The sequence below is a fragment of the Schistocerca americana genome, chromosome 2 (assembly GCF_021461395.2).
Source record: "Schistocerca americana isolate TAMUIC-IGC-003095 chromosome 2, iqSchAmer2.1, whole genome shotgun sequence".
In the NCBI taxonomy this organism is placed as follows: Eukaryota; Metazoa; Arthropoda; class Insecta; order Orthoptera; family Acrididae; genus Schistocerca; species Schistocerca americana.
In genome coordinates this window covers 393,740,496-393,884,674 of record NC_060120.1, presented here as the reverse complement: position 1 = coordinate 393,884,674, position 144,179 = coordinate 393,740,496, and the positions used below count along the sequence as shown (strand labels likewise).

At 41.6% G+C, this 144,179-nt stretch overlaps 1 protein-coding gene across 1 annotated transcript; it reads left to right on the top strand.

Moving 5' to 3' along the window:
* Positions 1–27,569: 27,569 nt before the first annotated feature.
* On the top strand, positions 27,570–143,017 carry LOC124594781 (RNA demethylase ALKBH5-like). The gene is made up of 8 exons (XM_047133188.1): positions 27,570–27,738; positions 28,475–28,684; positions 58,327–58,569; positions 85,918–86,049; positions 101,905–101,985; positions 103,570–103,668; positions 132,620–132,805; positions 142,219–143,017. The coding sequence occupies exons 1-7, from the start codon at positions 27,635–27,637 to the stop codon at positions 132,792–132,794; spliced, it is 1,044 nt and encodes a 347-aa protein (XP_046989144.1). The 5' UTR covers positions 27,570–27,634; the 3' UTR covers positions 132,795–132,805; positions 142,219–143,017.
* Positions 143,018–144,179: the final 1,162 nt, after the last annotated feature.

Genomic DNA, 144,179 nt, shown 5'->3' with positions numbered 1-144,179 from the left:
TATCTCGAGACCTGCCTTGTGGTGGCGCTCGGTCTGCGATCACACAGTGGCGACACGCGGGTCCGACATGTACTAAATGGACCGCGGCCGATTTAAGCTACCACCTAGCAAGTGTGGTGTCTGGCGGTGACACCACACTATTTTAGTATAGAAAAATAACATCACTAAAATATATATTCAAAAAATAAAAGTTAAAAGTTAGAATCATATCAACCTTGGATATAACCAATTAAATAGATAAATATTCTAAATAAGCCCTGGCCACCAAATAACTCACCTCAACCATAATCAAATGATTTAGATGAATAATAACCCAACTTTAAAGGAACATATCTAACAAACTTAGTTGAAAGAAAAGGTATAAATGACATAGAACCAGCAAATCTAAAAAAGAAAGCATAGTTGAAGAAAATAAATTATGAGAAAAATCAAACTTAGAAATAACATAACCAAATAAGCACCTAAAACAACAACTGTAATCGTCAAAAACTTTATATAATAAGGCAAAGCAATCACATGAGGAATAGGGAAAACAACCAAGATAAAAGATTACCACCAAAGACAGCAACAAATAATAAACCAATCATACCAAATGAAATATAATAACCCTTATTATCAAAAGAAAATCTAGAATAAAAATTATTATCCCCAGATATTGAATAATAAATGAAAAGAATAAGAAGCAGTTAAACCAGGAGAAAAAAATTTAAAAAATTTTCAATGCCCCAAATCTTACAGTTATGTGTGTTAACCTTACCACTTAAATAAAAAGTCGACTCATCAGAAAAGATGATTTGTCTAAGAAATGTTCATCCTCATGTAATTGAATTAACATATGCATACAGAAGGAATTGTGAGCAATTTTATAAGTGTCTTTTATTGCATGTACAATCGTCAAGCTGTACAGCTTCAAATGCAAATGGTTTCTTAGCACACACCAAACAGTTGTATGTGGGCTTTGCAAAAAAATGGTTCAAATTGCTCTAAGCACTATGGGACTTAACATCTGAGGTCATCAGTCCCCCTAGACTTAGAATTACTTAAACCTAACTAACCTACGGACATCACATACATTCATGCCCGAGTCAGGATTCGAACCTGGGGCTGTACAGCAGTGCGGTACTGGACTGAAGCGCCTAGAACCGCTCTTCCACAGAAGCCGGCGGGGATTTGCATTTTACAAGATGCACACTGGGTCGATTTTGTACGGCTGTTCACCAAACGTTGTCTCACTCGCTCAATGACGTCGTCAGATGCGCTTGGACGACCTGACGATTTCCCATGTCTTACCAAGCACCCTCTTTCTAAAACATGTATGTCACTCATAAATTCTGGGCATACTTGGAGGATCTTTAGCGTACTTGGTACAGGGAAATTACGCTAAACTATTGTCGCTGACTTCGATTCTTCAAACCAAAACACAAAGCTAGGATGCTCGGGTCCAGTGAAAGCAGCCATCTTTAACACAAATGCCTCTAGCGTTCCTTACGGTGCGACTCGGCACTAGCGAACTACGCCATACAAAACTTGATGTATTTCCTTACAAATGCAAATAACCTCTGTAGGTACTATCAATTAATTTATATGAATTTTTAAAGTTGTAAAGTCCTTTTTGAAACACCCTGTATATGAAATTTATCTTTCTGACATATGGATTAAAAGTGGTTCACCCCTCAGTATACTGTCACCACTGGAGATTTGGGTTTCTATATTGCTATGTTAACTTTCACTACTTTATTTTTCAAGTTTTTCTACTTGAAACTAGAAAGCCACTTTAAATAATTCACTGATGACTCAAAATGTTGTATAATTTTCCTACTAATTTTCAAACAGATATTTTTGTTTGAAAGACAGTAGTATGAAGTAAGCAACTGTATTTTCAGAAAGTGAGTCATTTGATTTTTATGCTCACAGTCTACTGATTCTGGAAACAAGAGCTCAGATCATTATCTAATTCTGCTGATAGTATGTCTGTTTTATTCGTTCCACTAATTGTTTTTGATATTTCCTTATTAAATTCTTATTCTCATTTACAATTAGATTCACACATGCAATCAGTGTACCTTCTAACTGTTCATTTTCTTGCACTGTTTGGGTGTGATTCACTGAGAACAATTTTTTTCTGTTTCACTAAGTACTTTCAACACTTTTCTGATTTTTAAGAAAGTGTTATTAATACTTTAATTTGATTTTATTGCCACCTGTGATGAATCTATTAAATCATACATTTTTAAACATGTTCAATGTAGAAATTTGGTGTCCTATTTATTATTAACACATAATTTTTATGTTGAAGTCTCTCACCAACTGATGTACTATAATGATGAGAATACCTTGTGATGTTCACTTTCCTCTTGTTTAGCTCCTGTAGCCACATATAGTAGTACTATCTAGGTACTGTAATGACCAGATTGGCCAGCTGTTGTGGTGCATAGTAGTGATGGCCAATCGAGGTCAGGAAGTTGGTTAATTACCACCCTAGGGCGAGAGAGAGCACTGTTGTGGTGAATAGATATCTGCTAGTTGCCCCAAGAGACATCAGAGAAACACCATTGACAAACTATTCATTTATTATTCAGTATACATCAGTATTCGTGTCGTCACCACAGGCAGCCATTACCCACAGGGTGTTGGAAGTACATGTCCAGTGAGATGGGCACTGTCCAGCACAGGCAGGCAGCAGTGAGAGAAGCAGCTGCATCGGCACCAGTGACACCATAATGCTGTTGATCTCATAGAGCTGGCACACTGCTTCACCACATTGCCCAGTGGCCACTAACAGCCTCAGGAGTAGTTAGCCAGGGTATTTATGATCTCAATGAACACAGTGCCAGTAGAAGAAGGCACCAGCAGCGGAATCTGCCCTTGAGAACAGGGCAGGCACCATGTAGTTTACCTATACAAGTGGGCGTGGACAAGTGGCTGCACGTACACAGTTGCAAACTAGAGGCCGCCAAGAGACCCACGGGTTGCAGGGCACCAAGCCCATATCATTGGACTCTGCATTAGCACATCACAATGGCCAGCAGCATGTAAGTCCACAGGAGAAGATGTGCGAACTTGACATACTGCATTGTTTTGTGTGTAAAGTATGGCATTGACAAGTGAACTAGATGGAGATTACATTCTTCACAAGAGCTTGGATAATTTTGGCTCTCATGAGGTGAGTCTGGCAAAGGGTTTATTGATTACCAACTTGGACATCCCAGGCAAGATGATGTGGACTTGTCGAGTAAAGAGAACCTTAACACAAGCAATCTGTCAATACATCTGCGTTATCTCAGAAGTTAAAGAATTTTGAATTTGTACATCAGTAGACGCAAAGACTGCAGACAATCATAGGTCACTCCTGGTAGCCAGAAGCTAGCAGACTGAGATAATGTAACTGAAAAAGAGAAATATTTATATACACATGGTGAGTGCTATTTTGCTGCAGCAGTGGTTTCTTCCACTCAAGTCATAACACGGAATGATCTAATCAGGTCACCTTCACCACTCTGTGTTTCTGCTGTGCCAGTCTTTTGGTGTGCCTAGTTGCCTAGCTTGCCAACAACAGGAAGTAACTGCCTCACTTCCTGGGCAGCAGTTCTTGCTGCATCAGCATGCAATGCTGGGTAATTTGCTTGGTTGGCTTGACCTGCTTCTCTGGCTTCTTGCAGCATGTGGGATGATGTCTCGATTTTACTCACCCACGCCAAGTACATAAGTTTGCAGGGCAACATACCTCCCTTCTTGAGAAAATCTGCCTCAGATTTTGCTCATGGCTTCTCTGGAAATGTCTCGACATACACTTACAGATTGGCAATCAAATACAGTAAACTTAGTTTTCCCGTTATACTAGTCCCACTCTAACCACAAGTTTCAATGCCTGTGTTTCTAATTCTATGCATCATTTTACAAATTCAGACCTATGGACCCAGGTAATTTCCTTCTTAAATCTTACTTAACTATTCCTTACTTGGTACAGGTTACCCACTCTACTGGTGTTTGATGCACTGACAGTCCCTAGGGGGGTTAACAGGTTTTTGATTAAGACAGATGTAGGTTACACAAAATGCAATCAGAACTAATACAACACTCGAAATTGCGACGCTTATTGTCATAACGTTATGTCACTGCTTATCGTGATACAGCTATACATGCTGAAATATCAGTTCTGCAGTAATCCATCCTTTTGTGTAGCTATATGCTGATATAAAGTGTGAAGGAATTCCAGTTTCAGGGTGTGAATTAAGAAGGTTAGGTTATGGGTTGGCAACACATCTAGAGGTTTCTCTTGCTAATACAATGGCAGCAGTATCAGTTTCATCATAATCATTCCACTGTCTTTTGCTGGAAGACGAAACTTCACACCCGCTTTGTCTCAGATCAAATCATTCATTCACTAGTATTCTGTTACACAGTAAGTCTGACCTCATCATTCTCATAGGGCTTCCTCGGTTATAACATTTTACTATTGTCACCTCTAGGGAAAATACAGAATAAACTCAATGCACGACTACTTTCTGGAAATAAGGCTGTGGTGTCAACACTTCCCTCTGACATTCTGCTGCTTGTGATTTACCAAAAAAATAATTATACATCACATGTCCACGCACTAGTCTGAACCAACCTAGCTGGATACATCATAATGCTTCCCCTCTCTCTTCGTCCTGAATCATCCTGAATCAGCTCCGCAAAAATAGCTCAACCTTAACATACACAGGTAACTAGCCAACACAGTGTCTGCTTGTCTGGAAAATAAAATTCTTGATTTAAGATGCCGTTTCTGTATTGCATGCACTACTTCTCTCCTGAAGAGGTGTAGAAGGTCAGAATTATCATACCTGTTCTGGAAGTTCTCAGTGGTAAAACCACCTGGGAGAAAGAAATGTGCATCATTTCCCTTCCCCCTTTCAAAAAATGGGAGATACATGATTTATTAGTCCATTCACAGAGCGTGCTCACAATCTGAGCACTTAACCTATAACACACAAACATGATTAACAATAACAACTCAGTAATATAATCCTAATATACCAAAGCAGAGACAAACTACCTCCACATTACTCATAAATTACTCTACAAACCTCCATTATACAGGGTGAATCACAAGGAGATGCAAAGATTTTAATATGTTATTCTACAAGTAAAATTTAAAAAAAAGTTCATACAAACATAAGTCGCAAATGTTTATTTACAGAATTGTGGCTAGTAAAAGATTTTGTCTAAAATTTAGCAGCTCCCCTAATGTGAAGCCATTGCAAAACTGTATGATGTTAAAGTAAAGCACGATTTCCATTTATTTTGTCGTTATTGTTCTGGTGAATCTAATAAAACGGTCGCAGGCTTGTATCTGCGGTAATTTTCCAGAACATCCAGAGAAGCAAAGATTATTATATAACTAAATTTGTTTATTTTCCATTAAGAATGTAGAGACGTTTAATTCATTGTTGACAACCGTAGTGAGTTGTTTCAGTTGTTTCCTAACCTTGAAACGAGTTAGTTTTCCGTAGTGTTCAGTGAAAGAACATAATAACAACAGTGTATGTAAGTGAAATCACATAGTAACTGTTGTAGCTTGTAGATTATTTATGAAAGAGGGATGCCTTTCAAATTTACAACAGAGGAATATGCCGATATGGTGTTTATTTACGGCAAATGTGATGATAATGCTGTGGCTGCAGTTAACGAATATCGTTTATTGTGAATGTATTGCGAAATTGTATGAACACTGTACAACTTCCTTAACAATCAGCTTTGTTTTTTCTGGTTTAACATTAATTCACGTTGGCTATGGTATTAATAAAAGCAGATTATCTGACACATTCATACAGTTTCAGTTAACATTATTACCACCATTTTTCCAAAATTAATTCTCTACAACATCTGTTGAAAACTTTGTTGAACTGTGTGGAATTAAAAAAAAAAAAAAAAAAAAAAAAACAAACAAATTGGGCCAAGTAGTTAATAAACTAAAAATTCTACGAAATTCCTTCTTTGTTTCTCTGGATGTTCTGGAAAACTAATGCAGATAGCCATCTGGAACATGTTTTATTAGATTCACCAGACAAATAACGACAAAATAAATGGAAGTCGTGCCTAACATTAACCTTGTACAGTATTGTGATGGCTTCATATTGGCGAAGTTGCTCAATTTCAGACAAAGTCTTTTATTAGCCGTAACTCTGTAACCAAACATTTGCCGACCTATGTTTATTTGAAGATTTTTCTTTAGTTTTACTTGTAGAATAACATATTAAAATATTTACATATCTTCATGAATCACCGTGTATTTCTGTTTATCGATGTAATCTACGCATAAGGCACCCTCTATATACCCTGCTTGTCAATCTCCACCTTCATCAGTTTTGGCAAAATGTCCACAGCTCCCCTAAACAGCTTAATGCATGTAGAAAACTTGGTTGGTAATTGCAGCTTTATATTCTTGGGTGATAGTGTCAGGAATTCCTTTGTCTTACCCTTAGGTGTGTGGGGGCTCCTCAGCAAAACCCATGGATAAGTTCTGTACAGGGGTAATTTACCAACACATCCCACTTACTCCTGCTACTTGAGTGTCTTCATATCAGCTTTATTTACCCTCTTCCTGTAACATTTTTACAATCTTCTTCATTGACTCCCTCTCACACCAAAGTTTAGTCTTCATTACCTTAAAAAATCAAAGCATCTTTCTATAATATATTACCTCACATGGTCAGAGTCTATATTACCCCAAATGATGAGAGTCTGATGCTACTACATACTTTAGAAGTATATATTGCCACAATGTAAGGAAGATAATGTCCCAACCATTTTGACAGATATTTACACAATAACTTCACATTTTGCCCATTGTATGATTAATGTGTTTCGCTCTTCCACTTGATTGACGGGGGAAAGGGCTAGTCCTGAGATTCAGAAAGAGAAGCAAATAGCATAGCTATTTAATCAGACCAGAAATAAAATTAGTATCTTAATCTATACTTATGATGTCAGGAATTCCAAACTTTAGTAAAAGTTGTACACACTGGCCTATGGCACTGTACTTGCTGGTTGATCAGGGATTGCGGCCATTGTGACATAATGGAAAAATGGTCTATGGTGGTTAGCAGGTACTGGTTACCCACCAGTGACGGGTTGAATGGTCTTAGAAATCCACCCCTAACGTTTCAAATGGTTTGGGTGCTTTCATTTAACCTTTGCAATGGTTTTCATTGATGACTGAGCTCTGCACATTGTGCACATGGTATACAATTCCTGACATATTATTCAACATCCTGCCTCATTTTCCACCAAAATTCCTCAGTTACATAGTGATCAGTTGTCTTTCACCCATACAGGATCCACAGATATATGGTCATTTGCTTGCCTAAACACTTACTCCTTCAAAGCTGCATGTACCACCACATGTGATGTATTATATTCAGCAGTTCCTGATGCATTGTAAGCTGCAGCTGTGTCCTAAATTCTTGACAGTCAGTGTCAGCAGCCTCTGTTTCTTGCCACTCAGCAACGCTTATGCAAAGTGCTAACACAACCCCAATTTTCCTGCCAAGGCATCCAGATTTGTGTATTCTTGTTTGTGGTAGTAAGAAATCAGTTACTGCACAAATCAACCACGCATCAGTTTTCATATCCTCTTGGCTAATTATGTGATCCAGATAATTTACCTCTGCTGGTGCAAAATGACACATCCCACTACTCAACATGAGATTTCCAGAATGTAGCCTCATAAACACTTCCTCCAGTCATTGTACACATTCTTCCAAGTCTTTGTAAAATACAACTATGTTGTTAAGATTAAACAAACACTGTATCAGTTTCAGTCCTATGAGCACTCCATCCAGTAGCCTATGGTAGGTGGCTGGCACATTCTTAAGGAGACTAGTATAGTGTCAAAAAATCGATTTTTTAAATTTTATATTGAAAAATTCTCTGTAGTTTTCTGAATAAGAAAAAGTTTATTTCAAGGATATAGTACTGAAGAAAGCACCAAAATAAGAGTAATTTAAAAGTTTCTGTACATGTGATGATGCTACTTTGTCATGCACACGCCACTGTTGGAAACTGATCTTCGACCTCCCTTGTTTGATTGTTATGACCTTTTAGTCTGTAATGTCTTGATGATACAATATTAGACAAGTAATTACATGTGAGGACTCAAAACCCAAATGAGAGTTTTAGCGAGTGTATATGGGAACAAACACCAGAAACATTTCTGGTAGGACTAAATACTTTGAAAATAGGTGTGCTGGATGCTCTGCTATGTTCCATTGACGGTGGAGTGTGGTGAACTAAACATCCAAAGAACTTTAATTGCCATTGACCACAAAAGACTCTTTGAAGCAGAGAAATTGGTGCTGTAAGGCATCAAAGAAGCCATAATAAGAAGATGAAGTCTGAAAAAGAAAAGCAAGGGAGAACAACACTGGAAACTGTACTAATGTGGAGCTTGAATGCATCATTTTCATGTAGGGTAGGTTGAGAAACAAGCTTTACCTTTAATTTGAATCTCCTGGATGTTCGCGTTTTTGATGTTGTGGTACACATTGGTTAAAAACTATTAAAGGTAGAGGACTGAAATTTTGTATACTGTCGTAAAACATACTTAACGCAAAGTAAACTAATCTTATGGCTAAAATTTGAAAATTAAAGATATTTTTAAAGAAAAACTACCTGTTAATTACTAAAGTTTTTGGTAATCATTATTAAAAAAATTTAATTATAATTTATCACACCAATATCTTTTTAACAGTCTACTTCGAAAATGACATTTTAATAACTTCTGGAAAAAATCAGGTTTCTACTTTGATTCTATTTCGAGATATGTGTACCAATGCTGTAAATAAATAATTTACATATTTCGTTTCACTTATAACATAAAGTACAATGCAGAAAAGAGTCAGAGATCAAAAGCTGTGGTTTATATGACAAATTGTTCCCAAGAGCTCTGTTGAAAGATAGTAGTCATTGCATTGACGTACAATTCTTGTTCTTTGAGCAACACCATTTGGAAAACTAATAAATTTTTCAAGATTTCCCCTTGTGTTCATGAACCAGTCCCCATGAGACCAAACGGCATCCATCAATATACATAGTGACCTTAAGAAACAGTAAATGTAGTCTTTATCTCGGCTTCTGGAATCACTTCCAATTTGTGACAACCACTCTTTATATCCATTATTGAGAAGCATTTACATGCACCTAGGCTGTCTTAAGGCTCCATTATGTTCAGTACAGGATATGCATCTGTGATTGTTCTTGCATTTAGGTACTGGTAATTGTAACAAAACAAAATGTTTCCTTCCATCTTATGATTTCTTCGGGACGATTACAACAGCTGCTCCTCATGGACTATCAATTTCTTCAATAATGCCATCAGCCAACTGTTGATTAGTAAATTTATCCATTATCAGTTGTAGGTATATAGCTTTTTGTACATAGGAATTGTTACCTATTGATATCCTATGTTCCATCACTAGTGTTGCTGGTAGTGGGCCCTTAGGATTTAACAGATCCATGAATTACACAAACAAAGCTTCCATAGCTGACTTATTTCTTCCCTTCAAAATTCTTTAACTTCTGAGATAATGCAGATGTATTGACAGATTGCTTGTGTCAAGGTTCTCTTTACTCGACAAGTCCACATCATCTTGCCTGGGATGTCCAAGTTGGTAATCAATAAACCCTTTGCCAGACTCACCTCATGAGAGCCAAAATTATCCAAGCTCTTGTGAAGAATGTAATCTCCATCTAGTTCACTTGTCAATGCCATACTTTACACACAAAACAATGCAGTATGTCAAGTTCGCACCTGCGTGCCAATGCCTCTACAGCACTTACATCCAACTTCATACGTGAATACCCATACTTACACAAAATTACTTTCCTGTACCTCTCATTCCTTTATAATGTCAAATGAGCTTTAATGTATGTGTCTGCAGTTTATTTGGTACTACCTTTCATGATTGGTGAAACCTGTGATAAAGTAACAGACACAGCCATCGTTCCCAGCAGAAACAATGCAACACTAAGGTCTACATTATTCTGTGGAAGATCATTTTTTTGAGAAATCCACATAATCTAATCCTAGAATGACACAGTGCCACTCACCAATATGTGTCAATACTTCACACACTCCAGAAAACTCTTGGGTACAGCGCTGAAACTGAGTAATGTTAATCCCAGTGCTGCCACATCTCTATCTCCTACTTCATGTAAACTGTATTATGGAGAGTTTAGTCTCTTCCTACCCAAGAGGTCCAGACTAATTCCAACACACATGTTCTGCTCTGACCACTAAAAAACTATGTTCCCTTCCACTTAGTATGCCTACCAAGAAGCACTCTGCCACTGCATATGCATTTCAGGACTCTGTATTATTGGAAACGCCATGTGGTAGTTGAGGAATTACCATTGACATTTAACGAATGTCTATGACAGTGCTGACCATTTTGCTTCTTATTCTGACAGTCATGTGCTGGAAGCCTCACCACCCCTCAAAATAACACATCTAAAAAGTTTTGCAACACCCCAGTTCCCAGAACTCCTGAAGATAGACGTTGACTGTGGATATTGTATCACAGACACAGTCCCTTTGACTGTTCAGAGATGTCACTAAACCCGCTCAAAGATGTAAACAACCATGCATAAGCAGTACCTATTAGACAGATGCGGTTCGACAGCAGATCAGTTCCAGTCATTCCACCAGGAAGGAGGTACACGGCTAGTGTTGTCTGTAGTTCAACCATGCTTAGACAATCAATACGGCAGTTCGATCGCGTCCACATTGTTACTTTGTGCCAGGAAGGGCTCTCAACAAGGGAAGTATTCAGGCATCTTGGAGTGAACCAAAGCGATGTTGTTCGGACATGGAGGAGATACAGAGACAGGAACTGTCGATGACATGCCTCGCTCAGGTCGCCCAAGCGCCACTACTACAGTGATGACCGCTACCTACGGATTATGGCTCGGATGAACCCTGAGAGCATCGCCACCATGTCGAATAATGCTTTTTGTGCAGCCACAAGACGTCGTGTTAAGACTCAAACTGTGTGCAATAGGCCGCATGATATGCAATTTCACATCCAACGTCCATGGCGAGGTCCCTCTTTGCAACCACAACATTATGTAGCGTGGTACAGATGGGTCCAACAACATGACGTATGGACCGCTAAGTCTTGGCATCACGTTCTCTTCACCGATGAGTGTCACATATGCCTTCAACCAGACAATCGTCTGTTTGGAGGCAACCTGGTCAGGCTGAATGCCTCAGACATACTGTCCATTCAGGAGGACGACGGTTCAATCCTGCGTCCAGCGATCCTGATTTAGGTTTACTGTGATTTTCCTAAATCGCTCCAGGCGAATGCCGGTCTGGTTCCTTTGAAAGGGCACGGCCGACTTCCTTCCCTATCCTTCCCTAATCCGATGAGACCGATGACCTTGCTGTCTGGTCTCCTCCCCCAAAAACAACCCCACCAACACACTGTCCAGCAAGTGCAGCAAGGTGGAGGTTCCCTGCTGTTTTGGGGTGGCATTATGTGGGGCCGATGTACGCCGCTGGTGATCATGGAAAGCGCCATAACGGCTGTACGATACGTGAATGCCATCCTCCGACCGATACTACAACCATATCGGCAGCATATTGGCGAGGCATTTGTCTTCATGGACGACAATTCGTGTCCCCATCGTGGACATCTTGTGAATGACTTCCTTCAGGATAACGACGTCGCTCGACTAGAGTGGCCAGCATGTTCTCCAGTCATGAGCCCCATTGAAGATGCCTGGGATAGATTGAAAAGGGCTGTTTATGTACGACGTGGCCCACCAACCACTCTGAGGGATCTACGCCGAATCGCCGTTGAGGAGTGGGACAATCTGGACCAACAATACCTTGATGAATTTGTGGATAGTATGCCACGAAGAATACAGACGTGCATCAATGCAAGGGGACGTACTACTGGGTATTAGCGGTACTGGTGTGTGCAGTAATCCAGATCACAACCTCTGAAGGTCTCGCTGTATGGTGGTACAACATGTAATATGTGGTTTTCATGAGCAATTAAAAGGGCAGAAATGATGTTTATGTTGATCTCTATTCCAATTTTCTGTACAGGTTCCGGAACTCTTGGGCCAGAGGTGATGCAAAACTTTTTTTGGTGTGTGTATGAATGTGGCCCACGCCAGGGCTGGTTTCTTCCACTCCAACCATAACAGAACAACAGCCTCAGCGTGTGGTAATCAGGCCACCCATGCCATGGTAGCTCTGTCTTTCTGCTGCATTGATACTTTGGCGTCTCTGGTTGCCCAGTTGGACGAAAATGTGGAGTAATTGCCACAGAGCCTGGGCAGCATTTCTCACCGCATCAGAATGCAGCACTGTGCAACTTGCTTGGTTGCCTTGATCCTTTCCCCTGACTTCTTACAGCACCTGAGATGATGTCTTGATTTTAGTCAGCCATGCCAAGTACATTATTTTGCAGCACAACATTTCTTTGAATGTTAAATAATTTTCTTTATGATGTTTTTGAAATGGAAAGTCATTTTTATGTGCTGGACTCTTGTAGATTTTTCGATATCTGTGGGAATCAGTTGCCATACTATAGTGTCAACACACAAAACAAAAGCATTTTATATTGTGGTACTCGCAGCTTTTTGTTATGTGTTGAAGAAGAAAATGATAATGAAAGGACTCTTTAGAGCGATTTTTGATGTAGTGTTGAAATGGCAAACATCTCATTTTGTCAAAAAATTGGTTACTGAGATTTTAATGAAGTTAGAGTGACTCACTGTTAACATGTTTTCCTAATACGTAAAACTGCAGTGATTTCTTTAAAACTCTTCACCAAATGCTGGGATATTTCTCTCTCATGATGAACGCTGATGTCTCCTTCCATCCCGCTCAATCTGTGTTGACATTCTGTCTGATATAGCTATACTGAAACATTGTGACACTCTTTCTATGGTCAAATATTTAGAAGACTGCTGTAATGTGATTCGACATCAGACATGCAATGTTGTGAAAAACCTGTGTTTCATCTTACATCTATTTAATTTACAAGATCTTACAAATATTAAAAACCACACGAGATACACATAAATTAGAATAGATGATAAAGTAGTGAATTAAAATCTGTGCCACAGACATGACTTGAGCCCATGCCTCCTGCTTACTAGACATATGTGCTGACCACTATGAACCCAATGGATTCAGTTATCTCAGCTACATCGACTACTACAGTCCAATGGCCTCTCTCACATTTCAGTTAACTCCTTCAGGGAGGGCAATGGACTAGAGCAGTCTGTGCAGCTGAGGTAGCTAACCTTCTATGATGGTGTAGTGGTTAGAACATCTGCCTAGTAAGCGGAACATGTGGGTTCAAATACCAGCTATGGCACTAATTGTAATTCACTGCTTCAACTTCTATCCTAACTGAAGATAAATTTGAAACTGATATGTCTCCAGGAAAATGTAATTCCGTCACATTTAGATTAATTTATCTTTCAAATGGGTCTGATTTCATGGTTACCTAAATCCATAAAAAAATTAGCAATATTCAAAAAATGGCTATGCAGAAATTGTAGAAAATTACAGACCAACTTTCATAATGATATCCAATTGTAAAATAATGGAAACAATAATCCAAAAAGGACTAATGAAGTATTAGATAATTATAACATTCTTTGAAATTGTCAAATCATTTTCAGGTTTAGAAGAAGTACATAGTTGCTATAGCAAACTTTATGAAAGTTGCTCTTGAAGCACGGGATGAGGGTGACCTTGTAGAGCACATACAAAATAATGTGACCACTACACAGAAACGCATTCTCATTCTGAATGCTTGGCAAATGCTAGCTATTCCTGTTGCACAGTAAAAAGACGAAAGGAGGAGGAGGAAAATATAACTATAAGTATCTAGAATGAAATATTCACTCTACAGCGGAGTGTACACTGATATGAAACTTCCTGGCAGATTAAAACTGTGAGCCGAACCGAGACTCGAACTCGGGACCTTTGCCTTTCGCGGGCAAGTGCTCTACCGACTGAGCTACCCAAGCACGACTCACGCCCTGTCCTCGCAGCTTTACAGAAGGCAAAGGTCCCGAGTTCGAGTCTCGGTCCGGTACACGGCTTTAATCTGCCAGGAAGTTTCATAACTATAAGTACTTTCCAATGCTTCATAACTTTGGAAAATTGCAGAAAAAAGAAGAAGAAAATTTTATATTTAGGTAAAATGATGAACAGATTGCAGGGGACTGATATATAATTTTCATATGACGGACTCTCTTCATTGTATATTGTTAATATTTTAGTAAACATCACTATCTGGTACTTGTAAGTAAAACATTTTAATCCTTTTTTTCTATGCAGTTTTATTCTGGCAGCATGTGACTGAACTTGTTTTTTTTTTTGTCGCTACTTTTCTTATGAGATTAATTCTTTATTGGTGCTCTAGTAAGAAACTATTGATTTTGGAGATCTATATTATCGAATTATATGTCTTACTGACATGACCTCTTAATTGTAATCATGTACATTTACATACTCACTAGCTGCAGCTTTTCAAGTTATGTGAGCTATGCATTTGTTTATAGGCTTCAGCTTTGGAACTGTAAACCCCCCCCCCCCCCCCTTCCTGTATGTGGCTGTTCAGGTTAGAACCCACATCGCTACTGGTGTCTCTCCCATGCCACATCATCTGTGCAGATATAGGCCAACTTATTTTGTATTTTCTTAGATTTGTCTCAGGTCTTTGACACTTTTATCCACAGAATGTTATTACATAAATTAGAGATAGTAGGAAAAAGAGGTGTGGCAAAATACTGGTTGAACCTAACCTAGAAAACAGATTACCACAAACTGAAATTTCATATTCTTCAAGAAGATTACTGGTTAAACGCTTACTCAAAACAAAATATATTGATACTGACGTCTCTCTGAGGACGGCATTAGTCCAAATCTTTTTCCTATAATAGATTAACAATTTCCCATCGTGTGTCTAGACAGTAAATAAAATACTGTTTGCTGATGACAGCAACACACTGATCACAGATAAAACACTAACAAAACTGACAGAAAACCAATAATGCTTTAACAGATGTCCAGAGATGGTCATCGGATAATAGATTAACCTTAAATATAAAAGACAAACTTCTGATTAAATAAAAAAAATACAGTGATGCTAGATTAAAAGTCAATATCACTGTACTGGAATGTATAACTGAGACCAAATTCTAGTGGACGACTCTAAAATACCACTTGCAAGCAGATGGAATTTGTGAAGTTTTTTACAATGAAAATATCTACAACATGTTATGCACTTTGAATCCTCACTCCAGAGTGCAACATTTCATACCTTAAAATGACCTATTTTGGATATATATATTCAGTCCTCAATTGTGGGATCATGTTTTTGGGGAATATATGCTGGAAATGTAAAGGCTATCTACAAGTTGCAGAAAGTATTGTATGTATCATTAAAGATGGTAGCAGTAGGGATTAATTGTGTTCAATTATTTGAAATGCGAGAAATACTGATTGTCCTGTGTAAATATATCTTTCAAAATATAATGTACATTAGGAAAGTCTTCATCTATAAGCCACAAACAGAAGAGCATAGTACAGGAAAGCCTAAAATACAAAATAGTGTGTTATATAATCGATTAAAGCCCAATTCACAATTGCCATCATGTCTCGTCACGTCAAAACATTCCACAATGAATTTCAAATGGCGGCATTCACACAGGCTGTCAACGACACATCACATCAAGATTTCTGGGAAAGAAAGTCGGTGGAGGGGAACTGTGTTATCGTCGGCTAATGCTAGAAATTAACTTATTTCCCCAGTGCTCACACACGTTACAGTAGTGTAGTTTGTGTTTTTGTAACTTCTTAATCTCAGTTCTATTATTTTGCGTTGATTCCGTTGAAACTGCAGATTTTCCTTTATGACTTAGATATTTTTTCCGTTGAGTGATCTTCCATGAGCAAGGCCAGATATCCGATTGTGAAAAATGATTTTGGTTTTACAATAACAGAACTGAACTGATGTCTTATAGTTTTGTTAGTGGTGAGTATGACAAGGCATCCAGTGAAATGTTACTAAATGCTTCTCTGACAATAACCTTGAACTGGTAGTTCAGAACCCCACTCATGATGGAAATAGATCTAATAGCAACAAACAGACCTGACTTCTCTGAGTAAGTCCACATTGAAACTGGTATCAATGACCATAATGCGGCTATACCAACAATGAATACCAAACCACAAAGGACACCTAAAACAAGGAGAAAGATTTATATGTTCAGCGAACTAAACAGACGAACAGTAGTGTGATACCTCAGTGAGGAATATGAAACCTTTAGCTCAGGACAGGAGCATGTAGAGGAACTCTAGCTCAAGTTTACAAGAATAATTGACCATGAACTGGACAGATATGTACCCACTAGAACAGTTCATAATGGGAGGGAGCCTCCATGATATATTGTCACTGTAATGAAACTGCTAAACAAACAGAGACTGTTGCATAATAGGCATAAAACAAAGCATGGGGTTGTAGAGAGAGAGAGAGAGAGAGAGAGAGAGAGAGAGAGAGAGAGAGAGAGAGAGAGAGAGATGCTGAGTGAAATGCGTTTGGAAGTCAAGATAGCAGTGCAATAAACCTTCATGACTACAGTGGCAGAATATTGTCAAATGACCTTTTGCCAAACCCTAAGAAGAAATACTGGACATATGTAAAGGCTGTTAGTGGCAACAAATTTAGTGTACAGTCATTTATGGATAAGATTGGAACTGAAGTTAAGAGAAGCAAAGCAAGAGCAGAGATGCTTAACTCTGTTTTCAAGTGTTCCTTTACAAAGAAAAATCCACGAATACTGCTCCAACTTAATCCTCAAACTCCTGAAAAATCGAGTGAAATAAATAATTGTGTCGGTGGTTTTGAGAAACAACTGAAATCGTTAAAATGGGGCCCGATGGAATTCCTATCAGGTTCTATACCCAGCTGATTTAGTCTATGTGTTAACTATAATCTATCGTAGATTCCTCGAACAAGAAACTGTGCCCACTGTTTCGAAGAAAGCACAGGCCACATCTGTCTACAAGAAGGATAGCAGAAGTGATCCACAAACCTGCTATCCACTATCCTTAACATCCATTTGATGTAGAATCTTATAACATATTCTGAACTCAAATGTAATGAGGTATCTGGAATGGAATGACCTTTTCTGTTCTGACTAGCATGAATTTCGAAAACATTGATCACATAAAACCTAATGCACTATTTTCTCATATGACATGTTGGAAGCCGTGGACCAATATAGTCAGATAGATGCAGTATTTACCAATTTCCAAAAAGCATTTGACACAGTACCTATATGGGATTTCAGACGAAATGTGTTACTGACTTCAGGATTTCTTGTCAGGGAGGACACTGCATGTTATCTTGCATGAAGAGTCATTGACAGATGTAGAAGTGACTTTGGGTGTACCCCAGAGAAGTGTGTTGAACCCTTTCTATTTATATTGTATATTAATGATCTTGCAGACAATATTAATTGTAAAATAAGACTTTTTGCTGATGATGCAGTAATCTATAATGAAGTACCATCTGGAAAAAAGTGCATAAATATACAGTCCAATCTTGATAAGGCTGTAAAGTGGTGCAATGATTGACAACTTGCTTTAAATATTGAACAGGTAAAATTGTGTGCTTCAAAAAAAGAAAAATCCTAGTAGCCTATAAATATAATATTAGTGAGTCACTTTTGGAATTTCTAAACTCATACAAATATCTGGATGGAACTCTTAGTAAGGGCATGATGTGGAATGATCACATAGAGTCGGACATGGGTAAAGTAGGTAGCAGACTTTAGTTTACTGGTAGAAAACAAGCGAAATGTAACCCGTCTACAAAGGAGACTGCATACATATCACTCATATGACCCATCTTAGAATATTGCTCAAGGATGTGAGACCTTTACTAGATGGGACTAGCTGTAGATGTTGAACATATACAGAGAGGGAGAGTACAAATGTCACTGAGAACTAATCTGGCAGACTTGTGAAGACAGACAGAAACTTTCCCAATGAAGTCTACTAACAAAGTTTTCAGGACCAGCTTTAAATGATGACTCTAGGAATATGCTGTAACCCCCTACATATTGCTGTCACAACGACCATAAAGATAAGATTAGATTAGCTACAGCACTAGGCATTTATACAATAGTTTCTCCCACCTTCCACACGTGAATAAAATATCAATTTGAAAGACCCAGAACATATCCTTGGAAAAAATGACGAAATTCGATCGTCAAATAATTTACAGTACAAGGAAATATACAGAAACTCTAATGATGCCAATTGACTTGAGCAAAATGAAAATGACTTCAGCCCAAAACGGAAATTTCTCTTATTGAGCGACAGGCATGGGAGGCAGTGCACAAAGCTTTTAAGTAATATGCTGGGGAAAATTACACTATAACCTCTTTTCTAAAATTATTCGAAAGTTACATAAAATGTTAGTGAAAAGATCAAACATTAGAGTAAAACTGACGGTGTTGTAGTGGTTGCTGGAAGAGATGGTAGGAACAATGAAGAAAATCTATACGATTTTCGAAAAGCTGTTAATGAAGTAATACACAACACAGTTCAGACAAATTTACTACTGTGTACAGTCTCATGCAAAAACAAACATATTTACTTATTAAATAAGCAAATAATGAGAGCTGCAGCTGAGCATGACCATATTACAGCAACTGACATTAAACCATCCTCAGCAAAAATGATTAAACCATGCTTGGTGTGCATCTATTGTTTAAAGGAAAAGTAGCTTTGTGTAACAGGCTGAAAGCAGAGCTGATCAGTGTGACAAAGAAAAATTCAACATTAAGAACAATAAATAAGTATGTGGAAATCAAAACAGATACCCAAAATATATCTTAGAAAAATAAGCTGAGTTTTCAGATCTCTGTAACAGAAATAAAGAAACCAAATGAAAATCCTAAGCCTGCTGCAGAAAAAGAGAGGTTAAGGAAAGAAATTGTCACGTCAGAAATCTAGAAGAATTCAACAACAACAACTGACAAGCGACAAGGGAGCCAGTTGAAGAAGAAAACTCAACTGCAGATGAAAATGAAAGAACAATAGCAACGACATAATGTTTCCTGCTCACATGAACAATTTTTTTTTACCAAAGGAAAGAAAAAAACCCACAGGCTTAACATCACCCACAGACGAACAAGAAGCAAGAGCAGAAGCCTCATTGAATGAACATCAACTTAGGAACAGAAGCACATCAGTGCCATCCCATTTCTGAGATATTTATAGTCCAAGAGCACTGGAAAACAACAGTAAGATAAATACAAGAGAAACAGAAGCCTGACTACATGTGATAACACATCAGAAAATGCAGTCCATAAAAAATTAACTTTTGAACTTATAGATATCCATAAATAACACTGATGCAGAATTAAAACCCACTGTTCTACGAGTAGCAAGGTACTTGCTCAAAGAAATTGAAGTTAAATATATAAATCCAGAAAATTATAAATTCATATCATACCTTTCCAGGAAACAGTTCAGTCGCACATTAATAAAGGTAAGACTAAACTGCCCAGTAACAGCAATTCCCATGGACAAACATTCTGCAGAAAGGCACTGCAAATTCAGTGTGTAAAAACTGAGCTACAAAACGTAACTTATAATATCTTTATATAGGGCACCAAGTGATTATTTCAATATATTTATATGAAACACATATAGTATACTGCCATAATTCTGAAAATTAAATTAAGTTTGTATGGGGACTTAAATTAAGTATTAACTCTTTATCTGACAAAAGATTCAAAACAGAATCTGACACTTTACTTAGAACCTTTTTGTTTTCATAATACTGTTACTACAATAACAAGGATACTCAACTTGGCATTGGTTTTATAATTATAGATGTTTAATTCAATAGGTATACATGCCTGATAAATGAAATTAGTCCATCAGACCACAGTCTTTAATTACAAATGACACTGTGAAGGTAGATACTCACTCCTGTTAATCTTATAGAGACATTAACATCTATAACACAGATCTTCTAAAGAAAATATTGGAAAAAGAAAATTGCCCTGAATTGTACCTTTCTGATAATAGAAATGATAAATAGAAAATTTTATTATATATGTAGAAAAGCTAAACCAGTGGCAATAGTGAATTTTGTAGGCTTCATTGAGGAACAAGAGTTGCAAGGTGATTTTAGTGGTGGTAACACAGATGACAAATATGATGCTTTCCTTAACTATTTCCCATGGTCTTTGAAAACTGCTTTCCTTTAGAATTTTCAAAATGAGGTGCTAGCATTATAAGGCAGCCTGGATGGCTGACTAGTGGAATTAGGATATGATGTACAACAAACTGGGAATTATATCAAAATGTTAGAAGTAATCACAATCGGACTACAGTAGCCCATTACAAACAGTACTGTAAGGTGATTAAAAGGGTTATTAGGGAGGCAAAAACTATGTGGTACACAAATAAAACAGCTAATTCACAGAATAAAATTAAAATCATATGGTCAGTTGTGAAGGAAGTGTCTCTGTCAGCAGCATAAGTTGAGTATATAAAGTCAGTACATAGTAAAAATGCTTCTGTTACTGGTAGGTCAGATAAATGTCCAGTATTTAACAATCACTTTCTGAACATAGCTGGTTAATTAAATAAAAACTTATTTTCTACAGGGAGTCATATGTATCTCCACTGCAGGATGTGATTTTAGTGTATTTTACTTCTGATGAAGGAATATTTAGATATACCGAGACCGTGGTCAATGATTTTAAGAAACCTTTATCCTGCAACTGTTTGGCTGGTGTCATTTACCGTGAATCATATAACTTCCTTGGAAAATGGCTTTCTGAGATTGATATCTGAAATACTCCTATATGATATTGAAAAGAGTGGGACTGGGTCAATAATTATATCACTGATGACTAAGGACTCTCATGGATTTCATGGAGTACCTAGCAGAATACTGAAATACTGTGCTGCACATGTTAGCACTGTACCTAACCACATTTGTAATTCTTCCTTTAGGAATTTCCAGTTTCCTGAATGATTAAAGTATTCAGCAGTAAAGCTGCTTTATAAAAAGAGATAAAGTTAGAATGTAGACAATTTAATACCTATTTCTATGTCATCAGTGTTAACTTAAGTTTTTGAAAAGGCTGTGTATGTAAGGATAATTGATCATTTCAAAAAATGGTTCAAATGGCTCTGAACACTATGTGACTCAACTTCTGATGTCATCAGTCCCATAGAACTTAGAACTACTTAAACCTTACTAACCTAAGGACATCACACATCCATGCCCGAGGCAGGATTCGAACCTGCGACTGTAGCGGTCATGCAGTTCCAGACTGTAGCGCCTAGAACCGCTCGGCCACCATGGCCAGCTGATCATTTTATTTCACGTAATTTGCTATCAAATGTACACTTTGGTTACAGAAGTTGTTTAACAACTTAAAATGCTATATTCGCTTTCCTCTATGAGGTACTGAGTGAATGACATAAAAGGTTTCGAATGCTAGCCATCTTTTTGCATTTAACTGAGGCATTTAATTGTGTTGATCTCAAAATATTACTCCAGAAGTTCGACCATTATGGAATATGGGGAGTAGCTCACAATTGGGTCACCTCTTACTTTAAGAACAGACCGAAAGGATCATTCTCCACAGTACTGACAATGGCTATGATGTAGAGCACCAGTGGGGCACAGTTAAATGAGGTTTGCCCTAGGAATCAGTGCTGGGGTCACTCCTGTTCCTTATTCGTATAAATGATGTGCATTCTATTGTTGCAGGCGATTCTAAAATATTTCTATTTGCTGATGACATTAGTTTGGTAGTAAAGAATATTGTGTGCAACACTGACATTGTTTCAAATAGTGCAGTTCAATATATAAGTTCATGTGCTGTAGAATATAAACTTACGCTAAATCACAGTAAGACTCATTTTTTACAGTTTCTAACACACAATTCAACAAAACGTGACGTTTTACTTAGATAGAATGGGTTTATAATTAGTGAGACTGAACAGTTCAAATTTTTAGGTGTTTGATAGATAGTAAACTGTCATAGAAAGCCTATGTTCAGCTTCTTGTTCAAAGACTTAACTCTGCTATTTTTACTACAAGAACACTGTCTGAAGTAAGTGATAGTTCTACATGAAAAGTAGTCTACTTTGCTTATTTTCATTCACTTATATTTATGGTATCATATCCCATTCTAAAGGGTATTTTTGGTTCAGAATCTCAGGCAATAAGTGGTGTAAGTTTGTGAAACTCTTGTTGATCCCAGTTCATTAGTCTGCATATTCTGACATTGGCCTCTAAATACATAGATTCTCTAATGTCGTTTCTTGTTAACAGAACCAACTTATTCCCACGAATTAGCAGGTTTTATTCAGTTAATACTAGGCAGAAATCCACTCTACGTTTGGATTGTACCTCCTTGACTCTTGTGCTGGAAGACGTGTAGTATTCTGATGCACCCATTGTCATGTAAGCTATCACAGGAATTAAAAAAATCTTAGCAGTAATCCATGTACCAACTAATCTTAACTGAAGAGTTTTCTCATGCATCACTTTTTCTATTCTGTTAAGAACTTCCTTAAAAAATTGAGGTAAATCCTGTACTACACAGTTGACTACATTTATATAAACTCACAGCTTGTCGTTTCTTGAGGATTACTAAACATTTTATTTTATCTATTATTAATTTTTTGTTGTTCCATGACCACAGAGATTTGCTCGTCAATTTATTGCTATTGAAGCAGACGTGTAAAATAAAATAAATAAATATTTACTTGCTATAGAAGAGTGCCTACCAAGTAAAACAAGGACAATGAAGAGAAAGGGGGGGGGGGATGTACCATGGTTGATAACTTTTAACTATTGGCAAAGATCCTTACAGGCCACACGATTTTTATGAATATTATAATGCCTGCAAAAAGACTTACAGTAAGACACTTAAATCTCCAAGATAAATTTTGTGGGAAACACAATTGAATCAGTGTACTTGGAAACTAATTAACAAAGAAATGAGAAAATTGTCAGACAATAATAAAAAACATCCAAAGCTCAAAGAAAACAGTAGAATAACAGACAGCTAATTAACAAAGAAATGAGAAAATTGTCAGACAATAATAAAAAACATCCAAAGCTCAAAGTAAACACTAGAATAATAGACGATTCTTTATCTGTTAGTAACACTTTCAATAAATCTTTTACCAGCATATTCCAAAGACTCTCGCAAAATGACAAAAGTGATTCTCTACAAATTTACAGCTGCTTAAAAATAAGCAACACTCCACCATTTACTCATGTTATTTTTATCCTACAACAGAGCAAGAGATAATAAAAGTGACAAAGAAACTTGATAATAAAATCTACATTGGCATAAATGAGCTTTCATATAAAATTTTAAAGCTGATTGCAAACCACTCTGCCGCTTTGTTAATTCATGTCTGACAGAAGATAGTTGCCCAGACAGACTGAAAATAGCCTAGTTTTACCAGTTTGGATTCAGAAAGGAAAATCAACAGTTTCACCAGCATTTTAATGTATAACTATAATCCCAGAGTGATCAGATCAAGACCAGAATACTCTTGACATATTTTGTGACTTATCGAAAGGTTCCAACCTAGTCGATATGAGATTTTAATAAGGAAGCTTGATCACTACGAGATTAGAGGTACCGTTGAATCACACCCCCAAAATATGAAACAAGCAGTAGAAATACAATTCGAATGAAAGAAATATTTATCAGACTTTCAACAAGTAAGTCATGGCGTACCACAAGCCAGAATATTAGGACCCCTATTGTCTCTGATACATGTAAAAGACTTACCTCTTAACAATGAAAGTGAAATGACTCTTTCTGCTCTTGATACTACCACTGTAACCACTGACATAGATCTACATGATAGTCTATCACTCTACCGCTCGAAACCAATAGGCTGCTTCTCAATAAGGAAGAAACTAAAGCAACAGTATATAGGAATATCAACAGAAGGAGAATAGAGGAATTGCCACAATTAAAAGAACTGAATACGAATGTAGTTCAAACCACAAAGTACTTAGGGCTCACCATAGATAAATTTTTGCTGTTGGAAGAACATATTCAAAACATTAGATTGAAAGACAAATTTAAGCAAACAATAAAACTATTGAAACTTCCTGGCAGATTAAAACTCTGTGCCCGACCGAGACTCGAACTCGGGACTTTTGCCTTTCGCGGGCAAGTGCTCTACCAACTGAGCTACCGAAGCACGACTCACGCCCAGTACTCACAGCTTTACTTCTGCCAGTACCTCGTCTCCTACCTTCCAAACTTTACAGAAGCTCTCCTGCGAACCTTGCAGTACTAGCACTCCTGAAAGAAAGGATATTGCGGAGACATGGCTTAGCCACAGCCTGGGGGATGTTTCCAGAATGAGATTTTCACTCTGCAGCGGAGTGTGCGCTGATATGAAACTTCCTGGCAGATTAAAACTGTGTGCCCGACTGAGACTCGAACTCAGGACCTTTGCCTTTCGCGGGTAAGTGCTCTACCAACTGAGCTACCGAAGCACGACTCACGCCTGGTACTCACAGCTTTACTTCTGCCAGTACCTCGTCTCCTACCTTCCAAACTTTACAGAAGCTCTCCTGCGAACCTTGCAGTACTAGCACTCCTGAAAGAAAGGATATTGCGGAGGCATGGCTTAGCCACAGCCTGGGGGATGTTTCCAGAATGAGATACTGGCAGAAGTAAAGCTGTGAGTACCGGGCGTGAGTCGTGCTTCGGTTGCTCAGTTGGTAGAGCACTTGCCCGCGAAAGGCAAAGGTCCCGAGTTCGAGTCTCGGTCCAGCACACAGTTTTAATCTGCCAGGAAGTTTCATATCAGCGCACACTCTGCTGCAGAGTGAAAATCTCATTCTGGAACATCCCCCAGGCTGTGGCTAAGCCATGTCTCCGCAATATCCTTTCTTTCAGGAGTGCTAGTTCTGCAAGGTTCGCAGGGGAGCTTCTGTAAAGTTTGGAAGGTAGGAGACGAGGTACTGGCAGAAGTAAAGCTGTGAGTACCAGGCGTGAGTCGTGCTTCGGTAGCTCAGTTGGTAGAGCACTTACCCGCGAAAGGCAAAGGTCCTGAGTTCGAGTCTCAGTCGGGCACACAGTTTTAATCTGCCAGGAAGTTTCATATCAGCGCACACTCCGCTGCAGAGTGAAAATCTCATTCTGGAATAAAACTATTGGTTATAGAAAGTATTTTCTATCTAGTCAATGAATACATACTAAATGCAAAAAACTGGAAGCAGGCAGTGTAATGGAACTAAAGTATGTGTAGATAGTTACACAATACATTCAGTTCATGTTCTGATGTATGATAGAACAGAAATAAAATGTGTGTAGATAAACTGTCAGTAGATGCAAAATGTATAATTATACATGAAGCTGTTATATTTAAAATTACATATGTTGGTAATTAAGTGGTGTATATGATCACTACTGTGTTAAACTCGTAATGCAAATATGTACTTCTATCTGATCCACAGCTGCTAAATAAATAATAAATGATTATACGAGAAAAAGCCCAGATAACCAGTACAGTGGAACATATCTTCTGCCATGGACTTCATAGTGGTTCGAAGAGTATAGATATAGATGTTGGTGAAGATGCCTACAAGATGTATAAGTAAGAACATAAATCGATGAAAGAATTTTCATTAAATAACCTTTAAATTATGTGAAAAAGTCAGTTCTATTGAAGGAGAAGAATACAGTTATTTGCTACATAGGGAAAAGAAACGTAATGGATAAGTTAATGGGCTCTATGTATTCTCTGTTGTTTTTATTCTCAGCCATTTACCATAAAAAATTTATCAGTTTATCAAGAATATCCGTTAATAAGTTTTCTTTGGCCATTAATGAGATTTTTTTTTCAGTTCCTCAACTCCGATTCTATACTCTGACTTCTTATATCGTGGATGGTAACTCATTTTCATGGTTCCATATTTTCATGGACTAAGCAAGTGACATGACATATTCCAGGTATCCTGTGTGAACACACTCTAAGGATTATGTAAGGTGGCGGTCTAATGTGGATCATCCTTCACGCTGTACAGCAGCTAGGCACAAGAAATTAAAGATGTGAATTAAGCAGACAGAAAAAATATTTTTTAAATAACATTTGTTACACTGTAAATAAACATTTAAAAACGCTGCAGATAGCCACTTAATGTCATTGAGCATGTAATACATAACTTGATATCCATCGATGAGTAGTATGTAACAATATCTGACATAACAAGCCTTGCTGTACGGCCAAAGGTAATTCACACTGGTTGTCACGTCATGTCATGTCACATGAAAACACTCCACAATGCATTTCAAATTGCGGCCTCCATAGTCATCGTCAACGAACCGTCATGTAACGTCAGGCCGTGTCAAGATTTCTTGGCAAGAAGGTTTTGATGGTGTCATCGTCTGCTAACATAGGAAGTTGACCAATTTTCGCCGCGTGAACTAGTGTTACAGTAGAGGATTTCGTGGTTTTGCCTCTTCTTAATATTTATTTTATTATTTTGCTTTGTTTTTGTGGCAAATTGCATATGTTCCGTGACGAGACGGATATTTTTTCCATTGAGTGTTCTTCCGCAAAGTCAAATACCTGACTAGGAAAAGTTATTTAGATTTGGGATAGCAGAACAGAGCTGACGCCCACTCTGTATATAAATAAGAACATAAGTCGATGAAACAGTTTTCATTAAACAACATTTAAAGTGGTAAAGTCGGTTACAATGAAGGAGAAAAATACAAATGTTGGTGACGTGATTAGTAACATAAGAGAAAAATTATAATGGAGAAGGTAAATGTATTCTATTTATTCCTTTATAAATATCATTTGAGGTGTTTGTATATATATATATATATATATTGCCAGCAAATAAATGTTAATACTTTAAAATGTTGTTTCACTTCTCAGCACTTTACTACACAAAACTGATCAAGATTTTACACTGCTTTGGGCATTAATAAACTATATCGCTGTTAGTTCCTCAATTCCGACATTATACTCCGACTTTTTGTATCACGGATGGTAACTCATCATCTCAAGTTCACCTTTTGGTACTGGGATATGCGATTTGACGCGACGTGACGGGAAGGACGTTGTGAATACACCCTGACGTGACGGTGGTGTGACGTGACGTGATGGCCAGTGTGAATTGGCCTTAATTGTAACAACTATAAAATTTTTAAAATATTATGTATGATATATCATTATGATAACAATCAATGTAATAGCCACTGACTACATCTATACACTGTAAATTGTACCACGGCTGAATAAATAAATAAATAAATCAAGTCCACTGTTCTGAATGGCTAAATTGCAATAGGCACTAGTTTTTTCCCCCTGGCATTTGGGGAATTTCCATTATAGGAAGTAATTCTAATGTCTTGGACTAGGTAATTTTCCGGCCTTCTACTGGATAATTAAATACTCATCTATGCCTTCGATGTTTTGTTTTGCCGTCTGATATACTCTCACAAATCAGAGATACTATTTCTCCTGGACGGCAGACTATCACGAAACCATGCTTTGAAGCAATGGTGAATATAGTGGATGCGCAATAGATGCAAAAATATCATGGCAGCTGGCTATACGGATTTGAGGCAAAAATTGCAGCTGAAACAGAAAAGTTTGAAATCTCAGCAAAAAGAAAAGAAGTCAGTTTTGTCATTTCACTTACCTCTTTAAGATATTCTTGAATGTAACTGTAACGATGTAGTTGATTTGTTGTTATACTGAATACTTCCAGCAGTCGGCTTAATTTAGTTTTGCGAGTTGCTGTAACTAACGCATTACACTGTTCGTGACTGTATGTAATATAGCGTGTTCTGTCGTAGAAGCAACAGATTCGGTGGTATATTTTGCGCTTAAACTATGTACAGTAGTGCAAAATAATATTCCTTAATAGTTGTTTAAAAATGGTTGACATTTACGGTTGGAAAGAAGTATTGATGAAGTTGTGGGCCATAAATTCAGTCGAGTACATTACATCGAAGGGAACAGCGTTTACGAGACTTGTCAGGCTTTAAAAAAACTCGCTTGTTGTTGCGGGCAAGTTTAAGTAAAAGTGAATTTTTCTTTTATATGAAATCTGTTTCGCCAGCAATCGACTGCTGTAACCAGTAGTAGTAATGCCAAAAATGTAGTTGTTACTATGTCAATGAGAAATGTTTTCGCATAAATTTGTTTTAAACTGCAATGTTAAATTATGTGGGACTCTGAAAGGAGACACGGACTACATTGTGAGCAACAGTAGTTGTGTGAAACGTTTTCAGTTGGTGACTTTTTCACATTTTTTAAGTATTTATGACCTAAAACGCATATAAATATTTGTGTTTTTATGGATTTTCAACGGCTTGCAAGAGTGGTGATACCACTTGTTCCTTTTTGCAGATATATTAGCCCATCATATCATTACTCACCATACAATGTGGATGAAAATTTAGTGCTCTTGAAGCAAATTCATACAGGGATTCAGCAGAGAAGATTGTTTGATAATGATCAGTGCACTGCCATTGAAAATAAAATTGATGAAGTGGTCGAATTGGCAGACAAAGGAAAGTACAAACCCTGTACTGTTGACAGGGCACCATTACGGAACAAGTGAGTATGAAGTGTGCAATACATCTTGTTGTGAATATACCTTTAATTCACTTTAATAAGTTTCGCTGAGTGCAGTTTGGTAGTTGACATTTATTGTAAAATTCCTCATGCAGTACCTGCCATCTAATTTTCCATTTCGTGTAACTGGGGATAGAGGAATGACTGTTTTATTCAAATTTTAAAAGTGTTCTAGTTGGAATATGGAAAAGATTGTATCTGCTTTCCTGGTTTGAAGATCATTAATACTGCCTTTCTTTCATTGTCCGGTGTTTTGTGAAAACTTCCTGAAAGGACAATTTGTGGATTGTCAGTATCCGTCAATATATTGGAGCTTACTTATAACCTTATGTACAGTTGATTGTCACAAATTCCTTCATTTTTAGTTCTTAGTTACTTGTGTAACAATTTAGTTTACAGTTAGAAATCATTATGCACTTAAGCCGATAAATCAATACAATCAGACTTAGCTAATAGATGCCTTCGTGTTCAGTGTGTTTATATACTGATGAATGAAACTGTATTATTAGTTGCATATACTGTGAAGTGGGTGTCACCTCATTGTGATCTTAATCACAGGGAACAGTTAACAAGAGAACAATATGGCTACAGTAATGTTGGCATCCTGGTGTAATTTTGAAAGCTGAGGTTGGTTGTAACTGGAAACAGTCGACTGTTATTCCAAAGTAGAAACAGCTATTTACATCCTTTTAAAATGAATAGTTAATATGTAATGTTTTTGGACATTTTAGGTTAGCACAAAGGTACAGTCTTAGGAAGACTAGGCTGGATATTTGCTCATCTTTTCTCTATTTCAACATAGTCATGGAAACAAAAGATCGTGAAAGGCAGAAGATGAGAAGCAGCTAGATATAGGCAAAGTGATAAGAAAAAAAAAAATCAAAATGATGTGAGCAGTTAAGAAATGGGAAAAGAAATAAAGTTTGGAGGAGCAAGTCAAGATAGATGAGGAACAAACTAAGTTGTAAATAAATTACCGTCAGCTCGACAGAAGTGTGGGCTGTGTAGATGCCCATATTGTGGTAGCATTTGGGAGTGAAAATTCAAATTATCTGAATGGTAAAATGAAGTTATCTGTTTCTACTATTACATTCAATAGCATATTAATTTTCTTTTAAGTCCTTTAGGTGACAAATATTTGTTTTTCAGCATAACAATGAAATACAGGCCAGTAATCCTTTTTGGGAATAACAGTGAGTAAACCTGTGCTAAGTGTATTGTGTGTCTACCATGAGGAATGGGGTGATAAATATTTGTACCAAAGAATCAGAAGAAAATCAGTTACACATCATAATTTTAAGCGTATATCGAAAGTATAGGCAAATGGGAAATGGAGGTGGTGTATTGGTTGCAGTAGACAAAAGTTTCATCCACAGAGATAGAAATGGAAGCTGAATGTGAGATTGTTTGGGCAAGACTCAGTATCAGGGATGGGCATAAAATGATTGGATCCCTCCATTGCCCACTGGACTCATCTCCTGATGTAACCGGAAACTTTGGAGAAAACCTCAGTTCACTTGTACATAAGTTCCCCAGTTGTACTGTAATCGTTAATGGAGACTTTAATCATCCAACAATAAATTGGGAAAATTACCGTTTTGTTAGTGGTGGGCGTGATGATGAGTAATCCTGTGAAACATTGCTGAATGCCTTCTCTGAAAACAGAGTGTTCAGAACCCCACTCATGATGGAAATGTATTGGATCTAATGGTGAAAAATAGACCTGACCTCTTTGAGGATTTCCACAGGGCAGGAGCATGTAGGAGAATTGTGGCTCAGGTGTAAAAGAATAGTTGACCATGCAATGGATAGATATGTACCCAGTAGAATAGTTCATAATGGGAGGGAACCCCCATAGTATATAGGCACTGTAAAGAAACTTCTAAACAAACAGAGATCACTATGTAATAGATATAAAACAAAGTGTAGTGCTGTAGATAGAGATATGCTGAATGAAACATGTTTGTCAAAGAGAGCAATGCATGATGCCATCAATGAATACCATAGTACAATATTGCCAATTGACACATCACAATATCCAAAGAAATTCTGGACGTATGTAAAGGTTGTTAGTGGCACCAAAGTTAGCATCCAGTCCTAACGAATGAGACAGAAACTGAAAATTGAGGGTAGCAAAGCAAAAGCTGAAATGCTCAACTCCATTGTTCCTTTACAAAGAAGAATTGCCACAATTGAATCCCCAAACCACTGAAAAGTTGACTGAAATAAGTAATAGTGCCAGGGTGTTGAGAAACAGCTGAAATTGTTAAAATTGAACAAAGCTCCAGGCTCCGGTGGAATCCCTTTCAGATTCTATACCAAATTTATGGCTGAGTTGGCCCTTCTTACTATAATCTATTGTAGATCCCTTGAACAAAAAACTGTGCCCAGTTCTTGGAAAAAAGCACAGGCCACCCCTGTCTACAAGAAGGGCAGTAGAAGTGATCCACGAAACTACTGTCCAATACCCTTGACATCAATTTGTTGTAGAATCTTAGAACATATTCTGAGCTCAAACACAATGACGTATCTTGGACAGAATGACATACTGAAAGCTATGGCTCAAGGCAGCCAATTAGATGCAGTGTTTCTTGATTTTTGAAAAGCATTTGACTGAGTACCGCACCTATGTTTATTCTCAAAAGTGCAGTCTTATGGGATACGAAGCGATATTTGTGACTGGATTGAGGACCTTTGATAGGGAGGACACAGCATGTTATCTTGGATGGAGAGTCATCGTCAGATGTAGAAGTAACTTTGTGTTTGTCCGACGGAAGTGTGTTGAGATCTTTGCTGTTCATGCTGTATATTGATGACCTTGCAGACAATATTAATAGTAAAATCAGGCTTTTTGCAGATAGTGCAGTTATCTGTAATGGACTACTGAGAGAGACTGCATAAGTATTCAGTCAGATCTTTGTGATTTCAACATGGTGTAGAGATTGGCAACTTGCTCTAAATGTTTAGAAAAGTGAAATTGTGCACTTCACAAAACCAAAAAGCATAGTATCCTATGACTATTATATCAATGAGTCACTGTGCATTTGGCCAACTCATACAAATACCTGGGTATAATATTTTAATATTTCGTACGGATATGAAATGGAATGATCACATAGTTTGTCATGGGTAAAACAGGTGGTAGATGTTGGTTTATTGGTAGAATACGGTAGAAGTGCAATCAGTCTGCAAAAGAGATTGCTTACAACTCACTTGTGCGTATCATCCTAGAATATTGCTCACTTGTGTGGGACCCGTACCAGACAGAACTAACAGGGGATGTTGAACATATACAGAGAAGGGCAGTATGAATGGTCACAGGTTTGCTCAGTGTGTGGAAGAGTGTTTTAGAGATACTGAAGGAACTGCACTGGCAGACTCTTCAAGACAGAAATAAAGTATCCCGAGAAAGTCTATTCACAAAGTTTCAAGAACCGGCTTTATATGATTACTCTAGGGATATATTGCATCCCCCTGTGCATTGCTCACACAGGGGTCATGAGGATAAGATTAGAAAAATTTCTGCATGCACAGAGGTATTCAGTCAGTCCTTCTTCCCACACTTAGTTGAACTGGAAGAAACCATATATTTACCAGTGTCACTTATAGGGTTAATTACTGATACAAGCCCCCAGCTCAGTGTATTTTGTGTGCACTTCTGTTTTGCATAAAATGTCAGCAGGATACTATCTTGTATTCTAGAACCTGAAGATGCTGAACACTGTCAGCCCCTCTTCACCATGAGCTCTGTGAATTCTGTTCTCGCAGTGTGTCTCAAGAGTAGTGATTTTTGTGCAGTTGCCTACATAACATTGTTGGTATAGGGTGAGGCAGAAAGGACGGACGTTTTTAGAACAGCTAGTATTCAGGTCAGGCCGTCGGAGTGGGTGGGGGGGGGGGGGGGGGGGGGGCGATATGGTAACGTAATCGGTAGCTCCTGCCATTTTGTTTAGTCAAGGCTGTGGACTCTGCAACATCATGTGTTTAGCTACGATAGTTTTGTGCGCAATAGTGAGTCTGTTGTTGCAGTGCGGCGTGAGTTTCGCGATTTCAATCTCGCTAGACATGATAGTATTCCCACTCGTAACACCATTTTATGTTGGGTAGAATCATTTCAAACATGAGGAACAGTTATGAACAAAAACCTCCAGGAGCACTTTGCGCAGTTCAGACACAAGAAAATGTGGAAAGAGTTCGGCAAGCCATACTCTGTAGTCCTGGCCGATCTGCTAGAAGACACTTGGCTGAGCTGCGCCTCAGTAATCGCTCGGTAAGGCATATTTTGCATACTAACCTAAAATTTAATTCCTACAAAATGGCCGTTGTGCAGAAATTAAACCCAATGGATTATGAACAGTGGGTAAATTTTGCCTGAGAAATGGAGGCCATATTTGAGCAAAATGACAACATTATTTTGCTTATCAGATATGAAGCTCATTGCCATTTGAATGGAATGGTAAATCAGCAGAACTGTTGTTATTGGGCCAGTGAAAACCCAAAAGTGCTGCTTGAGAAACCATTACATAGTACCAAGGTGACTGTTTGGTGTGCTGTGACAGGTACAGATGTTATTGGTCCATACTTTTTCCAAGACAAGAACGGAACACTGTAACCGTAACCTCTGAACGATATAGAGAGGTGATCACTGAATTCTTCCTACCTGAATTAAGAACAACACGTATTTCCTATCCAGTGAGTTTGGTTTCAGCAGGATGGAGCTACAGCTCACATGGGAAGATTGACTATGGAAGCAATTAAGACTATTTTTCGTGGTAGAGTTATTTCCCGGTTCGGGGACATTCATTGGCCTCCTCATTCCCCTGACCTATCCATGTGTGACTACTTTTTGTGGGATTACTTCAGATCACGTTTGTGCATAAACCACGTCCACTTGTAGAATTGAAGGAAGCTGTTCGTGTTGAAATCGTCCAAATAGACAGAGGCATGTTGCAGATAGTTGAAACCAACTTCAGAGAGCGCCTTGAGAAGTGCATTGCTGAAACTGGCTGTCACCTGGGAGACATTGTTTTCAAGCATTAATTTTGTTAAATGGCAACATTGAGTGTTATTCTGTAATTAAAAATTGTTTTGAAGCACTCCTAATGATGTATTGTTCATCTGAAAACCGTTCATCTTTTATGCCTCACCCTGTACAAACACATAAGGGAAAAAAGGATAGCCCATGTGATGCATGTATCATCTCAGTTTTAGTAGGTTAGCAAAAATATTTTGGATTCTTCCCATACCAGCAGCTCTTGGGTATGCAGTGGCTCATCTCTCGTGGTGTTATCTGCTGGTAAGAACATCCAGCCAATAGAGGGGAGCTCATCTTGGTGGTACTTCCATGAAATTAAATAATACACATATTAAAAAAAAAAAGTTTTGTGTCACCTCGGTTTTGAGAGTTCCAGAACCTGTACAGAAAATTGGAAGCATGATTTCCGCCCCTTTTATTGCTCATGAAAACCACATATTGCATGTCGTACCACCATACAGCGAGACCTTCAGAGGTGGTGGTCCAGATTGCTGTACACACTGGTACCTCTTAATACCCAGTAGCATGTCCTCTTGCATTGATGCATGCCTGTATTCATCGTGGCATACTATCCACAAGTTCATCAAGGCACTGCTGGTCCAGACTGTCCCACTCCCAACGGCAATTCGTCGTAGATCCTTCAGAGTGGTTGGAGGATCACGTCGTCCATAAACAGCTCTTTTCAATCTATCCCAGCCATGTTCAATAGGGTTCATGTCTGGAGAACATGCTGGCCACTCTAGTCGAGCGACGTCGTTACCCTGGAGGAAGTCTTTCACAATACGTGCACGATGGGGGTGCGAAATGTCGTCCATGAAGACGAATGCTTCACCAATATGCTGCCGATATGGTTGCACTATCTGTCGGAGGATGGCATTCACGTATCATACAACCATTACAATGCCTTCCATGACCACCAGTGGCGTACGTCGGCCCCACATAATGCCACCCCAAAACAACAGGGAACCTCCACCTTGCTGCACCTGCTGGACAGTGTGTCAAGGCATTCAGCCTGACCAGGTTGCCTCCAAACACATCTCCGATGGTTGGTTGAAGAGAAAGTGATGCTAATCCTGAGCAGTTCATTGGCATGTTGTTTGGCCCATCTGTACCGTGCTGCATGGTGTCTTGGTTGCAAAGATGGACCTTGCCGTGGATGTCGGGAGTGAAGTGGCGCATCATACAGCCTATTGTGCACAGTTTGAGTCATAACATGATATCCTGTGGCTGCACGAAAAGCATTATTCAACATGGTGGCGTTGCTGTCAGGGTTCCTCCGAGCCATAATCGGTAGGTAGCAGTCATCCTCTGCAGTAGTAGCCCTTGGGTGGCCTGAGTGAGGCATGTCGTCAATAGTTGCTGTCTCTCTTGTATCTCCTCTATGTCCGAACAACATTGCTTCGGTTCACTCAGAGGTGCCTGAACACTTCCCTTGTTGAGAGCCCTTCCTGGCACAAAGTAACAATGTGGACGCGAACGAAACGCGGTATCGACCGTCTAGGCGTGGTTGAAGTACAGACAACACTATCCGTGTACCTCCTTCCTGTTGGAATGACTAGAACTGATCGGCTGTCGGATCCCTTCTGTGTAATATGCGCTGCTTGTGCTTCGTTATTTACATCTTTGGTCGAGTTTAGTGACATCTCTGAACAGTCAAAGGGACTGTGTCTGTGATATCCACAGCCAACGTCTACCTTCAGGAGTTCTGGGAACTGGGGTGATGCAAAACATTTTTTTGAAGTGTGTATAATATTAATGTTAGTAAAAGCACAAAAGGTTTCCAATTTAGAGTTGTTGCCGTGGAAACAGTGCGTAAGAAGCAAGTGCCAAGTGTCTAGAACCAGCCTATTTCAAACAATCATTTTACTGGTTGAGATGGATACACCACATATATTTTTTTCTAAATTACAGGTAAGGGGGCTGTAACCCACAACAGATTGAAATACATCACACTCAAAATTTTGTTAAGGGCATTGTCTGTCGTAAAATAGTGAAAATTGAACCCAGAGAATTGCAGGAAAGGAAAGTGAATGTGGTTTTCACAGAGATCACAAAAATTGAAGAAGTTAAATTGTTCGTTAAAGAAAATTGAATTTATTTATTTATTTATTTTTTTTTCCAATTCCGCCTGGAAGGCGGCGAGTGGGTCTTCTGCTGTAAATTGAAGGGTAGGCCAAATGTAGGAAGCTAGGAGGAGCAGGTGAGGTGGAACATGAAATATGGTTTCCCGGCTATTACACAAGTTGAAAATATGGTCACTATTTTTTTATAAACTTAAATTTGCCATATTTCATGACAGTACCTTTTCCATTAGACGTTTGCAAGCAAATATAAGTCTTGGCTTCAGTTGTCTAAGTATGATTCCACAATGCGTCTATGTCGGCTGCAGAAAATGACGTGGTTCAGCGTGTTTCTCTCATTTTGGTGTTTCAAATACAGTTTCTTCAAATGTAGTTTCTTCTTTTCAGATAATACAAAAATAATAGTTAACATAATTCAAAATTATTTATGACTGCGACCTTCACATTGTTCTTCCGTCAACACACACCAAGAGTTAGCTTCCAACTCGGACTGACTATAGTCAAAGACTACTCCAACGTCAAAGATATTTTACACAATCAGTTTCTTTGCTATTCTTCGATACATTTTCTAATAGTAATCAATATGCTTTTACTCTCAAAAACAGAAGTAAATTAACATATAATAAGACAAATTATAATAAATTCTGACAAAAATATAAGAAAACATTTTCAATTCAGTATCGACAAATACGGTAAAAAAATAACATCTCCCAGATCCATTACAAACACATGGTACTGCAATTAAGTGGTTTCAGTATAGCTCAACACGATACTTGAGTACATCAATTGTACTTAACTTTGGCTGAGATTAGCACGTAGGGGCGGAGCCGCACAGACATCAACGCTGTCAGCTACTAGTAGTTGGACAAGCCATCACTGAAGTAACAAAGTCCATAATGGCTAGCTCCCTATGAAGTAGAAACTAAGTTGCTTGGTCATCAGCTCGGAATCAAATGGGCTGAATCCAGAGTGGCGCTTGTAGAGATGCACAGCGCCGGCTAGAGGGCACTGTCGTCGGTTTCGTAGTGCCAACCCATGAACTTGCACCTATGCCGTAGCATCGTAGCTATCGATACCACGTCCCTCCCCTCTGAAACGACGCACCGTTGTTGAGTAGGGCTTCCGATGGCAGTTGGAGGGACCAGGGGTGGCGTAACTGAGGGGGCGGTTAGAGGAACTACCGGGGCGCACTGACCACTCGCGTCCCCTAATTGCTTGCGAGGGGGCGAGGAAAATGCCCCGTGGAAAACCTGCCCAGGCTGAGCACCGCCCCTGGGTATGCTGGGATGAGGAGGCGGAGCAGCGATCTCCGTGGGTGGCAGCGTGACGGCAGCCTCCGCGTCCATCGGTTCCGGCACCGCAGAGGAACACGACTGCAGCTGGAGGTGGGGCCATGGGGCTGGCAAGAGGTGCCCATCCATTGCAGGTGACCTGACCTGCAGTGACAACGATGGCAGGCTTGCCCATGATGGAGCCTCCGTCGGTGGAGTCATGGGCTGAGGCGGTAGATGCCGCGAAGCCTCCAATTCTGCCAGAAAACAACCAGTGGCAGAAAACCAAGAATGGCACAAACGGATCTGGTTCTGGTGTCGCTTGACAGTGCTGGAGGGACCAGAAGTGACAAATAAGGCGCGCCCAAGCTGGCGAAGAATGCGCCCCTGCTCCCAGCGCTGCCTGCCAGAGAAAACGCGATAGAACACCAAATCTGCAGCGCCAAGCCAGAACGAGGCGAAGCAGCAGGAGTGCATGGCGGCGGGTGCAAAAGCTGCAGGAGCGACCGGTGGGCACGGCCATGTAGCAATTCCGTTGGGGAATGGATGCCGCACGTCTGGGAACAATGTGAAGCAAGGAAAGGCCAAAGCGCATGCTCACGAGAGTGCGAGGCGCGCAACTTGCTCATCTGTGGCTTCAATGTATGTACAAAACATTCAGCCTCACCGTTCGACTGGGGATGGTACGGGGCTGAGGTCAGATGGCGAATGCCATTTGCAGCACAGATCGCTTCAAACTCGGAGGACACAAATTGGGGGCCATTGTTGGAGACAATAACTTAAGGTCCTTAATACAGAAAATAGGCGTCAAAGCCCGAATAGTACTCGCAGATATAGTAGAAGACGTAGGCACAACAAAAGGAAAGTTGCTGTACGCATCAATAACTATCAGCCAGTGTGTGTCCCAGAAAGGACCCGCAAAATCAATATGAATGTGCTGCCAAGGCGCAGTGGGAGTTGGCCACGGAAATAAGTGTTGGCGGGGAGCAGATTGATGCTCCGCACGAGAGTGACAATTAGCAAGCAAATTCTCAATTTGTGTATCAATGCCGACCCAAGTGCAGTGACGACGCACTAAATGCTTCGTCTGCACAATACCCCAATGACCAGCGTGCAGCAATCGGAGGATTTCAGACTCCAACGAACAAGGTACAACCACACAAGACTGATCATTGTGAGTTCATAACAAGATAACACCGTGGTGTACAGACAAGTTGTGACGTTGCGCAAAGTAACGTCGAATGAGTGGATCACGAATCTGCATAGCAGATGGAAGCCATTGAGTACGAAGATACTGCAAAAGAATCTGCAAAGAAGTATTGGCGGCTGTCGTGGAAGCAATGCGACGAAAGTCCACCGGAAAACCATCAGCTGATTTCCTTATTTTGCGAATCAATAAACATGCAGGACAGTTCAGAAGAATCAAACACCTCGTCAGGACCGATAGGCAGACGAGACAAAGCATCAGCATTGCCATGCTGGGCCGTAGGCTGAAACAAGGTTTTGTAATTGTAGTAAGACAAAAACAAAGACCAACATTGCAACTTTTGTGCATTATGGGCTGGAACTGGCTCTGGAACGATGACGTCAAAGGCTTATGGTCAGTGACCGAATAGAACTTTTGACCGTACAAAAAAATCATGAAACTTCGTCACTCCATATACAATAGCTAAAGCTTCTTTCTTGATTTGAGAATAGTTTTGCTGGGCAGAATTGAGCAACTTAGACCCAAAAGCAATCGGGCGATCGACAGAATTAATGCAGTGCGAGAGAACCGCTCCAATGCCGTGAGAAGATGCATCGACAGCCAAAACAATTGGTTTGGAGGGATCGAAAGGAATCCAACAGTGATCACTCAACAAAGCAGACTTGAGCTTGTGGAAAGCAGCGTCAAACTCCAAAGACCACACACAAGGAACGTTTTTGTGCCGAATGCAATGCAAAAGTGCTGCAGTCTGCGCTGCATTTGGTATAAACCAACTATAATATGTAGTTTTGCCCAATGCAGACTGAAGTTCTTTAAAGTGCGTGGGTGCTGGCATGTCTCTAATCACACTGAGATGTGACGGCGAGGGGTGGATACCCTGACCGTTAATCATATGTCCTAAATACTGAATCTCAGTTTGAAAATATTTGCAGTTGTCTCTGTTACACTTTAGTCCTGCCTGCAAAAGTACAGTAAATAAAGCAAGCAAATTCTCCAAATGTTCGCCAGGGGTGCGACCTGATACAACTATATCGTCCAGATAATTGGAACAACCAGGGAAAGTGGCACACAACTTTTGCAAATAAGACTGAAAAATAGCAGGAGCTGAAGCACAACCGAATGGAAGGCAGTGAAACTTAAACACTCCAAGGTGGGTGTTGATCACAAAATAGTGCTGCGACTGTTCGTCGAGTGGAATCTGGAAGTATGCGTCCCGCAAGTCAATCGTGGAAAAGAATTTTCCCGCACCAAGCTTATCAAAAATGTCTTCAGGACGCGGTAAGGGAAACATTGCTATTACTGTCTGGGGAATTACTGTAGACTTAGTCAGCACAAATACGGAGACGACTGTTTGGTTTCTTCACACACACTATAGGGGAAGCCCAATGCGAAGCAGAAACAGGTTCAGTGACACCACTGTCTTGCAAATGCACAAGTTCAGCAGCTACGGCATCACCCAGTGCGTGTGGTACCGGGCTTGCGCGACGGAAAACAGGCATGGCATTGTCTTTAACTACAACATGCGCTGCAAAGTCTGTGGATCAACCAAGGCCATCACAAAAGAGTTCAGCAAAATCATCGTATAGTGCGGCAACACAGTCTGCATGGTCACTAGCATTGCCTGAATTGTGAGGCCAAAAAGTTCAAATGCCTCCATGCCAAACATGTTTGTAGCATCACTAGAGCGGAGCACATGGAAAGACACTATACGTATCGTTGCACCATACGTGGCTTGCAAACTATACATGCCGAGCACTGAGATTTCCTGTCCAGTAAATGCAGCCAGCGTGGAATGTGGATGACGAAGCGGGGGCGAACCAAGCAAGTCATACGTTGATTTGTTCAGTAAAGAAAACTGATGCACCAGTGTCCAGCTGCATTCGAACAGAACGTCCACAAATGTTCAAAGTCACAAAAAGTTTTCTCTCATGTTGCTGAATGCGAGAGGAAGTGTCTGGAAAAACTCGAGTCACACAATGAGCTGCAGAAGCACGTGAAGCAGAAGGCTTTGAATAAATGGCATTAACGTCCATAGGCTGATGTGAATTATGAGCATGGCGGTTTACATTGCAGTGACACCCACGTGAGTCATGTGAACGGGAGACTAGTTGGGAATTAGAGATTCTCTTACTACACAAAGCTTGCACATGTTCTTTCTTATTACAAAAATAACACTGTGCTTGACGGGATGGGCAACTGTCCCGCAATTGGGCACGAAAGCAGTGCGGACAGTATTTCAGTTTGTGAGTAGGTGCCTGATGGGAAACTTGTTTACTTGCACGCGAGCGGTGTGGCTTGCCGTGCTGGGGCTGGGCGGGAGGGCACGTGTTGTGCCGTGCTAACAGTACACACACCCGGGGCCACGTTGAACGTGGAATTAGCCATGTCTAATATATCTTTTCTGTCTAGCAAGTCCACTACTTCCTGCAAAGATGGGTTTTTAAATCTGAGGATTTGTTCACAGATGCAGTGATCCGCCACATTCAGTGCAATAGCGTCTCTAATGATTATATCCGCATATGAGCGTCCACACGGGCAATTAAAGTCACAATCAGAAGTTAGACCCTGAAGGTTCGCTAACCAAGATTTATTGGACTGATTACAGCCGCGCCGGAGACAAAAGAATTTGTAGTGTGCAGCTACCACATTTACACTGTCACAGAAGTGGGAGTTCAAAGCATCAAGCACTTCATCATAAGTTTTAGTTTTTGGGCAGGTGGTGGGAAACAGTTTTACAAGCACATGGTATAACACAACACCCATGTTGGCAATGAAAAAGGCAAGCCGCTCTGTACCTGGTATGTTGTATGCTGCGAAGTGTGCCTCTAGCTGGGCAATGTATTCTGGCCAGCATTCAGTGTCAAGATTGAAGGCGCAAAATGGCGGCGCTGGAGGTGTCGGCAGTGGTACTGGTGGCGGCGGCGAAGGTGCCGAAGTAACTGCAGTTTGTACTGTGACTAGTCAATTTATTGCAGCAAGCAGCTGCGTCATTTGCTGAGCCTGAAAATTTACAAGATTGGACAGCGAACCCTGTTCCTGTGGCGAAGCCATGGTTTACACAAATGAAAGTCTTATAGCAAATAGGGGAAGCATTCATACGCAGACGCACACAGGCAAAGGGACAAAACTAAAGCAGCACTTTTTGTATCCCACCTGGAAGGCAGCGGGTGGATCTGCTCCTGTAAACTGAAAGGTAGGCCAAATGTAGGAAGCTAGGAGGAGCAGGTGATGTAGAACCCGTGGTACTGCAATTAAAAGTGGTTTTAGTATATCTCAACACGATACTTTAGTACATCAATTGTACTTAACTTTGGATGAGATGAGCATGTAGGTGCGAAGTCGCACAGGCATCAACGCTAACTGCTACTAGTAGTTGGACAAACTATCATTGAAGTAACTGAAGCAACAAAGTCTGTAATGGCTAGCCCCGTATAAAGTAGAAACTAAGTTGCTTGGTCTTTGGCTCTGAATCAGATGGGCTGAATCCAGAGTGGCGCTCATAGAGCTGCACAGCGGGCCTAGAAGGCGCTGTCATCGGTTTCGTAGTGCCAACCTACGAACTTGCACCTATGCCGTGGCATCGTAACTATCGATACCACAGTTTCAGGTCTCCGTTGCACAGTCGTATTGCAGCAAGGTAGATCTACTGTAATTGGGTTTGTGTGTCAAATGTTGAGTTTTTGTAAGTGTCAAAATTTTGGATATTCAACTATTGCTTAAAGAGCTCAAATTTCCTGTTGCATAGTGTGTGTGTGTGTGTGTGTGTGTGTGTGTGTGTGTGTGAGAGAGAGAGAGAGAGAGAGAGAGAGAGAGAGAGAGAGAGAGAGAGAGAGAGAGAATGAATATGCTTGTACACATTCAAATAAAATTATTAACTACCTAGGTGGTCATCCAGTATGGAACAGAAATTGCCCTCTCTGTTGAGAAGAATGTGTTCTGAAGCTTAGTATCAACAGGAAAATAAATTTTACTGAAGTAAAATAGCATGCAAGACAATGTAGATTCTAGCATATACTGAAATCCCTTACGTTCGCTGACATAGGGATTTTGAGGATTAGATTAGAATAATTACTACATGTAGGATGCATTCAATCACTCATTCTTTCTGCGCTCGTTTAAGGAACAGGAAGAAAACCCTAATAACTGGTACAATATGGGACGTACCATTTGCACTCACCTCACAATGGTTTGCAGATTATGAATATAGATTTGAATGTAGATCCTCTTTTCATAGTAATCCTCTAGTAAGGAAAAGAAATTTAGCAAAAAGTAGTTCCAATAAAACCACTTGATTTAAGAAACCCTCATAGACCTAATCAAGTGACTCCCCTAGTCATTCCTTTGTATTTGAGACTTAAAAGCACCTCATGTGGTTTGGCAATCGAATCCCACCTTCATTAAGGGTAGAGTTCCAGATAACTTCATTTCATAACAAATCATTCCCCTCTACAGGGTTGTATAGTAGTGTTCAGCTACTGACTCAAAGTTCTGTTAACCCCTGTGTTACAACTGTTGCTTAATGGGAAGTAAATACTGATCTTTCCTCAAGTTACTGCATACCAGTTTTGATGTGCTGCCCAAAAAAGAACAAAGCAAGCTGCTTAGAGTGAACTGGACACAGTAGGCTACTGTCATCATCGTGGGTTTCTTTATGCTTCCAGTGTTGCGTAGCTGTATTAAATGTTGATTGACCATATCACTGATATTTCCGTATTAGAGCCCTCAATGCAATTTAGAATGCAAACTTTCCCATAGTGAAAAAATAAATGTCACTCTTCAGTTGAAGACAGTTTAAAGTTTGGTGATACTGCAAAGATTAAAGTCCATGCAATAGGGACAGAACCATACAGCTTTTTAGGTAACAAGGGAAAAACCCTGACAAATATTAGGAGAATTGGAAAAGTACATAGTGAGAGTTCCTCAATGCTATCAATTGAGTCACAAGAGAATTTGTTAAAGACAGGTAAACACCTAAGGTTATTTCAATTTCATTACCTGCCATTACAGATAGAATCTAGTTACTACACACACCAAAAAAATGTTTTGCATTACTCCAGTTCCCAGAACTCCTGAAGATAGATGTTGACTGTGGATGTTCTATCACAGAGACAGTCCCTTTGACTGTTCAGAGATGTCACTAAACCTGACCAAAGATGTAAACAACCATGCATGAGGAGAGCCTACTAGACGGATGCGGTTCGACAGCCGATCAGTTCCAGTCATTCCACCAGGAAGGAGGTACACGGCCAGTGAAAAAACATTGGTTAGTTCCCATTACAGACGAAATTATGTTCAAAGTGGAATTTAACGTGCCCAATCGACAGAGCGATCCTTAATTAGTGAAGTGTGATGTTCGTTTTATCAGTGTGTATTAACAGGGGCAGTACAACACAAAGAATTACCAGTACTCCAGCAGTGACAGAACAGTCCTGAGCTGTGCTGGCTCTACCACCATGATCAGCACTACTCAGCTGCTGCTGGAGTTCTGATAATTCCTCATATTTTACTGTTACGGTTGACGTTGCAACAAAACGAATACTGCGCAATGGTAATGTGGGACCGTTCTATTGAATGAAACACACAATTCTGATTTAAAAATCATTTTGTTTGTATTGGGAAACACTGTCACTCTCCATTGATGCTGGACGCTGTGAAACGTGACCAGTGGAATTTGTTTGAGATGACTTCAGCTACATGTTGTAAAATCGAATTTCCAAATATCTGCCGAAACCCCAGAGAAAATGCACCCATAGGAGAGATATCCATTGTATGTAAATAAGTGTTTCCCTTGCATCTAACTCGACAGGAAGTGGCCAAAATGTATAGGTATTAAATACACCCTTGTGTATAAGAGGAATTTTTAATACGCAACTTAAATGTTACTAGCAGTGAACACACAAACGTCAATTACTTTACACAACTGTTAACCATTGTCCACTGTAAATGCTATTGGGAGTCTCTTACCTTTGTCACCTTTCGTCAGCTCCAGATATTTGCTACTTGCACAGGATTAATTAGATGCAGCTGTAAAATACCTTTTTGTGCATTTACAATTACTATAATTAGCAGATCAGTTCCTGTTCAAGCTCATTAAAAATAGACATTAGCTTCTCATTGATGAGTCAATGCTATTCCTAGATTGTATTGTATGTTAACAGAGGCTTTCATTCCTTATGTAATGATCTGTCCATTTCTCTCTTTAGAAATTCCTGTATAATCAAAACTCATTAAGGTGGCTTTTACTGTTGTAACTTGCTCCCTAGTTAATCTAACACATCAAAGTTTGCTTTAAAATAAGATGTGCCATCTTCATCTAAAGTACCAGATAATACCTTATTGATTGAAAAAAAAAGAAAAAATTCAATAATTCATGTGTGGGATTGACAGGAATTTTGTAAGTTGTAAGTGGGCCATTTCATGCCAAGTGGCCTAATTTCAGGAAAAGTCCCCACAGGACCAACACAGATTTTGTCACATATGTTCCCATTGAAAATGTGTAAAGTTTTACTTTTGCCAATATAATAATTGCAGAAATATAGTCATTTGTTTGTCCTCAAAGCACAGGTGTTTACGGAGCACCTGAGTTTTCGGCAGCTTTGAGACATATCTTGTCCAGCAATATTCTTGAAAGAAAAAGAACTTAACCTTCCTGTACAACTTTTTGCCCTCTGTTAAGTGAAATAATAAAAAGAAATATTCTTTGGGCAACTTTCATATCAGTATTTTGAAACAAATTAGCCAGAAAAGATAGATGCTGGAGAAAAAGTGAAGCTTAGCTTTTTATATCTCCAGAACTAATTACGGGATAAACTTGAAACTTTGCATGTGATAACCTACCAATGCAAAGTCTTAGAAAATAAAATTTCGTTCTCCTATTGCTTTCCAGTTGTTTGAAAATTGAGGTCATAGTTGACAGTTTTTGTAAAAATGCCAAAAATGATTATTGTTAGCCAACTTTTACAATCTTCTATAAATTCTTTTAAACCATTTCCATTAGAAAGACCCTGTTCTAAAGGAAAAAAACTAGATTTTATTTTACAATGCAAACATATAAAGCCATAAGAAAATATGATGGTGGAGGCACACTGAATATGCACCCATATTCTGCTGGTACTCAAATTAAATTGGACATCTTTTATTATGTTCAATATATTGCATTTATTTATGTAAAAGTGGTGGACTGCAAATTTGAAGGTAGTTTAAACAATCTGTGCAGCTGCTGTTATGCAACAATTTTACTACTATGATCTCCAGCACCTTGATAATGCACAGTTAAATTCGGAGTGTGTAAATATGAAAAGGAAAGTTGTTGCTCACTGTATAGCGGAGATGCTGAGTCACAAATAGGCACAACAAAAAGACTGTCATAAATATTGGCCGAGAAGGCTGTTGTGAGAACACACACACACACACACACACACACACACACTGATGGTAGTAGCAACTGGGTGGGGGTAAGGTGGAGGCTGGGCCGGGGAGTGGGAGAGATAGTAAAGTAGGGTGGATGACAGTGAAGTGCTGCTGGGGAGCACGCAGGGACGAGGTGGAAAGAGGTTAGGACAGCTAGGTGCAGTCAGGAGGTTAGGAGGAGGGCAGGGGAGAAGTGGGGGGGGGGGGGGGGGTAGTGGAAAAGGGGAGAAGTAAAAAGGCTGGATGTGTTGGCGAAATGAGGGTTGTGTAGTGCTGGAATGCGAACAGGGAAAGGGCTGGATGGGTGAGGACAGTGACTAACAGTTAAGGCCAGGAGGGTTATGGGAACGTAGGATATATTACAGGGAGAGTTCCCACCTGCACAATTCAGGAAAGCTGGTGTTGGTGGGAAGGTCCATGTGGCACAGGCTGTGAAGCAGTCATTGAAATGGAGGATGTTGTGTTGTGCAGCGTGCTCAGCAACGAGGTGGACCATTTTTTTCTTGGCCACAGTTTGTCAGTGGCCATTCATGTGGACAGACAGCTTGTTGATTGTCATGCCCACATAGAATACTGCTGAGCTTGTAGATCACATGACTGGTTTCACAGGTAGCTCTGCCTTTGACGGGATAGGTGATGTTAGTGACTGGTTTGGAGTAGGTAGTGGTGAGAGGATGTATGGGACCGGTCTTGCATCTAGGTCTATTACAAGGATATGAGCCATGAGGTAAGGAGGTTGGGAGCAGGGGTTGTGTAGGGATGGATGAGTGTATTGTGTAGGTTCGGTGGACAGTAGAATAACACTGTGAGGGGGGGTGGGAAGGATAGGGGCTGGGCATTTCTCATTTGAGGGTGTGACAAGAGGTAGTCACAACCCTGGTGGAAAATGTAAGTCAGTTGCTCCAGCCCTAGATGGTATTAAGTTACAGCGGGAATGCTTCTCTGAGGCTGAATGGTGAGATTTTGGAAGACTGAAAGATACGGCATGGGATATGTACCACATGTCACTGCAGATGCAGCAACCACAGATGGCTAGTGTATATGGAAGGGACTTCTTGGTATGGAATAGGTGGCAGCTGTCCAAGTGGAGGTGTTGCTGGTGTTAGTAGGTTTGATATGGGCAGAGGCACTGATGTACTCATCTTTGAGGTGGAGGCCAACATCAAGGAAGGTGGCTTGTTGGGTTAAGTACAACCAGTTGAAGCAGATGGGGGAGAACTGTTGAGGTTCTGGAGGAATGTGGATAGGATGTCCTCACTCACCCTCGATCCTAATCACAAAGATGTCATCAGTGAACCTGAACCAAGTGAGGGGCTTAGGATTCTGGGTGTTTAGGAAGGATTCCTCTAGATAGCCCATGAATAGCTTGGCGCAGGATGGTGCCATGTGGGTGCCTAAAGCTGTACTCTGAATTTTCTGTAGGCAATGGCTTCAAAGGAGAAATAATTATGGGTGAGGATATAGTTGGACACGGTGTCTAGGAAGGAGGTTGTTGGTTTGGAATCCGTCGAGCGTTGGGAAAAAGTGTCCAATAGCGGTAAGGCCATGGGCATTAGGGATGTTTGTGTAAAGGGAGGTGGCATCAACAGTGACAAGCAGGGCCCATGTCATAAAGGGACAGGAAATGTGGAGAGTCGGTGGAGGACACAACGTGCACGACATTACTAATACTTGCTTCTACCTGTTTGTTTTGCAACATGCTGTACCAACAAGTTTTCCCACCTTATTTAAAAATCTCTGCAGTCTGTGCTGCCTTCTGCACTGCCTCTCTGCTCGCAACGCCTTCCAGCCATGCAATTCTTGGCACCAGCAAAGCCCCTGCAGGCACACAGCTCCAATTACGTTATCTGCTTCCTCGTAGTTGGCAGACTCCTCCAGCAAGTCTGTCGGCTGGTGTCACTGCCTCCCTCTCTGTAACACTTGGCTCTCATGTCTGTCTGCCTACTTACCTCCCTTGTAGTCAAACCCTTGCCATTCATGGATCTTCCCACCTATCGAAAGACCTCACACTGCCCGCTCTTTGTCAGCCTGCTTCCCGCATAATCAAATCCATGCTATAACTAATTTCATGAAATCACAACTTCGTCAAAAATTTCCCTAACCCAGAAAACTAATTATGGGAAGGGCACTCCTTTAAGACCTGCCCAGTGAATTTATTGTGTGCACAACTTCTAATGGATAACACATTTTTTTAGGCTCTAGTCATAGATCCTAAAGAGATTTGCACAATAATTTATGTGACAGGAAGGTGTCTGACAAAAACATTCTTACATTTGGATAGTGTAGCTCAGTGTCGTTTGAACTGTTGGCGAGAGAGCACTTCAAATTCGTGCTGCTAAAAAGCTGAGTATACCATTTGTTTGTTACATATTTTTACAAGCTTCAAACAGGAATGAGTGCAGTAATGGATAGGAACTGTGATTGCTGTGCACAGATGCGAGCTGAGTTGGTGACCCTTCGCTCACAACTCCAGGCTGCGTTGGCTTCCGTCACACAGTTTGAGGCTGCTGCCAAGGAGCATCACTGTGGGGAAGGGGGGGGGGGGGGAGTCGGATGCAGTGATGCAAGGAACATCAAGCACATCCCATGTGTTCCCTGGTCAGTCCACTGCTGTGGCCGCCCCGGGAACTGCCTGCACTGAGGTTGACTCCTCACCCGTGGGGGAGTGGGAGGTGATTCCAAAGTCTGGCAGGCAGTGAAAAACTTTCGAAGGGCCCCATAGTAGGGCCTCCCTGGTTTGTTTGACGAACAAGTTTTGTGCATTATCTGTGGCTGACGATGTCTATGAGCCAGATGCAGTCGTCCACCCTGTTCCAGCGAAAGCTTCTCGGCCCACGAGGTCTGGGCATTCAGAGGGTGGGATTGCTGGTAGTTGGGAGCTCCAACATTACGCGCATGATGGGGTCCCTTAGGAACATGGTTGCTGAGGAGGAGGAGGAGGAGGAGAAGGAAGCCAGTGTGCACTCCGTGTGCATACCGTGAGGAGTCATTCCGGATGTGGAAGGGTGCTTCTGGATGCCATGAAGAGTGCAATGTGCAGCCAACTACAGGTGGTGGCTCATGTCAGTACCAATGATGTGTGTTGCTTTGGATCGGAGGAAATTCTCTCTGATTTCAGGCGGCTAGTGGAAATGGTGAAGACTGCCAGTCTTGCGTGTGAGGTTAAGGCAGAGCTCACCATCTGCAGCATCGTCGATAGAACCAACTGTGGTCCTTCGGTGCAGAGCCGAGTGGAGGATCTGAATCGGGTCAGGAGTCCACTACACACAGGAAGCGGTGAAACAGGTAGCGGGGGCTATGTGGAAGGGACTGGGCAGTTTTTTAGGTTAGAGGGTCTCAGAGAACCACAGAAACGGCGTCTGTCTAAAAGAGGACAGGTAAAACACAGTAAGGTAGTTGCAGAAACGATTGGTATTGTAGTTGTAAATTGTCGTAGCTGTGTTGGGAAAGAACCAGAGCTCCAAGCACTAATAGAAAGCGCTGAAGCTCAAATAGTTATAGGTACAGGAAGTTGCCTAAAGCCGGAAATAAGTTCAGCCGAAATTCTGTCAAACAATCTAACAGTGTTCAGAAAGGATAGATTAAATACAGTTGGTGGTGGAGTATTTATTGCTGTCGGAAGTAGTTTGCCTTGAAGCGAAATTGAAGTAGATAGTTCGTGCGTAGTAGTATGGGTAGAGGTTATACTTGACAGTGAGAATAAACTATTAATTGAATTGTTTTAGCAACCCCCCCCCCCCCCCCCCCCCCCCCCACCACCACCACCACCAACTTGGAAGATACAGTTGCTGAAAGTTCAAAGAAAACTTGAGTTTCAAATATGTAGCCCACTCATACAATTATAGTCGGTGGTGACTTCAATGTACCCTCAATATGCTGGAAAAATTATATGTTTAAAGTTGGTGGCAGGCATAAAAGTCATCTGAAATTGTACTGAATGCTTTCACGGAAAATTATTTTGAACAATTAGTTCATGAGCTCACATGAAGCGTAAATGGTTGAGAAAGCATACTTGACGTCTGTAACAAATAGTCCTGGACGAATAGTAAGTATCATGATGAATACAGGAATTAGTGACCAAAAGGCAGTTGCTGAATGCTGTAACACCCACAACCATCAAAAAGGAACGCAAAGTTCATCTATTTAAAAAAGCTGATAAAAATGCTCTTAGTGCCTTTTTAAGAGACAGTCTTCACTCCTTCCGATCTGATCATTAAGCGTAGAAAATTTGTGGAATGATTTCAAAGAGATAGTGTCGACAGCAGTTCAGAGATATATACCACTTAAATTAATAAGTGATGGTACTGACCCCCATGGTACACAAAATGTGTTAGATCGCTGTAGCAGAAGCACCGAAAAAAGCATGCCAAATTTAAAATAACGCGAAATCCCCAAGACTGGCAAAGTTTTATGGAAGTTCTAAATACAGCGCGTACTTCAATGCGAGGTGCTTTTAATAATTTCCATAACGAAACTCTGTCTCGAAATCTGGCAGAAAACCCAGAGAGATTCTGGTCATACATAAAGTGCACCAGTGGCAAGATTTCAATCAATACCTTCACTGCGCGATAACAACGGTGAAGTCACTGATGACAGTGCCGCAAAAGCAGAATTATTAAACATGGTTTTCCGAAATGCGTTCATCGAAGAAGATGAAGCAAATATTCCTTAATTCCAATGATGAACAACTGCCAGGATGGCAAACATAGAAGTAGGTATCCTCGGTGTTGCAAAGCAGCTTAAATCACTTAATAAAAGCAAGGTTTCTGGTCCAGATTGTATACCAGTCAGATTCCTCTGAGTATGCTGATACAATAGCTCCATATTTAGCAATTATATACAACCATTCGCTTACAGAAAGATCTGTACCTAAAGACTGGAAAATCGCTCAAGTTACACCAATACCCAAAAAGGGAAGTAGGAGTAATCTTTCGAATTACAGGCCCATATCACTAACGTCAATTTGCAGTAGGGTTTTGGAACATATTCTGTATTCGAACATTATGATGTACGATTTATTGACACATAGTCAGCACGGATTCAGAAAATATCGTTCTTGCGAAACACAACTAGCTCTTTATACTCGTGAAGTAACGAGTGCAATCAACAGCAGATGCCAAATTGATTCCATATTTTTAGATTTCCAGAAGGCTTTCGACACAGTTCCTCACAAGCATCTTCTAGCCAAACTGCATGCCTATGGAATATCGCCTCAGTTGTGCGACTGGACTTTTGATTTCCCTTCAGAAAGGTTACAGTTCGTAGTAACAGATGGAAAGTCATAGAGTAAAACAGAAGTAATATCCAGCATTCCACAAGGAAGTGTTATAGGCCATCTGTTGCTCCTGATCTATATTAACAACATAGGAGACAATCTCAGCAGCTGTGTTAGATTGTTTGCAGATGATGCTGTCATTTACCGTCTTGTGATGTCATCAGATGACCAATACAAATTGCAAAATGATTTAGATAAGGTATCTGTATGGTGCGAAAAGTGGCAGTTGACCCTGAGTAAAGAAAAACGTGAACTGAGGGAGTACAATTACAAATAACCTAAATTGAAACGATCACATAGATAATGTTGTGGGTAGAGCAAACCAAAGGCTACGATTCAATGGCAGAACACTTAGAGGTTGCAACAGGTCTACTAAACAGAATGCTTACACCACGCTTGTCTGCCCTATTCTGGAGTATTGCTGTGCGGTGTGGGATCCGCAGCAGGTGGGACTGACGGATGACATCGGAAGAGTACAAAGAAGGGCAGCTCATTTTGTATTATCTCGAAATAGGGGAGATAGTGCCACAGACATGATACGTGAATTGGAGTGGCAATAATTAAAACGACAGGATCTCCTCATGAAATTTCAATCACCAGTTTTCTCCTCCGATTGCGAAAACATTCTGTTGGCACCCACCTACATAGGGAGAAATGATCATCACAATAAAATAAATCAGGGCTCGCACAGAAAAATTTAAGTGCTTGTTTCTCCCGCGTGCCGTTTGAGAATGGAACTATAGATAGAGAGCTTGAAGGTGGTTCATTGAACGCTCTGCCAGGCACTTTATTGTGAATAGCATAGTAATCATGTAGATGTAGATTCAAAAGCTCCAATTTATTCATTAATACATGGCCGATCATGACTCATGAAAAGGAAACAGTCAAACAGTTGACTATTATTATCTGTATGAAAAGTCATATTAGTGATTATATGGATAGCAGTCTTACTCGACTGCTGAGAAAACACCCTGTTAACTCTTAAAACGATAGTCTGAAACTCAATTTCAAAACTCTTTATTTCTTGACGGAAAACAGTGGCTAGAAGCTCGGTGACAAACTGAAAGATTCATACATTCGACACATGTACGTTGAACCTAAGACAGATGACCACATATAATTCCATCAGTGCAGAATAAGAATGATGTATCTTGTGGATTCTGGTACGAATGCTCGTCATAATTTAATTTACATGCGCTGCGATGAATGCCACTCTTATCCAGGCTTTCTTGAGAAGGTGAAGGCACATTGATACTCTTGGGATGTCTCGACAGCACCAGTTCCACGAAGTCCAGCTGGGGCCCCAGTCTCCCCTCCCAGGAAAGTGCCATTTTCTGTAACATTCTCCATTCACCATGTCACAACTCCAGTGCACTGTCTTCTCCTGCACACAAAAAACATTAAGAAACTAGCAAGTCCATCAGCATATTAAAGAAGAAAAATGGAGCTACATAGACAACTGTACTGCTGGTCACTGTGGTCAAAGAACTTCAGTAAAGACACTCTCAATGCAGTCCCATTATTATCATACTCTTAATTATGCATCCCATCTCAACTGAAATGAAAAAGGCATGCAAAATTGCCTGCCATGTTTTGCCTTCACAGCCCATCAATCGTTGTCGTCTTTCTGCACCTCAAGACATGTGCCACACCTCATCTCAGTCTTAATTCTCCCAGTACAGTGTAGAGGCTGTGGCTTCCTGATAGCCTACATCTGACAATAGGGATGCCTAATTTGTGCCAACACCACAGAATAGGGGTGCTTACTTTTATTCAGCCCCACACTTGGCACCAAATAATTGTCTGCAGTGACCTGCAAGCGTATCAGGCTGTGAGCAAACACTATTTTCCAACTGTGAAGTAGCTTGTCCAACTCATAGTCCTGGTGCCTGCAAATAAGAGTTGAAAATATTTGTGGAGGAAACTGTGGGAAAAGGATGAGGAGTTCTGATAAATAACTGAAACTGAACAACCATGTAGGATGGGAAACTACTCTCAAATCTCAAGAGGTGCTAATGCACTGACTGTATGTTGTGCAATCCTGCATGTACCATGTGCAGCTAAGTGCCACGAGAAACTGCCCTGTCATCGGGCTGAGTAAAATCACGTACACATATGACCAACAGGCGGCACTTGGTGTGCTCAGGTGGCAAATCAGAGCCAATGAAGCAGTTGTCCATGGTTGCAGTTCAGACTGTAGACAGTAACATCAAAATGTTCGCAGTGTTCTGGCCTCGTCTAGTGTAGACTCCAGGTCGAATGTTCATTGGCTTAGTAGCGACTTGTTGTGTCTTTCAAAAAGGTGTGTATTATTTTGTTTAAAAACACTAGAGTATGGAATGGAATACAGAGACAACATTAAAGCTGATAGGAGTTTTATCATGAATGAGAATGTTTATGGGATCCTACAAACTGTGAAAAAAAACTGAAAAGATGAGATGCTTACAGGGAGATAAGTGAGCTGTTAGAAAGTAATGTAAGTGGTGTGGAAAAAATGTGGGTCATTTTGGCATCCTTTTTTTTTGTGTGTGAATGACAAAGAAAAACAAACAAAACTGGAAATGACCATTAATTTTTCTGCAGCTCTCCTAAAAGAAGTGTCTTCTTAGGAAATTTAAGGCTTACACGTAATTCAGTAACAATATGTAGATTTCATTTGGAAAAAATTATCAAATTTCATATACTCCAAATCAGCTTTAAGGCCAGACAATTTAGTCCCACCACACTGTTCCCTTCTTTTTAAAACAGAGGTCATCCATTGTCATCATTTCTTCCTCTTCTTTTCCTAATGATCGTCTCCTTGCAGTAAAATAAATCCTGCACATGTGATAACTCTAAATCTTCTTCTTTCCTCATGATGTCTGCCGGTAAAATTGCAATTAAAACACTACTTTATAAGAATAACAAAATGAGAACAATGTTGGCAAGTTATCAGAGCCAACTGTGATTCTGCTTGGCCAGATCCCTCAGCCCCAACCCCTATAGTGAGGATGAGTGGCCAAATGCCAATGCAGTGGCGATAAACGTTCAGCTGAATCCATTGGCTGCAGTTCATTGGCCTAGTCTGTACATGGCTTAACACAGGTTGTGCATCAGAGCCAAAGTGGGATCAGAATCTGCAGCAGTGCCAATGCTGGTTTTGCTGGTTTTTATAAAGGCTTGCATGATGCATCTCCCAAGCAGTTGTGCACTTCGCTCATCTCTCTGTTCCTTCCAGACGCTTGTCTGCAACCGGTTGCCTGGCCCGCAGTATTGTGACTGCAAAAGCAGTCTCTTGTGCATACTAGCATACTTGCAGATTTGAGGTTACTCTTTTACCCACACACAGTAAGCAACATTATAACTCTGGCTATTCGCACCTGAGTACCTCACGCGATTCATTCGCGACTCTCTTCAGCAGTCTTTACTCCTATGTACAATTGCTTTTTTCAGCTGATGAATCAAGTGCTACAAAGTTTTGCCTGAGGTTGTAGTAAGTTCACAAATTGTAAACTGCAGTCAGTCATTGGTCAGAGATGTAATCCACATCTGTAGACTGTCAATTCCCAGCTACCCCATCACATGGCGTATGGTGCCAATTCAAGCAATCACATTTATCAGTTTCACGCAATGCAGAGCGACGAAAGTTGCAGTATTGACACTGTCTTAACTTTAAACATGTAGTAATTACTATTGCAGTTACCTGTGAGTATCAGCATCATAGTAGTCTTTTATCTGCTAAGTGGTTATTACTTTGGACATTCATATCTGTGCAGCCCTTTAAGCATAAGTTTGCAGAGAAACAGTTGTTAAGTGTACATCATTTAATCAGATTGATGGCTTTGCAACAAAATAAACTGTCCTTTTTCGAAACATAATCATGTTTTGAAACAGGCCTGTCTTCGGTATTTGTGGAATTAAATTTATATTGCAGTAGTGTTTCATTGTATTTTCTCTGTTGTGCATACAAAGGCACTTTGTCTGTAGTTTTATCAGCATACAGCTGTTACAGGATACAGTCCCGGTGTCCTAGAATCTATAGCTTCATTACCAACAGTTTTGCTCTTTTACACATACATATTGCTAAGATATTTTGGATTATTTTTGGCTTTGAAACAACACCAATCTGCAACTTCATAAAATTCACTCATTCATTCCAGACTTTATACAATAAATCTCAGTAGAAACTGTGTGTGACTGAAACCGAGTAACTTGCTAGATCCCTGAATACGATAGGTTACACTTTTACTAATGGTTCGTACAAAGCTTCTGTAAACTTCAACATAGTTAGTGTGTGAGCACAATTGATGAAACGTGGCATAAGTTTCCCATAAGCTAGCAGTGGAACATCGGCCAGAGAAGAGGCAACAAAGTGGTCAAATGCTGTACTAACCTATTTTGAGCGTATGTCACTGATGACTGAAGCTATTCGCTAAAAATTATGAGAAGCTGTAGTAGTTGGCTGCATCTACAAAGTTGTTACAGTTCATGTTTCACTGAACAGCAAACTATTTTCACAAATTTATTTATTTATTTTCATTGTTAAACTATTTTCACAGTATTGTTAAAAGTGAAGAATGTAGTTAGAAATCTTTAGATGCCCCCACCACCCCACAAGATAATTAAATGACCTCCAAAATGTTCACGCTTCCTCTTTTTTGGGAGCTCTGTAGTGTAGGAGGTCAGGATGTTTGAGTGGCAAGTTGACTTTCATATTTTGGGATTGCTATTGTCAAGTGTGAGGCAACAAATGTTATCCCTAACATCAAAGATGAGCAAATATAATCCCTTTTGAATCTGTATTTTAGTTTTAACACTTTCTAAGGGGAGTACAAAAGTAATGTTGGTAAAAATGTCAATTTTTATGTTTTTGTGGAAAATTGTTGTTTGGAGTTTTCTCTTTAACTTGTAGTATGTTTTGTTGATTTTGTACAACAAGTATTTTTAATTTATTTTGAAGTAATTTACTGCACAAGTAATTTCTACAATTTCCACGAACACTTGTTCGGTTATGACAAGAAATCTCAGGAAGTAGTTGCTCATAGGAGGCAGTGATTTATGTTGATTTATAGCAAACATCCTGCTGCATAGGTTTTCTACATTGGTTGTTGTGACATCATTTCCTGTTTGTGGTATACTGCATGGTATCGTCCCTGTTTTGTAAGGTGCTTACATCTTTCATTGCAAATATTTGGACTTTTTTGTTGCTCATTGAATTGATGTTTCCCTCTCTAATGTGACTCCATCAAAGGGTATATTTAAGAAGAGAAGAAATAAGGGAAGTATGTTCTACAGAAAATCTCCTGTTCAAAGTTTACATCTAGAGAATGAGATTGGTCCAAGCAACACTGAACAAAGTTTTTTTGTCATCAAGTATTTCAAGGAAGAAGCTTGTGAACAGTAATGAAATGTACAGTGAAACCACTCCAGGAATATCAGTTTAACATTAGGTTCAAGTGTATTAAAAGCAATGATTAATCCAACTCCATGTTGTAATTTGTGTGGTGGAGAGAGAATTATTTCTGAAAATGTCTCCAAGAGAAACATTTTAGTTCTTAGTTTGGAAGTATAAGTGAGAGATTAATAAAGAATCTGGACATCTGAAAAATGTAAGAATAGTAACCTTTCTGAGGTGAATGTCAGACATTTCTAAGGGCTGAGATGCATTGGTTAAGGCCTCAGTGCTAAAAAAAACTTTGTTTGCTCTTATCTGTCTATTATGTCCCCCTAATAATGTTTCAAGATACACAGATGCTTTAGGGAAAACAGTAAAAGTAATTATAGAGGAATCAAGGAAATGGGCAGCAATCTAAGCAGTTGAAGAAAATGATGCTAATGACGACATTTGCTTAGCATCAGTCTAAAACTTCTTGTGCAACTGCCACAAATATTATTGGGCAGGTGCTTGATGTTGAAGTATTGTCAGAACATCGCCACTAATGTGTAAAAGTGGGTACTAATAACGAAAAGAAAAAAAGGGGGAACACAACTGTCAGAAAACATATGAGAGATCCATTGGAGGGATGAAAGGTGCCTCGGCTGTGAAGATCTTTCAGCACTCTAAAGAACAACATGGGGTTAACTGTGTTAAAATCATTCATTGGTGATGGTGATTCCAGTTAATTCATATCAGTAATTGGCAGCAGGCCCTGTGATGACCTAATACCACAAAAGTTAGAATGTGCGTGTCATCTGCAGAAATGAATGGATTCTTGACTGTAAAATATGGAAATTTCTAGCAAAAAGCTTGAAGATCACAAGAGGACATACGACTGACAAAACAATCAATCAGCTAAAAGACTACTATGGCCAAGAGTACAAACAACCTGGAAGGAATGAGAAAAGCAGTATGGACGACATTTTTCTAAAAGACATAGAGTTGTGATAAGCCACTACACAACTTGGGTTAAATTGTCTGGTGTAAATAATGCAAGACTGAGAATATACCCCTAGAATCACCATCATTGAAGTTGTTTGGTTAGTAATTAAGACAGTGTGTAGAGATCTAGCACACCCAGACCTTCTGAAGATATGTCTCGCAGGAAAAAGTCAAAATGTAAGTGAGCTTTTCAACAATGTTGTATGGACCAGGGTGCCCAAAAACATACTTGTATTCCTGAAAACACTGAAGATTGGCTACAGCGATGCTGTGGTGACCTTCAATGATGGAAATGCAGGCAGAATAAAAGTTCTAAAACAATTTTAAATTAAATTAGGCCATAATACAGAAAAAATCCTTCAAGAATGGGATAAACAGTTAGTCTAAAAGGCAGAAATTATGGTCAAAAATACAACAGAAGCAGCAAGGTCCCTCAGATTGAGAAAGAGTTCTGGTACATCCTCAAGAAGATAAAGGTTACAGAGCTAGAGTTTTAGGCTGTTTCTTCATTCAATAGCCAGTTTTCCTTTATGTTAACTGTCAAGTGGAATTTCTGAAAAACTACTTTTTTTCTCAGAAGTTTCCCATTATCTCAGAAACTCCCTAAACTAAAACTCTGACATTTTTACCTCTTATTAACAGCAGTACTAAGGATATTTGGCCCTACAGTGGTAGAGATAGTACTCGTAGTTTGATCATAAAAATAATTTTTTTTTAAAAACTACATTAATTTTTAAGACCTTCATTAAAATAGTTTTCTCTTTATTCTGAACAAAGTTACATACTTGATGTAGATAAATGAATGTATAAGGTATGACTCTATATTCTGGTAAAGTTTTGTTATACTACCATGGCTAGTTTATGAAAAAATGGGATATAAATATATTGAATCTAACATTATCAGTATAAGGTATTGACATTCCACTTAAAAGAGCCATCAAAATTTGTTACTGTGTAATTTTTAAATTTATTACTTAAATTTTATAGGTACTTTTTTGGGGAAGGCTACACGTATGGATCTCAGCTCTCAAAACGAGGACCAGGTATGGAACGCTTGTACCCCCAAGGAGAAGTTGATCCCATTCCTGATTGGGTTCATAATATGGTCATTGAACCACTTGTAAAAGCAGGAATTGTACCTGATGGCTTCATCAATTCGGCAGTCATTAATGATTATCAACCTGGAGGCTGCATAGTTTCTCATATTGATCCTATACACATATTTGATAGGTTAGTATTACAATGTATCAGTTAACTCTAGTCTAGAGTTGACTGCTTGTTGGATGGATTTTGATGCATAATTTCTCATGTTACATTTAAACTCAAATATATCTTTTTGGTGGAATTAAAGTATTTGTTTAATCTGCTGTGTGGATTAAAATATTTGCATTGATATTTTGTGTGTGTGTGTGTGTGTGTGTGTGTGTGTGTGTGTGTGTGTGTCCCTTCTAAGGCAGAATTTGCTGTGTAACTTAAAGCCCTGCATAATTTTTCTAGAAAGTGCACTCATGTAACCGCATAATATACTCAGTGTGCGGTGATTAACCCTCTGTTGGTCACAGCCTTTTTGTAACTTTGTTGTAATGTGTCAAAAAAGCATACAATAGATTCCCCTTGATTCTGTCCATATGTTGATGGGTGTATTTCACCATCATTGCAAGCATAGTATCTGTGAAAAAGTGAGCCAACACTCAACTGGGGCTTTGGCCAATCTAGCTGCTCCTATGACCCCTGAAAGGTGAACGATAATATTTTCAGATCGTCTGTGGTTACCCTTATTTGGGGGCTTCCAGGTCCATTTGGTCTTTTATCATTTCCAGTTGTGAATTGTGGATCTTCTTCAGTATCACAAGCCTCTTCATCATCGGTATACTCTTGTTTGGTAGTGATATTATTTTATCCCCTTCAACCCAATCTTCTGATGCAATATCATTTTCTTCACCTAAATCTTCTGTTAGCACTGGATCCTCATCACCAACTGTCAAAAGTCGTACTAGCACCTTGATATCTGTCTCATTGCTCAGATCAAATGTCCTCTTCACCACATTATCAAAAAACCTGGAAGAAAGGACAAATGAAGTAAATTAGTTTCACCATAACAAGTTCTGTTGCAATATGCAAATTACACACATATGAAAACACCCTCTTTTTCCATAAATCTGACAAAATAGTCTCACAAACTGATGAAATATAACCAATAAAGATGAATGCAACAAAAGCAATTCAAAATATGAATGTTGGAAAGTGTGAAGTCTTTGGTCGCAGTGTGCTTTTTTGGCCACTACTCTGGCTCCGTTCCCTGTGACAACATAGATACAACTGCGGTGGGAGGTAAAGAAAACCACTCTGAGGCAGGAGGGCACTGGGGAGGGGGGCGCCACCTGCCGCAGGGGAGCCAACCGAAAAATTTTAGCTGTGCTTTTTTGATGGAACTGACAGAGGGTTAAAGATATTAAGGCAGTTGAAAGTAAAAATATGCACAATTACATCCAGATTTTTTTTTACTGTGTGAAGCAGTATTTAAAAAACTGGATGTTACATGTGGTTATGTTATTGGAGATGGGAATAGTTTCATGTAAGTAATGTTCACGTTCTATTATGTAACATATGTTATCTTCTAAACAGAATCAGCAACTTTCATGGCCTGTTGGATTTCATTGGAAGTATAGTAGTGTGTGTCCTGATACTTTGAAAATAGGAATTTCTTGATGACATTAGATAACTTTGTCCTCATATTGCAGAATGCAAGTGTGGAGTGCATTGAACCTAGTAGTGAATATGAAGTTCATGGCAGTTGCCATTAGAAGGTTGAGTTGACTGAGGGGAAATAATACATTTCGGCCACAATGTTTTATGTATGTAGTATTAGACAAATAGCAGACAAAAAAAGTGTTAATTGCAGCAGATTATATTTGAATGCGTATAAGGAAAAGATGAGCTTCCGGAACCACTTGCGAATTAAGTAACCTGGTTGATGGGTACAGGTCCTATGTGGCACTGAAATATAGACATCTTCCCCTCTGAAATGGATTGGATTTGTAACCTGACCGTTCAGTAACAAATGCATCACTAAGTAACTTGAATTATTTGTGTAATTATTCCTTCCAGAATGTATCACAATGCTCTCTCTCTCCTTTTTTAAATTAATTTTGCATGTAGTGTACGCAACACAAGTTGTCTGCTACAGTTGGTGAGCTCTAACAGTGCCAGCATACTTAAGGAGCCTCCCTGTAACAGCCTCAGTTAGTATGTCTTTACTCACATCAGATTTTCACAGATCACAGTTTAAAAGAAGATTCAAGCATTAATAATTTTCATAGCGAGTCATAAAAATATTTAACATTGATGTAATAATAACATAATACCAAACACAGTCTGGTTGACATAGTTCATAAGTGTATTGAACTTCATGAGTATGAACAAAGAACACTGGTTACTACAGAAATTAATTATACATTTTTGACTTCTAGTAACTGTATGATGATAACCTTTGCGCATAGTTATTCACGTGTGTGGGGCTAGGTAAGAAATGCTAGAGCTGTTATCGGGTGCTTCTATACAGGGTGAGGCAGCTAAGTCATAACACCCCTTGTATCTCCCCAACCATAATAGATACAAAGATGCCGTTTGGACAGTGAATTGCAGGGACAGGGGCTACTTGAATACGTCACATTTCATGTTTGTGCTATTTTTTGTTAGAGAGATATTAGGCCGACTTTGTTTTTTTTTTTTTTTTTTTTTTTTTTTTTTTTTTTTTTTTTTTTTTTTTTTTTTTTTTTAATGGAACCCCGTGTTAAATTTTAGCATAACATGATGGGTTTAAAAAGACAGTTTCAAATATGTGTACTTCATAATATTTAGGCGAATAGTTTTTGAGACACAGATATGTTCTCGTATCGTGTTTGTCCTTCAGTTATTTCGTGCGTATTTGTTTTTTATTTGAAAATATTTACTATTGATCACAATACAAAGCAAATAGACAGAAAGGTGCAAATACATACTGAACATAATACAAAACTTTACTGAAGCATGTGCTCAAAATACTTCCCCTCTACTGCAGTGCACATTTGTAGTTACATTCGCAGCCATTCACAAATCATTCGAACGGTGTCACGTGAAATATCAGCGCATGCTTCAATGATACATTACTTCGTATCGTCTGGCGTAATTGGTATTTGAGCATGCACTTCATTTGATTGCGCCCCACAGAAAAAGATCAAGAAGAGTCAAATCAGGAGACTGGGCTGGCCACTTCACTTCATCACATTTTCCTATCCAACAATCCAGGAACTTTTTATTCAACAGCTTTGTAGCCACACGGGAAGAGTGAGGAGTACAGCAGTCATGTTGGAACCACATTCACTGACCCGTAGTTAGTGGTACCTCTTCCAACAAAATGAGTAGAACAGTTTCGCAGGAACTGTGCATAGTTATTGCCATTTAGTATACCCGGAATGATGTACGGCCCCCCAATGACATTTCTGACGGTGCTGCACCACACGTTAACACTCCATGGTTGCTGATGCTGTACCTGTCGGAGCCAATGAGGTTTCTCTAATGGCCAGTAATGCATATTATGCAAATTCACATTACCATGGTTTATGAAAGTCACTTAATCAGTAAAAAGCACTCGTTGAAAAAAACATTGGATCATCTTGTAGGCGCTGCAGAGCAAACCAACAAAATTCCTGGTGCCATTCAAAGTCCACACCGGAGAGTGCTTGATGTAATGAGAGGTGAGGCGGGTGAAATCTATTCCGGTGCAATATGTGTAGAACACTTCTCTGACTTACACCACATTCTGAGGCGATATGTTGTGATGAAACCATAGGGTCGTTATGTGCCAACGCTAGAACGGCCTCTTCAGGTACCTAGCCACTTGCAATTTTCTGCCTTGTCCTCTGTATGGCATTCCATGATCCTGATTCAAGTAGTTTCTTGCAAATATGTGCAAGAAGCTGGCACATAGGACGCTCCCGATCAGGATGTACCCCTCCATATCGCTTTATTGCTCTAACAGTATTTCTTCTGCTTTCACTGTACACTAGAAGCATATCTAACTTTTCTTCGTTGGTGTACATTTCTGATCCAAGAAACTGTGATGGAAATGCAATGTCTCATTACCCCAGCAGCACATTTATACCCTTCTCTCCAGCTGCCTCGTGCGTCACCGTGCAACGTTATCGAGAAGCAGAAAAACAAAGCCTTCTCTGTTAAGTTCCTGAGTGGTCAAGAGGAAAGGTCGCATTGGACAACATCGCTTCGAAGAGCGAACACGATATGAGAACATATCTGTGTCTCAAAAACTATTCGCCTAAATATTATGATATACACATATTTGAAACTGTCTTTTTAAGCCCATCATGTTACGCTAAAATTTAACATAGGATTCCATGTAAAAAAAACCAAAGATGGCCTCATATCTCTAATAAAAAATAGCACAAACATGAAATGTGATGTATTCAAGTAGCCCCTGTCCCTGCAATTCTGTCCAAATGGCATCTTTGTATCTAATACGGTTGGGGAAATATAAGGGGTGTTATGACTTAGCTGCCTCACCCTCTATATGGATGAGTATGTGTGAGTTATCTGTGAAATCTATGAACACATTTTACTTTCAGGTGATAGAGGCCAAAATTAGTAGCGATGGAATCATAGTGAACCATGTAGGTATTTTGTTTAACTATGTGTTAGACAACTGTGAAATTTAAAAAAATTACATGCACTATTTTGTTAATACATCTGCAGAGATTTGCCAACTTCATAGGTTCATAGTTTAACTAATATGCTTAATTTCTCAATTAACACTTTATTCTGATAATCAAAGGTATAAGGTCCGAAAATTGAGGAAACAAAATCATGACGTTGCTTCTTGGAATTAAACATGCTTTAAGGTCTGGAGGGTAGAAAGTTCGGTTACAAAAAACTTTAGTTCATGATTATAAGAAAAAGTAAAATGTTTACTTGAAAAAGGATATTAGGGTTTTCAAATCAGGTATGCCACTTTGGAAATAAATAATTATTATCCTACAACATTTTTATGAACACATGGTTTTTGAACATGAAATTACAGATTTCGCTTAAAAGAAAATATTTTTGATGAACCAAATATACCATTGTAATCAACATTGCTCAAAGAAACCATGTATAATGAATTGGAATGAAATATAGCTTAGAGAAGAAATTTGGTATTTTAAGTCACTAAATATGGTGTAGTTGTCAAAAGTATAACAGAGATAAGGAAAAAATATCTGAGTAGTAGTATATAGCAGATGGAGTTATTCCACTGTGCTATGTTTAACATTGAAGATAAATTATTTATAGTAAAGATCATTGGCAGATTAGACATAATGCATAGAGCTAAAAACTGTTATAATTGACAAGAAAACAGTATAGTAATTCTGTGAGTCACAAACTTCTAAATGTGCTATTATCACTGAATGCAGGAGAGGTAACCAAAGTGAAAATGTGAAGGTACTATAGTGCTTTTAGTAGGACCACTCTGGTCATTTTGTATGTGATTGGGCTCTGGTCCATGTGTTCATTTATAAGAAAAAAGAGTAAAGGAATCATCCAGTTTGTAGCTGATATCTACATCTACATCCATACTCTGCAAACCACTGTGAAGTACATGACAAAGGGCACTTCCCAGTTACCAGCTATTAAGGCTCCTTCCCATTCCCTTCCCATGCTGTAGTTAAAGTTGTCCTCACAATCCCTATGGGAGTGATACGTAGGGGGTCAAATTGGACTGCTGTTGACTGTTCACCAGAAAAATGCACCAACCACAGTTCCTCAGTGGTAGGTGGCAATGCCCCAGTCTACCCCTCTTTTATTCCTGGGTGGGACACTGGTAGAATTCATCTGTATGCTGCGATGGATCTTTCATGAGTACCTGTGGCCATGTCACCTTGCATCTCTTCTTCAGTCTTAGATGTGAGTTTGTGTGGAGGTTTTTAGTCACTGACATGCTATACCAATTGCTGCAATGGATTTCTTATCTCTTATGTCCTCCCCAGATCTTCACCATCAATGCCAACTTGACTCTAAAACAGTTTTCTATTGTGGACACCTATGCCATGCCATGTTGCTCCCAAAGCGAGTTCCTTCATATTGTCAGAAAGGATCTGTTGCCCTTCAGATAGGTAGCTGAGCATCACCATTCCATGCTAACTCGAAGAACAGCAATGTGTAGTGACCTTGGGTGATTACCATCAGCTTAACATGAAAATGATATACGATTGCCACTTATCGAACACTTTGCAATGCACATTGCTGGCAAGATAGTTTTCTCCACAGTCAACATCATCCAAGCATTTTATCATAACCAGTTGCACCAGAAGGTGTGTTTAAAATTGCTGTTTGCACTCCATCTCCTGGCATTGTTGACACAGACATTTATCCAGCAGGAAGATGCCATCGCCATTGGGGAAGACATCAAGTATGAAGGAGTGCAGGTAGCTTGCAGTAATGTTCATGTAGTCCACAGCTGGCATGGTGTCTACTACCACAGGGCCCATGGAAGCCCAGGTGAATGTCCCCCTTAAGGTAATACTGCACCATCTACCTCCATCCATAGTGTGGTGCATTTTTTGACCAGCTGTTTACCTGGATTATGATATATTCAGACATGATCATCGACCTGGTGTAACAAGATACGGTTCATCCAAGAAGTGACACTTTCCCATTGAATCGTGGTCCAATCTCTATGGTCTCGTGCCTACTGCATTTGTAATTGATGGTACCGTTGGGTCAGCATAGTACACTTACGGGTCATCAGCTGCAGAGCCACTTATTCAGCAATGTGCACTGATCAGTGTTCTCCGAAACACTTGTGTCCACACTAGCAATGTACCCTGTCATCAGATCTGCCGCAGATCACCACCTATCCTGCTTTACAGATTGGTTTTGTGTTCTGTTATGATGTGTATACATCCAACTTATGATTTCAGCATCTTCACGCACATTCCACAAATGCTCACAAGAGTAGCACACAAACAGCCCACCATCTTCACCATTTCCAAGGTGCTAGTTCTCAGGTGTCAGGCCATAGCAATCTGCCCTCATTCAGAGTCCTTTAATTTAAACTTTCTGCATCTGGTTTGTAAATGGATGGATGTTCTTAATTTTGGGGTGCTGAATACACTGGTAAAATCAGTTTTTCTCTATGACGTCACATTTCCTAGATAAACAGCAGAATAAAAGTGGTAATAGCAAAAATTGACACAATTGAGTCAAACAAAAATATGCATTCAGAACGTTTGAAATCAATACTATTTTGTATGTACATATGAGCATGATGTCAATAAAAGATCCAAATTAGTTCAGAAGATATTTTCACCTTTGGTTTTTGAAAAATGCTACGACAGAGCTCTTCTTTTGTTTGCCGTTTCATCACTCTCCTTAACTAGACCCCGGCAGTAGTCACCCTTCATCCAAGGGTTCCAATGGCCTTGGTAACAGTGTTCATGGTAAGAATGTCTTAGTGAAAACATTCACCATGCTCATTGCTTACGGTTCCCAAATTTTCCTGGAAGAAATCAAGGTGAGAATGCAGAAAGTGAATTTTAAGATACATTCTACACGACATGTTCTTATAGTTGTCCAACAGATCATTCACCATGGTAACATACTTTTTGTCTTTTCTGTTACCCATAAAGCCCTTCACAATTGCTTTAAAAGAAGACCAAGCAGCTAATTGGATATCTGTGAGTTTGGTATCAAAGGTTGGCTCTTTCAGCAATTTTCTTTCAGCAATTTTCTTGCTTGTGGTTAGACAAATATACCCAATTTCAGCTTTGCCTCACTTAATTTGGGAAACTTTTCTTTTAAGCGATTGAAGGCCTCACCTTCTTTATCCAGAGCTTTCACAAAGTTCTTGATAAGGCCCAACTTGATATGAAGGGGAGGCAGAATGATTTTATCGAGCTCAACCAATGGAGTATTGTTCACATTTACGTTTCCGGGAACATATGACTTCCTTATAGGCCATTCCTTGACTGAAGAGTGGTTCTTGGTGTCACAGCTGTCTCAAAGGCACAAAAAGCAGCAATATTTCGTGAATCCAGCCTGTAAACCTGTAAGGATTGCAACAACTTTTAAGTAGCAGCAAAGCTGCCATTCATGATCCTTATACTTGAGTACCTCTAGCAGGAAAGCCATGGTTTCTGAAGTTTCTTTCATATCTACTGTGTAAGCCAAAGGTACTGATGGAAATGCATTGCCATTATGCAGTAGTACTGGTTTCAAGCTGGTTTTACTGGAGTCAATAAATAGTCGCCACTCCTGTAGATTATGTTGTACTCCTAGCTGCATCATCAGACCCTTGACATCTTTAAATACACACATTGAATTCTTCATATTGAAATATTGAGCGAAGGAAGCACGTCTTGATCTAAAACAGGAAATTTTTGTCCATGGCGCTAGAAAGTTCTGTTGTTGCAGTCTCGACCCCAAGAGTTCAGTTTACTGTTTCGAAAGTTGTAGATTGTGAACCAAATCATTCAGTTCCTTTCGATTAAAGAGCAGAGGCGAAGTGTCATGATATTGAGGGCAGTATTCTTCTAGATGTTCAATACTTTCTGATTCACTTGATAAGGTGTCTGATTCTGTGGCTTTAAAGTTACAGATAGAAACAGGCAACCCCTCATCATGGAGCACAGGCAAATGCACTTAAGATACATTTGGATACTATATTTTATGTCTAGTTTTGCTTGAATGTCCCGAAATATTTGTAACACAGATGTAACAGTGTGAATAATGGTCTTTAGGCTCACACCACACCATCGGAACAGCGAATGACATTGCTCGGCATTTTCCTTTCAACCACTCAGTTAAGGTTGTAGTACAGGTTATGCAGGCAATATGAGGTGTAAAATTTTTATATTGATCACCAACAGGACAATCAAAATACAACATATTTGCCTTCTTAACCAAATCAGTGATTGGTTTTCTTTGGGCTTTTGGAGTGAATTTCCCACACGCATAACAAGAGTTGTCAAGGTGGTTTAGACAGCAAGGTTTACTAGTTGCCATTTTTCTTGGTGTAAGTTTTAAACACAAAAAGTTTGCACTATCTTTCACAGGAAACACTCCCTGAGGATCTCTTTTGCACCACTGGATTACCACACCAACCATTTACTGACAATTTGTAGATCTAGCTCTCCTCTGCAAATCAAAAGCAAACAGTTAAACATCAAAACAGAAGAACAGCAAAAAGTGAAATACTTAATATGAAAAATAAGAAACTTTTACAAGCTCAAAAATGGTACCTGCTAGAACATTTTGAAAGGTATATTCGGATTCTACACACCAAAATACATACTAGTTGATGTATCACATCCCAGATGCAAAGTGGCTGTTCACTAGTGTAATCAGTGTGTGCTATTGGTTTCACATTGATGATGAATAATTAGTCTTGGCTCTAAGCAATCGCTTTGCTGTGCCATGACTGTTTAAAAAACAATCACCTGAAGATGTATGTCTACTCACTCAGAACTGTGACTTTTTAATAACAGTATTTTAACAGCCAGTGTGAAAGGTTTTATTCACCATGTGGAATTTTGGCTGCAGTTCTCTGCCCTCTAGAATTTGATTTTCTGAGACTACACTTGCAAAAGTTAGTATATGTGATTCATGTACCTACCCTCACCCGCTCCTGTTTGCCCAGTATCACACATTTGTTGTTTTGCCATTAGAAATACACTCTGCATTTTCCCAAACCAGATTCCTCCTGTACTTTCGAATTGCTTGCAATTCCAGAAGATTCATATGCGAATACTTGATTTTTGTATCGTTCTTGGAATTAAGTCACACTACATTTTTGACTGACCTGTTTCAAGAATATATGATCAGTAGCATGAAGGTTTGGTTGGTTCTTGCACATGGCAATACACATGGCAATATATATATATATATATATATATATGACACTATTGCACAAACAAGTATGCCATAACAGCTACATACAACTAACTGTTTTGGTTCAAGACTGCTTTACTACCTCTTTGTGTACGGCAGTGAGTCCAGTATTATCTATGGGATCCCCATGGAAACAACACATAGAAGGCTGTAAAATATATATGGAAACATTCCACGTCGGAAAAATATATCTAAAAACAAAGATGATGTGACTTACCAAATGAAAGTGCTGGCAGGTCGACAGACACACAAACAAACACAAACATACACACAAAATTCAAGCTTTCGCAACAAACTGTTGCCTCATCAGGAAAGAGGGAAGGAGAGGGAAAGACGAAAGGAAGTGGGTTTTAAGGGAGAGGGTAAGGAGTCATTCCAATCCCGGGAGCGGAAAGACTTACCTTAGGGGGAAAAAAGGACAGGTATACACTCGCATACTCACACATATCCATCCACACATACACAGACACAAGCAGACATTTGTAAAGGCAAAGAGTTTGGGCAGAGATGTCTGTCGAGGCGGAAGTACAGAGGCAAAGATGTTGTGAAAGACAGGTGAGGTATGAGCGGCGGCAAATTGAAATTAGCGGAGACTGAGGCCTGACGGGTAATGAGAAGAGAGGATATACTGAAGGGCAAGTTCCCATTTCCGGAGTTCTGACAGGTTGGTGTTAGTGGGAAGTATCCAGATAACCTGGACGGTGTAACACTGTGCCAAGATGTGCTGGCCATGCACCAAGGCATGTTTAGCCACAGGGTGATCCTCATTACCAACAAACACTGTCTGCCTGTGTTCATTCATGCGAATGGACAGTTTGTTGCTGGTCATTTCCACATAGAAAGCTTCACAGTGTAGGCAGGTCAGTTGGTAAATCACATGGGTGCTTCCACACGTGGCTCTGCCTTTGATCGTGTACACCTTCCGGGTTACAGGACTGGAGTAGGTGGTGGTGGGAGGGTGCATGGGACAGGTTTTACACTGGGGGCGGTTACAAGGGAAGGAGCCAGAGGGTAGGGAAGGTGGTTTGGGGATTTCATAGGGATGAACTAAGAGGTTACGAAGGTTAGGTGGACGGCGGGAAGACACTCTTGGTGGAGTGGGGAGGATTTCGTGAAGGGTGGATCTCATTTCAGGGCAGGATTTGAGGAAGTCGTGTCCCTGCTGGAGAGCCACATTCAGAATCTTATCCAGTCCCGGAATGTATCCTGTCACAAGTAGGGGCACTCTTGGGGTTCTTCTGTGGGAGGTTCTGGGTTTGAGGGGATAAGGAAGTGGCTCTGGTTATTTGCTTCTGTACCAGGTCGGGAGGGTAGTTGCGGGATGCGAAAGCTGTTTTCAGGTTGTTGGTGTAATGGTTCAGGGCTTCCGGACTGGAGCAGATTCGTTTGCCACGAAGACCTAGGCTGTAGGGAAGGGACTGTTTGATGTGGAATGGGTGGCAGCTGTCATAATGGAGGTACTGTTGTTTGTTGGTGGGTTTGATGTGGACGGACGTGTGGAGCTGGCCATTGGACAGGTGGAGGTCAACGTCAAGGAAAGTGGCATGGGATTTGGAGTAGGACCAGGTGAATCTGATGGAACCAAAGGAGTTGAGGTTGGAGAGGAAATTCTGGAGTTCTTCTTCACTGTGGGTCCAGATCATGAAGATGTCATCAATAAATCTGTACCAAACTTTGGGTTGGCAGGCTTGGGTAACCAAGAAGGCTTCCTCTAAGCGACCCATGAATAGGTTGGCGTACGAGGGGGCCATCCTGGTACCCATGGCTGTTCCCTTTAGTTGTTGGTATGTCTGGCCTTTGAAAGTAAAGTAGTTGTGGGTCAGGATGAAGCTGGCTAAGATAATGAGAAAAGAGGTTTTAGGTAGGGTGGCAGGTGATCAGTGTGAAAGGAAGTGCTCCATCGCAGCGATGCCCTGGACGTGCGGAATATTTGTGTGTAGGGAAGTGGTATCAATGGTTACAAGGATGGTTTCTGGGGGTAACAGATTGGGTAAGGATTCCAGGCGTTCGAGAAAGTGGTTGGTGTCTTTGATGGAGGATGGGAGACCGCATGTAATGGGTTGAAGGTGTTAATCTACGTAGGCAGAGATACGTTACAGAAACCATCCTTGTAACCATTGATACCACTTCCCTACACACAAATATTCCGCATGTCCAGGGCCTCGCTGCGATGGAGCACTTCCTTTCAAGCCGATCACCTGCCACCCTACCTAAAACCTCTTTCCTCATTACCTTAGCCAGCTTCATCCTGACCCACAACTTCTTCACTTTCGAAGGCCAGACATACCGACAACTAAAAGGAACAGCCATGGGTACCAGTACCAGGATGGCCCCCTCGTACGCCAACCTATTTATGGGTTGCTTAGAGGAAGCCTTCTTGGTTACCCAAGCCTGCCAACCCAAAGTTTGGTACAGATTTATTGATGACATCTTCATGATCTGGACCCACAGTGAAGAAGAACTCCAGAATTTCCTCTCCAACCTCAACTCCTTTGGTTCCATCAGATTCACCTGGTCCTACTCCAAATCCCATGCCACTTTCCTTGACGTTGACCTCCACCTGTCCAATGGCCAGCTCCACACGTCCGTCCACATCAAACCCACCAACAAACAACAGTACCTCCATTATGACAGCTGCCACCCATTCCACATCAAACAGTCCCTTCCCTACAGCCTAGGTCTTCGTGGCAAACGAATCTGCTCCAGTCCGGAAGCCCTGAACCATTACACCAACAACCTGAAAACAGCTTTCGCATCCTGCAACTACCCTCCCGACCTGGTACAGAAGCAAATAACCAGAGCCACTTCCTCATTCCCTCAAACCCAGAACCTCCCACAGAAAAACCCCAAGAGTGCCCCTCTTGTGACAGGATACTTTCCGGGACTGGATCAGATTCTGAATGTGGCTCTCCAGCAGGGATACGACTTCCTCAAATCCTGCCCTGAAATGAGATCCATCCTTCATGAAATCCTCCCCACTCCACCAAGAGTGTCTTTCCGCCGTCCACCTAACCTTCGTAACCTAAAGGCAGAGCCACGTGTGGGAGCACCCACGTGATTTACCAACTGACCTGCCTACACTGTGAAGCTTTCTATGTGGGAATGACCAGCAACAAACTGTCCATTCGCATGAATGGACACAGGCAGACAGTGTTTGTTGGTAATGAGAATCACCCTGTGGCTAAACATGCCTTGGTGCATGGCCAGCACATCTTGGCACAGTGTTACACTGTCTGGGTTATCTGGATACTTCCCACTAACACCTACCTGTCAGAACTCCGGAGATGGGAACTTGCCCTTCAGTATATCCTCTCTTCTCGTTACCCATCAGGCCTCAACCTCCGCTAATTTCAAGTTGCCACTGCTCATACCTCACCTGTCATTCAACAACACCTTTGCCTATGTACTTCCGCCTCGACTGACATCTCTGCCCAAACTCTTTGCCTTTACAAATGTCTGCTTGTGTCTGTGTATGTGTGGATGGATATGTGTGAGTATGCGAGTGTATACCTGTCCTTTTTTCCCCCTAAGGTAAGTCTTTCCGCTCCCGGGATTGGAATGACTCCTTACACTCTCCCTTAAAACCCACATCCTTTCGTCTTTCCCTCTCCTTCCCTCTTTCCTGATGAAGCAACCATTGGTTGCGAAAGCTTGAATTTTGTGTGTATGTTTGTGTTTGTTTATGTGTCTATTGACCTGCCAGTGCTTTCATTTGGTAAGTCACACGAGGGAAACATTCCACGCGGGGAAAAAAATTTTTATATATATATATATATATATATATATATATATATATATATATATATATATATATATATATAATGGAAGGAAACATTCCACGTGGGAAAAATTATATATAAAAACAAAGATGAGGTGACTTACCGAACAAAAGCGCTGGCAGGTCAATAGACACACAAACATACACACAAAATTCAAGCTTTCGCAACAAACTGTTGCCTCATCAGGAAAGAGGGAAGGAGAGGGGAAGACGAAAGGAAGTGGGTTTTAAGGGAGAGGGTAAGGAGTCATTCCAATCCCGGGAGTGGAAAGACTTACCTTACCCCTAAGGTAAGTCTTTCCGCTCCCGGGATTGGAATGACTCCTTACCCTCTCCCTTAAAACCCACTTCCTTTCGTCTTCCCCTCTCCTTCCCTCTTTCCTGATGAGGCAACAGTTTGTTGCGAAAGCTTGAATTTTGTGTGTATGTTTGTGTTTGTTTGTGTGTCTATTGACCTGCCAGCGCTTTTGTTCGGTAAGTCACCTCATCTTTGTTTTTTATATATATATATATATATCCATCCTTTTGTGCAACAGTTGGTGTTTTATTTTAAAGTGTCAGCTAATTCAGGTTTTTCGTAATTCCATGATAGTTTTCCACAGTTCAAATGTTGGACAGTTTATGATGCCTTTGTTTGTAAACATTCAATAAATTCTTTTAGTCCTATTTGACATGGGTCCCACACTCTTATCAAATTCATTGTACAGTATTGTTCAAGTGTTTTGTATCATTCAGGGGCCCCACAGCTCTTTTATGGGTACAAATGGGTACCCGTGTGATGCACATGGAGGCACCACAGAAATCACACTTGGTACCTGTGCTGTGATTACCTCGTGAAAGCTTAGGTGTGGTTGCCTATGTTTTTGGGGCTTCGGAACTCCCGGCATTGACAATAGTGACAGGTGGCGGTTGCTGTGACTGGGTTGCATCCTCGAGGTGATCGCCTGATTAGAATGGGTGGCACTACAGCAGACATTTGGCTAATGAAGCATGTCAAACTCTCTAGCCACTCTACTGCGGCTGCATCTCTTCCTAGGAAATGTTCTGTCTCAGTTCCTGTTTCTGCCTTGCCAGCCTTTTCCCCCCTCTGCTACCCCATGAGAGGAGGGCCAGGCCTGCCAGCTTGGGGTGCAACCCTTTCTGCAGTTCCTGGCCTTGCCGCCACCAAACTTACTTACCCTCTTTTTTTTTTCAACGCAATTAGGACAAGTTCATTGAAGTTGAGCCCTTAAGCGAGATGAGATCTGGCTCTGATCTTATAAAGACAACGTCTGCCAGCCAGTTGGACGCCCTCTGTGTTTACGACTGCTTAGGAGACATCCCAGTGAATATCACTCCTCATAAGTTTCTCAATATGACACAGGGTGCAATTTTCCACAGGGGCCTTCTCATCCAGTCCAGTGATTAACTTAGAGCTAATCTGGAATGATGTGGCATTCATTATGTCGCGCAAGGCTATAAGGACAGTCATGTAGACACTGGCACTTTCATCATGGGCTTTGATGGGGATACCCTGCTTGAAAAAGTAAAGGTGATGGTGTACGGATGTGATGTCAAGCCATTCATTCCACCTCCCATGCATTGTTACTGTTGCCTAAGTTTGGCCACATGCTCTCGCACTGCAGTACCACTCTCATCTGTGGTAACTGTGGCCACCCTCTTTGTGTGAGGAGCCCTTGCACCCCACTGCCTAATTGAATAAACTGCTGGTATCTACCAGGAAGTTGACAGACTTCACCCTGTGGATCTCTCATCTATCTTTTTCAGTTACGCCATCACCTCCTCCTTACCCCTCATCCTGCCCTCCTTCCCTTTGATGATGATACATTACTCGAGAAGGTCAAGGTTATGGTCTACTGCTGTGATGTAAAGCCCTATATCCCTCCTCCAAATCGGTGCTTTAAATTCTGGAAGTTCGGCCATATACCTTCTTGCTGTACTTTCAGCATCACAAGTCACGATTGCGGGCACCCATCACATCCCAATACTCCATGTGCCCCGCCTCTCATCTTTGTCAACTTCGGAGAGCACTGCCTTGCTCGTCTGACTGCAGTATTGTCCAGAAGGAAAGGAAAATTGTGGAGTAAAAGACACTGGACCGACCGACCTACACTGAGACTAAGAGAAAATTTGAACGCCTGCATCCTGTACATATCACATCATCTTAAAACACCGCTACAACAGTTCTGGCACCATCGGCTCCGCCAACCCAGGTCCCCTCTCAGAGCTGGAAGACTACGCGTGCCCCCTCCCTGTTGCTCCTGCACCACTTACTTCGGGAGCAACACTCCATTCCACCCCCTCCTCCTCCCTCCTCCCTGCAACCGTCGGGGATATCAGTCCCCACTTCTGAGCCGGAGAAGTGTAAGTCTTTTTTGGCTCTTCTTGCTAAGAAGGGTTCCCATAGGTCATTCCCTTCCCGGGTTTCTGCTAGTGGGAAAGATGACATCTACCAGTGGCTGAAGAGCCAAAAGCAGCTGGTTGTAAGACTTCACGATAATCCTCAGTCCCGGAGCTGACTCAGTGAAGTCCTCCCAGCCAGGGAAACCAAAGGAGCAGGGAGATAAATCCAAAAAGAAGATACGCAAGACCAAGCGAATTGCGGTGGTACTCACACCACCACTACCTACAAGCTCTGTGTCCGCGGATGAGGTGGAGATTCTGGCTGAGGACCCAGATCTCACCTGACCTTCAGGCACTACTCAGGCAGTAAGTCGATGGCAGCAGGTGACCCCGAGGTGTAAACTGCCTCACTGAACGTTTCATGCCTTCCCGGTCTCACGATGACTTAATTCTCCAGTGGAATTGCGGCGGTTTTTTCCACCGCCTGGCTGAGCTACGGCAACTGTTAAGCTTTACACCTGCTTTCTGAAGTGCCCTCAGAAAACCTGGTTCCCGGCAATGCAGACTCCTGTGCTCCGCAGCTGTAAGGGATATTGAGGGAACTGTAGCAACTATAATAGAGTGTCAGGTGGAGTTTGCGTTTATGTCCTAAACTCAGTCTGTAGTGAAACTGTGCCCCTTCAAACCCCTCTTGAAGCTGCGGCTGTCAGAATATGGATGACACAGGAAGTAATGGTCTGCAATGTATATCTTCCTCCAGATGATGCAGTACCCCCGAATGTATTATCTGCACTGATCGATCAACTCTATAAACCTTTCCTACTTTTGAGAGATTTTAATGCCCATAACCCCTTGTGGGGTGGCACCGTGATTACTGGCTGAGGCAAAGATGTCAAAACCTTTACTGTCTCAGTTCGACCTCTGCCTCTTAAATACTGGGACTGCCATGCATTTCAGTGTGGCTCACGGTAGTTCCTCGGACATTGATTTATCAATTTACAATCCAGGACTTCTCCCATCTATCCACTGGAGAAAACATGATGACCTTTGTGGTAGTGATCACTTCCCCATCTTCCTGACACTGCTCTGGCATCAGGACCACAAACACCTGCCCAGATGGGCTTTAAACCAGGCAGACTGGGGAACTTTTACCTCTGCTGTCACTGTTGAATCTCCCTCACATGGGAACATCAATGTGATGGTTGAGCAGGTGGCTACAACAATCCTTTCTTCGGCAGGAAACAAGATCCCTCGCTCTTCAGGTTGCCCCCGGCGAAAGGCAGTCCCATGGGGATTGTCAAAAGTCGCTGAAGCAGTTAACGAGTGTCAGAGAGCTCTACAGCAGCACCCTTCCCTGGTGCACCTCATAGCCTCTAAACGGCTCCGTGCCAGCATTCACCAACTTATCCAACGATGGAAACAGGAGTTTTGGAGAGGTATGTGTCGACCATTGGGTGCCGTATGTCACCTTCCCAAGTCTGGATAAAGATCAGGTGTATTTTTGGGTACCGGACACCACCAGTGACCCTGGCGTTAACATCAATGGCGTGCTCTCTTCCGACGCAAATGAGATTGCCGAGCACTTTGCTGAACATTATGCTCGAGCATCTGTGTAGAATTGCCCCCCAGCCTTTCACACTCTCAAACAGCGGCTGGAAGGGAAATTCCTCTGGTTCACTACATGCCACAGTGAACCCTATAAGGCCCCCTTTACAGAGTGGGAGCTCCTCAGTACCCTTGGACATTGCCCCGCTCCTGGGCCTGATCGGATCAACAGTCAGATGATCAAATATCTCTCATCTGACTACAAGCGATATCTCCTCGTCATCTTCAGTCGGATCTGTTGCAATGGCGTCTTTCCATTGCAATGGCGGGAGAGCACCATCATTCCGGTGCTCAAACCTGGTAAAAACCCGCTTGCTGTGGATAGCTATCGGCCCATCAACCTCACCAACGTTCTCTATAAGCGGCTGGGTTGGGTCCTGGAGTCACGTGGCCTACTGGCTCCATGTCAGGGCAGCTTCTGCCAGGGTCGATCTACCACTGATAATCTTGTGTCCCTCGAGTCTGCCATCCAAACAGCATTTTCCAGACGCCAACACCTGGTTGCAGTCTTTTTTGATTTATGAAAAGTGTATGACACGACCTGGCTACATCAAATCTTTGCGACATTATATGAGTGGGGTCTCGAGGGCCCGCTCCATATTTTTATCCAAAACTTCCTGTCACTTCGTACTTTCTGTGTCCAATTTGGTGCCTCCCATAGTCCCCCCCCCCCATATCCAGGAGAATGTGGTCCCGCAGGGCACTGTATTGTGTGTATCTCTATTTTTACTGGCTAATAATGGTCTAGCAGCAGCTGTAGGGCTGTCCGTCTCACCTTCTCTCTATGCAGACAACTTCTGCATTTCATACTGCTCCACCAGTAATGGTGTTGCTGAGTTGTGCCTACAGGGAGCCATCCACAAGGTGCAGTCATGCGCTCTAGCCCACAGTTTCCAGTTTTCGGCCACAAAGTCGTGTGTTATGCACTGTCGGATTCGTACTGTTCATCAGGAACCAGAATTGTACCTTAATGACGATCCACTCACTGTAATGGAGACTTATCGATTCTTAGATTTTTGACGCCCGATTGACTTGGCTTCCTCACCTTCATCAGCATAAATGGAAGTGCTGGCAGCATCTCAATGCCCTCTGCTGCCTGAGCAACATGAACTGGAGTGCAGATCACTCTACGCTGCTGCAGCCGTACAGAGGCCTTGTTCAGTCCACCCTTGACTATGGGAGTGTGGTTTATGGTTTGGTAGCGCCCTCAGCATTGCATTTACTCGACCCAGTGCACCACTGTGGCATTTGCATCGTGACAGGAGCTTTTAGGATGAGTCCGGTGACTAGCGTCCTGGTGGAGGCCGGAGTCTCTCCCTTGCAGGTTAGGCATGCACAACTGCTGGCCAGTTACATTGCACACATTCGTAGTTCTCCTGCACATCCAAATTACCGTCTCATTTTCCCACCCACAGCAATTCATCTCCCGCATCAGCAGCCCAGGTCAGGGCTTCCAATTGCAGTTCGTGTCCAATCCCTTCTTTCCGAACTGGAGTCCTTGCCTTTACCACCTATACTTGAGGTCCATTCACGTACACCTCCATGGTGTACACCTAGGCCGAAGCTTCACCTGGGCCTTTCACATGACCCTAAGGACTCGGTTAACCCTGCGGCTCTCCGTTGCCACTTTCTCTCGATTCTTGACATGTACCGAGTCCATGAAGTGGTTTATACCAACAGCTCAATGGCTGATGATCATATTGGGTTCACGTATGTCCATGGAGGACATATTGAATAGCATTTCTTGCCCCATGGCTGCAGTGTTTTCACTGCCAAGCTGATGGCTATATCTCGTGCTCTTGAGCACATCCATTCATGCCCTGGAGAGTCGTTTCTTCTGTGTGCTGACTCCTTAAGCAGCCTACAAGCTATCGATCAATGCTACCCTTGTCATCCTTTAGTAGCCACCATCCAGGAGTCCATCTATGCCCTGGAACGGTCGTCATTCAGTAGTGTTTGTCTGGACCTCAGGTCACGTCGGAATCCCAGGCAACAAACTTGCCAACAAGCTACATGGGAACCGCTTATGGAAATCAGCTTATCTGCAAGTGACCTGCATTCAGTACTACATTGCTAGGTTTTTCGAGTTTGGGAGACGGAATGCCATAACCTCAGTACGCACAACAAACTGTGTGCCATTAAGGAGACTACGAATGTGTGGAAGACCTCCGCGCGGGCTTCTCGCAGGGACTCTGTGGTTCTCTGTCAGCTCAGCCTTGGCCACACTTGTGTGATACACGACTACCTCTTGCACTGTTGATGACCCACCTCAGTGTCAGTGTGGTGGCTGGCTGACAGTGGCCCATATCTTGATGAGCTGTCCTCCTTTGGCTGCACTGTGACGGACTCTTCAGTTGCCGGAGTCATTGCCGTTAATTTTAGCTGACAACGCCTCATCGGCTAATTTAGTTTTACGTTTTATACATGTCTGGGTTTTATCATTCTACATAAAATTTTATGCATGTTCTCTGTCCCTTTGTGTTCTCCACTCTAATGCTTTTAGTTTGGATGTTTTAATGTGGCGCAGAGTGGCTGGCTTTTCCTTTTTATTCTCGTGGTCAGCCATCAACGGTCATCTGCTCTTTTTGTTTTTATCCCTTCTACCTGTCTCTTGCTTCTCTCTGTGGTTTTCTTTTTCTATTTTGTCAATAGTAGAGTTTGTTGTCCTCCTGTCATTCTTCTGGTCCTTCCATTCTCCTGTTATTGTGCTGTATTCCTCTTTTCTTATCTTCCTTCCCTCCCTTGTGTAATTATTTTACTGGGACAAGGGACGGATGACCTCACTGTTTGGTCCTTTCCCCACTTCCTTGAAACAAACCAACCAACCAACCAACCAACCTGGGTTGGATGAGGGACGCACATCCAAGGGCCCCAAAGGTGCTCACTCTGTCTGATCCGGACATCGCTGCCAGCTATTCCCTTACTGATAACACTTCCTCCCTGCCTCCCTCCGAGGAGGAGGAGGAGGAGGAGGAGAAGAAGAAGAAGAAGAAGAAGAAGTAGTAGTAAGTCCAAGAACGAGGCTTACCCTGTATCCTGGGGACTTCGCCCCCTCCTTCTCACTCCGCACCAGACCCAGATTTTATGAACATCACCCCATCCTCATCAGTGACGACCACTGCTCCAGTGACAGGACCCCTGCTTAACTTCTTTATGTTTAACCTGGACTCTTGCCACACAGTAATCCAGTGGAATTGCAATGTTTATTACCGCCACCTACTGGAAATACGATAATGTGTTTCCTCTTATTCTGCAGTCCGTCTTGCTCTTCAAGAAACATACTTCCATGATGGCCACTCTCCAGTGTTTCATGGTTATGGGTGTTATGTCGGATCCGTGCCGACCCTTGAGATAGCATCTGGAGGAGTCTGCACTTTCATTCACACCGATGTCATTAGTAACTGGGTCCCCATTCACACCACCCTGGAAGCAATAGTGGTATGAGTGCAAATGACCCCAGCAATCACTATTTGCATTCTCTGCCTCTCTCCAGATAGACCACTTTCTTATATTGAACTACCTACATTAATACTCCCACCCCCATATCTCCTCCTTGGGGACTTCAATGCACACCATTCCCTGTGGGGAGTGCCACTTCAACAGATAGGTATCTTGTAATTGACCAATTTATTACGGACTTTGATTTCTCTCTCCTCAATGACCATTCTCCTACCCATTTCTTGGCACCTTTTCTGCTGTTGACCTCACGATCTCTTCCCCTGCTCTAATGGCTTCTCTACATTGGTCACCCCATAATGATTTTTGTGATGGTGACCACTTTGCGATGATTCTGTCATTCTGCAGAGCCAATTGGCCATATATACATCTGCTGTGTACTTCAACATCTCTCTGATTGGATAGATGCAGTCATGCAAGACGTCTCTGACACAATTCTTCATGCCGTTGGCACTGCTATCCCCCTATCCACTGGTCCCCCTCATCATCGACCGGTACTGTGGTGGACCAGGAATGTAGCAGTGGCTATCCAGGACTGTCTAAGGGTGCTGCAACGATTTAAATGACGCCCTTCACAGACCAACCTTATTGCTTTCAAACATCTCCATGCTAAGGCTTGTTACTTTATTAAGCAGAGTAAAAAGGAATGCTGGGAGCACACTGTTTCTTCCCTGGGGATATATGCCTCTTCATCTCAGGTATGATCCAATCTCTGTAGCCTTTCAGACCACCTGTGTCAATTGTCTAGGTTCTTATCCTACAGGGTGCTCTGTGTACTGATCTCTCAGTTGGTCTTTGCAGAACCTCACGACACACTTTGTGACAGCATCGGAGCCCTCTTCCTATCCTGCCACCTTTGTCTGGCATAAACAGTGAGGTGAAAAAACCACCACCTATTTCAACCTACATCAAACTGAAACCTATAATGAACCCTTCACTGAACAGGAATTCTTGCAGGCTCTTGCCTTTTTACATGGTGTGGCTCCAGGCTCAGATTCCATCCACAACCAGTGATCCAACACCTTGGAGAGCTGGTAGCCATTAACAGGCCCTCCATTTTGTTACTCATGCCTCCCTCCACAGTGTTTTAATATGTACTGACTCAATGAGCAGCCTGCAGGCTGTAGACCAATGCTGCTCTAGTCTCCCTTTGGTCTCTGCTATCCATGACCTCCTCTCTGTCCTTGGCTTTACCAGCTGCTCAGTTGTCTTTCTGTGGGGGTCCCAAGTCATGTGGGCATGAACTGGCTGACCGTTTGGCTAGAGGGGCAGATACTTGCCCCCATTCCCTTTCATGATTCCAGGTGCAGAAATGCAGATACACATCAAATCTATTTTCACCCAAAAGTGGAATGACATCTGGTGCACTAATGCTCTCAGTAATAAACTCGACACAATCAAGGAGACTACTGCAGTCTGGAACTCTTCCTTCTGCTCCTCTCGCAAGGAGTCCATTGTCTTACACTGTCTACGCATCAAGTCATACTAGGCACACCCATTGATTTCTCGTGCATAATGAACCACCCCCACAGTGTGGCTGTGGAGGGACTGATGGTATCCCATATATTGGTGAAATGTCCCCTTCTTTTGGCCCTTTGTATTAAGTATAGCCTTTCATATTCCTTGTCTTCAGTATTTGCAGATGGTTCACAGATGGTTGAAATGGTCCTCAGTTTCGTATGTGAAAGTGGTTTTTATTTTCCGTTATAAATGTTTTCTGGGTCTGAGACCCATGACCACTCCCCATTGCAAAGACTGCTCTTTTATCCCTCTGTTTTTCCAGTTTTTAGATTACGCCTACCCTTTATGCCTTCTACTGTGTGTGTTTTTAGCTGCCTCACTTTAGAGTTTGATGCCTCTGACTGGATCCGCCTACTTTTAGCAGACACATGTATCCTAAGCATGTAACTTCTGAATTGAATTGCGGGACTGATGACCTCACTGTTTAGTCCCATAACCCTCTCAGTCAACCAATCAGGTGTTTTGTAAGCAGTCTTCTTTGTAGAGTAAGTGCATTTTCCAAGTGTATCTAAGTCTGTCAACTCCTTTGCTTGTAATTGAGCCTATGTGATCATCTGTTTTGTGTCCGTGCTGATAGCTACACCCAAGTATTTATATGAGTTATCTGATTCCAGTTGTGACTCATTGATGTTGTAGTTTTTGTGTCTAATTCTACAAGTGACAAGTGCCTTCATGAATTCTGAAGTTGTATAGGGTCAGTTTATGCAGTGCCACTTTTCTCAGGCAAGTAGAATATCTAGCCACACCAGATACTCGATTGCAGTTATCCTCCTCACAGTTGGCATTATAGAAATTGTTCTTTACAGTAATATTCTGCTTTGATTCTAGGTACAGTTATCATATCTCTCTACTGTAGTGTGATTTCATGGAAGGTTAACTCAAGGTGGAAGAGCTTATATGAACTTTATAACTCTGACAGTTTGTGTGGCTGTATCTACTACATTTGTCTCGCTCACTAATAATGTCGCAGCATTTTTAAAGAGCATTTCTTACTTTAGCTTAAGTTTCATTTAAGGTAGAGAAAATCATGAGAAATAATTCATTCATCCCCCCCCCCCCCTTTTCCTCCTTTTCAGCTGCTTTTATATTCCTTATTAGACTTCCAGCCTTATTTGGATATGATTTTCTATAAATTGACATTCTTAATCTGAATTTTCCATGTTGCTGGAAATACTGTGTATCTTGATTCATTGGTCTGCATCAACTAATATAAAACATTGGTGTGTAACTTTATTCCGACTCAGAGTGGGTAGCAAGAGTTGTGCCAGACACTCTGTCATCTGGATCCAGTATATGACATGCCTGTTTTGTTTCCTCAAAAACTTTTACCAGTTATCTTCATCTCATATTCTCCATTTCAGAGCACCTCCTCAGATGAGTTGCTGTTCTCAGTGGAAGACTTGTTTGACGCAGCTCTCTGCTGTATCCTGTCCAAGGCTCCTCATCTCTGAATAATTGTTGCAAGCTACATCCATTTGAACCTGCTTACCATATTTCTTACTCGGTCTTCCTGTACAATCCCCCCCCCCCCCAATCCCCTCCCGTCTGAACGGACATGCACATACTAAATTGATGATTTCTAATCTGTAATGCAATCTACTCTCCTGTAGCACACATTTCGAAAGATTCTATTCTCTTTTATCTGAACTGCTTATCATCCAAGTTTCACTTCTGTACATGGTTACAGTCCAGACAGATACCTTTGAAAAAGACTTCCCAACATTTAAATTTATACTTGACGTTTCTGAAGAAAATTTGTCAAACATTTTCTTGCCATTACCAGTCAGCATTTTATATGCTCTCTACTTCAGCAATCATTAGTTATTTTACTACCCAAATAGCAAAACTCACCTACTACTTTTAGTGTCTCATTTCTTAATCTAATTCCCTCAGCAGCCTGATTTAATTGGACTTCATTCCATTACCTTGTTCTGCTCTTTTTAGTGTCTATCTTATATCCTTATTTCAACACACTGTCCATTGTGTTAAACTGCTCTTCCAAATCTTTTACTGTCTGAAAGAAGTACATTATCATTGGCAAACCTCAAAGTTTTTATTTATTGTCCCTGTGTGTTAATTCCTTCTCCATTTTTTATTTATTTATTTAGTTTTTGGCTCAGTGTATAGATTTGATAACATTGGTGGCAGGCTACAACCATGTCTCATTCCCATCTCAACAACTGCTTCCCTTTCATACCTTTAAACTCGTATAACTGCTTTCTCATTTCTGCACAATTTGTAAATAACCTTTTCTTCCCTGTGTTATACCCTGCTACCTTCAGAACTTCAAAGAGTGTATTGCAGTCAACATTGTCAAAAGCTTTCTCCAATTCTACAAATGATCTAAACATAGGTATGTCTTTCGTTAACCTTTCTTCTAAGATTAGTTGTAGGATCATTATTGCCTCGTGTGTCCCTACATTTCTCCGGAACTCGAACTGATCTTTCCTGAGGTCGGCTTCTACCAGCTTTTTCATTCTCCTGTAAATAATTTGTTAGTATTGTGCAACCATGACTTACTAAACTAATAGCTCAGTAATATATGTACGTGTTAGCACTTGCTTTCCTTGGAATTGGAATTATAACATCCTTTTTGAAATGTAAGAGTATTTGACATGCATCATACATTTTGCACACCTAGTGTAATAGTTGTATCATGGCTGGTTCCCCCCCATGAAACCATTAATTCTGATGGAATGTCATCTACTCCAGGGGCCTTGTTTTGACTTAATTTTTCAGTACTTTGTCAGTTTCTTCTTGGAGTATCATACTCTTAATCTTATCTTCATCTGCGTCCTCTTCCCTTTCTACAATAGAGCCTTAAAGTTAATTTCCTACGTATAGCCTCCCTATAAATTCATTTTAGCTTTCCCTTTTTTACTGACTTAATGTTTGTACCCTAGTTATATGGGCTTCTATAGACTTGCAATTGTCCTCCAGCCATTCCTGCTTAGCCGTTTCACACACCCTGTCGATCTCATTTTTAGATGTATTTTTTCCTTTTGCTTGCTTCATTTGCTGAATTTTTGTATTTCTTCCTCTCATCAGTTACTTCATTAACTTTTGTGATGCCCAAGGATTTCCACTAGGCATTGTCTTTTTTATCTATTTGATCCTCTGCAGCCTTCACTATTTCATCTCTCAAACGTTCCCATTCATTGTCGACTGTGTTTCTTGTCCCTGTATAGTCAATCATGGTCTAATACTTGTTTTGAAATCCTCAAAAACTTCTGGTTCTTTCAGCTTATCTAGGTCCTATCTCCTTAATTTCTTACCTCTTTGAAATTCCTCTCTTTATTGAAATTTCTTCATTTTTGATATACAGTTCATAATCAATACATTATGGTCCAACTCCACATCTACCCCTGGAAATGTCTTACAGTTGAAAATCCGGTTGCGGGGTCTGTTCTTTTCATTGTATAATTAATCTGAAGCCTTTCAATGTCTCCAGGTCTGTTCAACCTGCACCTTCTCCTAGGATTTTTTGACAAAGTGTTTTTGATAATAAAATTACATATTTTGCAAAATTCTACCATGTGGCTTCTGTTTCATTCATTTCCCATGGTCCATATTCTCCTATTATTTTCCATGTCTTCCTTCCCTGGTAACAAATTAAAGTCCTCCATCACAATTAAGCTTTCCTCACCTTTATTATCTGAATTATCTCTCTTATCTCATTATGCATTCTTTGAATCTCTTCATCTATGGAGGTAATTGGCTTATGAACTTGTACTACCATTGTGGGTGTTGCTTCAGACTTCATTAATTACTGCTTTATCTGACTTAAACTTATCCATTTCACTTTTTAAATTTCAAACCTATCTTCCCTATTAAGGAATCTTAACATTACACCCCCTGGTGAAATCCCTGTGAGTAGCTCCACCCAGAGATCCTAATGGGCGATTATTTTACCTCCAGAATATTTTAACGAAGAGGATATCATCATCATTTAATCATACAGAGTATCTGCATGCCACTTACCCCTTGCTTTCAGCCATTCTTACCACCAGCATGTTTGTTGATGTTATAAGGCCAGTTCAATAGATCCATACTTTTGTCCCTGCAGCTACGGTAAAGGCTGCTGCCCCTCTTGAGGAACCAAACCACATTTGTGTGTGTGTCTTCACAGGTACCGCTCCATTGTGGCTGCACCAACAGTATGGCTATTGTGTCGTTGCAATATGCATGTCACTCCGTCCCAGCTCGGCAAGGTCTGTGACTTCTGGGAGGCAGGAGTTAATAATAGGGTTATTTTACTTCGTTCTGCTACATTTTTCCTTAAGTTCCTTTCATCCCGATTTCAAATGTATGTATTGCCAGTATTATTACTCTGATTGACAATAATCATCATCGGAGCAGGTTGTCTGTGAACAGTTTGAAGGCTGCAATTTGCCAGCTCCAGACAATCTGATAGTGGGCCAACTGAGTTTCCAGTAGAATTGGAACCTGACACCTATTTGTGTCTCATGACTGAATTACAAAATAAACTTCTGTATCACATTGCTGCATGTGAAATGACGTAAATAGTGACAAAACACACAATTTTAATCACATGTAAGGTAATTTGTCAGTAAATTTAATCGATGTATGTAGAACATCCTTAATTACGAAGTGATCTGAGGACATTCAAGAATGCCGTAAGCATAAATATGGTAAATTTGCTGTTCTGGTATGACAAGAGTCACCAGTGTGCCAAAATCATGACTTTGTCACATTCATTGTTGAAATGTTACTAAGTACAGTTCTTTTAAACTTTCATTGTAAAGCATATATTTTCTTCTATGTTATCACATTCAAAGTTTTGACATAACAAAGAACATGAAAAATGAAATTTGACAATGACAGTTCAGTCAAAATTCCCATTTTGATATATTCATGGTTTTGGCATAAAAAAATTTGTATTGGTACTTGAATAATGTAGCATCTGTAATGAGGTTTTCTTTTTTCTCCTCCAGGCCAATTGTTTCTGTCTCATTCATGAGTGACAGTGCTCTAAGCTTTGGTTGCAAGTTTAGTTTCAAACCAATCAGAGTATCAAAGCCCATCTTATGCCTGCCTTTGTCACGAGGCTGTGTCACCATACTGAGGTAATCTTCGTAGTTTCTGTTAACTTATGTATTACATGTGTGTTGCATTATTAAAAATATTATTGTGCAAAAGTAAGATTTTTTTATTCAAGGGCTGTTTGGAAGAGTTCAGTACAATTTCAGATTACTTGCACAGAATTGAATGTATTGTGAGATGACAAGAGATGCCTGTATAGACATGGCAGTTAGTGTGAATAAATAATTGACTGTAATATTTTGTTTTATCATAGTTTTCTATTTTGTTCTTCAGTCTTACCAAAACTTTTTTTTTCTTTGTTCACACAGGTAACCACATTAATAGAAGCCTTTACTTTATGCCAGTAGTGTGGGGAAAAAAATGATCTGGATATGAAAAATGATGTAGTATAGTGTGTGTGAATTTAGATATATCCCAGCATTAAAATAACTATTTCTGTGTTTCAGAAAGACTTTTTCAATGTAAATATTCAATGAACAAAACTAAAATTTTCTCTCTCTCTCTCTCTCTCTCTCTCTCTCTCTCTCTCTCTCTCTCTCTCTCTCTCTCCCCCCCCCCCCTCCCACTCCCCCTAGCCCTCCCTCCCCCCCCCCCCCCCCCCGCTCCCTTTCCCCTATTTACCTCCCACCCTTCACGCGCACACACACACACACACACACACACACACACACACACACACACACACAGACAGTCTGTCTGTTCACACGTGAGCATTAAAACCACAGATGCCTTGGCTCTGGTAGATTTCTTCTGTATTCCATCCACGCACAATTCCTATGCTGCTTCAAAACATTGCCACATCCTACACTGCCACATTCTTGTAAGTAGAATAGCAGCCTCTTAGAAAATAGTTCCATTGGCATCACCATGCTACACTTACCGGTGACACAAGACACCATAGTCAGTGCTGAATTTATTTCTCAGCAGCATGACTTTGTTACAGTATTCCTGCCTACATTATTAATGCATTGACCATTCATGGTATGGGACATCGTCTGCACTTCAGTTTCAGATTATACCATATTAATATCAACAATGAGGCTTCAGACAGTGAATACAACTTGTCAGTTCTGCTCCACCTAGCTGAAATAATTACCTACATCTCAATGTCAAAATCTATTAAACTAACTTAGTGTAAATGTGTATGATATCTCTTGTTAGTTTCATGTTCCATAATTTCACAATAAATGGTAATGATGCAGAATGAGTCATTTTACATTCGTATCACAAATTAATTTGTAGATGTGGCTACACACTGAACATTTATAAGTTGTGTTCAGAGCTTCCAAAATGAAATTCCTTTCTCAGGATTGTAAGAGAGAAACACACACACACACACACACACACACACACACACACACACACACACACCATTGGGTGGGGGGACAGCGAGCTATCTTAGATTTATGCCAGGGAGGTTACTGGAGTGAATGATGTGCTGTAAGGATAGCACTGATCTGCACAGCTCAGAAAAGGGAAGTTCCAGATGGCACGGGCTGTGAAGCAGCCATTGAAATCTTGCATGCTGTGCTCTGCTGTTGTAGTATCATTCAGTGGTCCACCTCATTTTTGGCAACTGTTGTAGCGGTGGCCATTCATACTGGTTGACACCTGGTTAGTTCACATACCAATGTACAACGCTGTGCAGTGGTTGCAGCAGAGCTGATATATAACATGGCTGCTTTCACAGTTGGTACGGCCTCTGATGGGGTAGAATAAGCCTGTGATAGGACTGGAATAAGAGCTGCTGGGTGGGTGGACAGGATGGGAAATGGCCACTGAGTCATCACAAGAAAGTTACAATTTACTATGCAAATGATTGCAATTTAGACTCTAAATTCAGAGAATTATTAATGTAATATTTAATTGCACAACACTCCATCTGATATTGTTATGTTAACCCTGCTATGCAGCTAACTTCAGTGTGAACACTTTTCTCATGTAAGATTATGTAAATCTTCACCTTTTTCTTATAACCCTCCAAAATTAGTGATTCTGAATAGATAAGTGCTGTGAGGACCAGAATAATTAATGAATTTATTCGGTTCAGAAGAGACAAAATAATTAGATTGTTATTAAAAGTTTTCCCTCAGTGCTAAAAAGAGAACAGTTAAAATCTACACAGTAAACTTTGAAATGGCTTCTGCGACGGCTGGCATTCTCCCTATCCAGATGTACTGCACAAAATTCTGTGTGTGTCCTGTCACTAGTCCACCAAAAATATTATGTAAAGTGGCGATCACGAATGGTTTGAGCTGGTAATCAAATGTCGCAAGTTCTATTGCTCTAGCAGGATGCAACAAGATTGATCGAAGTATGCCAGTGCTGTGTATATTTGCCAGTAATAACTGCAGCTGTACCCGGTGCTGCCGTCGACTGCCTACATTGCTCGATGAGTTCCTCTGTAGATGGCCAATGGAGCAGCAACTGCAATGACGCGCGATCGTGATAAACATGTTCCAATGTAAAACTACTACCTCCGTACTCTGTAACGCATAATACAGAGTACTACGACTTGCTAAAGCACTCAGAACATGAATCCATTTTTCTCAGATCGAGCTTAGCCTCAGTGTCTCCTACTCTGCACCAGCAGGCTGCCCAATTATTTCCGCCAGGCCACTGTGTTCCCTCCAAACACTGTGTTCATGGGTATTATCGTCCCAGGTCACACAATTTCAGCCAGTGGGCTGCTTCTGGAAGGTGTTTTAAGTTGAAACATTGTTGATGCTTCTGCATTGCTAATGGAACTGTCGGAATGTTTCTGCAGAGTCACATGCCAAGAGGGGGGGGGGGGGAGTGAGGGGCTTACAGGGAGTGCACTTCACCAATTTGACTCATAGTGGCGCCAGGCCGTCTTCTGTGTTAATAGGCACCTTGGACGCAAAAAACTGAGTCTGGGCCAGCTGTCCACATAGTGGAGAAATCGCATCCTTGAGTTTTACGGTGCAGGACAAGAGCGCAATCCCACCCCCATCCTGTACAAAGGCTGCCGCCGGCTGAGGGCAGCGTGTCCGCTGGCTTTCTCTCAGACCACATGTGGAGGCCGCTATAAACTGCCTCGAAGGCCGTTCTCCCACTTCATTGTGTAGGGCACGTTGCAGCTTGCTCACAGAAACCGAATTATTTTTTTCTGCTACAAAATTTACTGTTTGTGTGAAATGTGACATTTAATCACCTCTTACCCCGCTTGGTTACTCCCGTGTAAGGACAAAGAAATATTCAGAATGATTCCGCAAAACCATATGCAAACTGCATAGTTGTGTATTAAAAATGTAAGGTGGGTGAGTGATATGGGTCTTGCACTCATTGTGAGAGGTCCACATCAGTTTCCACCTTGCAAGGGCAGGTCTTGCATCTGGGTCTTCCACAAGGGTATGATCCCTGTGACAGGGAATTGGGGGTGGGTTGGCATTGGGGGGTGGGTGCTATTGGAATGGACTAGGATGTTGTGGAGCTTGGGTGTGTGGCATTATACCACTTTGGGAGGGGATGGAAGTATCTTAGGTAGGATGTCCCTCAGGGCATGATTATGGATAATCAAAGCCCTGATGAAGGACGTGGTTGTCATTCCACTCCTGGGTGGTATTGGGTGACAAGGGGGTTGCTTCTTTGCAGTTAGTTCTTGGGATGGATGTGAGGCCTTCAACATACTGGGAGAGTTCTCATCACTGAAGATACATTTGCTGCGGGAGGCCAGACTGTATGGGAGAAATGGAGAGGAGCAGGTGGCAGACAGCTGGGCACACAATTTCACAAACAGCTCACCACTCCCCCACAAGCTGCTAGGCACTTCCCCCCAACACCCTACGTGCCTCCCGCCTCTCTCCACCCCTCATCCCACCCCACCCTGTGGCCACACCTCACCCAGTACATACACTCGTCATGGGCCAGGAAAGAGCTGGCAGCAAACTTAAGTACAGTGTAGGGGTGTGTGTGTGTGTGTGTGTGTGTGTGTGTGTGTGTGTGTGTGTGTGTACATGTTTCTCCTACAAGCTTGAGATATGAATTTCATTCTGAAAGCTAGCAAAGCACAACACTGTCCCTTTAGTTTGTGTACCTGTCGATGACAGCGCTTCTGCCCGTCGGTGATTAATCTCCTTTTTTCCTAAATGATTTGTTATTGTGAACCAGAACTTTAGTACATTATTACGCTACAATAATAGATATTCTTGTACAGTATAGAAGGAATTGTCAAGAAGAAAGTTCTTCAGTTTGTTTCCAAATCACACTTTGCTGTCTGTCAGACATTTTATATCACTTAGTAAGTGATAAAAAATTTTAGTTCCAGCATGTGCAAAGACAACCTTAATGTGGAGTAATGAATATCATTTTTCTTTGTTCATTGTAATGATGTACATCATTGTTTCTCTTGAACTACATTTGATTATTTACAACAAACTTCATGAGGAAATAATGCTCTGAAGCAGTTGTCAAAATGCCCAACTCCTTAAACAGGTGGCTACAAGATGATTGTGGGTCAGCACCTTGTATTATTCTTACAGCATGTTAAGTTCAAATTTGAAATAAGTGTTCTATCTCTATTTTTGAAAATTTCTTAGCAACGGAAACACTATCCATTACACCTTTCAGCACATGCATTGTTAATACTTATTTACCAAAGTGATAGCAGCTTCTCGCACCATGAAGAAATACTTGGCTTTGTACCACTGCTAATGCAAACAAAAGCATATACCCACTCAAAATGAAAGAAAATAATTAAATGCGTAAAACAGATATCCACTGCATCGTCAAGGAGTAGGAGTAGTAGTAGTAGTAGTAGTAGTAGTGCACAGCATCATTGAGGAACATTTTTTCAAAACTTGATAAATGCAACAGGTACAGTTTCTCATAAAGTGAGTTTTTCTGTTTTCACCTAGTAGATATGTTTGAGCATTTGAATTTTTATGTGACATTTAGATCTCACTTACATTAATAATTTGTTGTAGTGAAATATATTAAAAGTTAATTTTTATAACAGTGTATGAAGGTGTGATTTTTCAGTTATTTTCCAAAAGTTGATAAATGCTTATTACTATTGATATCGGTTACGTTGTCTTTAATTCTGTGTGTTTTTCTCCACAGCTAATTTATGTGCTGTAGTGTTGATTGTATGTCTGCATTGTTGTAAAACGCATATTTTTGCATATATTGTTATATGAAAAACATTTTTTATTTATAGTTTTTGGCTTTATTGAGAATACAATAGTAGCAGCAGTAGCAGTAGTAGTAGTAGTAGTAGTAGTAGTAGTAGCAGCAGCTTTATTCATCCGTAGATCTCTTTTTACAAGGATATAGGACATGTCAAAGTATTTACAAATTTAGATCAATTTAAAATCAGCTAATTCGTATACACACATATTTACAGACTTCTAGTTAGAGACAATTGTTGGATTTACTCCTGGTATACAATACGTTTTTTACAAATAACTTATTAAATAATGTAATGCCACACTGTTTACTCATACCTCACTATCAGTCACTGCACACATCGTTTCATAACACTTCGCGCACACACACACACACACACACACACACACACACACACACACACACAAGTGATCTCTGGGCCATTTTCTGTTCTGAAACTTCCTCTTTCCTATCCTGGAAAACTGAGTCAGCATCCCTCCATAATGAGTGAGATGTTGAGCCCAGAAAGAGGAAGAGGTGTTAGTATTGTGCTATACATAGCTTGCGGGGTAAGTATTTATAGAAAGGAAAAAAGGAGGAATAAAACATAAAGTGAAGGTGGTATGTGGAATGTTGGATATTTTATTATTATTATTATTTATTTGTATAACATTTTTTTTTTTTTTATCAAACCTACTCTGTGCTAAGTAATCCTTCAATATATAAAATGTACTGCAAAACAGATACTTTTTATCTGCCTTTTTAAATAAGTTTATGTTTGCAATTTCTTTAATCTCTTTTGGTAATTTATTATACAGTTTTATTCCTTAATAGAAAATGCTGTTTTGAGTTTTATGTTTATTTTTTCTTGGTAAATGTAAATTGAGTCTCTCTCTTGTTGCATGGTCGTGGACAGAGCTGTTTGTGCAGTAATTACCAATGTTATTTCTGATGTGTACAGCTGATGTAAATGTATTCACATGGAGCAGTTAAAATCCCCAGTGTTCTGAACAGATCATTACAATGAACTCAACTAGTATTTTTGGTTATTATTCTTATGGCTCTTTTCTGAAGTTTGAAAATTGTGTTCATATTTTGTGCATTTGTTCCCCAAAAAAATAATGCTATAGCTGAGAATTGAGTGTACATATGAATAATATGTAATTAAAAGACACTGCATGTTCCACACTGATGATAGGATACTAAGGGCATAACATGCTGATGGCATTCTGTTTGCAAGTACCTTTGTGTGTTCACACCACTTCAACTGAGAATCAATATTCATTCCTAGAAATTTTTCATTTGTTGCACTGTCTATAGAGGTGCCATGTACGTTTAATTTAACATTCATTTTTCCTCTTCAAACTGAAATTCATGGCATTAGTTTTCTTTATGTTCAATGTCACTTTATTATTTATTGACCAATCATAAACTTCGTTGAGAGTTTCATTTGCTTTCTTGGCAAGGAGTTCTCTTGTTTTCTTAGTGACTATAATATTGCTGTCATCGGCGAAGAGAATGTTTCGCACCATGAGTCACACTACTGGGAAAGTCATTGATGTACATCAGGAACAGTATTGGTCCTAACCCGCTACCTTGCGGAAGCCCTGTATTAACGTATTTTGGTTCTTATAAGTGTTCTACTAAATATTTAGATTTATTTGAAGTATGTGTTACCTCTGCTCTTTGTATCCTGTCTGTTAGGTATGATTGAAACCAGTCATTAGCTACCCCTCTTATTCCTAATGCTTGTAATTTATTTAATAGAATCTTATGTTCGACTGTATCAAACGCCTTAGAAAGATCCAAAAATATGCCTGTGATACACTCATCTTTATCAAGAGCATCAAGTAAAACTTTTGTGAATACTACTATGACAGACTGTGTATTTTTGCCACTTTGGAAACCAAACTGTGATTCACTTAAAAGATTGTATTTATTCAGGTAATTCATTAATCTATCTTTCATAATTGTTCTATCATTTTTGAGAATGGTGACAGCAGTGAAATGGGCCAGTAATTTTCTATGTCTTCTGCATTACCTTTCTTAAGCAAAGGTACAACTCTTGCCTGTTTTATCTGCTCTGGAAATGTCCCTGATGTGAAGGATTCTTTTATTATATTTGTTAAGGGGCCTTGTCTAATCCCTATGCGTTGTTTCATTACTTCATCTAAGCCTACTGACTCTTTATTTTTTAGTTTTTGAACAGTTTTAATGACTTCATTGTCTGGTTGGAAGTAACCTCATTGTATTTAGTGCAATATTATTTACAGGTGTTTTATTTGTTTGGGGGAATTTTTGCTCTAACTTCTCAGCAATACTTGAAAAATGCTCGTTTACATAGTTTGCTAAGTGTTGTGGATCATTTATGACCTTATCCCCCCCTCTCTTAGCAGTATGTTATTCTACATTTGTTTGCCCCTCCCCGTTTCCTTTTTTATAACATCTCAGACTGCTTTGCTTTTATTCTCTGCATTATATGTTATTTTGTCAGTAAATGACTTTTTTGCAGCAGTCGTCACCTTCCTATAGATTTTTTTGTATCTATGATAGAAATTTAAGAATTCTGGATCATTGCGAGTCTTTTCCATGGAACTGAGGTGTTTAAGTGTTCGGGAGGACTTCTTAATACCTGCTATTATCCATCTGTTTTTGTAAGACATTGATACAGACATGCATACTTTTGGAAACGCCTTTTCAATGTTCAATTTAAACAGTGTGGAGAATTTAGAGAATTTCATATTCGCATTGGTTTCCTTATACACTTCATCCCAGCTTTGTTTTTCTAGTTCTTTTGAAAAATCTTTTATTATGATTTCTGATAGGTGTCGTTTGTAGGCTTGTAGTTTAGGGAATGATTTATGCCTGATTTTATTATTCTTGTTGTTGTTTGACAGAGATGGTCTGATAGTCATAGATCTTTTCCAGCTGCATCACATTTTTCCCTGTCCATATTTGTGGCCACATGGTCAATTACTGATGAAGTTGTTATGGTAACCCTTGTTGCACTATTGACCAATAGGGACATGGCAAAACTTTGAAGGATATTTATGAAGGTGCTGCTAGATTCATTTATGATATTAGTGTTGATATTAATGTCCCCACACAGAATTATGTTGACCTTTGTACTTTAGACTTTATCGAGAACTTCTGTTAACTTATTGAAAAAAGTGTCCACACTACCACTGGGAGATCTACACACACACACACACACACACACACACACACACACACACACACAATGATTAATTTCTTGGTGATATCAAGCCCTGTTGATTCAATAGCTGATATTTCAAAGTGTTTGACTTCACTTACTGTACTAAGGTCATGTCTTGATTGAACTGTGTTCCTTTTCTGATGTAAATGCGTGATCCTCCACCTCTTGAAGTAGTTCTGCAGTAAGAGTTTGCCTTTTCATATAATGATAATACTACATGTTGGATTTCTGTCTCTCTACACCAGTGTTCAATAATACAAACTACTTTGTAGGTCAAAGATTGGAGCTCAACTTCTAATAGTTGTATTTTATTTTTTTACTGATTGCATGTTTTGATGGAGGATTGTTAAGTCTGTGAAATTCCCCATGTTACTCTTTCCAATGGTTTGTTTTTCTTTGTAACATCTGGTATATGTGATATTTGAGGTGTTAAAATCTGCCTTGTGAGTGGTTGCTTCAGTATTTTTTAAAGTGCCAAAGCTATTCTTTAGGCAGGGGAGCCTGTTGTCTGGATTTATCCTAAAAAGACTTACTTTTCCTACCTATGACAACGGATATTTGACCATGTGTGGCTCAAAATTCACCCCCCCCCCCCCCATACTTTCATGAATCAGCTGTACCAATCTTCCCTTCCCAGTCCTGTTTTGGTGTAGGCCATAATAATAATAGAAATACAGTGGCATAATAGAATAATAGCAAAGATAACTATTTTAACATAATTGTTTAGCTGATATCTTTATTATCAGTACTACATGAATTATGAAATGAATAACATGAAAGTATTGAAAGCCACAATCACATTGTTATGCCAAGTTTTCTGCCTTACGTCTATGCGTTATTTATCTAGGACATCTTTGTAAAACTCCTTGGCATGATCTGGAATTTCAAAATAGTTTAGCAAGGCACACACATCTCTCTTCTTTTCTGTGCGTACCACATTTTGTTTTGGTAAATGGGTGGATGTTAGTATTTTGGATAGCATGGTTTCTTTCGTCTCAGGATGTCCATTTGTACTGGGTGTCCAGAGTATGTATCACATACTGACCAGACACATTAACAGTTTTCTGTGCTTTCTTGTATGAGATGACTCGCAGGCTGGTCATTTTGAATGGTATCTTGGATTTTAGTACTTTCTGTGCACTATCTTTGAGATTTTTAACACACTAATTTGTGTTTAGAACTTTGAGAGTACCATCCTCTTCTACAATATCAATATTCTTTAGTTGACAAAATGCTTTTTTTCTGTATGACTTCTCAGTTCTACCAAACAGTTTGGAGGCATGTAGCTATGACCATGAAAATTATTGAATCTTGTGCTGTTTTTGCAAGTACACTGTAAGCATCACAGTCGCACAGCTGTTTTTATTTTGGCTGCCACAAGAATCTGAGATTTATTTAAGAAACCTTGCTGACTGACAGTTTGCTGCATGTCAAAGCAAATCTCAATAACATTTCAATTTTCTTCCTTCATTACATCATAAAACCACTTTGCACAAATTTTATGTAATCAATGTCTAGTTTGTAATTCATTCTTCTTCTGCAGATGTATTTCTGTTTTTATTTCCATTAAATGAACATTAGAATTGGAGCAGGTGTACTGAATGATAGATTGAAGTGTTTGTAAAATACATGCTTGTATTTTAATAAGGAGCATTGTTCCAGTCTTAAATTTTATCTTCGCAGAATCTCTTGAACATTTTGACTGAAATCTGGAGGCAAATAACCTCTTGCAGACTTCCCTCTTCCCTGGTGGCTCTCTCTGAATTTATATTTTTTAACAACATTCTTAATGGCTATTGTTACCTCTTTATGACCCCTTCCTGTTCTGTTGCTTCCTCTCATCTCATCTGCTTGCTAGATAACCTATCATGTGATGCTAGATACTTGTTGGAAAGCTGCAGCACAAACAGGCACTACTTCACCATTCTTATTTCCATTGGTATACTTCACTGTCATTGCTTTCTTCCTTTTTGCATTCTGGGTGTGCATTACTCTGCATTAAGGTGAAGAAATTTTAGCAGAAACTTAACTTGAGCCATTTTATTTAATGATACAGGGTACTTTTCTGGTTCATTTTTATGTAAAAATCAACACCTATTTCTTGCAGGCACTTGTTTATAATGTATATGTTTTACAGATTTTTTGTTGATATCAGGTAATGCAGCACACTTTCTAAACAAATTAGAAGTATTCTGAATATTTTTGAACGTGCTTACGGTTATTAAAAAATTAGAAAGAAATTGATGCAATGTTTTTTTCCAAAATGCTTCCTCAAATTGAGGTAACATTTAATCCAATGTTATACATTTGAAGGAGACCAATTTTTACCAGATATGCATGACATTATGGCTGAGGTACTAGACCTATTTAATTCCACCTATTATTTATATTACAAGGATAAGAAATATCACAACTTACATTTTAATTTTTATAATTTTTTGCATATTAAATGTTTTTTTTGTATAATTTAGTTAATTCTGCAATAGAGCTTAGGTGTACTATATAAGTATGGACTATTGCAAGTTACAGAAAAAATTAGAGCAATGTTTTATAAACTTCAGGAAATATTTGTACCTGAATTCTGAAAAATACAACTTGTGGGAAATTGCGAATGATGATATGCGTCCAATTAAACTGTGCCTTAAAACATTCCTGAAGCATAGTCTTCATCCTGCAGCATTTCTTCATCTTCAAGCTTCCTTTTGGTATTCCTTTTAGCACTTCTTGCTTCTTAGGTAACTTGAAGAGCGAGTCTTTCAGCTTCATGGTCCCGTTGTCTGTCACACACAAGCAATTGATCTTCTATATTAGAGCCACATTTTATTCCTAAATTTCTCAGGACTTCCAACCTTCCTCTCACACCATCATTGAAACATATCACTGCATCTAGTAAACTGACTTTTAATCTATTTAGCCCTACAAAAACATTCTTGTGTAATCTTTCCCATATGCAATGGTTGAAACTTTCATTTGTATTCTGAGCGTCCCCATGAAGACATTTACTGAGCTAAACAGGGTCAGTCAGATCTCTAAAAATTGGTTTTATTTCATTCATAACAGGCTCGGGAAGAGAAAGCTTGTGGTGGTATATTTTACCATATTCTTTTGCTTTTTGGTAACCACACCAGGAATCTGCTCCTTTAAGGCAAAGTCCATGAACGGGATAGTCATATGTGAACAACTTATGAAAGTAGGTGGCCCATACAGATTATCTCATTGCTGTAACATCATTCAGAAGTGCAGTTTGTCTAATGACCAGTCCATAATAACTCCAAAGGAGGTCTATTCCAGTTTGTCAACCTGCCTAGGCCAGAGAGAGATTTTCCATCAGAGAGCAACTTTCCTTTCATTTCTCTTCGTAGCTTCCTCAATCTAGCACCCATCCTCTTTTGCACATGTCCACAACACTCCAGTTTTGTTACCAGGGTATCACTGTAAACATTGAACTCATTAATTTTATTGAAAGTTTTAGTCTCCATCGCTTAGATGCTTCATATACATAAAGTTATAAATGGGCACCGACCTCTGAAATATTTTTAGAGCTCCATCACACTCCATACCTCCACTGTAACTATCATAATTCCTAGAACACTGATGTCCAATATGTCCTTCAGTGTTACCATGGCAGGTGTGGCAGTACTTAGATAAGCACTCAACATCAACAACTTTTCCATTATTCAGAGAAGTAGCCCTTAAAAACACCATTCAAGGAACGATGTCCTCGACATTGCCATGTCCCATAAAGTCCATCACCAATGTCCCTGATTCCACTAATATCTACAGTTTCTTCTACTGCACGTTTCATAGATGCTTTAGACACAACTGTAAAGGCACCTAAAACTATTTTGATGTACTTGCTGAACATACTGGGAGGAGGAGGAGGAGGAGGAGGAGGAGGAGGAAGGAAGGAAGAAGGAAGAAGGAAGGTCCATCAAGCCACAAAACATTTGAGCAGCTTTTTTTTTTTTTTCCTTTTCCTGTTGCATTCATTGCATGCACTAACTTCAAATTCACGTCATATGAAATATGCACACAAAAAAATTTTTTTTTTTTTGGCACTAAACCCTTCGTGCTACTTTGTTGTTCAGTTATTTCCAAACAGCCTACATCATTACATTGTTTACATTTCGCCACTGCCTTTATCAAAGAATCCACTACAAACAGCATCATTATTAACGCAAAAATTTGAATCACCAGGAGGTGTGTCATGTGGAAGTTTTTTCCGTGAAGAACTGATACATAGGTTACTTTCAACAGTGTGGTTTGCTTTGTTTGTGAACTGGTTACCATGGAATTTCCTTTTATTGTATTTCTTGATGCATGGCCTAGTTCGTATTTATTGCACGCTAAGGGATATGTACTTCCACAAATATATGTAGCACTAGGGCACCAAACATTCAGTAACACGTGAACAAAGTGCTTCAACGAAACAAAAGTAAATACTAACAAAGATAATCATTTACAGACACTAGAAACGTGCACTGTTACCAACACATACAATGTATCATACATATAATCGCTGGAAACAAAGTTCACAGTTCTTTTCAAAATAATACTGGTTTCTGTAACAGAAATAAAGGGGGCATGGCGTCATATATAACCGTAACTTTAAAATTTGGTGTATATAGGTCATTTTTCATTTGAAAGCCTATAATGTATACAGGGTGTTACAAAAAGGTATGGCCAAACTTTCAAGAAACATTCCTCACACACAAAGAAAGAAAATATGTTATGTGGACATGTGTCCGGAAACGCTTACTTTCCATGTTAGAGCTCATTTTGTTACTTCTCTTCAAATCACATTAATCATGGAATGGAAACACGCAGCAACAGAACGTACCAGCATGACTTCAAACACTTTGTTGCAGGAAATGTTCAAAATGTCCTCCGTTAGCGAGGATACATGCATCCACCCTCCGTCGCATGGAATCCCTGATGCGCTGATGCAGCCCTGGAGAATGGCGTATTGTATCACAGCCATCCACAATACGATCACGAAGAGTCTCTACATTTGGTACCGGGGTTGTGTAGACAAGAGCTTTCAAATGCCCCCATAAATGAAAGTCAAGAGGGTTGAGGTCAGGAGAGTGGAGGCCATGGAATTGGTCCGCCTCTACCAATCCATCGGTCACCGAATCTGTTGTTGAGAAGCGTACGAACACTTCAACTGAAATGTGCAGGAGCTCCATCGTGCATGAACCACATGTTGTGTCGTACTTGTAAAGGCACATGTTCTAGCAGCACAGGTAGAGTATCCCGTATGAAATCATGATAATGTGCTCCATTGAGCGTAGGTGGAAGAATATGGGGCCCAATCAAGACATCACCAACAATGCCTGCCCAAACGTTCACAAAAAATCTGTGTTGATGATTTGATTGCACAATTGCGTGTGGATTCTCGTCAGCCCACACGTTGATTGTGAAAATTTACAATTTGATCACGTTGGAGTGAAGTATCATCCGTAAAGAGAACATTTGCACTGAAATGAGGATTGACATATTGTTGGATGAACCATTCGCAGAAGTGTACCCTTCGAGGCCAATCAGCTGCTGATAGTGCCTGCACATGTTGTACATGGTACGGAAACAACTGGTTCTCCCGTAGCACTCTCCATACAGTGACGTGGTCAACGTTACCTTGTACAGCAGCAACTTCTCTGATGCTGACATTAGGGTTATCGTCAACTACAAGAAGAATTGCCTTGTCCATTGCAGGTGTCCTCGTCGTTCTAGGTCTTCCCCAGTCGTAAGTCATAGGCTGGAATGTTCTGTGCTCCCTAAGACGCCAATCAATTGCTTCGAACGTCTTCCTGTCGGGACACCTTCGTTCTGGAAATATGTCTCATACAAACGTACCGCACCACGGCTATTGCCCCGTGCTAATCCATACATCAAATGGGCATCTGCCAACTCCGCATTTGTAAACATTGCACTGACTGCAAAACCACGTTCGTGATGAACACTAACCTGTTGGTGCTACGTACTGATGTGCTTGATGCTAGTACTGTAGAGCAATGAGTCGCATGTCAACACAAGCACCGAAGTCAACATTACCTTCCTTCAATTGGGCCAACTGGCGGTGAATCGAGGAAGTACAGTACATACTGATGAAACTAAAATGAGCTCTAACATGGAAACCTAGCGTTTCTGGACACATGTCCACATAACATCTTTTTTTTTATTTGTGTGTGAGGAATGTTTCATGAAAGTTTGGCCGTACCTTTTTGTAACACCCTGTATATAGGAAAGACTATAAAATTTGATAAAGTCATGAAAAATATTTCAATTTTCCCACCATTTGTAAGTACCCTGTATCCTTAATGATGTCAGGTGGTGGTGAAAGTGAGAATATCTTTGCAGCAGAGTTAAACAACTTTGCACTATTTCATTCCTTTAGCTTTTGAAGACAAAACCTCAAGTTCATGATTGCATTTAATGCTAGGTTCCTTTTTACACTTTTTGTTTTTCGTTTGAGGTCAATGTAAGCTCTTCTTCAGTCGCGATTTTCTCCTATCAGAACATTCTTTGGGTTGTATGCATTTCCAGAATCGCAAGGATCATCATCCATTTTACATCTGCTTTCAGTACTGCTTTGTAGACATACACTTAAGTGTCAAGTGAATATTTGTCGGAAAGTAAGCTGCAGGTGTTAGACGACAAAATCTGGTTGCAATACTATTTCCACCAGTTAAAACAATGAGAACATTGCTTAGTACACCCAGTATATTCCATTATTGTTAACTGCTTGCTGGGGAAAGAGCCGAGACACTAGAGAGTAATTATATTGCATTTCATTTGCCAACTTTTGCTGTAACTGCTAGAATGCCTGTATCGTGTTTTACTAAAACCTTGTGACTTGGAGCGTTCATACACTCAGCAGTATTTGACTTTTGCTAAAACTTGGTTCGGGGATTGATGTAAAAGGTCGACATTAAGCCATTACCATGCCCATTTCAATTTTTTTTAATACGTTGAGTTTTGAAAAAATGCCCCTCAATTCTGAGATTAACTGGAAATGTTATCTTAAATTTAACACCCATTACTACCAACATTTCAAGATGTACCTGAATAGCATAATAAAATTTGGGTCCTGTTAAGTGTACGATGAAAGGAAATCAGATCCAAGGTGTGAAATGTTAACTAAAAAGTAGATTTAATGAGATAATAGAACTTAACCAGTCATAGGCTGCGCAAGTTCGGTAGGTGAGGTTCTTTTGACACACATGATGAGGCTTATTCACTATATGACATACATGACTGAAGCTTCGGTCTGCATTAGTGTAGTACTGTTATATGCAGTTATATCCATTGGTATATTATTTGCTAGAGCAGTTAGTGGGAACTGTATAGTATTGAGCTATTGTACATATTTACATCAACCTGTATAGCTACCTTTAGTAACCATCTCTTGGCAAATTTGAAGATAGCCAAGGTATTTTAAACACACTGTTAATTATATTTTTATGGTTAACACTGTAAAAATAAATTGTTAATACTGCAAAACTGCAGTAATGTTTTTTTTTTCTGTACACAGTGGCTTCGCAGCAGATGAAATTACACATTGTGTGAGGCCTGAAGATACTATTGCTCGGCGTGCTGTTATCTTACTTAGAAGGTAATTCTTTGCACACATAGAAGTTATATAACAAACAAAATACTGTTGCAAAGTTTTTTTGTTCTATCTACTCTTTATTTTATTTTGTCATTTTAGATTATGTGATTGTTTTAATGGGAAGGAAACCGTGATGTTAGAATTTCTATGCGTAAATGGTCATGACTTCAGAAATGGCCTATCTATAACATCAAACCTGCTTTAAACAGTTTGTATAGGCAGTTACAGAATTTGTAATCAAACATAGGTTGGATTTGTCATTCAGAAGCATTATTATTTGAAAATATTTTGTTTATATTTATAGCTAAACAGCTACAGCACACCTCGTGTTCTAACAGTATCTATATAGTTTACCAAAAGCACTCCATACCATTACTTTTTCTGTCCATTTAGTCGCATTCAAGTAACCTAGGTACAAAAACTTGACAGCTGGTTATGTTACTTCATTCTTGATTTGTTCTGTTTTCTTTACAAAGTATTTATTTAACAGCCTCAAAAAGTCATTAATTAAAATTTTAAGGCCTCCTTTTAAACCCATTCTATCAACTTCCATTCATTGTTGAAGTTAATATATATCACAGGCAAACAGGGCAATATACCCAACAAAATGGCAGTTTACATATGTTCTGTTCATGCATATTCTTCCATTCCCCCAGTTTAGTGTTGTGAGAACTCCCTCTAGGCCTGTTGAATATAATTTTGATGAGGCTAAAGTTCCTTGCTTGACTTTGATTCCAGTACTGAATTTCCCACTATCCTGGAGAGTCATATGGAAGCTGCAGCACACACTGACGTAGTATGAAGCAATGCTCTGATTCTTAATGGATGTTTGTACAGACTTCATTTTTTTCCCCCTGTCTGGTTGCTGATAATTTTAGTGCCTTACATGGAACAGGCTGATGGGCGGACTTTTCTGTTACATGTCTCCTTTCATGTAGGAGGAGGAAAATTTCAACATTGTTCCTTCTTGGGGAGTAAGACAACCCTCAGCTTACATTATAGACAAAGTAACACAATCAGAACTACTCTTCAAACTGATTTGTGCACTGATATTCTCAAATTTTTGTGCTGCTGTCAACTGTTAATAAATCTACATCCATTTCTTTTTGTTCCTCCTCCTCCTTTTCTACATACATGCTTATAAGTTAATGCATGTTAGAGATACATAAAAAAAAGAAATGTGGTGGTAACATTGTGTAAGCTAAACTGTTGCTGTACAGCACATAAAGACTGCTTTGTGTGCTTGCAACAGTCTGTTTAGGCAGAAGCCTTTGGTAGAGTAGTTCTGTTGTGCGGGCTTCATACGTACACAATTTCATCTGAGTCCCAATCTCATTTTTCTACTGTGCTTTGTATCCATATGTGTTTTTAGTATATTGTCAGTGCACTTATAACACGAGCCTTATTGCCTTACCTCGTGCATTAAAAGTTGTTGGGCACTGTAGCTTGAAAGCATTTAAGGAGTGTCTCATCATATGCCTATTGAAAAATGCTTTATAGTGAAATCACTATTGTCACTTTTCATCTAGTGCTGGAATATGCCAATATTTTCAAGGTAAATTTTAATACACTGTGTGATTCTTACAGAGTCTTTCCTGATGCACCACGATTAGCGCCAGATGAAGTGATACCACCTATTCCAATGAATGCATCTACAAGACAACAAGAAATTAATGGCCTGTCAAGGTATTTAGTATTTATGTATTAATACTGGAATTTTGTTGAATGCTACTTGCTATTCTCTTTAAGTGACTACTTAGTTAGATATCTACACAATACGGCACTCAGACTGAACAGTAACTGTTTTTTCCATGTTATCTGAAAAAGCTTTTTATAACAGCCAAGGATCAGCACTCCAAGACCTCCTACAATTTTCCATTACAGCATTAAATGTACACTGTCAGTAGCTCATCGCAATATTTTGAAAGTTTGGTTTTCCTATATGTGAGGACCACTCTGAAAGTGGTTCCCCTTGATTTAGTTTGCTTTCAATTCACAAGGAATTTGAGTGAAGTTTGTCTCAACATTTGTGAGTAATCTTTCACTTTCCTGTATAATTTACCCATTTTACCGATTTTTCAACAAGGGCATGCACTCCTGGCAGTAAAACTTATTTGATGTGTTACTGTTTTGCCAACCATTAGAATCAAAAAATTTTCCGGAGTTTCTGTATCTTAAAAGTGGTGATAACATTTTAGTGGCCCAAACAGGAGGTCTGGTGCCACAGTCGGGCCTGCATGGCAGATAAGGCAAGATTTTCCCTCCAGTTTTCACAATCAGCAGTAGTAGACACACTAGATATGTTTCAGATTTTTTGATTGGTGGACTTTTGGACCTGCTGTAAATTGCTTTGGGGAAGATTCAGTTCCTTCCATCTTATTTAGGAGAAGTAAGGTATAAGCCCTTGCTCAATCATCCCAGGGACCTCTTAACTCTTGTGTATGTGCATGGTGAGCATAGGGGCCTTAGCTGCTGCAGCATTTTTTCATCCTATGTCACAATTTTATTACCTGACTATTTATTTTTCTTTGACTTGATTTTCAAGATATACCTTATTTGATATCATCTCTCCCATACATCCGGTATCTGCTTTCAGTTTTTATATATGTCCCCTTTCAGTTTATTTATAAATGGCCCCATTCCTGGGTTTGACCTCAACATTATTTTCAGATTTTGTAGTTTTTATTTATTTATTTATTTCAGTAGCACAGGGCTTGCCTAATACTCTGCACGGTAGACAGTCCTTGTGAGTGGCTGTCTGGTAACTGTACAGTGGTAGCTCCTTGACTATGCACTGAACACAGTTTTGGTGTGTGAATGCTGATGAGTATGTTTCTGTCTTGTGGGGGACATAGGGACTCCAGACAATGACCTCCATACCAGGAGGGGTGGTACCCATAAGGAGAGCCTCTGGTTGGAGTGGATGGCATTACGGAAGACCAGTCACAACAAGAGAACTATGCTGGTGGCCATATGTCCCTAGCAGTCTAGTCAAAGCAGTTGACTCACTTTAATGCAGAAGGATATAATCCCAATAAGTTTCTCTCATTATGTATGAATCGAAATGAAAACGAACCTGTCAAACAATAGCGAGATGTGCCTCGGTTCCTGTTATGTAGCAGGACCAATGCTGAACTTTTAAATAATAAGCCATTACTTTTTGTGGAGGAAATTGACGGGAAGTTCTGGGAGGTCAGTAAAACAAAATGCAGAATGGATCCTTGCTAATAAAATCAGGATGCCCCTCTGTCATGGGCATTGTGAAGCTACAACAAACTAGATAATATCCTCGCAGGAATTGAAATTTGGTCAAAGGTATTATATTCCACTGTGATTTCATACTGTAAATGGACAAGAAATTATGTGCTAATTGGGAACAGTGTTGCATCCATCTTATCTGTCAAGTCCACTGAAAGCCTGAAGATAACAAAGTAGACCTAGGAGGAATTATCCTGGGTTTTAGAGTTTATTTACTGCCAGATAAAGTTAAGATTATGGTTTATCAGTGCGACGTAAAACCTTAAGTACCCCATGAGGTACTTAAATTTTATAAAATGTAACCACGTATCTTCTACATATGCAAATGAAGCCATCTGTGGAAATTGCAGACATCAGGCCTCAGAGTGCCTAATTCTCTTCTGTACCAGACTTTTATCTAGATACTGCTCCTACCTAATCAACATCTCATAAGGAGATGAAGGAAGAGAAGAAGAAACCAAAGATGAAAACGGACCTGGTAGTCCTTAGTGCCCTGGGTTCTTCCCCTCCAATCTTCAGTATGAAGATCACAGAGAGCTACATCAAACCAGTCTTTAGATTGAAGACTTACAACATGTACAGATCTTACCTGCTCATGGCTAAATCTGAATGTGAATTGGTTACATATTTTATTTCCCTACATTTAAAATTATTTCATTTGTTTCACTTATTAATCTTTCAGACGTCTTCTGTAGAATCTTATTAATCTTTGGGACGTCTTCTTTAGAAACAGGCAGTCATTTTAACACCTACACTATGTGATCAAAAGAATCTAGACACCTAGCTGAAAAGGACTTAAAAATTTGTGGCGCCCTCCATCGGTAATGCTGGAATTCAGTAGTGTTGGCCCACCCTTAGCCTTGATGATAGCTTCCTCTCTCATAGGCATACATTCAATCAGGTACTGGAAGGTTTCTTGGTGAATGGCAGCACTGGGGAGAGGTACAATGTTGGTCGGTGAGGCCCGGCACGAAGTTGGCGTCCCAAAACACCCCAAAGGTGTTCTATGGGATTCAGGTCAAGACTGTGCAGACCAGTCCATTACAGAGATGTTATTGTCGTGTAACCACTCCACCAGAGGCTGTGAATTATGAACAAGTGCTCGATTGTGTCGCCATCCCTGAATTGCTCTTCAACAGTTGGAAGCAATGTGCGTAAAATATCGATGTAGGCCTGTGCTGTGATAGTGCCATGAAAAACAAGGGGTACAAGCCCCCTCCATGAAAAACACAATCACACCATAACACCATCGCTTCCAAATTTTGCTGTTGGCATTACACACGCTGGCAGATGATGTTCACCAGACATGGGCCATACCTACACCCTGCCACTGGATCGCCACATTGTGTACCGTGATTCGCCACTCCACACAACATTTTTCCACTGTTCAATCGTCCAATGTATACTCTCCTTACACCAAGTGAGGCGTCGTTTGGCATTTAGCGGTGTGATTTGTGGTTTAAGAGCAGCTGCTCAACCAGGAAATCCCACCTAACTGTCATAGTACTTGCAGTGGATCCTGATGCAGTTTGGAATTCCTGTGTGATGGTCCGTATAGAGGTTGCCTGTTCCACATTACGACCCTCTTCACCTGTTGGCGGTTTGTGTCAGTCAACAGACGAGGTCGGCCTGTGCGCTTTTGTGCTTTACGTGTTCCTTCACATTTACACTTCACTATCACACCGGAAACAGTGGGCCTAGGGGTGTTTAGGAGTGTGGAAATCTGGCATATAGACATATGACACAAGTGACACCCAATGGCCTGACCACGTTCAAAGTCCATGAGTTCCGCGGATGCCCCATTCTACTCTCACACAATGTGTAATGACTATGAGGTCGCTGATTTGAAGTACCTGGCAGCATGTCAGCACAATGCACCTAATATGAAAAACACATGTTTTTGGCAGTGTCCAGATACTTTTGATCACATAGTGTATATTGACCAGCAAAGAGAGCAGCTTGATAACTGGTAAACTGATCCTTCTGCTAGTGCCACACCCCATGCTTGATCCATGGAACAGAAATTGGAACAAACATCTCTTAAAGTATCACATCACAAAACACAATATTAAGATCTTTTCATTTCAACATCAATAGAAAACTTAAGACTACTTACAATCCATATGTTAAGTAGCAAAGATTACTCGATGGTAAAGAGTGCTAATCACTGTATCATCACAACCTCCAGATTCTAAGCTATAAAGTTAAGTGGGTGGGAGGGTTACAAAATAGCTCGCAAAGTAAACCTAATAGACTGATAGGGCTAACTGCTTACTGCTTAGGGAAAAGAAGGAAAGACTCCTATCAGAATTATTGATGTGGGTGTGTAGTGTGTACAGCTAATGTATCAGACTTAAAACTGTTGGCTAGACATTAAACAGGAATTCTTCTTCAAAAACCTGTTAAATATATTATTTTCCTTCTGTGGGAGGTTGAGTACAAGACTAGTAACAGGCTAGCTAATCTTAAGTGCCAAACAAAAATCTGTGATGGGTAGATAGTTTGTTACTTAAATACTAAGCAAAATCACAAAATGTCCTATTTTGTCATTTTGCTTTTGTCATAGTCCTTATGAACATTATGTAAAGGCAAGGAAAGAATGTAACCAGTTCACAAATAATATTCAAAATATCAGAAGGCTACGTTTGTTCAAAACATGACATCTACATGCAAGAATTTGCAGGTGGCTGGGAGCTGTCAGTTTTGCATGTCAACAGAGACCACATGGGGATAAGAGGCAGAGGGTTGTGATAGGCTACAAATTCATAATAGCTGCCAGAATAGTGAAAGGAATTGCCCCTTATGGCAGTAGCTATGTCTCAGAGGGTGCAAAGGATGAAGGAGGGAGGCGGCGCACTACAACCTGCAGGAGGAGGGGGGGGGGTCATGCGCCTCGGCAATTCTCGCAGCAGCAGGTGTGTGCTTGTTGTCGAAGTTACTTTGATAACTGCCCACAGTCTGCAGGGCAGCAGGCAACAGGTGCAGGAAAGCTTACACTGATGTGATTGTTACAATGAGAAACAGGAGTGGAGGAGTCTTCCATTCTAAAGTAGCAGTGAACCAGAAAGATTGTGTACTATTTTTAACCTTTACAAGCAATACCTTGAAGGACTAATAGAAACAGATATGTCAAAGCAGGAGACATATTGAATTTAACTTAACACAACATTAACTATAGACAAATCATTGAGAATTTCAGTTGTAGTAATCCATGTTAAATATTGAAAATGTACTTAAAAAATAGAAGGTTCTGCAGTAAGATGGGCCTGGTGTTCAACACACAGCAGTAAAACTAAACACTAAACAATTCTGAGAGGTAGTTTAGGAGCAAAACGCTGGAATTCTGCTGAGAGACATACGTACGTGTCAAACAATGCTCATCCTGTGAGACTGCTCACAGTTAAGGAACAGGTCGTAAACATGTAGATTGCATGACAAACATGATACACCCTTGTCAGTGACAGAGAATACATAATACCCAAAATATAAAAATCTGAAGTGTGTTCGAGATAATCCAAAAAATATACAAACTAATATCCTAAAGCCATATGGACTTCATAAAATTGCTGATAGCTGCAACAGAAGTTGTTATAAAAAGACTGAGCTTTTAGCACTTAATAGCACAATGTATGACCCACCAAGATCTCGTCAGAAGACAGTGATAGCAAATTCAAAGGAGAGTCCGCCTCAGGTTGATAAAACTTGAAACTTACTTGAAGGTAAAATCTTGATTAATTGTGTAGAGTTTAATGCAGAATAAAAATGGCTTCAGTATGTGGTTGGCATTGGACATTTAGAATCAAAACATCATCACGCTTCATAAAAAGAACTTGCAACAGAAGAAACTAATATATCCGTGTCCATACCAAAAAGCGAAGTAACGAGGCAGTTAAATGAACACAATAACCGTCATACACTCCATGTCACAGACTACAAACACAAAACACATCTTTAAAAGAGAGTTAAAATTATTAATAGTTTGTATGTGGTGGTACATCAATTTTAGTTGTTTTACAGAAGCTCAGTTTAGGCCTTCACTTCAGTAGCTTGCTCAGGGTACCAGAGGAAAGTTCACTTTTACTTCATAATGGAAACTTCATAAACACATTTCAGTCATAAAACCCTTCATGTGCATCTTTCATGATAACTAAAAATATGGTAGTGGAGCTATGCCTGATGGCAAATGCCATATTCCAACTAAACATATGATTCTTATAACATCCAGAGCTGTATATTCCCCCAGGAGCTCACTGTTAAGCTTTGACATGGCTCAGGTTAGCATTTGAACAGTACCTGGCGCGTTTGTGCATCACATATGGTTAATAATAATACAAATCTCTCATCATAACTAATAGTAGTATTGAAGCATCTCACGCATTTGCACTACCAGCTAAGATGTCTGTTTCAGTACTGTATACTTCAACTCATATCTTCTGTGAAATTAGCACTAAAAGCAGCTTCAAGTTGGACATTGATTTTGTGCATGACAATTTCAACACATTTTAAGACAAGTGTGCAGGTTTCCTTTTAGTGCCTAGACACTTGCATTGTGTCCGTTCTGGTCCTGAAATAAACACTCACTTCCACCAAGTTCACACATTTAGGTCTATTTCCTGCTGCACTGATTGTTGCCTTTGCGTGTTACATGCGGTGTTACGAGAAAATAAGAGGTGCACAAATCCTTGAATTTCACACATCAGTAATGCACATGTATTTCTAAGGTTGAAGCCTACTCCCATCTAAAGAGCTCAGTTAGTACAAAACTAATGAGAATCCTAATTTTTTACCTAAATTGCTCACTTGACTCAGAAACTTTCTCGATCTACAGGGTTTTTCTGCTTTCCCAATGTGAGCCATATCGTATTTTGTGTAGCTGAAATGACTACACAAGTGAGAGTGAAAGTCTTACTTATGACAGTTCTGATGTTAAAAAGAAAAACTTCAGTTGTGTGACCCAAACTACCATATCATTAATATTGTGTAATTTTAGCATTTTTTATTACATGTCTGTGAAGGTACTTTCCAACACTTTGCAACTGATGCATGAATGTGAAATTACATTAAATGGAAAAATAGAGAAAATGCATAGTATCATGTATGGTGCAGGAAGATGTGAAAACGAGAGAAATGTCTCACCCAATTTGGATACTCCGTGAACATCAACACAATTGGGTACTCCATGGCAATTTACCCAGATATTCACAAGCATGAGCTGCTGGGAGAGATATTCAATTTCTATCAAAGGTTCATACTAACCTATACTACAAATGAGTAAGGATACCTTTGAATACCTAGAAACATGCATTCTTATACTTATAGATTGGTCCTTTGTAAGAAGACTAGGCTACTAGTAGCAATGCTCATTAATATGTACTATCGCTCAAATCTTAAGAGGATGTAAAAGGCAACTGAGTGGATATACACATGGAAAGTCTTCCTCACAACAGTCATCAATGGTTAAAACCCAGGCAGTATATGAGAATTGGCTAAAGCAGTACATTGACCTATATGAATTCTTAGCTAGAGAAAAGCTATAACTTAAAACACACGTGATGAATGAAAGGTCTCTCAAAAGAAAACTAGATTGATACCACAAAGCTCACAACTTAAAATGTATAAAATTAGGTGACCAACTAAATAAGTCCACTGACCTACAAAAGCTTTTTTAGCTATTTTCTTAGCATTATCATTTACCAAATGGGAACAGCACAAAACATTAACCTCCAAACCATTTCCATTCATTAGCATAAAACACCTACAGCAATGTAATTGAATCAAGGGGAGTGCAGTACAATGAACAAAAATAAAATTAACTAAAGCCTTAGTATAATGATTAATATTTGTAACGCTTGATAATGGGTTAAGGTTGAAATTCGGATTGTGGAATAAAACCTGTTGTACAGTTCAAATGGTGGTTATATCTTTCTAAAAGTTTAATTTCTCTGTGGCTCCACACAAAAGTAAAATCATCAAATTTCATATTGTTAGTACTGGAAACTAACTACCTGACAAGTTGCTTAGCTACCCAGCACTGACCTATGGGTGCTACAGCAGAAAAAAAGAACACTTCTCCACATTATCCTACTTGCCATCCCAGCTGAAACTTGTATCCTCATCTTCACATTAGTCATCACTTCATTAATGACTATATTACGAAAAGGACAGATAGGCCCAGCAAAAAGACTGTCAAACAAGTAAGCTTTTGGCCAAACCAGCCTGCATCACAATTAGAACACACACACACACACACACACACACACACACACACACACACACACACACACACACACACACTCTCTCTCTCTCTCTCTCTCTCTCTCTCTCTCTCTCTCTCTCTGCGCGCGCAAATGCATCTCTCACACGACAACAGTCTGGCTGCCGAGGCCAGACTGCAAGCAGCAGCACGTGATATGGGAGAAGCGATAAGAGTGGTGAGGGGGAGGGGGAGGGATAAAGGGGTAGGGGTAGGGGTGGGTGGGCTGTGAAATGCTGCTTGTGGAGCATGTGGCGATGCGAGGTGGAGAGAGATTAGGGTAGCTAAGTACAGTCTGCACATTAGACGGAGGGGAGGGAGGGGGTAGTGGAAAAGGAGAGAAGTAAAAAGACAATGGGTGTGTTGGTGGAGTCAAGGGTTGTGTAGTGCTGGAGTGGGAACAAGGAAGAGGATAGGTGGGTGTAGGACAATGACTAACGAAGGTTGTGGTTACAGGAACATCGTAAATCTTGCAGGGAGAGTTCCCACCTGCACAATTCAGAAAATCTGGTGTTGGTTGGAAGGATCCAGATGGCAAAGGCTGTGAAGCAGTCATTAAAATGAAGAACACTGTGTTGGGCAGTGTGCTCGACAACTGGGTGATCCAGATGTTTCTTGACCACAGATTGTCATTGGCCATTCGTGCAGACATCCGGCTTGTTACTTGTCATGCCCACCACCCAGATTGCATATCCTATCATGCGGTGTCTATCTGTGACTTAGCACCTGTGCTGTAAGGTGAATAATAGTCTATCCTTTATGTAATATTGTGTCCTTGTTAATTAAATTCCCAGTATATATCATGTTTTGTATAATACTCCATTCAATATAAGGTACTCAACTTTCCCATTATCATCCCTCATAAAACCCATAACTGTTCGTGCAGAGTTCCATTTTCATTTTGATTGGCAACTACCAGTGACAGAGAGAAGGTCTAGTGCCACGTACTTTCACAAGTACTTGAATAGATGCAAGCAAGATTGAGAAACTTAATAGTTCATGGCTTCCTTTCAAAACCTATACACCTATGTGATATGTATACCTTAACCTGAAACAAAACTTCACTCCCATCAATGTTTAAATATTAAAGCCATGTCCTGTCCACACAGATGACATCCCCTGCGGGCCTGAGGGTTAGAAAAGACCCGAGGAATTCCTGCCTGTCGTAAGAGGCGACTAAAAGGAGTCTCACACATTTCAGCCTTTATGTGATGGTCCTTGTAGGGTTTGACCTCCATTTTTCAAAATTTTCCTGAAGAGCGAGCCAATTGGGGAACGTGCACCTTACGTCGTGCATTGAGATCTTTAGCCCACTTTCTCATCATGGCATTGCAGTTCTGCTCATACTCCATCTCTTGAGCGAGGATACCTTCCTGGGTGCCTCCACCCACTATGCAGTGTCGTTTTCTGTGCCGACGAGAACCATGGAATACTTTGCACCTCATATCTAGCACGGTAGCTAGTCCATTGTGGTGGGGCCGCCATGTACCCTATTGGTTGTAGACCCATGACTACACAGGGATCGCTCTGCTGATGCCTGTGCCGTTAACTTCCACGTATGCCAAGGAGGAGATGCCGTCAGCCTGTTGCACTGGACTCCCAGCAATGGTCATCCTGCCAGTGACCTTTGCTGCGGCAGGGTGGCGCCTGTGGGGAGGGTGTCTGGTCGGAGTGGGTGGCATCAGGAAGGATGAAGCATACCATGTCATCACTTGCTGGTGATCAAACACCAGCAGTCTGTAAACATTCCAAGTCTCAGTACATTGAAAGGAAGTATGATCCTACATCATTCCCATCCCTGGCCATAACATGGGAGGAATGCCAGTTAGGAAGGCAGCAAACCTTATTCACCCCAGTACCTCTTATGTACGAGAGCTGATGGGGACTCCTTTGTCTTGATGAAGCGTCAGTTTTTTGTAGAGCACTTAGAGGACAAGTTTGGGGAGGTGGAGGGCTTGCCCAAAATGCAGTCAGGGTCAGATTTGATAAAAACGGCATCCTCTGCCCAGTCACAGGCATTACTCACTTGTGACCAGCTGGGGGATATTTCGCCTTGCCATCACGCCTCATAAGAGCTTAAATATGGCCCAGGGTATTATATTCCACAGGGTCCTTCTTTTGCAGTCTGACGATGAGCTGCGTGCCAAATTAGAGCAACGAGGAATTCATTTCGTCCAGCGCGTCCATTGGGCTCTGAGGGATAATCAGGTTGCCAGTGGTGCCTTCATCTTGGCCTTCAAGGGTGACACAGTACCTGAGAAGGTCAAGGTGATGGTCTACTGCTGTGATGTCAAGCCATATATCCCTACCGCAATGCGGTTCTTTAAGTGCTGGAAGTTTGGCCAATGTCTTCCCACTGTAATTCTAGCATCACATGTCGAGATTGTGGACGTCCACCCCATCCGAATACTCCATGTACCCCACCTCCCATCTGTGTCAGCTGTGGAGAGCATCATTCCCATTGCTCACCAAACTGCAGGGTTTTACAGTAAGAAAGGAAGCTCGTGAATTACAAGACCCTGGACCGACTGACCTACACTGAGAGGTAATTTGAGCACCTACATCCTGTGACTATGACCCCCTGTTATGCCGCCACTACAAGAACAGTTTTAGCCCAACCAGCTCCGCGAGTTGCAGTCGGCTCTCAGAGCTGGAAGACTACACCTGCCCTCTTGATGATGGGGTGACACTTCCCTCCCTGTTGCTCACCTACCTCGGAGCACTGTCCCTCCCAACCATTGGGGACCTCAGTCCCACTTCTCAGCCTGAGAAGTGTAAGTCTTCCTCGGCTCCTCTTGCTACGATTGGGTCCCTTGGGGTCACTTCCTTCCCAGGTTTCTGCTAGTGGGAAAGATGACACCTGCCAGAGGCTGAAGAGCCCTAAAGCAGCTGGTCGTAGGACCTCACAATCATCCTCAGTCCCGGAGACTGATTCAGTGTTTCATGCCTTCCCAGTCTCATGATCATGTCATCCTCCAGTGGAATTGGTGGTTTTCCACCACCTGGCTGAGCTTCGGCAACTGTTAAGCTTTACACCTGCTTTCTGCATTGCCCTCCAGAAAACCCGGTTCCCGGCAATGCGGTCCACTGTCCTTCACAGTTACAGGGGATATTACAAGAACTGCAGGGAATATAATAGAGTATCAGGTGGAGTTTGCGTTTATGTCCTGAATTCGGTATGTAGTGAATCTGTGTCCCTTCATACTCCTCTGTCAGTATACGGATGACGCAGGAAATAACGGTCCGCAACCTATATCTCCCTCCAGATGATGTGGTACCCCCGAATGTATCAGCTGCCCTGATTGATCATCTCCCTAAACATTTTTACTTTTTGGAGATTTTAACGCCCATAACCCGTTGTGGGGTAGCACTATGCTTACTGGCCGTGGTAGAGACATTGAAAATTTACTGTCCCAACTCGACCTCTGCCTCTGAAATGCTGGAGCCACCATACATTTCAGTGTGGCTCATGGCAGTTACTCGGCCATTGATTTACCAATTTGCAGCCCAGGACTTGTCCCATCTATCCACTGGAGAGCACATGACGACCTGTGTGGTAGTGACCACTTCCCCATCTCCCTGTCACTCCCCTGTCATCATACCCACAGAAACCTAACCAGATGGGCTTTAAACAAGGCAGACTGGGTAGTCTTCACCTCTGCTGTCACTGTTGAATATCCCCTACGTATTGCCATCGATGTTGTGATTGAACGGGTCACTACGACGATTGTTTCTGCAGCGGAAAACATGATACCTCATTCTTTAGGGTGCCTCCGGCAAAAGACAGTCCCTTGGTGGTCGCGGTAAGTCGCTGAGGCAATCAAAGAGCGTTGGCGAGCTCTACAGCAACATAAGTGGTGCCCTTCCCTAGAGCACCTAATAGCCTTTACGCGGCTTTCTGTCCGCATTCACCTGCTTCTAAAATGATTGAAACAGGAGTATTGGGAGAGGTAAGTGTCGATCATTGGCTGAAATATGTCACCTTCCCAAGTCTGACAAAGATCAGACGTCTTTTTGGGTACCAGACCCCAACATCAATGGCATGCTCTCTACCGACACAAACACAATTGCCGAGCAATTTGCTGAGCACTATGCTCGAGTCTCTGTGTCGGAGAACTACCCCCCAGCCTTTTTCACCCTCAAACGGTGGATGGAAAGGAGAGTCCTCTCGTTCACTACATGCCACAGTGAACCCTATTACACCCCATTTAAAGAGTGGGAGCTCCATAGTGCCCTTGCACATTGCCCTGACAGCTCCTGGGCCGGATCGGATCCACAGTCAGATGATTAAACTTGTCTCGTCTGGCTGCAAGCGATATCTCCTCCATCATCTTCAACCAGATCTGGTGCAATGGTGTCTTTCCATCGCAGTGGCAGGAGAGCACAATTATTCCGGTGCTCAAACCCGGTAAAAACCCGCTTGATGTGGACAGCTATTGGCCCATCAGCCTCACCAACGTTCTCTGTAAGCGGCTGGAACGTATGGTGTGTCGGCAGTTGGGTTGGGTTCTGGAGTCACGAGGCCTACTGGCTCCATGTCGGGTCGGCTTTCGCCAGGGTTGCTCTACAACCGATAATCTTGTGTCTCTCGAGTCTGCCATCCGAACAGTGTTTTCCAGACGCCAACACCTGGTTGCCGTCTTTTTTGGCTTACGTAAAGCATACGACACGACCTGGTGACATCATATCCTTGCCACATTGTATGAGTGGGGTCTCCGGGGCCCACTTCCATTTTTTATCCAAAACGTCCTTTCGCTCCGTACTTTCCATGTCCAAGTTAGTGCCTCCCATAGTTCCTCCCGTATTCAGGAAAATGGCATTCCGCAGGGCTCCGCATTGAGTGTATCTTTAGTTTTAGTGGCCATTAATGGTGTAGCAGCAGCTGTAGGGCTGTTGGTCTCCCCTTCTCTGTATGGGGATGACTTCTGCATTTCTTGTTGCTCCTCCGGTACTGGTGTTGCTGCACAGCGCCTACAGGGAGCCATTCACAAAGCGCGGTCATGGGCTCTAGCCCATGGCTTCCAGGTTTCAGCTGCAAAGTCGTGTGTCATGCATGTCTGTCAGCATCGTACCATTCATCCGGCACCTGAACTTTATCTTAATGACGATCCACTCACTGTAGTGGAGACGTATCAATTCGTAGGACTGGTTGTCAATGCCTGATTGACTTGGCTACCTCACTATTTTCAGCTTAAGTGGACGCGCTGGCAGCACCTCAATGCTCTGCACTGCCTGGGCAACACCAACTGGGGTGCAGATTGCTCTATGCTGCTGCAGCTCTAGAAAGCCCTTGTTCAATCCCACCTTGACTATGGGAGTCTGGTTTACGATTTGGTGGTGCCCACAGCATTGCGTTTACTCGACCCAGTGCACCACTGTGGTGTTCGCCTAGCGACAGGAGCTTTTAGAAAGAGTCTGGTGACCAGCATCCTGGTGGAGTCCAGAGTCTCTTCATTGCAGATCCGACATGCCCAACTGCTCACCCCGCATCGGCAGCCCAGGTGAGGGCTCATGATTGCGGTTCGTGTGCAATCCCTTCTCTCTGAACTGGAGTCCTTCCCTTTACCACATCTATTTGAGATCCATTCAAGTACACCTCCATGGTGTACACCTCGGCCGAAGCTTCATCTGGACCTTTTGCATGGCCCTAAGGACTCCGTTAACCCCGCCGCTCTCCGCTGTCGCTTCCTCTCAATTCTTTGTGTTTTCAGGAGCTCTGAAGTTGTTTACACCAATGGCTTGATGGCTGATGGTGATGTTGGCTTCACCTTTGTCCATAGAGGCCATATTGAACAGCATTCCTTGCCCACTGGCTGCAGTGTATTCACTGCAGAGCTTGTGGCCAAATTTCGTGCACTTCAGTGCATCTGTTCCTGTTCTGGCGAGTCATTTCTTCTCTGTTCTGACTCCCTGAGCAGCTTACAAGCTATCAGCCAGTGCTACTCTCGTCGTCCTTTGGTAGTCCCAATACAGGAGTCTATCTATTCCCTTGATCGGTCCAGTCATTCAGTGGTGTTTGTGTGGACTCCAGGACACGTCGGAATCCCAGCCAACAAACTTGCTGACAGGCTGGCCAAACAGGCTATGCGGAAACCGCTCCTGGAGATGGGCTTCTCTGAAACTGACCTGCATTCTGTCTTATGCCGCAAGGTTTTTCGGCTTTGGGAGATGGATTGGCATAACAGTATGCACAACAAATTGCAATCATTAAGGAGACTGCGAATGTGTGGAAGTCTTCCCTGTGGGCTTCTCACAGGAAATCGGATGTCCTTTGTCGGCTCCGCATTGGCCACACATGGCTCACACGTGGTTAACTCCTCTGTCACGAGGACCCACCTCAGTGTCGCTGTGGCTCACAAATGACAGTCGTCCACCTCTTGCTGGACTGTCCTCTTTTAGCTGCTCTGTGGCAGACTTTTAACTTCCCCAGCACCCTACCTTTGGTGTTCGGCGACAATGCCTCAACAGCAGCTTTAGTTTTATGTTTTGTTCGTGAGGGTGGGTTTTATCATTTTATCTGTGTTTTAGCGCATGTCCTTTGTCCCTCTGTGTCCTCCACCCTAGTGCTTTTAGGGTGGAGGCTTTAATGTGTTGCAGAGTGGCTGGCTCCTCCATTTTTATTCTCATGGTCATCCAGCCATTGTAATTTGCTTTCTTGTTTTTAGTCTCTTCTCCCTGTTTCTTGCATTGCTCTGTGGTTTTCTCACCTTGTTTTGTCCATTGTAGTGTTTGTTGTCCTGTCGTTCTTCTGGTTCTTACTTTCTGCTGTTATTGTGCCGTACATCTTCGTTTCCTTCTTTCCCTTGGGTAATTGTTCTAATGGGAACAAGGGACCGATGACCTCGCAGTTTGGTCCTTCCCCCCTCCCCTCCTTTTAAACCAACCACAGATGACATTGGTTCTGTCCAGACACAGAGTAGTGGATGAGGAGAACAAATCTTTCCAGCCCTTATGTCTCTTCAGGGGGGGGGGGGGGGGGGGGGATTAATGCACATCAAGGCTTGAAATCACACTTACAAGAACGATGAAAGAAAACAGGAGGGAAGTGAAAGAAGAAAATGTCATGACCAGCTTGAACTATCTGGTCACTAAGCCACATCTTGCCAGCTGCAAGGTTCTGGAGCCCTCAGCCATCAACTATGCATGAAAAGTGGTTATCAGAAAACAACTTAAGAGTAAAACTCAGAAACCTACACATGTACTTAATGCTGTTCAATGCAGTGTCCTTCCTACTGTTTGTCACATTCATTAAGTAAAACAGTGTGGCAAATGTAATGCAATCAAGTTCCACAAGTACCAACTAAATGTTCTGCCTACAAAATTGCCGCTCTTAACAAGGAAAAATGAACCTCTTCCTAATGGCTATATCACAAAATAATCAACATAGTTAGTAATCCCTGAACTTTTCCATTTAAAACTGTAATTTCCTGATCTGTGTGTCCCCATTTGCTCTCATTAATCAGAAGTTCAAAGGTACGTACCCAGTCATGGCACAGTGCGACGTTATGTGCATTTGGCGACGGCAGCAACATGCATGTTGGTGCTGTTACTATAGGCACGTGGAACCAGGTTGGACATGGTATGGACCAGTCAGTGGTTGCTGGCTGCAATGGCTTAAGGAAGAGAGGCTCTCGCATTGAAGCCTGAACTGTTGGGCTGAACATGTGGGCTATGCCTAAGAAAGAACCCACAGCTGCATGTGGTGGCATGACTGTTGCCCAGGTAAGGGCAACAGAATGCTGCTTGTTGTGGGCTGCACAACTAGGTGGCAGCAGCTTAGTGCACGGGTAGGCAGTGTGGCTGCGAGGGCAGCTGCACAGTCAGTGATGGGATAGCATCTCTGGGTGGTGGCATAATTTGCACTCTGCTTGCATGTGAACTGTGTTGACTACGATGCCCAGCGTTGGCATACAACTGGTGCCTAGCGTGCCCGGCCATGGCAGCAGTGGATGGCTGTTGCTGGTTGGTGGTGGCATGGCAAGACAGACTTGGACAGTGTGCCCAGGCATGTGGCAGGGCCTACCCAATGTGTGATTTGCACAGCCCCTACATGCAGATAGTTATTCACAGGAAATTTCTGGCCATCACCCACTGGCAGCCACAGCTGTCATATAGGCCCCAGCAGCACAACTCATATGCAGTGAACCCTTGTTCTGTGGTTAGCTGCATGGTGCGGCTCAGTGGACTTGTTGCAAGACTCTGCATCAAGCAGCAAGTGATGCAGTGGACTCTGCCCCAGGCGCAGTGGAACGCGCAGATGTGGCACATCTGTTCATATGCTAAGGTGCACCTGCAGCTCCTGGCCCGTAAGAGTGGTGACTCTTTCTAAGCAGCCATGCAAAGTGTCAAAGATGAACCACAAAATTTTGCCATCACCCTTGAGATTGAATAGTGGATAGGGTCCCAGTTCTGGTGCCAACTGTGTAGGATGCAGAGCAGGATAGGTGAGTGTCAGAAGGGACATGGCAAAATAAAAGTTCCATTCTTTGAATTGGGTATTGTTGTTGGATACAGAAGGGGCTCGCGATGGGTCCGGAGGTAACAGTTGACTGACAGTCTAAGAGTTTCGCCAAGAATAATAAAGGAGTAGGGAACTGGACAGTAGGGAACTGGACTGGTAGTGGTGGTTCACATTCATGTGGCTCGTGGCCAGTCTCAGTGAGTGGGCCTTGGTAGGCACAATCCGCTGTCGTGTCCATTTTGGTTGCATCAATTTGAACCATGGATGCATCCAACAAGAAGCTGCCCCATTGATGAGCTTTGCACTAGCTGAGTCACTTCCTGAAATCCTAGCTGATAATGTCAAAACTGTAAATAAAGTTTTAAGTTTTATCCTTCAGAGTGGATTTCCTTCTTTTCTCTGTGACCTTTATTGTTATGGATATGCTGGTTGCAGAATGGGTTGGAAGTTCTCTTTTGCCACATTTTTAACCTTACGCCATCTCAGACACCACATATGGAAGGCTGGTTTGACCCCTGGCATGCCAACTCAGTTTAAATTTACTGAGAGTCTTAATTTCCTCTTAAAAATGTTTTACTGCTCCTCCTGTTATAGGGCTGACCACCATTTGTGCTCCCAGAGCGCACTCACACTCCACGAGCACAGTAGCATCTGCTGTGTGCTCTGGCTTCCCCCACCCCTGCATTATTCCAAGCAGCTGTGAGACGGCTATATGCTGAAGGCTACACATGCAGGGAAACTTAGGAAGATGTGTTTGCAACACAGTGCAGCTACTCCTAAAAGATGAATGTTGCAGCATACTTTTATAAGCAGACATTTTGTCATGTGTATATATTTTCAACTTTTTATTTTTCTGCTAATGAATAACTTTTATTACTTGGTTAAACAGTTACGTTACATAGTGCTAATATGGTAAGCAGAACTACAAGATGCATTACATACAGGCATTTATCATTATGTTTAAAAAAAAACTTGTACATCTTTAGATTTTAGAGTATGTAATAATTTTGGAACTAAGTTTGTGATAGTCGCACAGCGTGTTACATTAAAATCTGTTAAACCAGAATGTTGGTGAGATTTCATCAATTACATAAGAGAAGAAACAAAGTTCCTGCACATTGTTGAACCAAACACAGAAATAACTACTGGTTTCCAGAATGAGATTTTCACTCTGCAGCGGAGTGTGCGCTGATATGAAACTTCCTGGCAGATTAAAACTGCGTGCCCGACCGAGACTCGAACTCGGGACCTTTGCCTTTCGCGGGCAAGTGCTCTACCATCTGAGCTACCGAAGCACGACTCACGCCCGGTACTCACAGCTTTACTTCTGCCAGTATCTCGTCTCCTACCTTCCAAACTTTACAGAAGTTCTCCTGCGAACCTTGCAGAACTAGCACTCCTGGAAGAAAGGATATTGCGGAGACGCGGCTTAGCCACAGCCTGGGGGAGGTTTCCAGAATGAGATTTTCGCTCTCATCTGGAAACCTCCCCCAGGCTGTGGCTAAGCCGTGTCTCCGCAATATCCTTTCTTCCAGGAGTGCTAGTTCTGCAAGGTTCGCAGGAGAGCTTCTGTAAAGTTTGGAAGGTAAGAGACGAGATACTGGCAGAAGTAAAGCTGTGAGTACCGGGCGTGAGTCGTGCTTCAGTAGCTCAGATGGTAGAGCACTTGCCCGCGAAAGGCAAAGGTCCCGAGTTCGAGTCTCGGTCGGGCACACAGTTTTAATCTGCCAGGAAGTTTCAACTACTGGTTTGTTTGTGCAGTTAAGGATATTGCTCTTGGGGTAAAATTGTCTATGTCATTTTAAATTCCTAGATTGGACAAACCAGTTGTTGAGCTGGGTGCTCCAGTGTACATCTGTAATGTTGTACTTCCAGCAAAAAGCAAAAATGGTCGAACAGATAAATCGAAATCTGTCTATAGTGATGCAGTATCTTGCAATCCTGTGAGAACTTATGATGAAATGTTCAAATAACTGATAAGTATTCCAGTCACGTCTGGTCCACGAATTACTGCCTTGATTTATGAGAAATGTTTGATTTCATGAACGTGAAGATTTTGTCACCCACTTTACTTACACTTAACTCAGTTTTACCCCTAATGGCCACCTTCATTTTAGCCAGTGTTCACTGTCGTTCATCAGCAAACAAGTGCGTTGTGTTGTCTTTGTTGCTGGTGTTGTAATGACGTTTCAATGTTTTTCGAGCTCGTAATACTGTGATTGCAGATTAACCACTTTGCACAGCCTTAAATTATACAAAAAATAAGAGTGTTCCCGTTTGGCATTGAACGATGTGGCTCCTCCACTTTTTCTTTGTTTAACAAGTGTATAGGCATCGTGGTATTCCTAGTGTAGAACATGAATCTAATTTTAACGCAAGTAGTATTGCCACCAAACAGTTTCGATGTCTGAAAAGGCAACTGTCCAGGCTCTAGCAGTGTCTGGCTGCAGCCTTGATTGTCCTCCTCCTCCTCCTCCTCCGCACCCTTCAGCCCCACTCATGTCTCCACCTGGAGCCCTAGGCAGGGACACGACCAGAGTGCTCATGGAGCACTGTTTGCCCAGGCCTATCTTGTTATATGTAGCGGATTGTCAAATCTATTGACTTAATTTTGTGGGTGGGCAAGCCTGGCTAAGTAGGGATGTGCCTTCCGCTACATGACAAGCCACTGTGGGAGTTGAATCACTCCTAGCTGACATCAACCCTGTCCTGTTGTTTTATCCTCCTTATGTTTCTAGTAAATCATTCTTAACCCCTCTTATGATTGCCCCATGCCAATTTTATTTTACCTTCATTTTTTGGTAATTTAAAATTGAATGAGTTTTTCATGTTTTTCAAACTTCCGGTATGAAGGAATCAAGGACCATATTAATTTCATTCCTTAAACCCCATAATCCATCCATACATAGTTCATACACCCTGATACAGGTTTTTCTGTGGTTTTTGTAAAGCACGTCAAGCAAATTCCAAGATGTTCCCTCAACAAACTGAGTGAGGGTGTGCAGTTGTAAACACAATTGCTCACATTTGGAAGGCCCTGGGTTCATTTCTAGATCTAGATTTTCTTTCATTTCTGCAAATTGGTTTAGGCAGATTTTGGGATCATTCATTGAAATGTGTTGTGGTGAATTTTCTTGTACCAGTTTGAGTTTTGTACCCCATCAGTAATGACCTCCATTGGCTGGTCATTTAACTGTGATTTTCCTTCCAGCTAGCATCAATAACATCACTGCTACTTGGTGTCTCTTTTCTTAAGTGTATACTTTGTCTGCAATGGCCTTGAAGTTGATAAGGAGTTACCTGTAATACATGGTTATTTCCCCCTCCCCACCTTCATTGATGTTTGGTGGATTATTTTTGTAGAACTTCATGCTTCACTGTACAAAGCTACAATTACACCATTCTCGATATGCAAGTGAGATTCATGCCTGATACCTCTTGTGAAATAAAGTGTTTATTTTTTGAGGCAATGTAAAATACACTCCTGGAAATTGAAATAAGAACACCGTGAATTCATTGTCCCAGGAAGGGGAAACTTTATTGACACATTCCTGGGGTCAGATACATCACATGATCACACTGACAGAACCACAGGCACATAGACACAGGCAACAGAGCATGCACAATGTCGGCGCTAGTACAGTGTATATCCACCTTCCGCAGCAATGCAGGCTGCTATTCTCCCATGGAGACGATCGTAGAGATGCTGGATGTAGTCCTGTGGAACGGCTTGCCATGCCATTTCCACCTGGCGCCTCAGTTGGACCAGCGTTCGTGCTGGACGTGCAGACCGCATGAGACGACGCTTCATCCAGTCCCAAACATGCTCAATGGGGGACAGATCCGGAGATCTTGCTGGCCAGGGTAGTTGACTTACACCTTCTAGAGCACGTTGGGTGGCACAGGATACATGCGGACGTGCATTGTCCTGTTGGAACAGCAAGTTCCCTTGCCGGTCTAGGATGGTAGAACGATGGGTTCGATGACGGTTTGGATGTACCCGTGCACTATTCAGTGTCCCCTCGACGATCACCAGTGGTGCACGGCCAGTGTAGGAGATAGCTCCCCACACCATGATGCCGGGTGTTGGCCCTGTGTGCCTCGGTCGTATGCAGTCCTGATTGTGGCGCTCACCTGCACGGCGCCAAAACACGCATACGACCATCATTGGCACCAAGGCAGAAGTGACTCTCATCGCTGAAGACGACACGTCTCCATTCGTCCCTCCATTCACGCCTGTCGCGACACCACTGGAGACGGGCTGCACAATGTTGGGGCGTGAGCGGAAGACGGCACTAACGGTGTGCGGGACCATAGCCCAGCTTCATGGAGACGGTTGCGAATGGTCCTCGCCGATACCCCAGGAGCAACAGTGTCCCTAATTCACTGGGAAGTGGCGGTGCGGTCCCCTACGGCACTGCGTGGGATCCTACGGTTTTGGCGTGCATCCGTGCGTCGCTGCGGTCCGGTCCCAGGTCGACGGGCACGTGCACCTTCCGCCGACCACTGGCGACAACATCGATGTACTGTGGAGACCTCACGCCCCACGTGTTGAGCAATTCGGCGGTACGTCCACCCGGCCTCCCGCATGCCCACTATACGCCCTCGCTCAAAGTCCGTCAACTGCACATACGGTTCGCGTCCACGCTGTCGCGGCATGCTACCAGTGTTAAAGACTGCGATGGAGCTCCGTATGCCACGGCAAACTGGCTGACACTGACGGCGGCTGTGCACAAATGCTGCGCAGCTAGCGCCATTCGACGGCCAACACCGCGGTTCCTGGTGTGTCCGCTGTGCCGTGCGTGTCATCATTGCTTGTACAGCCCTCTCGCAGTGTCCGGAGCAAGTATGGTGGGTCTGACACACCGGTGTCAATGTGTTCTTTTTTCCATTTCCAGGAGTGTAATTCAGCCATACTATTAGCTTATTTGCATGTTTTAATGGTTTTAGATTTTCATAGTTTTATTAATTTTTGAGATCTGTTTAGCCATTCTTGTGTACATTGAACATCTATAGTGACCATGTCTTACTTTTTGGCAGGAATTTAAACTTCTCAACAGAAGTCTTGGATGCCATTGCATAGATTGTTGTACCTCCTTCAGTGTAAGTGGCACACAGAGTTCATTTATACTTCCTACATTTTGTAATCTGGGAATGATTTTCCTGTTTTTGGGTTTTATTTGCTACACATTACATAACCCAAAATTTGTTTTCGTTCTTATTTAATTTCATTCCTTAGTGCAGAAAAATAAGTTCTCCCCTAGTTATCTGGGAGCTAATTTTGGTCATATAAGGTTTCATTTTCACCATCATATGAGGCATTTTCTTGAATGTGAGTACTTACACTAGGCACAAGTTGTCTGTTGTCTTATTGCATGTTGCAGTGATTGACATATGCAGTTCCTTTACTATACATGGTCTTCAAGAGAGAATTCTTTTGTCAAAAATTCAAAGATAATTGCAAGAATCGAAATCAGTCCTGTTCTTTAGAAAAAGAAAGAGGGAGAAAATAGGGTTTGTTGCATAAACCATAAATGTATATTCAGTGTCATGAAAACACTCAAAAATATTGACTGTGTATAGTCTGTTCTATTTTGCTTAAATTTGTAATCAAATCCACCAAAACCCCCAGGAACAGAATTAGTACACAACTTGAGGAGTACTACTGTGGTATTCCACTGCTCATCCATCTTACCTAACATCCTTGTCTGTCCCTATTTCAGTCCTCCTCCAAACCACCTTGCCCCATCGCCTTGTAACCTGTAAAACACACCGATGCTAGATTTCTCTCATATCCTCCTACCACATACTTCAGTCCTGTATACAGGCATTTCTTATATCACTGAAGGCAGGGTTGCCTTCTAGTTCACCAACTTACTGCAACCATTGAGCTGCATGCCACGTGGGCATCACCACAAAAAGGTCACATCCAAACTGTGTGAGACAGCTAGACCACCCAGGTGCCAAAAATGCCTATGCAACATGGAGTTCCTGGGCTTAAACGGGTATGAAACACCACTGTATCCTTTGTTCCCACAATCTGCTTGGTCTCAAGTTATTCTCTGTATTTTCCACCTGTTTCTATCCCCTCCAAACTCCTGCTCCAGTATCTCTCTCTCTCTCTCTCTCTCTCTCTCCTCTCTCTCTCTCTCTCTCTCCTCTCACACACACACACACACACACACACACACACACACACCTTCTGTCCCCCTGCCCCCCATCTAAATAATCCTTTCTCTCTCAGTACTTCTCTCCTCTCCCTCCCCCCCTCCCCCATCCCATCACAGCTCTCCCGATGTTGTACCTAACAACCCATCATCCTATCCAGACCATGTCCCTGCACACTACCACAGGCAGCACTGCAGCATTCTCATCATCACTACCCTGCTATCAGTCCCTCCCATCATAACCCCACATCTGAGAGAGAGAGAGAGAGAGAGAGAGAAGAAGAGAGAGAGAGAGAGAGGGGGGAGAGAGAGGGAGAGAGAGGGAGAGAGAGGGAGAGAGAGGGAGGGAGAGGGAGGGAGAGAGAGAGAGAGAGAGAGAGAGAGGGAGGGAGGGAGGGAGGGAGGGAGGGAGGGAGGGAGGGAGGGAGGGAGGGAGGGAGGGAGGGAGGGAGGGAGGGAGGGAGGGAGGGAGGGAGGGAGGGAGGGAGGGAGGGGAGGGAGGGAGGGAGGGAGGGAGGGAGGGGAGGGAGGGAGGGAGGGAGGGAGGGAGGGAGGGAGGGAGGGAGGGAGGGAGGGAGGGAGGGAGGGAGGGAGGGAGGGAGGGAGGGATGGGAGGGAGGGAGGGAGGGAGGGAGGGAGGGAGGGAGGGAGGGAGGGAGGGAGGGAGGGAGGGAGGGAGGGAGGGAGGGAGGGGAGGGAGGGAGGGAGGGAGGGGAGGGAGGGAGGGAGGGAGGGAGGGGAGGGAGGGAGGGAGGGTGGGAGGGAGGGAGGGAGGGAGGGGAGGGAGGGAGGGAGGGGAGGGAGGGAGGGAGGGAGGGAGGGAGGGAGGGAGGGAGGGAGGGGAGGGAGGGAGGGAGGGAGGGAGGGAGGGAGGGAGGGAGGGCTTTTTCTGATTTCACATTTTTGAAGGATAATTACATAATTGTCTTGTAAATCTGCTGAATGTGACTTGAATAAACAAATCTGCTCTTCAAACTTACATCTTTAGTCATATTTTGAAATATTTACAATGAAGTTTTTTGCATTGTTCTCCATCTTTATTGAGCCTAATATTTTTTCTTAATGTCTTTCTTTCAGTGATTTCCAGCTCTTCCATCACTTTCTTATTCAGTAACAGATATTTTTGTGTGAATTGCTGTTGACACAGTTGAACTACTGTAGACATTCGTCTAAGTGTAGTGTTGAAAGGATATTGATTTCTATTGTAGATAATATAGATACATTTGGTCAGGTGATATAGTACTTTCCAGTTTGGCAGGTCTTGAATGAATTGCCTCATCTGTTCTTTGTTTGGCTGCCGTTTCTCATAAATCTCATAGGATTGCTAGGTGGTCTGCAAAAGTATATTTGTAGGTTTCTCTCCCTTGTATCCTAGTTTAATTTTTTCTGTTGATTTGATTTTTACTCATTTCCTCCATTCTCCTGTGTCTGCTTCAAGAACACAGCAGTGGTGAAATATCATCTCCTTGCCTGACTCTTGTTTTAATATCAAATTTTCTAAATATTTAAGGTGTCAAAAACCATGGATCACTAGAGGGGTTAAAGTATTTTGTGAAAGGAAAAGGGAAACGTTTCTTCTGGCTAGAACAAGTAGACCCCGCAATAGTTGCACACTACAAAAACTGCTCAAAATTGCTTAGAAATGTTGTTAAAAACATCAAAGAATATGCACATAATGTCAAAAATCAGTAATTCAGACAACAGACTTAAGGCTGTGTGGATATTAGTTAAGCGAGAGACAGGACAACCAGCCACAGAAGAGGATAATGTCATTATTGAACAGAATGGAAGGGCTACAAATGAAGAGTCATGTGTAACAAACAAATTTAATACTCATTTTTTAAATGTTGTAGGAAGCACAGGGACAAACAGTTTGTGGCCTATCTAAGGCATTTGACTGTTGAATCACCATATCTTAGATAAATTGAAGTTTTATGGGATTGATGATATAACATACAATGGATAATGCACATCTCACCAAAAGAATGCAGAAAGTTGTACTTAGTAATTCAGCAAATTTAATGTGGGGACGCAATTCTGACTAGGGAGAAACCAGTAAGATGCCATATTTTGCATATTTTTCATTCAATAATTTCATATGGAATAATGTTCTGGGGTTAACTCATTGTTAAGAAAGTAAGTCTTCATTGCTTGAAAAGTGCTGTTAAAAATAATATGTGGCACTCACCCACGATCATGTTGTAGACATCTGTTTATGGAGTTGGATGTTCTGGTTACTGCTTCACAGTATATTTATTATCTCATGAAGTTTGTTGTAAATAATCCCCTACAGTTCAAAAGGAACAATGATGTGCATAAGGCCGGCCGAAGTGGCCATGCGGTTATAGGCGCTGCAGTCTGGAACCGCGAGACCACTACGGTCGCAGGTTCGAATCCTGCCTCGGGCATGGATGTGTGCGATGTCCTTAGGTTAGTTAGGTTTAACTAGTTCTAGGAGACTATTGACCTCAGAAGTTGAGTCCCATAGTGCTCAGAGCCATTTGAACCATTTGATGTACATAATTAAAATACCAGAAGGAAATTTGTTATTCAGTGTGGAAATTGTCTTTAACACAAGAAGGAGTGCACAGTGCTGCAACAAAATTTTTTGCTCACTTACCCGGTGATGTAAAATGTCTGACAGACGGCAAAGTAAAATTTGAAAACAAACTGTAAAAGTTTCTGCTTGACAAATCATCCTATTCCACAGAAGAATTTCTGTTATTGTAATATGTAAAAGGTGGTGGGTAGGAATTACTAAGTCACACCTGTGTATAAAAAAAGTAAAAATAAGATAATTAAAAAAGCTTATAAATGTTCAGCTTGTAACCATATTTACTAATTAATTTGTGATGTGAATGTAAAATGACTCATTCCACATCATTATGATTTATTGTGTAAAATCCTTCACCTGACTTGTGTGACACTTTTGTGAAGACTGTAAAGAGATGCTCCAGAATGGCCATTCCTCAGGGTGGTTGAACATCATACATTCCCGGTCTAACTTCAGAACTCAGTGCTCAGTGTACAGAGTACTTATAGTACTATTCAAAGATGATCTGTTTGGCGAGACAATGCTGGTGGCTGCAAATAAACTTATTATATTTCTGAAAGAATCCAAAAGGAGTTCTTGCGTTAAAACTAGAACAACTTGATCTAACCAGAAACAGCCATAGAGCTTGGAGATTATTGAGATGCCTCAATAATGACCCAACCAGATCCACAGCACACTGCAACATCACTGCAGATCAGATAGCACACCAACTGCTCGTGAATGGGAAAGGTAGCCATAGAATCAAATTGCCAAAAATACCCCAAGAGGCCCAAGATATCTGAATTAAACAACACTATTAAGGAGAGCAAAACTGGTAAAGCATCCGGTTTAGATGACATCCGTATGGAGCAAATTAAGAATTTCGGCCCAGCAACAAGAAGATGGCTCCTGCAGCTTCTCAGTAACTGCATGAACCAGTGACAACTATCAAAGATCTGGCGAAAGAGCAGAGTGATGGCTCTTCCAAAACCTAGAAAGGAAGCAGATCACCCTAAGAATTGAGCTGCTCGGAGGAACAAAATGGTAAGCGCCAAAATCACAGTTTCGAGATACAGCGCATCTAAAGTTTCCATTGATCTGCAAATCTGTGTAATTTTTTTTTTTTTTTTTTAACAGTCCTTCTACTATACAGACATAAATGAAAATCAGAACTGACTAAAACACATGAAATATACAAAAATTATTACATTACCATACACCATTAACAACACACAGTGATAGAACATTACATATTAAATTTTACAGTAAGTCTTCAACACTTTACTGAAACTGCAAAATCATCCATCACTCTCATCACTAATGTCTTTTTCATCTAAAACTGTTGGCTTTAGTGACAGGAAAAATCCATTGTGGACAGGAGGTATGTAATTTAGGAGTGATAGGACATCAGCAACTTTCTTCTTTTCAATAAGCCTTGGCCCATTGTATTTAAGTCGAAGCGTAGGAACTGGTCCTTGCCTTCCACGTTTCCTGAAGTTTATTTCATGCCAAATGTCATGACAAAATGTCTCGCTGATGAATAAAGATGGATATTCGGAAGTCACCTTCCACTTACATATTTTCATTAGGTTGACAGCTCGATCATCAACTGTCTTCTTTCTGAAGACAAACGCTTCTTTAGAGTGTTTTATTTGATAGAAATCCTCTCATTTCATATTATATACAAGCCGACTTCTTGATGATCTCGCACCACTGATCTGGACTCTACACATCTTGTACTTGTCGGCGAACGTAATTTTCAAATGCACTTCAGGAACATAATGGTATGTACATGCACTTACCATTATGTTCGTGAAACGTACTGAAGACAGTATATTTACAAAATAACATACCTCTGAGTCATCTGAATTGTTAGGAATGTATTCTGGATCCCTCTCAAAGATATTAGTATCATTGGAAGTATATTCCTTGTCTCCTGCCATGTTCACTATTGCCATAATCTCAGAGATGTTTTTACTTGCCACCATTCTCTCTGTCACTTACCATTATGTTTCCGCAACAGACTGACAGTGGTGCTTACCATTAAGCTCCTCCCTGACATCTGTTGAGTGAATTTGGAACTACTAGTAAGTTTACTGCATTGTGCATCCCAAGGTGGTGTCATTAGCCATCTGCCGCAAAATACACAGCGATGGCGCTTACCATTGTGTTCCCCCGAGCAGCTCAATTTCAGGCATGTTAACCTTTTGAGTCACCTTCATAAACTGTTCAAACATATGATTCTGAATAGAATCCTACCAGTAATAGACCCTCTTCTCGTACCAGAACAAGCAGTATTTCGACCAAACAGAAGCTGCACAGGGCAACTTTTCAATCTCACTCAGTTTATAGAGGATGGCTTTGAAACCTGACAGGTAACCGACGTGGTCTTCATGGATCTCAAAGCAGCATGTGATACTGTCCATCATTGATTACTCATGCAAAATCATACAATATGCTCAAGAACGCCCACCTAGTTAGACTAATCAGCACCCTCCTCCAAAACCACAAGGTTTTTGTTGAATTTAGAGAACAGTGCAGTCACTGGAGAGTGCAGAAAGTGGTCCGCCTCAGGGAAGCGTCTTGGTTCCACTTCTCTTCAACATTTTTACCAACAACCAGCCATTGACCCCGGGCACGAAGATATTCTTATATGCAAAGATCACCTAGCGCTTGATACGCAGAGCTCATGCTTTGAAACAGTGGAAAGAAACCTGACAGCTGCACTTAGAACACTGTCGAGCTACTTCAATTGGAACCAACTCAGACCAACCCCTTTGAAGACACAAGGGTGTGCCTTTCACCTAAGGAACAGGGAAGCTAATCGTGATCTAAAGCTTGAATAGTCAGGCATCCAATTGCAGCAGCTTCATGCCCCTAAGTACTTGGGAGTCACTCTCGACAGAACTGACATTCAAAACCCACTGCAAGAACACCAAAATCTCCAGTTGAAACAACCTAATTCGCAAACTGAGACACAGTGTGGCTCACATCCACAAACTATTCATTTTTCTGCAATGGCACTATGCTTTTCTACTGCCAAATATGTTTCCCCGGTTTGGTACAGGTCATCTCGTGCCAGACAAGTAGACACAGCTCTCAACAAAACCTGGTTTTCCAGGCCCCAACATGGACTGTTCTGCATGACAGTTATGTTGGGGGAGTGCTTTATTGAACTGTATTGCAGGAGCTAAACATATCGATGAGCACAGCTGGTGACACGTTGAGACTGATAGATTGAGGGGATGGACAGAATGAGGGGGAGGAAGAAATGCACAGAGAGAGGGGAATGGGGGAGGGAGATGCACGAAGCAGGTAGAAGGTGTAGTGGGCAGGTGGAAAAGGAAAGGAGGGTGAGGCAGAGGTGGGGGGGGGGGGGGGGGGAGAGGGGGTAATATAGTCATAGAGGGGGGTAGAGGATGTGGACAAAGGGAAGGATATGAAGAGAGTTTGTGTGGAGGAGGAGATAGACAGATAGAAGTGGGAGGAAGAGATGTGTGGAACACAAACACCAGCAAAGCCATGGGGAAAAGGTTAGTTTACAATAAACAAGGCTCTCACAGTTTCTCAGAAAGTGTACACTGTGGGCTGCTCTTCTCTCTTGACATCTGGGAAGGAAAGATGCAAAGTAACCACAAACATTATTAGCTGTACCATTGCCTTGAGTGAGTTGAACATTGATGTATCATCCTTGGTTAAATAATTTGATGAGAGATCAGTGGTTTCAGCAAAACTTTTAATCGGGTCTCAGAGAGGTTGCAAGTCCATGCACAATATTTATTTTGTTCCATATATGCTCACTTGGCATTGCACTTTATTATGAATCATGTAATTAGTTAGTATTACAGTTACACTTAATTGAAAACGTAAGGTTTTTATCTTTTTAGTGCCTCATTGTTACACTGCTAATTCGAGGAAAACTGAAAATGTTTGTACATGTGAATAAAAGAGTTACTTTGTTGCAGGCCCAAACGGGAAGGTGAAGGGAACAATCCACGGAAACGGGTAGTAGTAATGAGCAGTTCTTTGCATCCTCGCCATGATTCTGCATCTGATAGTGAACCAGACGAAGATGTAAAGTCGAATAGTGAAGGATCAGTCAAGCGCAGGCGTGAGGCAAGTCCTGGGTCGGAGTGTTAGTATTACTGATGGTAAGTGAAAGTAGCTGTATTCCAATAATGTAGGAATTAGATGCTGTGTCAAAATATGAAGTAGTGTGTGTTTTCATAAATACCTTTCTGTCTAATATATAAGTATAGTTTATGTATCATCTTGGACAGTTTTAATTCAGTTAATTTAACACTTATGTGGGCAGTGGGGGATTATACTTACCAGTAACTGTGTTTTTTCCCCTGTGTTTATGGGAATGTCATACCACTTCTGTATGCTCCTGCACTACCTGTAGTTTCTGTTTATTGTGAAATATAGCTTTTAGGGCCATAGGAAGTATACATTCCACCAAGTAATGTTGTTTTAAAAGCCTCTGGGAAGTATGCTAACCGCCAAAGAAGTTCGTCCAAGAGGCGGCTTGAGAAGCATTTGGGAATATGTCTTATGATTTCTGGATGGATGGTCAGGTGTATAAAAACTGCTACGTCAATCACCTTCTGTTTGTCAAACCATGGAAAATCCAGGATGGAATAGTGACAGTATTATGAAAAGGGTAGTTTGCTAATCACTATATAGAGGAAATGTCAAGATGCAGACAGGCACAATAAAAAACTGCTATACATTTAAGCTTTCAGCCAAAAGGCCTCCTTCTAAGGTAGAAAACACACACACACACACACACACACACACACACACACACACACATTCATTCACTCGGGTACAAATCGCACACACATGATCACTGTCGCTGGCCACTCAGGTCGGACTGTGAGCAACTGTGCACAATTGGAGAAACACTTTGTGGGTGTTGGGGATAAGGAGGAGGCTGGGGCTGTGATGGGAAGGGACAGCAGGGTAGAGATGGAGGAAGGTGTAGTGCTGGTTGTAAGAGCATGTGGGGACATGGTGGAGACAGGGTAGGGCTACTAAATGAATCATGAGAGGGGGGGGGGGGGGGGTGTAAGAAAAGTGAAGGGCAAGGACTAGCGAAGGTTGAAGGGCCAGGGGGTAATGGAGACATAGGATTTATTGCAGGGAGAGTTTCCAAATGTGCAATTCAGAAAAGCTGGTGTTGGTAGTAAGGATCCAGTTGGTACAGGCTGTAAAGCAGTCACTGAAGCACATTGTTTTAGGCAACATCTTCAGCAACTGGATGACCCAGCTGTCTCTTGGCCTCAGTTTGTTGGTGGCCATTCATGCGGACAGACAGCTTGCTGTTTCTCATGCCCACATAGAAAGCGGCACAGTGGTTGCAGTTTAGTTTGTAGATCACATGACTGCTTTCACAGGTGGCCCTGCCTTTGATGGGATAAGTGATGCCTGTGACCTGACTGGTGTAGGTGTTGGTGGATGTGTGGGACAGGTCTTGCTACTAGGTCTACTGCAGGGATAAAGGTGAGGGTTTGGGAGCAGAGGTGAATAGGGGTGGACAAGGATGGTTAGGTGCAGTGGGTGGTGCAATACCAGTGTAGACGGGTGAGAAGGATAGTGGGTAGGATATTACCCATTTCAGGGCATGACAAGAGGTACTCAAAATTGTGGTGGAGAATGTGATTCAGTTGCTCCAGTCCAGATGAAGCCATCTTTGAGATAGAGGCCAACATTGAGGAAAGTGGCTTATTGGTCTGAGGGGGACCAGCTGAAGTGAATGGGGGGATGTGATGTTGAGGTTTTGGAGGAATTGAGGTTTCGAAGGAATGTGGATAGTGTGTCATCACCCTCAATCCAGATCATGAAGATTTCATCAGTGACTCTGAACTAGATGAGGCGTTTGCGATTCTGAGTGCTTAGGAAGATTCTTTGAGATGCCCTTGAACTGGTTGGCATAGGACAGTGCTATGTGGGTGCCCATTGTTGTACCATGGATTTGTTTGAAGGTGATGTCTTCAAAGGCGAAGTAATTATGGGTGAGGATATAGTTGGTCATAGTGACCAAAAAGGGGTTTGTAGGTGTTGAGTCTTGTAGGTGTGGATTCAGTCAAGCATTGGGAAAGGTAGTATCCGATAACAGCAGGGTCATGGGTATTTGAGATATTGGTGTAGAAGGAGGTGGTATCTGTAGTGACAAGCATGACACCATGTGTTAAAGGAACAGGAACTTTGCTGAATCGATGGAGGAAATGCTCATTGCCTTGTATGTAGGAGGCTAAGTTACAGGTAATAGGCTGAAGGTGTTGGTCCATGGGAGCAGAGATTCTCTTAGTGGGGGTACAGTAACCAGCCACAATCCCCCCTGCGGGTCCAGGGGTTAGAATAGGCCCGAGGTATTCCTGCCTGTCGTAAGAGGCGACTAAAAGGAGTCCATCCCCCTCAAGGCAGTAGTTAGCGCCTGCATCCGGAGACGGACGGTTCCACGACCTATATTTGTGGTCTTTTTGGTTTTTCACTTCTCGTTTCTTCCTTCCTTTGGTTGGTTTCTTTCTTTGTTCTTCTCCATCTCACTGTCTTCCTTACTCTTTCCCTTGCCTTCTTCTCCTTGCCTTCTTCTCCTTGCCTTCTCTGGTCTCCGCCTCGGCGTTTGAGACAGTCTGTCCTCTCTCTCTTCCTTTTCCTCTTCTTCCTTCCTTCCTGTGCGCGCCTGAAGGCCGACCCACGCGTAGCCGGTGACGGGGTAACGGGTAATTCCCCGCCCTGGCTAGACAAGTAAGGCACGCACGTACCCCCTGGTAAAGGCCAGGCCCAGGGAGGAGTGATTGCCTGAGCTGATACCTTCTGACCATGCCGATTGGTCCCTCAGTCTGTTTCTCGGGAGGTGTGACCTGAGGTGTAAACATTCACCTAAGGCGGGAGTGCCCTCTGAGAGGGTCCCCATAAGGAAGGAGTGCGCCATCGGAGACGCTGACAATCATGGGGGATTCCTCCGCAATGGATTTCTCTTCTTCTCTCTTGACTTCTGCCCACAAACGGAAACATGACCAGCCACCAGTGACAAAAGTACTACCGCCTGCCCCCACAGTTCCTCGTCGTTTCTTGATCTGAGGACGGAAAGGATTTTTCCTCTGTCAACCCTTTCGTTATCCAGAAGGGCGTAGATGCCATAGCCGGTACTGTTAAGTCTTGTACAAGGTTGCGTAATGGTACCTTGTTACTAGAAACGAAGAGCGCCTTTCAGGCACAGAAACTGCTTTGAGCCACACTGCTGTACACGTTCCCTGTCCGGGTGGAGGCTCACCGAACTTTGAATTCGTGTCGTGGTGTGGTCTATACTAGATCCCTCGACGGATTGACTGACGAGGAGATTCAGTCTTTCTTCGCTGAGCAGGGCGTGACGGCTGTCCATAGGGTCATGAAAAAGGTCAACAATGACCTTGTACCGACCCGGACACTTTTCTTGACCTTTGATAGTGTTAAGCTGCCATCGCGCATCAAAGCTGGCTACGAGGTTATTTCTGTTCGCCCCTATGTCCCGACACCTACACACTGCTACCAGTGTCAGCGTTTCAATCACACTCGACAGTCTTGTTCCAATGCGGCTAAATGTGTCACTTGTGGCAGGAATGCCCATGAGGGTGACTGTCCACCTCCGTCTCCTCGTTGTGTGAACTGTCAGGGTGACCATGCAGCGTCCTCCCGCGACTGTTCCAGCTGTATCCAAGAAATTCGGGTCAAAGAGAAAGTGTCCACCTCGGCTGCTCGCAAGCTATTAGCTAGTAGGAAGCCCACGCTGCTCCCAGCGGGGAAATACAGTACTGTCCTCGCCTCTCCTCGGACTACCAGGGAGGTGGCAACCCAGACATGCGATCTGACCTTCAGCACCACGGTCGTCCGTTCGGCCAGTGCTAAGATCGCGCGGTCGACGTCTCCTCTTCCTCCCATCACCCCACAGACACAAGCCCCTTCATCAGCTTCTGCTAAGACGAAGACCCAGAAGTCAGATGCACGGGCCTTCAAAAGGAACCGTCCCGTGCAGACTTCCTACGTACCTCGACCTCCCAGCCATCGACCAGTACTTCCACCAAACGACCTTCCAAGAAGGCTCATAGGAAGCACAGTTCTCCTTCTCTGCCACGGCGCATTTCTTCTCCTGCGCCACCCAGCGGTTGCCGCCCCAGGCCGTCATCCGTTTTGCCTGGCCGCACCGCTGGTAGCTGAACATCTGGCCGTTCACCGGCGGAGGAAGCTCCCCCTCCCGGCCATCTTACCAAGATGGCCGATGAACCTATAGAACCAGTGGACGATGACTGTCCGCCTACTGATAGCGGCGGCAGTGCTCGCTCGAAGCCAGGCCCTCAGCGGCCTTCGAGGTGGCCCCTTCTTTCATCTTCCTTTTCTTCTTACGATGGCACTTATTCACTGGAGCATTCGCTCCAACCAAGAGGACGTTTTGACCTACCCCCTGTGGTAGGTTATCCGGCTCATGGAGGGGTTATGTTGCTGGTCCGGGATGATATTTACTACGATCCCATCACGTTGCACACCGGCCTGCAGGCAGTTGCCATCCGAATTACTCTCCCCACATTTACGTTTTCCATTTGTACCATTTACACTCCATCGTCGTCTGCCGTTACCAGGGCAGACATGATGCAAATTATTGCTCAGCTACCTGCACCATTTTTGTTAACTGGAGACTTCAATGCCCACCATCCCCTTTGGGGCTCTCCAGCATCCTGCCCGAGGGGCTCCCTGTTAGCAGACCTTTTCAACCAGCTCAATCTTGTCTGCCTCAATACTGGCGCCCCTACTTTTCTTTCGGACACATCTCACACCTGTTCCCATTTAGACCTCTCTATATGTACTACCCAACTTGCACGCCGGTTTGAGTGGTATGCACTTTCTGATACATATTCGAGCGACCACTTCCCGTGTGTTATCCATCTCCTGCAGCATACCCCCTCTCCGTGCTCATCTAGTTGGACCATCTCCAAAGCAGACTGGGGGCTCTTCTCTTCCAGGGCGACCTTTCAGGATCAAACCTTCACAAGCTGCGATCGTCAAGTCACACACCTCACGGAAGTCATTCACACTGCTGCTGAATATTCCATCCCTCACCCTACTTCTTCTCCACGTCGCGTACTGGCCCCCTGGTGGACCGCAGCATGTAGAGACGCTTTACGTGCTCGTCGACGTGCTTTAGGCACCTTTAAACGCCACCCTACAGTGGCGAATTGTATCAATTATAAACGATTACGTGCACAGTGTCGTCGTATTATTAAAGAAAGCAAGAAAGCCAGCTGGGCTGCTTTCACAAGCACCTTCAACAGTTTTACTCCTTCTTCTGTTGTCTGGGGTAGCCTGCGCCGGCTCTCTGGCACTAAGGTCCACTCACCAGTTTCTGGCTTGACGGTCGCGAATGACGTCCTTGTGGCCCCTGAGGATGTCTCCAATGCCTTCGGCCGCTTTTTCGCAGAGGTTTCGAGCTCCGCTCATTATCACCCTGCCTTCCTCCCCCGCAAACAGGCAGAGGAGGCTAGGCCACCTAACTTCCGCTCCTCGTATCGTGAAAGGTATAATGCCCCATTCACCATGCGGGAACTCGAAAACGCACTTGCCCGGTCACGGTCCTCCGCTCCAGGGCCTGATTCTATTCATATTCAGATGCTGAAGAACCTTTCTCCTGCGGATAAAGGTTTCCTTCTTCGTACTTACAATCGCATCTGGTTTGAGGGACATGTTCCCGCATGCTGGCGCGAGTCTATTGTTGTCCCGATTCCTAAGCCGGGGAAGGACAAGCATTTGCCTTCCAGTTATCGACCCATCTCGCTTACCAGCTGAGTCTGTAAAGTGATGGAGCGAATGGTTAACTCTCGTTTGGTTTGGCTGCTCGAGTCTCGACGCCTACTTACCAATGTCCAATGTGGATTTCGTAGGCGCCGCTCTGCTGTTGACCATCTGGTTACCTTGTCGACCTTCATTATGAATAACTTCTTGCGGAAGCGCCCGACCGTGGCTGTGTTCTTTGATTTGTAGAAGGCTTACGACACCTGTTGGAGGGCGGGCATTCTCCGCACCATGCATACATGGGACCTTCGCGGTCGCCTCCCTCTTTTTATTCGTTCCTTTTTAATGGATCGACAGTTCAGGTTACGTGTGGGTTCTGTCCTGTCAGACACCTTTCGCCAGGAGAATGGGGTGCCACAGGGCTCAGTTTTGAGTGTCGCTCTCTTCGCCATAGCGATCAATCCAATAATGGATTGCCTCCCAGCTGATGTATCAGGCTCCCTTTTCGTGGACGATTTTACCATCTATTACAGCGCGCAGCGTACATGTTTCCTGGAGCGCTGTCTTCAGCGTTCTCTTGACCGTCTTTACTCCTGGAGTGTCGCCAATGGCTTCCGTTTTTCTGCCGAGAAGACGGTCTGTATTAACTTCTGGCGCTACAAAGAGTTTCTCCCACCGTCCTTACGACTCGGTCCCGTTGCTCTCCCATTCGTGGAGACAACAAAATTTTTAGGTCTTACATTTGACAGGAAACTTAGCTGGTCTCCACATGTGTCATATTTGGCTGCCCGTTGTACCCGTTCTCTAAATGTCCTCCGTGTTCTCAGTGGTATGTCGTGGGGAGCGGATCGAACCGTCCTACTTCGTCTATATCGGTCGATAGTCTGCTCCAAGCTGGATTATGGGAGCTTCGTATACTCCTCTGCACGGCCATCCATCTTATGCCGCCTCAACTCCATACAACATTGGGGTTTACGACTTGCGATCGGAGCGTTTTATACTAGTCCCGTCGAGAGTCTTCATGCTGATGCTGGTGAATTGCCACTCACCTACCGGCGCGATATACTGCTTTGTCGGTATGCCTGTCGGCTACTGTCAATGCCCGACCACCCGTCTTATCGTTCCTTTTTTGACGACTCTCTCAACCGTCAATACGGGTTGTATGTCTCTGCCCTGCTACCCCCTGGAGTTCGCTTTCGTCGCCTCCTTCAACACCTTAATTTTTCACTCCCTGCAACCTTTCGAGTGGGCGAGAGCCACACGCCACCTTGGCTCCAGGCTCGGGTTCGCGTTCACCTTGACCTCAGCTCGCTCCCAAAGGAGGTTACCCTCGGTTCGGTCTACTACTCCCATTTTGTCGAACTTCGTTCGAAGTTCATTAATATGACATTCACTTATACAGATGGCTCTAAGACCAATGACGGGGTCGGGTGTTCTTTTATTGTCGGGGCACAAAGTTTCAAATACCGGCTCCATGGCCATTGTTCGGTCTTCACAGCTGAGCTCTTTGCCCTCTACCAGGCTGTTCTTTACATCTGCCGCCACCGACATTCTGCTTATGTCATCTGCTCCGATTCCCTGAGCGCCATCCAGAGCCTCAGTGATCCGTATCCGGTTCACCCTTTCGTGCACCGGATCCAACGCTCTCTTCAGCAACTGGGGGACGTCGGTTCTCCGGTTAGCTTTATGTGGGTTCCTGGCCATGTCGGTATCCCTGGGAACGAAGCTGCAGATGCCCCGGCCAAGGCTGCGGTCCTCCAGCCTCGGACAGCTTCTTGTTGTGTCCCTTCGTCAGATTGTAGCAGGGTCATTTGTCGGCGCATTTTATCGCTGTGGCATGCCGATTGGGCTGCACTTACAGACAACAAGCTTCGGGCCTTGAAACCTCTTCCTGCGGCTTGGACGTCCTCCTCCCGCCCTTCTCAATGGGAGGAGGTCGTTTTGGCCCGGTTACGAATTGGACACTGCCGGTTCAGCCATCGCCATCTGCTGACGGCTGCGCCGGCGCCGTTCTGCCCATGCGGGCAATTGCTGACGGTCCGCCACATTTTAACGTCCTGTCCGGATTTTAACACCCTGCGTCTTGATCTTGGCCTGCCATGTACTCTAGATGCCATTTTAGCGGATGACCCACGAGCAGCTGCTTGCGTTCTTCGTTTTATCAACTTGACAAACCTCTCTAAGGACATTTGATTATGCTGTTTTTTTAATCCAATGCCTGTCAGTCTGTCTTTTATCGTGTTTTCCCTTTTCGTTGCTGTTTTAAACTTGTGACTCGCGGTGCATTCCTAACGTAGTCTGGGCACTAATGACCGTTGAACTTGTGCGCCCCCCCCCCCCCCCCCCCCCCAAAAAAAAAAAAAAAAAAAAAAACAGCCGCAATGGGCCATCCTGGGTGGTTTGTTTTATTTACTTCAGGAAACATGTTGAAGGTTGTAGCGCAGGAAGTGGTAAGAGTTTTTTTTTTTTTTTTTGGGGGGGGGGGGGGGGACAGACAGACAGAGAGAGAGAGAGAGAGAGAGAGAGAGAGAGAGAGATTCAGAGTAGTAGTTCTGGGATGGGCCTAAGGATTTAAGGAGAGACTGGAGATCCTGTCAAATTTCTGGAATGAGGTCATTGTGGCGCAGTTTGAAGGTGGATGAATGTAACTGCTGGTAGAGTCCTTCCGCCAGGTCATATCTGCAGTTCAAAACTACAGTGGTGGTGCCTTTGTTGACCAGTGGGATTAAAAGGTCGGAATCAGTTTTTAGGTGGCAGATTGTGGTTCTTTCTGCGAATGTAAGGTTTGCTTCCATGTTGATGGATTTTGGGGATGATGGTCAGGCAAAGTTTGAGGTTAAGAAATTCTGGAATGTTAACAGGAGCGTGATTTGGGTGCAGTATGGGTGAATCATGACTGGATGGACGAGTGGACTAAATCGGGCAGGATTCAACATCGGCTTTGGGTAGAGTCTTGATTAGTAGGGCTGGTGGCAAAAAATGTGTTTCCACTTTCCTCTTTCTCCCTGTCCCTGCAGTGCTCTTCATACAATCCACTTGCACATTACTGTAATATTATTGTAAAATGAACTTTTCATGGTATTTAAAATATTGAATCAAATTATGCATCTTCATAACTGTCACACGCCATAAAAAGGTATGAATTCTGCACTGACTCACAGCAGAGTGACGCTGAGATATCTAACCTTTGCTTTTAAGTTTTTTCCTGGTTGTTTGTTGTTAACAGTAAAAGGCAGAATCTGTATTGCTTTCAAGGAACAGTGAGTACCTGAGTATCTTTGCTACAGTGAAACAAAGTGAGATGGTGCAGTGGTTTAATCAGTGGTCATGCGTTCGGTAGGAATAATTAGATTATAATGTGAATCAAGTGGGATGTTGAATGTCAAAAAGACAGAAGTAAAGATTTTTCATATAGTAAGACACAAGAAACTGGTAGATCAGAGATGAGAATAAAGCCTTACAAAAATAGCTAGGTGCACGGATTGATGTGTGGGGGATGCAGGTGAAAAAGAGGAATGAGAGAAAGCCATGAAATATAATAGGGGAAGAGAAAAGAAAAGTAATGTAACCTAAGTTCAGACTAGTGTTGAAAACATGAAGACGGGAAATCTTATGCTATACACACACTAACATTGGAATTTGCTATGCAGAGAACATGAATGGTGAAGTAAGTTTCTGTAGTAGTACCAGTCAACTATCATTCACTTTATTAGTATTAAATAAATAATTTATTATTTTTCTAAAATTGGTACTGTTACATTGACCTTGTTAATAACTAGGCTGATTTTGTTTCCAGTCAATGAAGTTGTGCCGAGACCATTTGAAATTGTGATAAGGAAAGCACCATAGTCTGTCTTCATTTTGCAGATTTGCTTCAGTTTCTTGTAAAAAGGCTTGTATTGAATTTTTTTGTTCACAAAATTGTATTAATGATGTTTGTGACTTGTAAATATGTAAAAAGTTTTAAACTGTAAAATATGAGTAAAGCTTTAATATGAAGTTGTAAGAAATTTACAGAAAACTTATATTTTGTTTAATGTTTTCAGTCAGATAATATGTTCCAGTTTTAAAATGTATGTCTGAATTGACTTAAACTGCTGTTACTTGTTTTGAAAGGCCTTTGTCAGTCAGCCATTCAAATGTGCATAGCGCAGATTATATTTTATTACAATAAATATTTTAGTATTCTGTAAAATTAAATCAATGTTCACTTTTGTTGTTTTATTCCTTCATTGAAATATTAGAATGTGTTGTTGCAGTTACCAGTTGAATAGGATGTTTTATGTTCCTGTGGAATGGTTGTAAATTCACAAAACTTTTATCTTTACTGATGTAGAGTTTATAATGATATGTATGTGAAAGTGTCTTTCTCAAAGTTTTTAAAAATTCATTGAAGAAAAAATGGCAGGTGTGTACCACTTAACATGACAATACATTTGCTTGCAAGAGATAAATTTGAAGTCATTATTACGTGGGGGGAAGTTGAGGTGGAAAAAGAATGGACAAGCATGAGGGGTTATTATGCAAATGTGAGAGTATTTTATGTAGCTTTTGTATTTTATTTTTAAAAATTAAAATTTTTACTGTGTGTTGAACATAATTCACTTTTGTTTACCAATCCTTTTGAACACATGTAAAATTAAATTAAAAAGCTTTGAAAATACCATGAAGTGTGGAAAAGCAGATACCAACAAAGTGAAGATGATACCTGATAAAAATTTTAGAGCCCAAGCCTACTACTTATGTAGCAACAAAAGAACTGCGAAAGCGATAAGGTGTGATATTTTAGGTGATGTGAAATGTGATGTAGTTCCTATCTTGACAGTCAGTATGTACACTACTGGCCATTAAAATTGCTACACCAAGGAGAAATGCAGATGATAAACAGATATTCATTGGACAAATATATTATACTAGAACTGACATGTAATTACATTTTCATGCAGTTTGGGTGCATGGATCCTGAGAAATCAGTACCTAGAGCAACCACCTCTGGCTGTAATAACGGCTTTGATACGCCTGGGCATTGAGTCAAACAGAGCTTGGATGGCATGTACAGGTACAGCTGCCCCTGCAGCTTCAACACAATACCACAGTTCTCAAGAGTAGTGACTGGCGTATTGTGACGAGCCAGTTGCTCGGCCACCATTGACCAGACGTTTTCAGTTGGTGAGAGATCTGGAGAATGTGCTGGCCAGGGCAGCAGTCGAACATTTTCTGTATCCAGAAAGGCCCGTACAGGACCTGCAACATGCGGTCGTGCATTATCCTGCTGAAATGCAGGGTTCCACAGGGATCAAATGAAGGTTAGAGCCATGGGTTGTAACACATCAGAAATGTAATGTCCACTGCTCAAAGTGCCGTCAATGCGAACAAGAGGTGACGGAGACGTGTAACCAACGGCGCCCCAAAACATCACGCCGGGCGATACACCAGTATGGTGATGACAAATACACGCTTCCAATGTGCGTTCACCACGATGTCGCTAAACACGGATGCGACCATCATGATGCTGTAAACAGAACCTGGATTCATCCTAAAAAATGACTTTTTGCTATTCGTGCACCCATGTTCGTCATTGAGTACACCATTGCAGGTGCTTCTGTCTGTGATGCAGCATCGAGGGTAACCGCAGCCATGGTCTCCGACCTGGTTGTCCATGCTGCTGCAAACGTCGTTGAGCTGTTCATGCAGATGGTTGTTGTCTTGCAAACGTCCCTATCTGTTGACTCAGGGATCGAGATGTGGCTGCATGAT

Excerpts from the sequence above, each read along its gene's own strand:
- LOC124594781 (XM_047133188.1), top strand. The coding sequence starts at position 27,635 with ATGCGCAATAGATGCAAAAATATCATGGCAGCTGGCTATACGGATTTG. Across the intron at positions 58,570-85,917 it reads CCTATACACATATTTGATAG|GCCAATTGTTTCTGTCTCAT; the intron begins GTTAGTATTACA and ends TTTCTCCTCCAG. Across the intron at positions 86,050-101,904 it reads GGCTGTGTCACCATACTGAG|TGGCTTCGCAGCAGATGAAA; the intron begins GTAATCTTCGTA and ends TTCTGTACACAG.